General features: G+C 44.3%; 2 protein-coding genes across 5 annotated transcripts in view; both read left to right on the top strand.

Annotated features, from left to right (window-relative positions):
• lrp4 (low density lipoprotein receptor-related protein 4) overlaps positions 1-29,748 on the top strand; it is a 117,775-nt gene extending 88,027 nt beyond the window's left edge. The window contains exons 12-39 of one of the 3 annotated variants that reach the window (XM_079496608.1): positions 1,077-1,307; positions 4,607-4,763; positions 6,386-6,603; positions 9,695-9,871; positions 11,898-12,023; positions 13,173-13,381; positions 13,715-13,796; positions 13,936-14,041; positions 14,582-14,783; positions 15,090-15,279; positions 15,888-16,019; positions 16,561-16,701; positions 16,836-16,922; positions 17,549-17,720; positions 19,281-19,443; positions 19,585-19,810; positions 20,583-20,886; positions 21,118-21,336; positions 21,462-21,596; positions 21,733-21,841; positions 22,148-22,340; positions 23,087-23,200; positions 23,791-23,902; positions 24,396-24,460; positions 24,575-24,662; positions 24,856-24,997; positions 26,223-26,282; positions 26,745-26,878. In XM_079496608.1, coding sequence (XP_079352734.1) covers positions 1,077-1,307; positions 4,607-4,763; positions 6,386-6,603; positions 9,695-9,871; positions 11,898-12,023; positions 13,173-13,381; positions 13,715-13,796; positions 13,936-14,041; positions 14,582-14,783; positions 15,090-15,279; positions 15,888-16,019; positions 16,561-16,701; positions 16,836-16,922; positions 17,549-17,720; positions 19,281-19,443; positions 19,585-19,810; positions 20,583-20,886; positions 21,118-21,336; positions 21,462-21,596; positions 21,733-21,841; positions 22,148-22,340; positions 23,087-23,200; positions 23,791-23,902; positions 24,396-24,460; positions 24,575-24,662; positions 24,856-24,997; positions 26,223-26,264 — 4,142 coding nt within the window. In that variant the 3' untranslated portion in view covers positions 26,265-26,282; positions 26,745-26,878. Of the gene's footprint in view, positions 1-1,076; positions 1,308-4,606; positions 4,764-6,385; positions 6,604-9,694; positions 9,872-11,897; positions 12,024-13,172; positions 13,382-13,714; positions 13,797-13,935; positions 14,042-14,581; positions 14,784-15,089; positions 15,280-15,887; positions 16,020-16,560; positions 16,702-16,835; positions 16,923-17,548; positions 17,721-19,280; positions 19,444-19,584; positions 19,811-20,582; positions 20,887-21,117; positions 21,337-21,461; positions 21,597-21,732; positions 21,842-22,147; positions 22,341-23,086; positions 23,201-23,790; positions 23,903-24,395; positions 24,461-24,574; positions 24,663-24,855; positions 24,998-26,222; positions 26,283-26,744 lie in introns of all 3 variants that reach the window. The other 2 variants (XM_079496607.1, XM_079496606.1) reach the window with 2 other exon arrangements.
• A 15,883-nt stretch (positions 29,749-45,631) lies between these two features.
• arnt2 (aryl-hydrocarbon receptor nuclear translocator 2) lies at positions 45,632-134,434 on the top strand. Of its 2 annotated transcripts, none has more exons than XM_079496680.1 (19): positions 45,632-45,859; positions 59,216-59,327; positions 63,172-63,219; positions 70,038-70,239; positions 70,665-70,878; positions 77,786-77,888; positions 88,097-88,162; positions 89,700-89,785; positions 94,265-94,341; positions 94,707-94,841; positions 97,711-97,785; positions 105,468-105,619; positions 117,328-117,403; positions 118,272-118,380; positions 118,675-118,777; positions 119,207-119,345; positions 120,999-121,149; positions 129,750-129,895; positions 131,824-134,434. In XM_079496680.1, exons 1-19 carry the CDS (start codon positions 45,829-45,831, stop codon positions 131,920-131,922), a joined length of 2,124 nt encoding a protein of 707 aa, XP_079352806.1. In that variant the 5' UTR covers positions 45,632-45,828; the 3' UTR covers positions 131,923-134,434. The 2 variants fall into 2 exon arrangements, with proteins under 2 accessions (XP_079352806.1, XP_079352805.1); XM_079496679.1 differs by having other exon boundaries at positions 70,026-70,239.
• Positions 134,435-144,179: the final 9,745 nt, after the last annotated feature.

Raw genomic sequence — 144,179 nt, 5'->3', positions numbered from 1 at the left:
CTATTGGTTGGAATTAGTCGGGGAAAGAAATATGTATATGATTTCGCCCCTTGAGTCCAGCACATCGTTTACAAGGTTTTAAAATTGTGTATGGCGGCCAAATACATGTTCAGCCTGTTGGGTGATCTGTGTCATCATCATCATACATCGATATTTTGTTTATTTTTTACATCATGTTGGTTACTAACTATTTCAGTGCATTGTAATACCTTCAGTTTCACTTCACTGACGTCGGTGTACAAGCTGAAATATACTTCTGTTTTTAGTTCCCGGTTCACTGGTTGGCAAATGCTGAGGATGAGAAACTCTGCTTCTTTTCACCGCTGCAAGGAAAGGGGTTACTTTATTTTTTGTTCTTTAAGGGTCTTAAGATGGAGAATGAGGTCAACTGATGAATGGGGTGTTCTGGATTTAGCTCTGCAGTCATGGTAGACAACTGCAGACCATCAGTCTGAGGCAGTGATCGGTATTGAAGCTCTGCAGTCATGGTAGACAACTGCAGACCATCAGTCTGAGGCAGTGATCGGTATTGAAGCCCGGGGTCAGGACTTTGTCAGGGAACTGCCAGGACCACATCCCCTCTCCACTTTCTATGAGATGAATGATGCCTCTTATTAATACTGACCGCACACTCTCAAACGCAAACATCTGTCCAATGCCTACTCAAAACCTGGAACGTTCTTATTTGGCTCTCCTTTTGGCTCTGTGCCGATGGTTTCAAAGGAAAACCTCTGGACAGATATTGTGTTTGGCAATAATGGGATTCTTAGATTATGATCACTGATTTTTTTTATTTGCATTCCTACAGTAGTTGAGTTTGACTCGCTATGACACAGTCAAATCCTGTGTGTTCTTTCAACTCTCCTCCCACTGCCTCCCCACCTCTCATCTGTTCTTTTATCCATTTTCTGTCTTCTCTCCCCTTCTCTGTTTCTTTCACCTCTGAAGTTGCCATATATAAAGAACGTGTAGTATTATTGCTTATGAATGGGGGATCTCGTTCAGCTCCCAGGCCCTACACCACGGATCTACTGTATAGAAAAGGATCCAACATGCAGTATGTCTGTCTCTCTTAGGTCCAGAGCCGGTGCTGCTGTTTGCCAACCGTATAGACATCCGCCAGGTGCTGCCGCACCGTTCCGAGTACACGCTGCTCCTCAACAACCTGGAGAATGCCATCGCCCTCGACTTCCACCACAACAATGAGCTGGTCTTCTGGTCTGACGTGACGCTGGACCGCATCATGAAGGCCAACCTCAATGGCTCCAATGTGGAGGAGGTGGTCTCTACCGGCCTCGAGAGCCCAGGTAGGGTATATCGGGGTGTTTGGGAGTACCATTTATGTACCATTTGTGTGTGTGTGTGTGTGTGTGTGTGTGTGTGTGTGTGTGTGTGTGTGTGTGTGTGTGTGTGTGTGTGTGTGTGTGTGTGTGTGTGTGTGTGTGTGTGTGTGTGTGTGTGTGTGTGTGTGTGTGTGTGTGGTGCTATGTTTATTTATTTATTGCATCATAGATATGAATGAATATGAGATTTTGATCATTTCTGTGTTCGATAATGTTTTAATGTATGTCATAGAATAGATCAAAACAACAGCATGTCCCCAACCTTTTTTGTACCAGAGTCCAGTTCTACAGTATTTTCAGACTGGGGAGTGAATTGACGGTCATGACCGTAATATCTGATAAAAATAATAATCAATTAAGTTTGTATTTAATGTATTACCATAATTAACTGAAATTGTACCCTTTTATATTTCTATAATGGTGTGATTGATGCTGGAAATGGAAGCAACGTTTTCCAGTATGGCTTTGAACTTGGAACTCAAATATTCTGGCCAGTGATCTCCCCTTTGATAGCCATCTGACTTCAGTGTGTAGAGAAGGCGTTTGTACTCTGCATCATTTCCTCACAAAGCTGCTCAAACAAACGCAAGTTAAGGGCGTGTGCTTTGATGTGATTGACAATGTTTAGCATCATTCAATACGCTTTTAAGCTCTGGGGACTTTTTTCAGCTAGCCAGAGTTTATTTGTGGATGACATAGTGTGTAATTTCACATTCAGGTGAGACCTCTTTAACCCGCGTAGTGAAATCAGACAGCCACCTAGTCACGGCAGCTGCCATGAACTTGACCTCACGGCACTTGAATGTCACAAAGAAAGAAAGAAAGAAAGAAAGAAAGAAAGAAATGAAGGAAGGAATGGAATATGACAAGTCTGACTGATAATCATGATCACATGACTCCAGAGATTATGTATACGGATAATGTGCAAGAGTTATAGTTCAAGAGTTATAGGCCGAAAGCCACCTGCAGATTAGCGGAATTAGTTACAAGTTGTATTTATATCGGCCATATGACGTCTTATGTGGTCGTTTAGTGCACTAAACAACCATTAAAAGTCCATAGACTTGCTGCAATATGGCGCAATTTCGGAAAGCTATGCATTGTAGGGGCAGGCGCCCGTCAAAAGTTACGTCAGGGAAAATTAAGCCACTTTCATACTGCATTGTATGACACATGATGAAAATAGCAGATCATAACGTGTCTGCTTTGCCGATTGGTCAAGCTTTGTGTGACGTGTGCCCTTGCCCTTACAAGTGGTAATACAAGTATTAATTCTACAGAGCGATACTCGATCATTTAATTTGAACCATCGTTGCACATCTGAACGGATCTCCACAGGAGGAACACCTGTACCACCTGCACCACTTCCACTACCGGTTTAAAGTGCTGGAGGATATGACCCTTTTAGCATGAGGCCAACCTCGGTCAATGATCATGGATTAAAAATCACACTCATGTGCAGTGAGGGGTGCGTGGTAATGTTAATGGTGCTCTAAACACACATTAAAAGTCCATAGACTTGGCTGCCATATGACGTGATTTCAAAAGCCAGACATTGGAAGGGCTAGCGGCGGCTAGCGACTCTCAAAAAAGAAAACAAGTGAGGGCCGCTCTTATCATCTCATTCCGGTCAATCACAATTTGCGTCTTCAGTTTTCTGTCCTCACTTTTTATCCTCAATACGTACTTTGCTCAGCCAATCAAATCATCACTATAGGGTACACACAAAGCTGGGCATAGGAGGGGCTAAGATGTTGGGTGGCGGTTCTCCCATGGCCTACTTTGAGTACGTGCAAGGTTTCACACCCATCAGTCCATTGGTGCCGGAGGTTTAGCTGCTCACAGACACGCCCAAGATGAACATGTTTCAGCCTAAGACTTAATGCATTAGTCTTGGACTGCTACTGTGTGTGCACTTTAAATAAATCATCTGAGACTAATTCTGTGAGTGCACAGTCACACTAGTTTTTTGTACCGTAACACTCCCCTTACCCCGTGTTTATTTAAAAGTCTGCTTCCAGTACATTTTCCCATAGCATGCATAAGACACACAGTTGGAATGCATAATATAAAAGCACAATTCTGGACTAGAGAATGAAAAGTTGTCTCAGCTGCTTTTTTAAATTATTATTTGGGTGGTGGCTGCCCATTTGTTCTACACTTGAATCACTGATTGAGCCATTTGTTTGACATTATGACATGAAATGTTAATACATTGATTGTACGATAAATATTGTTACAACCACTTTTAAATTAAAGGTTGTTTGTGGTATGCGTATGTGCGCGCACGTGCAATGTGTGAGTATGTGAGCTACAGTAATAGCGGCCAGGTTACAGCCGTTGTCTACAGAAGCAGGACGATGTTCATGGCGTGTGATTCAGTGGTTAGAGGGAAAGTACAGTAACCAGCATGATCACAAGCTCAACCCTGTAAACAGCCTTACGACCTGCTGACACCAAGGCTTTATAAACTCTTAAATGTTGCCGATTGTTGGCAAAATGCCCAAAATGTAAAGATGAAAAACAGGTATGCGAAGGAAATGTGGTTCTGATTTAGAACACTTTGTTCCCGGTCATTGAACAGAAAGTTGTCTTCAACATAGGCTGTCGACAGTACAGAAGTACGGTATTTTTACATTATTTCTCAGTCTAGACACAATCACAGTCAGTCAGGCATAAGAGTAGGTTAGTGGAAGCCCTCGTTTTGTATACAAACATTAGTATCTCCACCATTTACTTTCCTATGGAAAATGGGATTTGGAATTTCCAAGCACTGTCAAATTAACATATGATTAATGGTTGGGAGATATTTATTTATTACGTGTTATTAAGTGTTAAAATGTAAATGCCAGCTGCTTTTTGTTGTAGTCTGTATGTTCACAATACGCTAAATGTCATGCGTTGCTATGCTAACAACCTTCAGACTTCATTACTAATGATGCAGTGCAGCAGACTCTCGCCTGCACTCACGGGAGCGCCACCCTTGTTCTTTACTTAGCATTTAAATAGCAAATTCATTTATAGTTTATGTATTTATATTTCAAAGAGACAGTCCAGGTTAGTGAACTGAACTTCTGTGTGCAGTTAATACTTTATTTGGCGCTTTACAAAACTCCCATTCCTACTTTCCATAGGAATTTTGAACTACAGACCAAGTAGCTAAGATGCTATCTTCCAGCCTGCAAAATGATGTAACACTTTCCAACTCTGTATCTATCTAGCCTTATCTCACTCTATCCCCTCTGCTGTGTGGCTGTTCCCAGGTGGCCTGGCCATAGACTGGATTCATGACAAGCTGTACTGGACTGACTCTGGGACGTCCCGCATCGAGGTGGCCAACCTTGATGGGACCCATCGCAAGGTTCTTCTCTGGCAGAGCATGGAAAAACCCAGAGCCATTGCCCTGCACCCCATAGAGGGGTACGACTACAAATGCATACACAATTACACATACACACCATGTAATTCACAGCAGATGGTTCCCAGTGTATACAAACTTGTATATCTCTGGCAGATTTGGCCCAGTTGCAGTGTTGTGTAGAGGCAAAGTAGAGATTACAGTTTGGCAGCAAAATGCAGCCCAAAGGCTAGAATCTGTTTGGAACAAGTATCTAATAATGGTGGAGAATAGCCTTTTTCTTTTCCTTCTTTCTCTCCGGACTTAAAGTATAATGCTACCATGGCAGGAAAAAGCTTTTGAACGAGCCCCAGAGAAAGTTTATAGCTAGACATCTTGTGTAGCTTATTAGGAAGCTCATTTGCATTGGTTAATTGAAGCCATTGATGAAGTGGCTCTGAGACGGTGGAGAACAGATAAGTGAGTGATAGTAGAGAAACTGGAAGCTGTGCTGTGTTGATAGCAAACAATGGCAGCCATGGCAGAATTCCCTCTTCATGAAGTCATCCTGGAATATTGAAGCAATAATACACAAGACAGTGTGTTAAACCATGATATTGATACTGGTGTGCTGATCCATGGTGTCTCGCGGTATAGCTTGCGTATTATTGTGATTATACCACAGTTTCAGTATTAACCACTCATTAAAACTGGGAAAGTATCTGTGTCATTTTATATTTATTGAAAAACTAGCATATATATAAGCTCATAGTGCGTCACTTCATGCTGCACATTTTTTGCAAATCTTCAACAATTGAAAAAGTGAACATTTTTAACTCAAATATTTGCTTCTGGGGTCCTTGGAACAAAATAGTTTTGAGATGGCGGCTCGCAGCCAAATACATAATAATTTTGACATTAGAAAGTTTGATAACCACTGATATAGAAACATAACTTTTTCTGAAAACTGTTGCCATTGGTACGTTAAAGGTAAGGTGAATATGGTGGACGCATTCAGATTGCTGTTGTCGGGAGATATATTAGCACTCTAGCCTCTTCACCAACTCTAGTTTATTGACTGTAATTAAGCAATAATAATACATGAGAGGTAGTGCTATACTGTGAGATATTGGCACTGGTATGCTGCAGCTCTCCCCACCAGGGCAGTGTTGCACAACCATGAGTATATTATTATACCACAGTTTCTTTAGCAATATTTATGATTGGATGTCAAGAAGACAATGGTGAGCAGAGCTTATTATGAAACTGTATTCCATGAAAAAAGATTTAAAAGGAAAAACAGTTTTCCCTTTCTAGTCCAGCATGGCCCTTGTTAGCCCTTTTGTGTTATTTTTAGGTGCTGGCAAAAAATGAAACTTTTCCACAGAACAAAGTCGTTTTTCACCTAATGCTCATTAATGATAATTTCTGACTGCTGGCAACCGTTGCTGGGTTACAGGTATAGCCTAGTTGAATTGGGTGGAATGAGACTTTAGTACAGATGCGTTTTGACTTACAGTATGTTAGAGGAATGCCTCTCAGTCAGTGTTGGAACTGACTGGTATAATACAGTAGGGTCACATAGTACACCATAACAAAAGGTAGTGTTACTCAAATGAAGTGGCCAGTTGTGCCAACTCGGCTGTGAACATCCCACCAAGTAGAGCTAATTGTCTCCCCATGTCTTTGGCTCTCCCCACCACAGTAAGATCTACTGGACGGATTGGGGCAACACTCCACGCATCGAGTATTCCAACATGGACGGGTCCAACCGGAGGGTGATTGCCGACACACACCTGTTCTGGCCCAATGGACTTACCATCGACTACGCCGGGCACCGCATGTATTGGGTGGACGCCAAGCACCACGTCATTGAGAGGGCTGACTTGGATGGACGTAACCGGAAGGCGGTCATCAGTCAGGGTACGTACGCACGCACACACGCATGCATGCACACGCACGCACACGCACGCACGCACTCACTCAGATACACTAATAATGTTACAGTGTACATACAGTATTAACCCAGGCAACGATGGATCCATCAGCCGGAAACAAAGAGAACGGAGAGAAAACAGAGAAAAAGGAGAGATTCTTGCATAGGCCTTGTCACAGTTAAGCTCCTATACTTACTCATTAATCACAGCGCTAGTAGTGATACATTATACATACAGTACATACTATGCGTGCACGCACACACACAATGAGAGACATATATTATGTTGCATTGACACTATTTTATTATTCCATGTGGAGTTAATCAATGCCATATTTCCATTAAAGGCCAGTATGAGCATGTGTGCGCACGCACGCACGCACGCACGCACACACACACACACACACACACACACACACACACACACACACACACACACACACACGAGTGCCTAGCTCCACACACTCAAGCAGGCACATCCAATAAATGTCAGCATAAATCCTGTGCCTCTCAGGCTATGTTACTGTGTTTATGTTGTTCAGCACGGCCTTTGCATCTGCGTGGATGTGCTTATTAAAAAAAACAGGTATGCACAGATGTCAAGCTCTGAGCATCCGGCACTTGGATCAGAGATCTGGATCCAGTCTTGGACTGTTTAGTAGTATGGGATAGTGGATAGTAGTATGGGATAGTGGATAGGGGGGTTAACGGTCTTGTACTGTTTAGTAGTATGGGATAGTGGATAGTAGTATGGGATAGTGGATAGTAGTATGGGATAGTGGATAGTAGTATGGGATAGTGGATAGTAGTATGGGATAGTGGATAGTAGTATGGGATAGTGGATAGTAGTATGGGATAGTGGATAGGGGGGTTAACGGTCTTGCTCAGAGACACTTTGACACGTAGACACTTCTGATTACGAGACATCCTCTATATCCTCTCAGCTACGGCCGTCCCAAATTGTTTATCCCTTCCTTCTCAACAATAAGCCCAATCATGTCTGTGTGTGTGTCTGCTTTCTTCCCCGGTTTGATTGAAGAGAGCAGAGGAGTGTTTAGGAGTAGTGCGGTAACAACAGAGAGGGTTTTAGAGGTAGGAAAGAACGAAGGACTTGGGGGGAGGTGTGGGGGGGGTTGATGAGAACGCAGGAGGGTGGGTGGGGGTGTGTGTTTGAGAGGGAGAGGGCGGCTATGCCACAGGCCCTTAATGATGTGTGCTCTCAGGATAAAAGGCTGTAATTGCCCCTGTCCCTCCAGCAGAAACCTCTGTTTGCTCTCTGCTCAGACAACGGGCAGAGCAAATGGGCCGTGTGTGTAGGGTGGGGCGGGGGGGGTTTACGGTTGGGCATGTGTTTTATGTGTATGAGTCGTGTTCACATGTCTGCTCTCAGTATTTTGAGCACATGGAGTGTGTGTGTGTGTGTGTGTGTGTGTGTGTGTGTGTGTGTGTGTGTGTGTGTGTGTGTGTGTGTGTGTGTGTGTGTGTGTGTGTGTGTGTGTGTGTGTGTGTGTGTGTGTGTGTGTGTGTGTGTGTGTGTGTGTGTACTGGATGTGTGCCAGTTTCTCCGTCTTTGGGGCCTCGGGGACAGATGGATGTGTGTGTGTGGGGGTGTGGGGGGGGGGGGTGAGGGGGTCGATGCCCTTATCCAGCCCGAACACCTGTGCACCTTGACGGGAGACGAAGGCAAGAGACCATGATAAGTATGCATGTGTGCACAGTGTGCTGCAGGTGTGTGTGTGTGTGTGTGTGTGTGTGCGTGCGTGCCTACTGCACACATGCATGCTGCGCAGCAAAGGTGTGTTGATGATAAGGACACCAGAAAGAAGGGACCTGCCAGTGCACAGTGGGAGGATACGGGTTGTGACGATGACGAGGCAGGTGGAGAGGAAAGAGGAAGACAAAAGAGAGGAGGACATGCCATACTAACCCACACTGCTCCTCCTATAGCCCACAGTGAGGGAAGAGGGTCCACTGTTCTTAGCCCCCACACACACACACACACATACACCACGCATCCCCTTTGGGATAAGATCAGAAAACAGTCCCCTATTCAGCCGGTATCGCCTTACACACACCTGGACCAGTTGGCAGGGAAAAGAAGGATGCTAGGAAGACAGATGGGGTGAAGGCGTTTTTTAAAATAGTGCCATGGTGGTGTGAGGCCTCTGTTGTCTTGTCTGATCCTTAATAAAAATGCTTTTTAATCAAATGCAAACCTCTTCAGTCATGATCCATGGAAAATTAAGTAAAGAGTCATTAGAAATTAAACAACGTGACAGAATGAGAATCTGAGATGACGTTCACAAGGTGTGTCGTCACATTGGTACTGTACACTAACTCTACACACACAGCTCTACAACACTATCACTCTCGTCTCTCCTGCTCTGGTCATTTACCACTTGACATTTGCACTCTGCTGTAAAACACTGTCATTAAATGAGAAGTCCTGTTTTAAAAGCTCTGTTCCCAACAGCAACAGAAATAAAGTGGGCAGAAATCACTTTTTCCACCCGTTCCACACTCTCAACAGACCAGAGGCCACGAGAGGGATTGAGCAGAGAGAAATGGTTTCTAAGAGTGTGGGCAGATGCGGCCCACAAAGATCAATCTGTGAGGAGTACCCCTCAGTTACTCTTTTATTATGCTGATGGATAGGGGCTGCGCTTGATCCTGCTTTCAAGTTCTGAGATGGAAAAGGCCTGTTCCTAAGAGGGAAGCCACAAAGTGCCCGTCTCTCCCTTGGTTAGCCTAGCCATGAGGCTAACCTAATTAGCAACAGGCAGATGGGACATGGGCTAAGTGAAAGCAGCTCTGATCTGACATAAATAAGGCTGCGACGTCAGCCAAGCCCACAGAGCTGCACGGAAAGTGGTTCTGAACTGTGCCACATTTCACACTCATATCCCCCTGCTTTTTATGTAGCCCATCCAAACAATTTTAATCTAATCCAAAACTGTAAATTGTAGCATTGTCGCCAGTTATGCTGATTTGCTTTGCTGATAATTGCAAATTGCTCAAAAAATTGTAATTTGGAGCAGCATTTTAAAAATATACTGTATGTCTCTCTCGTCCATCTAGGCTTGCCCCACCCGTTTGCCATTACCGTGTTTGAAGACAGCCTCTATTGGACGGACTGGCACACCAAGAGCATCAACAGCGCCAACAAGTTCACCGGCAAGAACCAGGAGATCATCCGTAACAAGCTACACTTCCCCATGGACATCCACACGCTGCATCCCCAGAGACAGCCCCTAGGTTGGTACATTCACACACGATACCCTGAGAGAGTTCCTAGGTTGGTACATTCACACACGATACCCAGAGAGAGTTCCTAGGTTGGTACATCCACACACAATACCCAGAGAGAGTTCCTAGGTTGGTACATCCACACACGATACCCTGAGAGAGTTCCTAGGTTGGTACATCCACACACGATACCCTGAGAGAGTTCCTAGGTTGGTACATCCACACACGATACCCAGAGAGAGTTCCTAGGTTGGTACATTCACACACGATACCCAGAGAGAGTTCCTAGGTTGGTACATCCACACACGATACCCTGATAGAGTTCCTAGGTTGGTACATCCACACACGATACCCTGAGAGAGTTCCTAGGTTGGTACATCCACACGCTGCATCCCCAGAGACAGCCCCTAGGTTGGTACATTCACACACAATACCCAGAGAGAGTTCCTAGGTTGGTACATCCACACACGATACCCTGATAGAGTTCCTAGGTTGGTACATCCACACACGATACCCAGAGAGAGTTCCTAGGTTGGTACATCCACACACGATACCCAGAGAGAGTTCCTAGGTTGGTACATTCACACACAATACCCAGAGAGAGTTCCTAGGTTGGTACATCCACACACGATACCCTGCTAGAGTTCCTAGGTTGGTACATCCACACACGATACCCTGATAGAGTTCCTAGGTTGGTACATCCACACACGATACCCGGAGAGAGTTCCTAGGTTGGTACATCCACACACGATACCGTGAGAGACAGCCCCTAGCTTGGTACTTCAACATGTTGTGCCCACAGGGATAGGTTGGTACACCATTGTTAATATTCTGTCACATGTGACAATGTTACCTAAATGATTATTTCATAATAATTTAAATACCATTAAAGACGGGCGAGGTCGCGTGCACGCATCCGCCTGGCTGACGGTGGACTGCTGGGCGAGCGCTGGCGCTTTGGGATGGAGGGGTCAGATCAACATATGGAATTAATTCTGTACTGGCCGTATATGGAGCGTGTCTTGAGTGTACAGGGTTTGATGAGGTCAGATCAACATATGGAATGTCAGAACAGGTGAGCTCCATATATGGAGATCTAAGGGTGGCAGTGGGGCCAGTGTCTTGAGTGTACAGGGTTTGATGAGGGCCCAGGTAGGATTTTCGGGCCTGTTGAGAACTCTACTAATAACTTTTGGGCCGGCCCGTCTAGAGTTTGAATGGACAGGTATCAGTCAAAAGGGAGACATCTAAGAGGAATGACGGGTGGGGACGGATCAACATATGGAATGTCAGAACAGGTCAGCTCCATATATGGAGATCTAAGGGTTTGAGTTCAGATTTAGAGTTGCTGGCTGGCTCCATATATGCAGATCTAGGTGATGATCCAGTCTACTACATGTATGACTATCCAGGGTTTGATGAGGTTAGTGTCGTGATATTCATATATCGGATATATTTTTTTTTACATGTAAACACATTTCAGCCTGAACATTCTTCAAGCTCCATTTTTGGCACATGTTGCCTCTTGACCATTCTACCCTGCATGCTCTTCGGCCGACTCCACCCGAAGATCAGACAGTCTTTCTGCTCCTTGGCATCTTCCTCCAGGTTGCTCAGCTTCTCTCCCTGTACTACCACAGTGTCTCTCAGCTCCTGGACTTCTCCTTCGCTAGCTGTCACCTTGGCCTCCATGGTCTTCAGCATCTGTCGCTGTTCTACCACAGTTTTATATAAATAAAATGCCACATGCACTTGTAATAATTGTAAATACTGAACTTTATCCAATTAGACTACATTTTGCACTGGGGAACCTTATGTGGCATTTCATACACTCTCCTTACTTTAACTCTCTGTTAAAGTAAGGATTTTGTAGTGTTGTTTTATCATATTAATTGTCTGAAGGTTTTGTGTTTGTGTCTTGTGTCAAGAGTTATTTTATTTATTTATTTATTTTGTACAAATGCTGAATATTTCTGTAATCTGCATCAATCAATAAACGCACTTAATTTCCCAAACTTTCTGTTTTTACCTCTAGGTGGTCGCAACCGCTGTGGGAACAATAACGGAGGCTGCAGCCACCTCTGTCTCCCTAGCAACAAAACGTATACCTGTGCCTGTCCTACAGGCTTTAAGAAGGTGGACAACTACAACTGTGCCAAAAGTGAGTTGATGAACTTCAGAAACTTTGCAAAATAAAAACATTGTTGTCTAAAACATGATGCTGTTAAATAAGATAAGATCAGTTGTGTGTTCAATACCCGTTTGGGCTTTCACCTTTGGGCTTCAGCCTAGAGTTTAAACGGCCGCAAGAGCCCAGTCTCAGAATGTCAGGCTCTTGCTCTACAAACAAGTTCTGAGACATAAACATAATCAGTCACATCTTTAAGATGAATTCTAAAGCTGCCATGTGATCACTGTGAGAAGCTGTAATAGGGATAATATAATCAGAAGGGAGTTCCAACCGTGCCTCAAGCCTATGGCAGGTCAGTCTGGTGCATCTCAGAGGCAGGAGGAAGGAAGGCACTGGAGCAACTCGGACAGTTTAAGCCCTTATTTTATTATCAAGTAAAACTACTTGCACCCTGATAATGAAATAAGGGCTTAAACTGTGAGTTGCTCCAGGGATAATATAATATCATGGTGTGAATTTACTGTAGTCTCTGTCCCTGGCAGTGGAATTCTGTGTAATCCGGAGCCATTACATGGCTTTACAGATGAATGTGCACACTTAAGGCTAAAGTTAATGAGTTAATTTATAGTAGGATTGTGCCTGGTGGGGACGGGCCTTTAGGGTTAAGTCATAGAAGGGTACATCTGCATATTATAGGTTAGCTAATATACTGTGCTCACAAAAACAAAGAAATCTTATTCCGCAGATGTAGAATGTTGATGTAAGAATTTCCTCTTAATCTTTTGTTTAAAAAAAAGAAAGAAAGAAAGAAAGAAAAATAATTCAGCTATTTTGGATTGTGAATTCTTAATTAATTTTATTGTGAGAGAACGTTTACAAATTAAAATGAAATGACATTTCCATAGCTGTGAAACAATGACCATCCATCTCTGACGAGGCTAATTGTTGTCTCACTGCTAAGACACTTTGTCTTAGCAGTGAGAGTTCATAACTCAGTCAAAACTCATGAAGCAAATAAAACATGTACAGTACAGTAGTGGAACAGCCACAGTGTTCTGCTATAGTTTGCTAGGGTTCTAACTATGTTTTGGTAGTGTTGTTGTGCTGTGTGTTATGCTGACACCCCACCCCCATTGTTGAACCTAGAGCACTGACAGAAGACCTTTGGTCTTTAATCAGGTCTTGACAAGTTCCTGCTTTTTGCCCGAAGGACGGACATCCGACGAGTCAGCTTCGACACAGAGGACATGTCCGACGACGTCATACCCCTGGCTGACATACGCAACGCCGTGGCTCTGGACTGGGACGCCAAGGAGGGCTTCATCTACTGGACAGACGTCACTACAGACTCCATCAACAGGGCACAGTGGGACGGAACCAAGCAGGAGGTCAGTTAGTCCAGCTTTAGTTATTATATGTATGTTTTGATGATTAACCAAGAATCACTCATGCTAGACCTGTCGGACTTCACACTAAAACACAAATGTTTCATTTGCACTGCATATTTTATACAGAGGGAAAGTAACTACTAAAGTTAACAAATTAAAAGAATTTTGAGTTTTTAAACTTTCAACCTAAAAACAGAGGGAAGATGAGAATACAGGAATGTAAGACTTTGTAATAGCCCCACCTACTGGGGAGAGTATGAAATCACAGCAGCAAAGCATTGCTTTCAGGGTGGAGTTGAGAATGGCATTGTGAGCTGTGGCCTTGTGTTTCAGGTGGTGGTGGACACCAGCCTGGAGAGCCCAGCCGGTTTGGCTATTGACTGGGTGACCAACAAGCTGTACTGGACTGATGCTGGTAAACGCTCATATGCTGTAATCATTCTGCTGTATTAAATATTCACAATAACCTAGAGAGTATTACATTTTGATGTTAATCACAATGGCAGTGACCATTGTTAAGAAATGGATGGGTAACATTGTGTGTGTGTTTTTAGGTACAGATCGCATTGAGGTGTCCAACGCAGACGGAGGCATGCGGACAGTGTTGATATGGGAGAACCTGGACCGGCCCAGGGACATTGTCGTAGACCCTATTGGAGGGTAAGAGACCCATATCTAATAATTCCATATGAAACGGGTCACCCGGGTGGCTCAGGGGTAAAGTTCCGCTGCACCTCCATGGAGACTAGGGTTTGGAATCCTCCGCATTGCATCCGGCCTGGCCAGACCTTCCAATGAACACCATTGGCCATGTTGGTTGTTCAGTTGTTTCAGTGGCAGTGTTCCACAATGGAAACAGCGTTTGGGTTTTTTGTGTTCCATTCATTTGGGGTACTCAATAAAAGATGAATTCGATCAATTACATCCTCCGGGTGAAACGCCTCACTGTCGGATGAAAATAAGTGGACTGTCGGCTTTACTTGTATTGCAGCAGTGGTTGTTACACCCTCCCTAACGAACACACCAGTAGGGGTCACGAATTTTGAATTGACAATTGGCATAATCACTAATTTGGGAGAAAAATGGAAATTCAATTACATGACAAATGTAATGATATCAAAGAAATAAATCATGGTAACAAAAGGTTTAAAAATCAGTAACACTAAATAAGCAAACCCTTTTGTATGAATTCTCCTCTAGCTTCATGTATTGGACAGACTGGGGCGCCAACCCGAAAATTGAGCGTGCCGGAATGGATGCGTCGAGCCGCATGGTGATCATATCGTCCAACCTGACATGGCCCAACGGACTGGCCATCGACTACCAGACCAAACGCCTGTACTGGGCGGACGCTGGCATGAAGACCATCGAATATGGCAACTTTGACGGTTCTGACAGACAGGTAAGGAATACAAGGAGACCCAAAAAAAAGGCTTTAGATGAGTTTCCTTTTTAGAATGTAATATAGTAATATAGTATGTAATCTTAAATAGAATGCCCTAAAATGCTGTTGATAGGGTACTGTCAAACAGTCAAATGTTGTACTCCTAAAGTGAACATTAGTACCACAAGATAAACACAAATGCTGCCTTAAACATTCCAGCAGTATAACCAATGGGATAAAAAGTATTGCTTCAGTACACATAATGTAAAAGATTAAATAAATTATTTATTTATTTATTTATTTATTTATTTATTTATTGTGTAGGTTTTAATAGGCACTCAGTTGCCCCACCCATTTGGGCTGACCCTGCATGAGGACAAGCTCTACTGGACAGACTGGCAGACTAAAAGCATCCAGAGTGCTGATAAACTCACTGGCCTGGGACGCCAAACACTGGCCGAAAACCTGGAGAACCTCATGGACATACACATGTTCCACCGGCACCGCACCACAGGTTTGTCTGTTGTCTGTGTGTGTCTGCATGCGTTCATGCCTGCATGATCTGCAATCTCATATTTGTACAGATCCCACGACACGCTGATTTCCAAACGCAGCGAGGTCTCTCACGGTAACAGTTCACCATGCGTTGACACTCTATTGGCCCTAAGGCTGATGTCAGTTATGACTGCCTTTTTGTCAGCCCCTTCACACAATATGTGATACACTAACATACAATGCAGGACTCACTCTAGTGGGAGACAGAATCTTCCCCTCTCCTTTCCCTCCTCCCCAAAAGCTTCTGTGTCCGATGACACAGAAAGGATTATGGGGGACTGGCTAAACCGATCCCTGATCAGAGGGCGCAGAGCACCTGGGGCTCATACCAAGTTGAAGCATCGCTGATGTATAGGGTTTTCCTACCAAGGATTCCCCCAGGCTCCTGGAATGTCTCCCGTGTCCGTCTCGCCGTCTGCGTGTCTGCTGTTTTTTCTCCGATCAATCCGTCTGTGCCTTCAGACAGGCTGCTCCTCTACATTGCCCCAGTCCCCCCGCCAATGGAGGGGTTCAGGAGGACAACATGTCAACTTAAAGTCTCACGGTGTGTCTGTGTCTCATCTGTAGTGCACAACCCGTGCCTGGTGAATAATGGAGGCTGCAGCCACCTTTGTCTCCTGGCTCCGGCTCCTGAAGCCTCCAGCTGTGCCTGTCCCACCGGCATCAATCTACAGTTGGACGGAAAGACATGCACTCATGGTAAACTTTGTTAATGACGTCATAAACATTATAAAATGTATAGCATCACAAACAACACATGGTCAATCATGCTTATTACATTTTACCGTAGTGTCCATGGGCTTTAGAACTTTGTTACCCATTTCTCAATATTTTCTAATAATCGAGGGTGAGCTTCTATTTAACCGAAATAGTTTTGGTGGTTATCATGGCTGTTACTTAAAACTGCTTTGATCTACAGAAATCTATGTATTTAGAAATAATTAGCATTAATCAATTCATATTGTAGCTTATGTTTAGATATAGTTTTAGGCAGTCACACAATATCATCCATATTGTATTTCCATGAGAAAATTATCCATCATAACACCGTTAATAGTCAGTACATTGAACTGTGTGTGTGTGTGTGTGTGTGTGTGTGTGTGTGTGTGTGTGTGTGTGTGTGTGTGTGTGTGTGTGTGTGTGTGTGTGTGTGTGTGTGTGTGTGTGTGTGTGTGTGTGTGTGTGTGTGTGTGTGTGTGTGTGTGTGTGTGTGTGTGTGTGTGTGTACGCATGTGTCTAGGCATGAGCAGTTTCCTGGTCTTTGCGCGGAGGACAGACATTAGGATGGTGTCTCTGGATATTCCCTACTTTGCAGATGTGGTTCTGGCTGTGAACGGCTCTATGAAGAACACTATTGCTATTGGAGTTGACCCCAAAGAAGGTGTGTGTGAGATGTGACATGACGTTTACAAGAGGGATTGTGTGTGTGTGTGTGTGTGTGTGTGTGTGTGCGCGTGCGTGGTCATGTTTTGTATAAATTGAAGCTAAGGTATGTGCATTTGGCGCCCCCTGCAGGAAAAGTGTATTGGTCAGATAGCACACTGAAGAAAGTCAGCAGAGCCAACATCAATGGAACATCACATGAGGATATCGTATTCACTGGTGAGGCCAACTTAAATTAACTATATTATATAACTAATAGTAAATAATGCTGTTTATGTAATTACATCTAATTAATTGTAAGAGTTGGAATTTGGGAGTGCCTGGTGGTTCGCCAATTCATTCAGACCTATGCTCCTTGTGACCGCGAGGACCCATGTTTGAATCCAACCTCCATCTTGTCTCACATGTCTCTCCTCTCTCTGCTCTTGGGTTCCTGTTTCTTTGCTCTGAACTCTCTGAAATAAAGCATAACTAGAAATGCACTCTGTCAAGGTGCCCAACTTGCACCTTGTGCGCAAGCAGAGCGCGCAAGTATTACTACTAGAGTAGACTAATGTCTATTACAACTGCTGTTCTAAATCCTTTAGACCCGTTATTGACCTTATTATACCAACCTTGAAACGTACCTTAGTTACGTCACCATCAACAGCCAATAAGGGACTTATTGGCCGGTGCACAACACCGACATACGGTGGACAACACCGACATACATACCCAGCCGTTCGCAGTACTTGCGTGCTCTTCTTGCGCAACTAACAATGGCAGTAATTGTATATATATATATAGAGAGAGAAAAGACATCTTTCTTTAATTTTAGTCACATACTATCCCCCCCACTCTCTCAGGCTTAATGACCACCGATGGCCTGGCGGTGGACGCAGTGGGCAGGAAGATCTATTGGACAGATACCGGTACCAACCGCATCGAGGTGGCTAACCTGGACGGCTCCATGAGGAAAGTTCTGATCTGGCAAAACCTGGACAGTCCACGGGCCATTGCTCTTTACCATGAAATGGGGTGAGTTTCATACTTCTTCAGGCCTTCACTGTTAAAATATATTCTTTAGAATTCTATTCTCTGATTCAGTGAGAAGACTGGATCAGGAGGAAGCATTTTCATAGACATACAACAGCCAGGAGGAGGGTTGTTCTAATCCCTCTGTCTCTCTTACAGTTACATGTACTGGACAGCCAGGAGGAGGGTTGTTCTAATCCCTCTGTCTCTCTTACAGTTACATGTACTGGACAGCCAGGAGGAGGGTTGTTCTAATCCCTCTGTCTCTCTTACAGTTACATGTACATACAACAGCCAGGAGGAGGGTTGTTCTAATCCCTCTGTCTCTCTTACAGTTACATGTACTGGACAGCCAGGAGGAGGGTTGTTCTAATCCCTCTGTCTCTCTTACAGTTACATGTACTGGACAGCCAGGAGGAGGGTTGTTCTAATCCCTCTGTCTCTCTTACAGTTACATGTACTGGACAGCCAGGAGGAGGGTTGTTCTAATCCCTCTGTCTCTCTTACAGTTACATGTACTGGACAGCCAGGAGGAGGGTTGTTCTAATCCCTCTGTCTCTCTTACAGTTAGACATACAACAGCCAGGAGGAGGGTTGTTCTAATCCCTCTGTCTCTCTTACAGTTAGACATACAACAGCCAGGAGGAGGGTTGTTCTAATCCCTCTGTCTCTCTTACAGTTAGACATACAACAGCCAGGAGGAGGGTTGTTCTAATCCCTCTGTCTCTCTTACAGTTACATGTACATACAACAGCCAGGAGGAGGGTTGTTCTAATCCCTCTGTCTCTCTTACAGTTACATGTACATACAACAGCCAGGAGGAGGGTTGTTCTAATCCCTCTGTCTCTCTTACAGTTACATGTACATACAACAGCCAGGAGGAGGGTTGTTCTAATCCCTCTGTCTCTCTTACAGTTAGACATACAACAGCCAGGAGGAGGGTTGTTCTAATCCCTCTGTATCTCTTACAGTTAGACATACAACAGCCAGGAGGAGGGTTGTTCTAATCCCTCTGTCTCTCTTACAGTTACATGTACTGGACAGACTGGAGGAGAGTTGTTCTAATCCCTCTGTCTCTCTTACAGTTACATGTACATACAACAGCCAGTAGGAGGGTTGTTCTAATCCCTCTGTCTCTCTTACAGTTACATGTACATACAACAGCCAGGAGGAGGGTTGTTCTAATCCCTCTGTCTCTCTTACAGTTACATGTACATACAACAGCCAGGAGGAGGGTTGTTCTAATCCCTCTGTCTCTCTTACATTTACATGTACATACAACAGCCAGGAGGAGGGTTGTTCTAATCCCTCTGTCTCTCTTACATTTACATGTACATACAACAGCCAGGAGGAGGGTTGTTCTAATCCCTCTGTCTCTCTTACATTTACATGTACATACAACAGCCAGGAGGAGGGTTGTTCTAATCCCTCTGTCTCTCTTACATTTACATGTACATACAACAGCCAGGAGGAGGGTTGTTCTAATCCCTCTGTCTCTTACATTTACATAGACATACAACAGCCAGGAGGAGGGTTGTTCTAATCCCTCTGTCTCTCTTACAGTTACATGTACTGGACAGACTGGGGAGAAAATGCCAAGCTAGAGCGCTCATCGATGGACGGTACGAACCGTCTGGTTCTCATCAGTAACAACTTGGGCTGGCCTAATGGTCTGGCTATTGACAAGGCAGGCTCGCAGTTACTGTGGGCCGATGCCCATACAGAGGTTAGTGATGACCCAGAGACATCTTTTCACCCAGTGAGCTGGAATTCTCTTGAGTACTATCAGCATGCAACTAGCAAAAAAGTTCCTTATTTTGACACAAATTCCCTCCTTCTCTCCGGTGTTTCCTAATGTGTTCGCTAGCGAATTGAAGCTGCTGATCTGAGCGGTCAGAATCGGCATACCCTGGTGTCTCCAGTCCAGCACCCGTATGGCTTAACCCTGCTGGGCCCGCACATCTACTGGACGGACTGGCAGAGCCGCAGCATCCAGCGGGCAGACAAGACCAATGGGGCCAACACCATCACCGTACGAGGCAACCTGCCAGGTTTGATGGACATCCAGGCTGTGGACAGAGATAAGCCTCTGGGTGAGTCAGGCTTGTAGTGCTGTTACTGTATGTGAATTATGACTTCAAATGTAAAAAAATAAAATAATCACACCCATGTGAAGTGAGGGGCGCTAATATATTAAAGTCTAACTCATGTTGCTATGATTAGGTGATGTACAAACGGTGACAAAACAAACATTAAATTCTCTTTATTGTTAATGGGATTTAATGTTTGTGTTAGGAACAAGATGATGTACATTTTCCCTCCGTTTTCCCTTCATTGTCAATGGTGTTTTTAAAACAAACATTAAACCTGTATATAGGCCCCAAAAAAACGCCCCAAAAATAATAATAATAATAATTCCCCTTGCTTTTTGCATGATTAGAAAAACGTAATTATATTTTCTTTATTTGCCTACATTGGTATACTACTGTAGGCTTATTGTTGACTCAACAATCAAGCTAGGGCGCGAGCTAGGGGCACTAGCTCGTCCAACGTCTGGCTTTCGGGAAATTATGTCCTATGGCAGCCAAATCTATGACATAAAAAAACAGCACCCCACGTGACGTGGACTTTTAATGTTGGTTTAGAGTACGATGTTTGTTTTACGAAGTGAGTCGCCCCTCACTTCACACAATTGTGATTTTATGTTGTGAAGAAGGATTTCTGCTTTATCAGTGTTTTGATTGCATTTTCATTTTCTCTCTCCCCCATTCCCTGACTTTTCTGTCTCTCTCTCTCTCTCTCTCTCTCTCTCTCTCTCTCTCTCTCTCTCTCTCTCTCTCTTCTACACTCCCCTGCCCTCTCCAGGTTTTAACAAGTGTGGCAGGAGGAATGGGGGCTGTACTCACCTGTGTCTGCCCCGTCCAAATGGCACATCCTGCGCCTGTCCCACTGGCATCATGCTGAAGGGAGATGGCAGGTCGTGTGATGACTCCCCGGAAACCTACCTGGTGTTCTCCAACCGTGTCAGTGTGCGCAGAATCTCCCTGGACACTGATGACCACACGGACGTGCATGTGCCCATACCGGAGCTGCATAACGTCATCTCTCTGGACTATGACAGTGTGGATGGAAAACTCTACTATACTGATGTCACCTTGGATGTTATCAGGTAGAAACGCATACATGCTGCTTAGCTATGCACACATACCTTCTGACCTCACATTCAGAAGCACTGCTGTAGAGTATTGAGCAACTTAAGCTTAACCTTGTGGTGTTCCCACCCCCCAAAGCGTAGGCCCCTCCGAAAGGCCCCCCAACGTGCATTTCAAACAAAATTAGCCTTGAATATGCATAAGTTATCATTTATTATACATAATTCATCAATTCCTTTGTGGATTAGGCGTGCCAACCTGGACGGTACCGGCATGGAGACAGTCATAAGCCAGGGCCTGAAGACCACAGACGGGCTGGCTGTGGACTGGGTGTCCAGGAACATGTACTGGACAGACACGGGACGCAACACCATTGAGGTGGCGCGGCTGGACGGAACCTGCCGCAAAGTCCTAGTCAACAACAGCCTGGATGAACCTAGAGCCATCGCTGTGTTCCCCAGCAAAGGGTGAGAGGCTTACAATCCCAGCCTGGACAACATATGAAGTGTTTCCATAAATGGAGCAGTCATAGCGTTTGTTTGTGTGTTTATGAGAGAACGTGTTTCTCATTCCGGTGTCCTCATCTCTCTAGGTACCTGTTTTGGACGGACTGGGGTCACATTGCCAAGATCGAGCGATCCCACCTGGATGGCTCGGACCGAAAGGTTTTGATCAACACCGACCTCGGCTGGCCCAATGGACTCACTCTGGATTATGACACACGGAGGTTAGAGAGGGGTGTGGGGGCTTGGAAATTAGGCGAGGTTGAGTTCAAAGGAGAAACTCTGGTGTCTGGTTATAATGTACAAGTCACCATTGTGAGTGTGTGTTTGTGTGAAGTGAACCTCTATTATTTTCCACAGGATATTCTGGGTGGATGCTCACCTGGATCGGATCGAGAGCTCGGACCTGAACGGGAAGCTACGTCAGATCTTGGTCAGCCCTGTCTCTCACCCCTTTGCCCTGACGCAGGTACACCCTCCTCCACTACCCCAAAGCTTTCAAGTGCCGAACTGACTCCTTCCTCGTGGCTACTTCACCTCCTCCACTCACCCTGTTGTTTCGCTCTCACCTCACTGTGTGACTCACTCGTTTCCTTCTCCTACTCCTAACTGAACTCATTGAAACTTAACCATTCCTTCTACTTCCTTCATCTCTGACCCTCATTTTTGTCCCTCCTTTTCCTCCTTCCGTCCCCCCTTTTTTTCCTCCCTCTCCTCCTTGTCCGTGTTTCCCTCTCTCTCTCTCTCTCTCTTTGTCTCCCTTCCTTTTCCCCAGTTGAAGCCGATGTCCTCCTCTCTAACCCCTTTCTCCCGCCTCTCGCAGCAAGACCGTTGGATCTATTGGACGGACTGGCAGACCAAGTCCATCCAGCGGGTGGACAAACACACAGGCCGCAGCAAGGAGACTGTTCTGCCCAATGTGGAGGGCCTCATGGATATCATAGTGGTGTCACCGAACCGACAGACTGGTGAGTGAGCTTGCACTTTTGAATTCTGGAACCAGTATGGCGGAGAAGATTGGACAGATGACTCTGGTCGAGAGCCGGATTTGAATCCATGGCAAGCCGTACTTACCAACCCACTGAAAGTTGTAACACGTATTTGATTTGATCTTTTTTTAGTACAGTTTTTAATTCATAATGTATCCCTGTCTAATTTTGTCTTGCTTGCTTTCATTGATTGATTGGTTATATGGTATCTTACTGCCACAGTTTTCCTAGTACAAAACCGATATCTCTGCTGTCTTTTGACAGGCACTCAGTGACTGAGGATGCTAGTGTTTGGCTTGTGTCACCTTAGGTTAACTAGCTTCCCAAAACAAAGTAGGAACAGTTCTCCTGAATTTATGATGCCTATTTCCCGTGCCTAGGTGATGAGGGGGAATCAATTACGGTACACACTACACAGTAAACTGCTCAGTTTAGAATCCTTTACCGATATTGTAGCTTACGGTTCTCTTTTTCCATAGTGGAGTACATATGTTGGTTTTGAGTTAGACATGATCCTGGTCAGTAGTGTACATCAACCTTCTCAAAAATAAAACCATTGTTTTAATAGTTTTACTTGAAACAAGGCCATGGCCAGAAAATGAAGTTCTATTATAGTATTATATACTGTATTATTAAATGATTATTAACTAACTGTGATGGTGCCATATGGGACGCATGGGAGTTTTGTGTTGAGGCACTAAAGGAACCTCTCTTCTCCCTTCCAGGTACAAACCTCTGTGGGGTGAACAATGGAGGCTGTACACATCTTTGTTTCGCCAAGACCAACAGCTTTGTGTGTGCCTGCCCAGATGAGCCTGACAGCAGACCCTGCTCCACAAGTGAGTGGGCTGTTGCACTGCTTCTCAAACGTATTCATGCCAAGGACCCCCAAATTAACATGTATTTGATCGCGGACTCCCATCAGAAAATGTTTTGTGCCAGGAACCCCCAGAAGAGAAGATTTGTGTAAACAAAAAATGCTGAAGTCTGTGACTGAAGAACTTCAGTCACAGACTAAAGAGTTAACTCAAAATGTATTGCAACATTGGAACCAGTTCCGGTTCCCAGCGCTAATGTTTTCTCGAGTACCGTAAAGCTGAATTCCAATAACCCGGGGCAATACCCAAATACTCGGTCACTCCAGCATGACAGTGTTACGGTGAAATTGGTGACCTGCTGAAATATGTGGCAATCGTGTTCAACCTAGCGGTATTTAGGTCACGTATTTAAAGACCTCTGTGTAAGTTAGGTATGTGAAGTCCACAAGATAGTCACATATTTCGTCAGGTCACCAATTTCACCGTAACATCGCCATGCTGGAGTGACCCGAGTGTGAGTGGCCGAGATTTGGGGTATTGGAATCTGGCTTAAGCGTCTGCAGGGATTGCCTTTTTGAACTCAAGGTGCTAATCAACACGGATATGTTCAGTTTCAGGTTTTGTCCCTACCTCGCCTGACCGGACGATGACCAGCACGCCAGCTCCCAAAAACATACCCAAAATCCCCACTGATGCACCGCGTCAGGGACCCTCACTTGTCAAGTATGTTCATGTTCCCAATAGTAATAGAAAACATTAGAAGCCGGAAAGTCGTGTGTGTGTGCGTGTGCGTGCGTGTGCGCACGTGGTATCAAAATTGTGCTTAAAAGCTAAAAGTGCTCAACCAATGATGTCATTGTATGTCAACTATAACGCTGACTTCCTGTTTTTGGCCACTACTTAACAGTGGCTGTGACAGTGTCTTTGTTTGGTGTGTTCATGGAAAAATGGGCAATCTTGGCTTCAGAAAATATGAATCAGGATGATGCATGGCTGAAACAGAATTTTCTCTGTTAATGTGGAGTATAATTTGTAAATGTTTGGACTATAATAACTATCAGCAATTATTTGAAATGCATGCCTACAGTGAGATTGTGTCCCTTTATGACTCTCACAGAAAGCCTGCAGGAAATTATTATTATTATTTTCAAACATTTGGAAAATCATGGGGTAACTTTATATCTCCCTAATGCTGTGTTTTCAATCCATGATACAGCTGCACTGACAAGGGCCTAAACATGGAGGGGTGCGTGCAGAGCGACGTGGTGACCGCTCCCCATGGTCAGTACTAGATATCTGCTGTCCTCGTCACTCAATTCTTCACTTGTATCTAACCTAAACCCCACAGGTTTTCTGTGCACACATGGGACTAATGGCACATGTCATCTCTCTTAGGGGAAGGACTTCATATCAGCTACGTGATCGGTGGAATTCTGACCATCCTAGCTCTTCTTATTCTCATTGCTGCCTTCATTATTTACAGGTAACCATATGCTTATTTTATTTTATCTTTTACCATTAGTAGGCCTAATATGATGAAAGTTAAAGGACCATAATGTAGAAATTGGCTTGACTTTGCATATGTAGGGCGTTACGTAAAGTAGTACTTGGTCAACAAATGACTCATTGAGGAGGTCACAGAGAATCAAATGTGTACGTCTCTCATCTGTCAACAGGCATAAAAAGTCGAAGTTTGCAGATCCGGGGGTGAGCAACCTGACCTACAGCAACCCCTCGTACAGGACTTCCACACAGGAAGTCAAGATTGAGGCATCGCAAAAGCCTCCAATCTATAACCAGCTTCGATATAAGAAAGAGGTAAGTGCTCACCGTCTCCAAGTCAATACCTTAACCAGAGACCTTATTTTAAATGATGAATGATCCATAGTTTGTCTCACCAGTGCTGTAGAATTTTTCAGAAATACGGCGACTCTCGCCTAAGCTCGCTCGCCGGTGCCTCACGTGGCTCAAGTCCCCTTCAGACGGTGAAAATGAGTGCACCTTTTTCAAGCCTGCTAGTTTTCCAAACATACTGTAGCATACATACCATATACTGTATCTATGCACTGGCCGCTGAATACCTGCGCCCACGGAGGCCCGGTTCACTTGCATTGAAGAGTGAACTGCGCATGTGCAAAACTTGATATGGTGAGTCAATGGTAAAGATGTGTGCGCCCAGAGAAGTATGTTTAGACAATGTAGAACGTTTCTTATCTACATATTTATGGTAGATTATACATTGTAGGTATTGGATGGAGCCCGCACACCACAGGTACAAGAAAGACGTTCTTTATTGAAAATACTGACAACGTTTCGATCTATTTGATCTTCATCAGGTCATGTGAACATACACAAAAGTTTGTACTTTTATACTAAGGGAGTGCCCCCATTAACCAATCAAAACACCACATTTTGGTGCCCCTCCCATCACTGCAGGTCCAGCACCCAGCCTGTCGATGTGCGTATTCTACTGTACGTCCGCTCAGATTATACATTGTACTCATTAGTCATCCACTGACTATAATATTTACCTTGTTCATTTGATAATTTAAAATATATATAGAATATATTTTAAAGTAATATTTATTCAAGGAAAATCTAGGTTTGGGAGAGGTGGCGCGGCGCACTAGCACCCTCTATTGGCGGGCCGCTACTGATTAAAACCATTGCAATGTCCATGATGTTCAGAAATGCATTCAGATATACCTAGATATTGTTGAGGAACATACAACACTGACGCTACAAACTTCTAAGCTGGCCAGTGATGATTAATTTGAAGCAGCTGTGTAGTTAGATGAGTGTGTGTGCATTGTCCTTGTTAAGTCTCTATAGGGCACGGGCAGCCCTGTGTCAGCTCCAGCACCGTCTTTATTCAAGATAATATAAGCCTTTATCGATCCTCCGATGGCAGCAAAGGTAATGACAATGAAACAGATGAGGCAGAGTTAACAGTAAACGTCTAGTTCTCCTTTAACGTGAGACACAAACAGTCACCGACTCTGGCACTTCTGAATGTATTCCTTTCTATTCCTCCTCACTGCAGCGCTCTCATCCTTACAACACCCTCTCTCCCTATATCTTTTGACCCACTTCCTGCAGAGAGGTAGCTACTGCACAGTGCACACTGCATGTAGGAATCATGCCTTTGCCAATGCTCTCTGATTTATCTTATTCTCTTCTTAACTTTTAAGCTTATTTGTCTAATCATATATACTGTTCTGTCCTATAAGTGCATGTGACGCCTTTAACTGAAATCAGGTATTCCCCGGATTGGAATACATTTTCAGAGCACTCTGACTCCTGGCATGACGCGTCAGTTCACGCGCTACTCACCGGGTCTTGTGGTGTGATGTTTGATACACTTGTAACACATGGAAACTTGTGTGTCTAACCCCAGCACAGCATCACTAAATGGATCCAGCGTGTGCTGTACATTGGGCTGCAGTTGGTGAACTTCCTCTGGAATGTTTTGCGGTTGGGTTATGATTAACACATGACCAGCGCTACGACGCCTGACATGGGGGCCAGCTCTAACTGCCTGCTTGCACTTGCTTCCTATCCCTAGGGAGGAGGGGACGGAGGTTACACCAAGGAGAAGATCCGCATCGTGGAGGGCGTGTGTCTACTGTCCAACGACGAGCTGTACTGGGACGACCACCTGAAGCAGATCAAGCCCTCGCGGGGCGGCCTGCACACCTGCATGCGCACGGACACGGTGTCCCTTCAGGCCAGCAGCGCGTCGCTGGACGACGGTGAGACGGAGCAGCTCCTCCAGGAGGAGGCGTCCGAGTGCTCCTCCATAACCACCCTAACTCCCTCCACCGTCACCCCGCAGCGCCACGCCCAGCACAGCCTGCCCGACACTGGGTGGGCGTCCATACGCAAGCCCTCCACCGAGAGCGAAGTGTGAAAGGAGCTCTTGGTCCCCCCTACCCCCGCCCGCCCCACCCCACCCTTGCCATGTGCTCTCACGCCTGCATACATGACAGACTATACATGTGTATTTATATAAATGGTACAAACATGGAACCTGCACACATTGACATTTGCATTTCCTGTTAATATGTAGAGTTACACAAAATATGCCAGTACACGGTTCATGAGAAGTGCATATGGACCTCGTTATACACACAAAAGAAAACACTCCCTTATACTCAAAACCTCATTTTTCTCCAATCACGGGACTCCTTGCCCACCGTCCTACTTGCACACTTACAGAACACTCTCGGTGCAAGTTCCGCTTGTAGGCAAAACGTAAGACAATTGATGAGCATGCTGTAATAACGAAGCGAAAAACTCTAGGAAGAAATTTAGAAGCATGCACAAGAGAGAGAGAGAGAGAGATGTGGGCGTGTCTGGAGCCTTTTTGAAAGGATGCAAACTCCCCCGGCAAGGGACACATCATTGTATGTAAACCTTTTTTGTGGAGTTTTTGTTTTGTTTTGGCAAAGCTAAAATATACTCTCGGACTATATAACAAAAATGCTCGCTCTTTCAATGCCACTCATGATTTGCCATATCATTATGAACTCTATTTATGAACTTTTTGTACTCTGGAGTGGTTTTGATGATTATTTTTAGAGAATGGTGAACGTGTAGAACTATGTACAGCAGTGCCCAGTTTTCTCATAGCAAGGAATATAAATATTTCATATGTTTCAAAATATACTAATAATGGACTTATTTGGCCACTTCTATATAGGAAAAATATATTGAGTGACCAAAATATATTTGTGAAAATGTATTTCCAGAGTCTGAAATATGTTTTTCAAATACATTCTTTGGCTAAATATTTTATACATTTTGCAACATACATGAGATTTAAAGGAAAATCTTTTTTCATTTTTTTTTCATTTTTTTTTGCAGTATGCGATGCAAAGAATATATTTATGACAGTGCCAAAGGGCGGGGCTTCACAGAAATCTTCTCACTTTTTCCTTTGTCTACAACAGTGGTTCTCAACTTTTGGATCAGGACCCCCAGACGGTCCCCACATGTTTTTTGGGGGGGAGGGGTTCCCTCCCCAGAGGACAGTGAAGTGACAATTTAAGGACTTTTAAGGCCTACTATATAACATATAAATACTATAAATACTGATCAAACATTGGCCAAATTCTCAAATAATATAAGAAGGCTATTTTCACAATATTTATCTGTGGAACAATGTCAAACAAAATGTAACCCCTCAACTCTAAGTGCTTATCAGGCAGGGTGGGGCGTCTCCAGTTAAAATATTATTGGGGTGTCTCCAGTTCAAATATGGTTATTTTGGGGGTCACAGCCTGAAAAGGTTGAGAACCACTGGTCTACGGTACAGCAGATTGACTGACTGAAAACTCACTCCATCGTCTTGGAAAACTGTTGATGTGACACATGTCAGCCAGGCCTTCACTGATATACACTCAATTGTGCAATTGAGTTTTTCATACGAGACAGGTTAACATGATTATTGTTTTTAACATTGCTGATCCTTGGGGAGGGTGGGGGGGTGTATTGGCAGAGGAAGCTGTGATGAAGTATAGCCTAAGTGCCAAACATTTCTTTGTTTATGTTATTCAGTTTTATTTATATTTCTTGATGGTTGTTAAGTGTACATGGCATTCTTTGAGACGTTCTCATTAAAGTAGTCAACTCTGTAATGCAACGTGAGCTCACAGTTTATACTATATTTCCCTCTGTAATATGGAGCGTGCTGTATGAGATATACTTAAGAATACTGTGTATATCTGAACCCACTAAAACAGTGACTTAGAGTTTAGAAATATAATCACTGACAACTTAATGGAACCTTAATTTAATACAAGTAAATATATTATGCATTGCTTTAACATTGGAGAGTACCGTTGTCTGTTGCAAGAATATGGTACAAAGGAGATGTATAACTATATTGATGTTATCAGTTAAACTTTTCAGAACCATGTACTTTGAAGTATCTTGTATGAGTTCAGCAACTTGCTGATTTGCTGCTAGACAAAGCACTGAGGCTAATGAAAGAGGGCCTTGGCAGCTACGGTAAACTTCGTCTCTGATCATTGGTTGATAGTCTGTTGCAGCGCGTCAGAGCGACCCAATCATCCCAATTTACAATCCCTCCCACTCTGCTCAGAAACTCACTAAAAGTGTACAGATTTTTTTTTTTTTACCATGCAGGTAAAAAGCAAGGCGTTTGTGTTGAAGATATTGTGTTTTGTTGTATAGAGTCTTGTACAAAGGGATTTCATGACCGTTTTGACTTGTATTAATTTTACTCACTGGAGAAGAACATGTTTTTTTTATTGTTTTTGCTGGTTGGTTTTAACCACTGTGTTTCCGAGTCTTGTAAATGATAGGGAAGACGGCAGTTATTTAATAGTGTTCTTCTATGTTATGAGTTCTTGGTCGCGTATAACTATTGTAAAGATAACAAAAAAAGATGTATTTATGATTTCTGTTTGGTTGTCACTTAATGTGTAAATATGAAAAAGACTGTATATGTATTTCCATTGCAGTACTAACAAGCTGTGTTGTGATATAGTGAATTTATCCCTTTGCTATCTTTTAATATAAAACTGCATTTGCATTTTAATGAATCTTGTGACTCCTTCAACTTTGTTATACCATGATTCATTTTATTTTTTTAAGTTTTAAGTTTCTTTTACAAATAAGATGAGCTATATTCAGGAACTTATCACGTACTGTACAACTCCCCAGTACTGGTACAGACATCGTTTCCCCCCCATCTTTTTGAGAGTTAGATGATTGATAGACTGAGTCGTTTCGCCCCCATCTTTTTGAGAGTTCGATGATTTAAGTGCTTATCAGGCAGGGTGGGATAGAACCAGAACCAGTAAGACGCCCTGAGGGCGAGAGAAGCTGAAACAACAGAGCTTCTCAATACGGTGCCAGCCAGAGGCACCGCTACGCTTGCTGCTGCTCTCTGTTCAGGTGCCGGTGACGGCAGAACATGGCAGTGGCGCTGCTGCTGCTCTCTGTTCAGAAGCAGCGCAGCGACGGTGTCCTCCGTGAGACTCTGACGGTGGTGCTCCTGGCGTTCCCTGGCCAGACGGCACCGCCGCTTGTCGGCAGTCTCCTCCGTAAGAGTGGAGGTTGCGCTGCTGCGACAGATCGGCGTGTGCACGCATCCACCTGGGTGACGGCAGATTGCTGGCCGAGCGCTGGCACTTTGGCATGGGATCAACTTTGACCAAAAATGCACAATGAAAAATACTACTGTCTTGAAGGTAGAATCCTGAACCGGTGTCCTGTGCTGTGAAGAGTTTTGATGGTAGAGTTGGAGATCTACACTGTATATCATTCTGTTGAGCTGGTCGAGTCATCATTGTGATGTCAGAACAAAACATTGTTTTGTCAGAACAGGTCAGCTCCATATATGGAGATCTAAAGGTTTGATTAGGTCAGATCAATATATGGAATGAATTCTGTATTGGCCATATATTGGAGCCACTTCACAAGGCGTGACTGATGCAGGTTGGCAGGTTTCATAGTAAACTGCAACCTATGGTCACAATAATCAAACGTTAACACACTTTTGCAACCTATCATTCTCAACAGTCAGGCATCATCCCCACTACCATGAAAACAGCAGCTGTATAGTAGTATCTGTATAGTAGCCTGGCAAGGCGAAGGTCCTGGGTTTGAATCCCGGTCCTGGCAAATTGGCAATGTATCAAGGCCCTAATTGCTCTTCTGCAGGGATTAAAATAGGGTGCAGTTTAAAGCTAAGGGACGCAATAAAACAACGACCTCTGCATCCATGGGATGCACTACTGTACTGTTTTTTATTTTAGTTTATTTTGCTAGCTTTAGTTATAATAATAATTTCTTATTCTGTTTTCTACATGAATATAATCACATTATAACCATATAAAATGAAATGGGAGTTAAATGCTGCAATTTGTAAAAATGGCAAAATATGACTCCTAACGTCGTTGAAGTGGGACTCATAAAATGTCCCTGGGACTCTAAAAGACCATCCCTGCATCCCGGGACTCAATACATTGAAAACCTATTTACATCACTGCTTCTGTGTGAGGTGAAGTGAAGCGGACAAATTGAGTTTTCCCTGTGGCATTAAAGCAGCACTACTTTTTGGGATGTCAATAGTCAATGTCAGATTTTGGCACAACAACAAAAAATACTTTCACCTAGAAACTACTCGTTTTTGAGTAATTTAACTGAAACACCCAATGCATTTTCAATGGCAATAGCATAGACTTTGTCATGTTACTAGTCCTACATACTTAAACCTAGAAACCCCATCCAAACTTTAATGGTTCATCTTACGGTGGACATGGACATTTGCCTGAAAATGAATCTTTGAAATGTTTCATAGTTTTAGAAATATAGTGCTTTCAAATTTGAGAAATGTATAATGGGGGTCAATGGCAGATTTTGGCACGTCAAAAAAATCACTTTAACCTACAAACTCAATTCACACTTTTTATAATTCAGCTTACTGCAATTTATCAGTACCCGACACGTGGTTTGAACCGTCAAGGTATATCCTTTGGTGTCTTTGGTATGACTAGCCCACTGCGCCTTTGGTACCAGCCATTTCACACTGCTTTTTTTTGTTGTTCTTCTGGAAATCGGTCTTGAAAGTAAAGACTTGAGTGGGGTTTGAACCCACAACCTCCAGATCATGTAGCCAGTGTCCTAACTCACTGACTTACTTGCTACCTACCACAACATGATCTTCCTTAGCCTTCGTTTTTTCATAATTTTTATCATTTATTTTAATCCTATACATACTATAGTAGGTCTTCCAAAACCATGAATTATGTCGGGGTTTTGTCTCCACCAGGCCGAAGGCATGGGGAGAGAGTATGTTTTGCACTCCGTCCGTCCGTCCGTGTGTCTGTCCGTCCGTCCGTCCGTGTGTCCGTCCGTCCGTCCGTCCGTCTGTGAACAGCTAATCTCTGGCACCGTTGGCTTGATCGCAGCCATACTCTGCACACACACTGGCCTGTTATAGCGCCACCAGGAGGCCGCTTTGTGAAAAACAAATGTTTTGACAGTACACCTACAGATTTTGTCCAAACATTACGCAAATTGGTACACAGTCTCTCTAGAGCCATTCAACGAAACTGGTCATTCAGATTTTTCAGACTCCATCCTGATTGGCTAAGATTGGCTTCCAAAGTTCGCAGGAGTGCTTCCGTTTCAAACAAAATGCTGCAAATCATGAACACATGGTGTGATTTCCGTGAAATTTTGCACGCACATTCCCGAGGTCGAGGAAGAAATGCCACTTGAATATTTTCAACTCAGCCTCATGGTGGCGCTATAACTGGCTGATTTGTGTTTTTACCTATAACTGCACCGATCTGTGTAAAACCATGTATGCACACTCCCTAGAGGCCAAGGAAAAACCTTTGCTTGGAATTTTTCACATCTGCTCTTTATAGCGCCACCACGAGGCCGACATTATGTAAAACACATTTTCTAATATTACTCCTTCAGATTTTATCCAAATTTCACGCAAATCGGTACACATGCTCTCCATAGTCATGTGATCATGTGATTTGTTTGATTTCTCATAATTATCCATCCTGATTGGCTACGATTGGCCCGTTTTGTACCCGTTTTGTACAAATTGCCACAACTCCGCAACGCAGCGTCCGATTGCGGTGAAACTGTGCATGCCTATTCCCACTACTAGGCTGAGGAAGAAATGCCACTTGACAGTTTTCAAATCAGCCTCATGGTGGCGCTACAACAGGCCAAGTCACGTCACACACACACACACACACACACACACACACACACACACACACACACACACACACACACACACACACACACACACACACACACACACACACACACACAAATACACATGTTTATATTACTCCTAAACATTTTGCCATACATCACACACAATCCTATCCTCCTGGTGGAGACCTGTGCCCAGAAGGGCACTTTTTCTAGTTTTCCATGATTTTCATTTTTTTTCCTGGTATACTGGTAGTAAATTGGTAGTATACAATTGCGACCGAAGGTCGCAGTTACTATGAAATCGCGCATTTCCCGCCAGTGTCACGCCTCCATATATGGTCACGTCTCGTGACATCACACCTCCATTTATGGTCACACCTCGTGACAAGTCACACTACCATATGCATATGGCCATCTCCATATATGAAGATCACGACACTGACCTCATCTACCTCCATATATGGTCATGCCTTGTGACATCACACCTCCATTTATGGTCACACCTCGTGACATGTCACGCCACCATATATGGCCATCTCCATATATGAAGATCACGACACTGACCTCATCTAACCCTGGATAACCATACATGGAGAAGACTGGATCATCACCTAGATCTGCATATATGGAGCCAGCCAGCAACTCTATATCTGACCTCAAATCTCAAACCCTTAGATCTCCATATATGGAGTTGACCTGTTTTGACATTCCATATGTTGATCTGACCTCATCAAACCCTGTACACTCAAGACACACTCCATATATGGCCAGTACATCATTCATTCCATATGTTGATCTGACCCCGCATGCCAAAGCATGCCCAGCAGTCTGCCGTCAGGCCCGTCACTTAGGCGGATGCGAAGGGCGAGGTCGCTTCTCGCCCTCAGGGCGTCTTACTGGTATTATACTGGTAGTATAGAGGGTATGCGCGTGACATCATCATCATACCCGGAAGTTATGCGGGAACGCCTACTGAGTGGCAAAAAACTACTTTCTGGCCTTCATAGCCCATACATCCAAACAGAAAAGTCCTATTTGATTGCATTAAATGACTTTAAACAACATTAAAAATTCACTTTGTCACTCACTTTGCCACTCGATCTGCCATTCACTTTATGCATGCGCGTACCCTCTATACTAGTAGACACTGGTAGTAGGCTACCAGTATACTATGTGGTCTGAATCCATGAACTATATAGTAGGCCTATGTCGATTATTCATGATTTTCATATATTTTTTTATATCCTTCAAAATCATGAAAAACGACATACTATACTATGTCTTCCAAAACCATGAACTATAGTAGGCTGTCGTTATTTTCATGATTTTCATTAGGGGTGCACGATTATGAAATTATGACCGATATCCGATTATTTGCAGGGTCATATCTGCCGATACCGATTCTGATCGATTCCGGTGTTATACAGAGGTCCACAATGGAAACAAGCCCTAGGGGCTTGGCCCAAAGCCTGTTAATAAAGTATTCAATCAATCAATAAATAGCATATACTCTTTTCCAAGTGTCTGTTTTCACAACTGAATGACTGAATGAGATAAGTACACAAATTAAATGTAGACGTTTTTTTAATTTTTATAATTTTTTGCTGATTAAATAATCTGTATTATTTTGAGACCGTTCCAATACCGATATGGCATTTTATGGCCAATATGGCCAATTCCGATTATGCTACCGATTAATCGTGCATCCCTATGTGGGAAATCAGGTGAATGGTGCACCTACTGCACCTGACCTATAGTCACATGACCGGCAGGAAGTACAAAAGTCTTGTTCCTCCTAGTAGAGAGCCATTTTGACATTGAAATGGTGTTCCCTCTCATGCAGGGTGAAGGAGAAAGCATGGTAAGCCAAGGGCTAATGCTGCTAATGGCTTTTGTTTGAGCACATGCCACTGTTGGCCATGGTTTAGCACTTTAGTCTGTATCAACATTGTTTTATTTGACCTTATTTAAATGTATTTATTTGTGAAGTGATCTGCTGCTGTGCCTAGAGACCTTGAGATACTGGTAAAACAGTATATGCAGTGCATGTGTTTGTGTACTTAAATGCAGCTTTGTAATATCACATGTCTTCTCTATAGCTGTGAGGCTGTTGGTGTCCCCCCGCCCTTGCCCTTGCATTGATTGCACTGTGCTATAATTCACTGCAAATCAAAGTAGGTTTTATTGTTTGTTCTTTTAACAATGATTTGAATGCAGTGTTTATGTGTACTACTAGGGCTGGCAACTAATGTGTTTCCTTAAAGGGACCAGTCCAGCCACTGTTTTCCACTGTTATTTTACCCTTTTGTTTTGTTTATTTGAATTCTCAATTTTGTTTATAGTAAGGGCACTGTAGGCATTATTTGAATTGTTTTCCTACTGGCATGTTTTAATTGTTGCTCTCCCTTTCTGTTACAGTGTAACCTTGTTAAAGGTCCGCCCTGCTGCACACAGCACTCTTCTGTTTCCTCTCCTGTTGGGACTGCACTGTGGGACCTTTGGGTTTTATTGGGACTGCACTGTGGGACCTTTGGGTTTTATTGGTGTGTATTTGTTAACCCCCTGCACTGCATGTTTGTATTGATTTTATTGTTGTATTGATTTGAGTTAGTTTTGGTGCTAGGCCTGTCCCCTTTCTTTCCCTAATAAGTTTGAGATATTTCACTGTGTGCACAGGCCGACCCGCCATTCCCTAGGAGAGCTAATTACTGACGCATTGCCCTAACCGTTTATATATACTGTATAGTTACAATTGAAATAAAGTTGTTATATGTTTTCCACACAAATGCCTCTCGTAAATTGTTCCTGTTAAAGGGGAAGTTGGTCACAGTTATAAGGGTTACACTCTAGGGCAGTGGTTCCCAAACTGTGGTGCGTGCACCCCTTGTGGTGCGCGAGCGCCTTCTAGGGGGTGCGCGACATGAAAAGGCTAATGGTGGTGCTATGGTTTTATTATACAGTAAATATATTAAAACATACTGTATTATGCCAATATATGACAAGTATATGCATAATATAGCCTATGCTGCATATATATATGCCATATTCAGGTTCATATATGTGCATATAATGTGTATATATATAGCGTATAGCATGGCCAAAAAGGTTTGGGAACCGCTGCTCTAGGGGTTCCTCCTGCCCCCCCTCAACAAGCGGGAGGTGGTGTAGTCGGGCTATTACCAGTTACTACATTATGGCGTAGTCGGCAGGACTTCCTTGTGGAAAAACAGTGGTTGGTGTTGGACGACAGAGGAAGGCTTGTGGACTGCCACAATCAACACGCCTGGAGAACCAAAGGCCCGTGGCGACTGGACCCCAATATTGTTTCTCTGGACTAACTAACTTGTCTCATTATAGAAAGTGTTGAAAACTGCTGTTGAAATGAGTGTGGAAGAGGGGATGGAGGAACTTTTGACTCTGCGTGAGGAGGTACTGAGGCTGCGAGTGGCTAACGAGCAGCTAACTGAAGGAAGCGGTGCCAGCGTAGACACAGGTACTATCACTCCTACTACCAGTTCAAATTCTGGCGGGTTCACCTCCAGCAGAAATTCGAAATGTCCCCATTTCTCAGGCTCCAAAGCCAGATCTGACCCATCTATTCATGATTGGATAGAGAATGTAGAGTCATGTTTTAAGGGATAGGCATATGAGTGCCAGAGAAAAGGTCCTCTTCCTTTATGACCACTTGGAGGGGGAGGCAAAAGCAGAGATTCGTTTTCGTTCATTGGAAGAGCGGGCGCAGCCAGCTACCATATTGGCCATTCTAAAAGAGCTTTATGGTTCCTCCTATTTTCATATTTATTTTCCTATACTACCGGAGGTTGCATTTACTATGAAAATGTGCAATTCCTGTCAGTGTATCACTCAAAATCCCCATACATTGGAAAGCCCCCATATACAGTATGGTGCCCAGGTCTGGTGACATCACTATGACATCTATGACAGCTGTCGCAAATAAGCCCATATATGGAGATCCCTGATGTCATCAATATTGGCCAGCAACTCCACATCTGACCTCAAACCCATAATATGGATATATGTCAGAACCTGATCCTTCCTTCCATCCATCCTCTTCGATGTCTCCCTTTTGAATGATACCTGTCCATTCAAACTCTAGACAGGCCTGCCCCAAAGTTATTAGTGCCGCTGCGGGCCCGGCAGCCGGCGAAAACTAGAGTTCTCAACAGGCCCGAAAATTAAGGCCCGGCCCTCATCAAACCCTGTACACTCAAGAGAATATCGCCGCTACCACCCTTAGATCTCCATATATGGAGCTGACCTGTTCATTCAAACCCTGTACAGTGGTACGACATACCAATCATTTTTCATGATTTTCAACGATGAAAGAAAATGTATGAAAATCATGATTTGACGATGACATTTCTTTATGAAAATCATGAAAAACGACAGTCTGTACTTTTTCATGGTTTTTGACGATGAAAAACATTTGATAAAAAACATGAAAAACGACATACTATAGTTTATCGTTTTTCATCTCTAATGGAGACGTGTTATGGATCCCACCAGTTTTAGGAAAGCCCCGCTGTGATTGGCCAGTAGTCGCTGTTGATTGACAGTTCTCATTTTTGCAACTATGCCTATACTAACCTCAGTAAAACTATGCCTGCCAGGGAGCCAATCAGGAACATGGTAAGGTAATGTTCTTCTGGCAGTTCATGACCTGGTTTAAATGGGGGAGGAATGGAAGGGTGGGGTTGAGAACAATGGACTGATTTCACCCAACACCGAATGGCACCCACGTCCCATCAATATTGAGTGAAGTCTTGGGTAGTGATAACAAAGATGGTTTATGTATGAAGATGGGCCACCTTCATTGGAACCACTAGAGGCGAAATGGTACACAAAGCCTACAAATGGTCTCCTAAATATAGTAGGCGTGGTTTGCTTCTCCCCGACCTCCACCCTCCCCCCCTGACAACAACACTGTTTCCACACTCAGTCTAGTAGGTGGCGGTAATGCACCATTTAGGTTTGCCGACCGCCATGAAACCTGATAGAAGAAGAAGACAACAACACTGACAAGTCATTTAACAAAGTACATTGAAAACAACTGACAAGGTGTACTTTTGAAATAGTCGTTTTAGTTTCTCGAAGTCCTCCAACCATATAAATTCATGATTTGTATCTATCTCATTAAAAAGTCTCTCCCTAATAGAGTTGTAGAATGGACAATAAAAATTTCCTTTAGATCACACAGACTACATAATCTATCCTCCTCAACTGTGCCTACATATCTGCCTGTCTCAATATGCAGACCAAGTATGCCAGCTCTAATTTGGGCACATAAGGATCATTTCTAATCGTTTTAAATATGTCCATTCATTTCACATTATAATATTCACATATTATCATCTTAAATATGGGGTCAGAGCCCCCTATGTGTTGTCCGTGAAATTGCAGATGGACAGAGAGAGGCTTCCGGACTCATCTCAAATCTCGCGAGAGTTTGTTGCTGGGATAAAGAAATGTCAATAACAAAGTCGATTTTCTCCTGATTTGTCTCGCTAAAAGAAGCCATTTTACTATGAATATCTTGTAAATATTGTGTGCCTTGTGATGATTTGGTCCAGTATTTAGTTCAGTGACCATGGAGTTAAGGAATGGTTCAGAAGCTGTGTTCACGTTCACTCTCCCATTGGAAATGAATAGACTCCAACATTCTTCCTGTCTCCTAATAATGTTACCGCCCACCTCACGCAGATACAGGAAGTAAAGCAAAGTAGTCTCTCTTGCTAATTCTCCTCTTGGGTGATAACCTCTATGGTGATAACCTGACTGAGTTCACAAGTTCCCATGCAAATGTTGTCCAGCAGGGGGAGTGGTTTTACCAGGCTAGGGTAGTGGGTGAGGGCCAAAGATTTGATTTAGTGCAGTCAAGTTGAAAATCCACAGTCATCTCAATTAGTCCGTCAACAAACAAAAACCCAAGGCATATCCTATCACTGACCAAGTTGCTCAGTTTCTATAACTTTTTCATAATATTTGACAGGGCTTGAAATTAACTTTTTGAGGCACTTTGAGTACATTTCCCATTCACTTGTCCGGGCACAAAAGACTTGTCCGGAGCACGAGCACACAAATAGGCTCAACTAACTGTAATATAAGTTGGTTTTACTTGGTGAATACATGTTTGAATATTAGGTGAATATTCTAAGTTTGCAAGTTAATAGCCCTAGATTAGAATGTCTGATGATCTTACATATATTTCATGTATTCCAAATACACAGCCATCCGCGCACGGTTACCAGACTGACCTCGTCGGCATTTAAACTTGTATAGCCCTGCCTGTGCACCCACCCAATAATGAATTCCTAAGACTTGGAGTCATATTAATTTGAAAGTTCTGGCAGAAAATGTGTAGGCCTATTTAGTCAAATATCTCCACTTTTCCACAAGCTGCACACGGACGACATTCTCTCCGGCGATGGGCCCGGAATGAGTGCAGGACTGAACATATCAAAACTTTAGGAAGCACAAATGTATGGGGCACACAAAATAGGTTGTGTGATCAATTACCCAACACCAATCGCAACACACCTGTCAATTGTGTGCGCCATAATGTTTGTGCTTCCCAAACATCGACTGTTCCCAAAGGAAGTTTTTATATTTTCAGTCTAGCTTTTCCTCATGTAAAAGTGGCGATATTTTACATAACATATGTTTTCTGCCAGAACTTTCACTTGGATATGAAACTAGAGGACAATATCTGACTCAAAGTCTTAGGAATTAATGGGTGAGTATACACGCAGTGCTACAAGTTTACATGCTGACGTGGTCAGTCTGCTAACTGCTCTGATAGAACTGATATATGGATGTGTATTTGGAATACATGAAATGTATGTAAGATTACAGACATTCTCATCATCGGTTTAAAGTCCGCTTTACCCAGGCACCGCTGGGTTGGACTTGACTCTCGATATGGCTTTCTTCCACCGGGAACGGTCCATGGCCACCTTGTGATCGATGCCGAGCGCTTTCATGTCAGCCAACACGGTCGTCTGCCAGGTCTTCTTTGGCCGGCCACTGGGTCTTGTTCCCTCTAAGTTAATCGACATTACTTTCTTCACCCAATCGTTTTCTTCCTTCCTTACTACGTGTCCGTACCATCACAGTCTGCCTCTCCTCACCACATCCACTATGGACTCCACTCCCATCCTCTGTCTCAGCTCTGCACTGGTCTTTCTGTCCCTCAGTGACACACCACACATCCATCTGATCATCCTCATCTCTGCTCTGTTAAGCTTTTCTTCATGCTCCACCTTCAGGGCCCATGTCTCACTTCCATATGTCATGCAGCTTCTGATGCATGCAGAGTACACTTGCCCTTTCATCTTCAGGGATGGGGCCTTGGATGTTAAAAATGGCAATGTGTTCCCTGAACTTCTTCCAACCACTTCACACACTTGTGGTCACTGGTAGGTCCACATCCCCATCAGCATTCAGCATGTCCCCTAGGTAGCAGAAACTGTCCACCACAGCATACGTCTCCCCGTCCACTACAAGCCCCTCTTGCTCGGCTGCATCTGCTTGTGGGATGTCTCCCCTGCACCGCTTGCCTTTTACTCCACTGCATCTCCGATGGACCCATTTCTTACAGCCCCTGCACTGGAGAGAGTTAGCTTGTACTCCCTTCCCACAGACTCCACATGGCCAAGCTCCTGACTGCGGTATCACTCCCAGGCCAGCACCACCAACCATGACCTTTGACTTCTCCGCATTCACCTTCATCCCTTTCACTTCCAGGCATGTCTTCCAGGCCGCTAGCCTCCTTGCCACCTCTCTGGTGGCAAGGAGGTACCAGGTCATCCGCATGACATTCTAGGGATATTAACAATATTGGGAAGGTGATGATTAGGAAAGCCAGACAATAATGCCAGACAATATTGTTGGCTGGATGAGCGTCACAGAGAAAGCAAAACTTTAAGAGTCACTTGTCCAACGGACAAGTACAATTTTAATGCACTTGTCCGGGAAGATTTAATGCTTGTCCGGGACAAGCAGACAAGCCTTAATGTCAAGCCCTGTTTGATATTGTGCCAATTCATGAGCAGAACATCATTTTTGAATTGGATGCAACAGAAAACACCGGTATTAGTCACCAGACATGTTGAAAACAACAATCATTGAAAACAACATGTTTGTTTTCAATGATTCTTGAAGTTGAATGGGCTTATAGCTGAGCTACACCAAGTTTGTCAGTGTGCGTTTGCACGTATATGCACAAACGCACTTATAGATCCAGTCTCATTTTAAAATGCACACACTCGCTCGGTGTAGCTCAGCCGCTATACTGTAAGGAGGGGGAGGGGTGTGTCAGATATTTTATAGTCATTGATCAAAGTAGTGAATCAAACAACTTAAACTGTCTGGGGTACAAGCAAAAGCCAGACGTAAAAATTACACCATTGTGTTGACTGGAAAATGATTTATTGGACTGGAGATATCCAACAAGGGTTAAGAGGATCTTTATTACAAAAGTAAAGTAAAAGAACAAACGTATAAAACGTTACACACATACACATTGGACAACAAATGAAAATAGGTCAAAGTGGGCCTATTTAGCGCAACTACTTTAAAATCTGAAGCCTCCTCTTGATGTCATCCAAGGTGGCAGTGGACTTGGAGACAGACGTAGTAGGGCGGGCAGGGATCTGGGAACAGGCCAGTGCCTGGTTGTCTTGGAGGAGAAAGGGGAGCTTGTTGTCGATGTTTACAGAGGAAGCAGGTCCAGAGGTGTGCGAGGAAGCCTCCTCCAGCTGCAGTAGAGAACATGAAGGAGATGGATTAAATCATTGCCAACATCTCAAACCAAGTTCACATTACAAACCAATTTTTCTTTTCTACAATTTCACATTAGATTAGTCTGAGGAAATACTACAATCCGCAATAGTACTGAATTAAATGTGACTCAACAATTTCATGGAAACCTATAATAATAATATATTGTGATGAAAACAATATTTTGCAGTGCTTCACTTGGTATCATGTTTGGCGTATGCTGCAGCCTTTAAAAAAGGTTTGGTGAGGTCCGAAGGGTTTCGTAACTCAGTTCTGGACATTAGACCCACTTACAACAGTATAACACTGTAACTCAGTTCCCAAGTTCTTATTAGGTCAAGTTGTTCTTATTGACAACAAAGTTGTGTTCTGTTGAGAATATACTGCAGCCTTAAGGGGGACGTTCTTCCTGTGCTCTATTGATTGATTTGTTTTATTAGTGGTAAATGCAGTTGTTTAGGACACTTCATAGTTTTATTCAGTGCAACTTTTTCTTCCCTTTCAACTTAGAAAAGATCTACTGTATACACAGATGCGTAAGCCATTATTTTACAGCACAGAGCACACTGCTGCTGCAGAAGTTTTATTGCAATGCAGCAAGAAGCCCAACGTACCCTCATGTTGTTGGTCAGTCCAACTTGCCGTTTCTCAAGGTTGAAGCCGGAGCCAGAAACCTTAAGGGCAAGACAGTTGGTTAGTTGGAAATTCTTATGTGAGTCACATGCAGGATTAGAGTCTCCAATATCATTAGGAGTATTATTGTTATTGAGAGCTAAGCAAATATGGGGATCAACTTCAAATATATCAATTTAATACAGAATAAATTGTTCCCCATTTAATTACCATGCATGTGTGTTCATGCACCATTCACAAACATCCCATGTAAACAATATACCAAAAATGCACAGCTCTAAACAGACAGTCTTCTGTGTCCTGTCCTCATTCCGTCATTAGCCTGCTACTTAAAAGTTAATAGGTTGGCCTTGTGTGTTGTGATAATAATAATAATAAAACTTTATTTGTATAGCACCTTTCATGCAATGAAGTGCTTTACAGAGCAATGGAGAAAAAATAAAAAATAAAAGCGAGGCATAAACATTAAAAAACAAGAGCAGTAATGCAATACAGTGAGGACATGAATAACAAAAATGATGACATATTTGTCCTTGTTGTGTTGTGGCGACATATTTCCATGATAATAAACTATTTATGACCAACAACTTCAGTAGAGTTTTTCACCTCACAAATCTTCAAATTAAACTCCAAGGGCCCCATCTGTGGTAAATGGCTGGACACATTACCACAGACCTTGCTCCTGTCATTAATTTAGCACCATCAAAATAGGGCCCCAAGTGTGTTCCACTCCAAGCTCGTCTTATGGCATTATCGGTATAGGATAGAAGCTACGGTATTTATAGCATTGCAGCAGTTCAATAGCAATGCACTTTGAACCCCAACAGACCTTAACATTGGTCACTGGTCAGTCCATGATATTTTTGTTGCTTTTCAGGGTTGCAGCTGGTACCAGAGATCTTACAGTGAGAAAAGACTATCGTTAGTTGAAGATTCTTATGCCTTGGGATTTCAACACATTCTTAAGCATCCAGGGTTGAGAACTCATCTTGGACTAGGGTCATATGTTCCATGATCTACAAACACAGACACACAGGTAGTACTTTTAAAATGTTTCACATCTTTAGATATGCAGGGTATCAAAATGTTATAGCGGAAAGAAATTATGCGTTTCAAATCTTTAGATATACATGGTCTGAAAAATGCAGACACATATACTTTTAAACTTATGACAAATGTTTCACATCCTTAGATATGCATGGCCTGTAAAATGTTGTAGCAGAAATTATTTCTTCCCATTCTTTCAAACCTAGTGTATTTGTTCCACTAAGTACCTGCATCTAAAATACCAGAATACCAGATCTTGATAAAAAAAAATGGCTGCCATAAATAAACAACAAGAAATGACAGTCATATTTGTCAGGTGAAACGAGCACTGTCTCAGTCTGTCCCCCTTTTTTGCTCTTCAGTTAGCTGATAACATTAGCCGGTGTTATCAGGCGCTCCGCGCTGCGGTGTTTATATACGTCTATGGTTGCAGAGTGTGGTCTGGGTGCAGACTTCCGCGGTGTGCGTGTCATAGCTTATAGGAGGCAGCCAATCATGACTAGGTCGCTACTACGCGATTGGCTGGTGGGGTTTCAGAGTATGGGGTCAGACTCCCATTGACTTAGGCGGCAAGGGTCAGTCTCACCTGACAAAAATGGCTGCCAAAATATTAACTTCTAATTTTATCAGAAGTCAAGAGCACAGTATTTAGAAGTGTAATTCTTCCCCTAAACTTATAGGCATATATAACCTTCATTCAGAATACAATATACCCTACTGTAATTATAGATGTAAAATCTTTGTTTTGTTTCTTCCAAAATGCTGCAACAGTAGTCATTGTTCAGTCCAAAATAAACATGCTCTTGGAATGGCCTTGCAGTTGCACCTGCTTATATTTCTGACCTTGTGGCCCCCTATGAGCCTACCCGCAACCTGACCTTGTGGCCCCCTATGAGCCTACCCGCAACCTGACCTTGTGGCTCCCTATGCGCCTACCCACAACCTGACCTTGTGGCCCCCTATGAGCCTACCCGCAACCTGACCTTGTGGCCCCCTATGAGCCTACCCGCAACCTGACCTTGTGGCCCCCTATGAGCCTACCCGCAACCTGACCTTGTGGCCCCCTATGAGCCTACCCGCAACCTGACCTTGTGGCCCCCTATGAGCCTACCCGCAACCTGACCTTGTGGCCCCCTATGAGCCTACCCGCAACCTGACCTTGTGGCCCCTTATGCGCCTTCCCGCAACCTCAGATCTGACCTTGTGGCCCCAGCTATGCGCCTACCCGCAACCTCAGATCTGACCTTGTGGCCCCCTATGTGCCTACCCGCAACCTCTGACCTTGTGGCCCCCTATGCGCCTACCCGCAACCTCAGATCGGCAGATCAGCTGCTCCTTAAGGTGACCACCACGGCTAGACTCAGAACAGAAGGTGATAGAGCTTTTTATTTTATTTTATTAGTTTTTATTAGGTTTTTTTATAGACATGACAAACAAGACATACATAACAATGACACATACACCAAGGCAATGTATATAAAACGAGTGGCGGACCTCGTGATGAGATATAGCATATAGGCCTATGAGCATAACAATCTTGAAACATCAACAAGAGTACAGCAGCAGGGCATACCATTCCAAAACATAAGCATCAACAAGAGAGCACAGCAGCAGCAGGGCAAACAGGCCAGCGGTTACACAGTAGACTCAAGGTGAGTTGTAATAGGGCTCCATATATATTCAAAAGTTGCTAGACTGTCCTGGCCGTTGCAACGCAACCTCTCCAAATGTATCAGTGAAACAAATTAATTGAGCCATTTAATGAAACTGGGTACAGTTGGTGTATTCCACTCAGTTAATATAATTATTTTATAGAGCTTTTGTTATATAAGGACCCCTCACCTGTGGAATCAACTTCCATTGTAAGTTAGACAGGCTACCTCACTGGGCACTTTTACAACTCCTAAAGACTATTTTTTATAGGATGGCTTTTGTTAAAGCCTTTCGCTAATGCTTGTGCTCATTTGATTGCTTTAGTTTTAAATTGAAATTGGTTGTGCTCTGTCTGTTTGTTTTCTATACCCATGTGGTTTTTGCTTTTGTGATTTGTTATTTGTGTTGTGAAGCACTTTGTAAACTTGCTTTTGAAAGGTTCTACATAAATAAAGTTTAATTTTATTATTAGTATTCATTAATTCAAGTAGCCCTAAAGTCTCGCGGTGCTACCACCATTCAGACATCTTGCATCTTTTGGAGGGATTTATTATAGAAAGAGAGACAGAAAAAGGTTTGTTTCTTTCTGCTGTGGATTATCTCTACTGAGTGTGTGAGTGGAGTGGCAGACAGACGGACAGACAGAGCCGTGCGTTGCGTTCCGTGCCACCCCCCCTCCAGTGTCTCCCGTGGGGTTTCTCTCTCTCTCTCTCAAGTCTCAACCCTCCGTCTGTTCTGTTGTTGTGCGTCATTCTCATCGCCGCTGCGTTCCGTTTTGTTTTCCTCTCACACCATCCAACATGGCAACTCCCGCCGCGGTCAACCCATCGGGTAAGAAAGAAAGAACTAAGAACGCTTTGAGTTTATAAAGATGTAACGGTTGCTTTTTGAATGTTACCGTTTTAAACCGTTGCTTAGTTGTAACCGACCGTTTGAACAGCCGTTAGGCCGCCGAGCGAAGCCTGGGAGCAGAGCTAGCAGCATCCTTCCCTTCCCTTCCTTCCCTTCCCCCACTGACTACCAGCTCTGTTCTGTTCTTTAACAACGAGATTAGTATGTCTTTGTATTGAAACATAGACGTCTAGTCGGGTTGTTGTTGCTAATGTAGGCTAATAGCGACGTTTTCAGAGCTGTGTCTATTTTAGCTTCGTTGACGTTTTATTTTAATCTGCTTTGGGTTTCCGTGCAAAGCTACAGTACGTGCTTTGATTTCTAGTCCCAAGTTAACACACACACACACACACACACACACACACACACACACACACACACACACACACAGCAGAGAGCAGGGCTCTGGTGGTGATACAAAGCTTGTTTTGCATATTTATCATATGCAGCTCTCTGCTCTCTCTCTCTCTCGTCCAACATGTTCTGACTTCTGAATGATTTTGGGACATCTTTAAAGGAAAGGGACAGATGGGGTGTGTGTGTGTGTGTGTGTGTGTGTGTGTGTGTCAATACTTAAGTGGATACAGAGTAATTATTATGGCCAAAAGGTTTTGTTCTGTTGCTGGTTGGCCAGCTGTCTGTCTGTCTATATTTGTCAGGTAGCCGCAATTTGCATCTCTAGATCTTTTTATAATGGGGTGAATCTAGAGTTGCAATACCATCCATTGACTCCCCATTCATCCAAATTGCTTTTGCTATCTGCTTGTATTAAACAACGTTAAACTCACCAACATTGCAGCTCTAGGTCAAGATTATCCTCTTTCAATCTGCAAAGCGTTTGTTTCATAAAAATCTACCGTAGACATGTTATGAGCGACTTTCTGTCAAGAAATTCTCTGCAGGTGATTCTTTTTGAGTGGTACAACCACTCCCTTACGGAGCTGTGTGTGGGTGGACGGCTGGCTGGGTGGGTGCGTCTGAGCACGAAAACAGCATGGTTGTTTTTCACCACCTGTGCGCAACCTAACACACACACACGCACATATTAACTGTATATATGGTGATTTCGGGTGTGCCAGTACAGTACAGTAGAGGGACCCCCACACGGTAACTCTGTCATTTCTCAACCGTTTCTGACGTGAGGTGGCTCGCCGGAATCGGGCCCCTGGGTGCATTCCCCCCCCCCAGCGACCCCCACTCATCCACACCACTCACTTCACACGTGTGTGATTTTTATTAACGGTCGCGCTGCCACGTAATATCGAGCGGCCGTGTGCGTCCTCAAATAGCCGATCTGCATGAGGAATAGCAGCGCTCTCGTCGGGAGGGGGGGCAGCATAAATATCCTACGAGTAGGGCAATCAAATGCTCAGCTACGTCCCTTCGCAGGGCCGTTCAGTTACTTTGACGAGTGCTTCCAAACTTCCAAACACTTAGAAAAATAATCACCTGCAGAGAATTACTTGACAGAAAGCAGCTCATAACATGTCTACACAGTGGATTTTTGAGTGGTGTAAACCACTCCTACAACTGGCTTTTGTGTGCAGAAAAAATGAGCATGGTTGCTATGTTCAAAATAATTTCTGACGTAATTAAATCACACCCGGGTGAACTGGATGACCGTAGCAACCATGCTCATTTTCTCTGCACAAAAAAAGCCAGTTGTGAAATCACATCCGGGTGTGATTTCATTACGTCAGACATTACGTCAGACCACAGCTGATCATGCTATATAAAACCTTACACCACTCAGTTCACACGGGTGTGATTTTTTTTTAGCTATGTGTGTGGCTGGGTGCCTGGCTGGGTGGCTGGGTGCGTCTGAGCACGAAAATAGCATGGTTGTTTTTCACCACCTGTGCGCAACCTAACACACGCACATATTAACTGTATATATGATGATTTCGGGTGTGCCAGTACAGTACAGTGACAGACAGACAGTACAGTACAGTAGAGGGTATAGTAGAGGGACCCCCATATGGTAACTGTCATTTCTCAACCGTTTTGGACGCGGGGCGGCACGCCGGAACCGGCCCGGCCCCCTGGGCACGTGCCTGGGGGTCTGGATGTTCCGGGGACATCCGGGGACCCCCACATGGTAACTGTCATTTCTCTACCGTTTCGGACGCTGGGCGGCTCCCGCGTGTGTGGGGGGGGGGCTCTCAGACCCAAAAGTCAAAACATAAAATGTTTTGTTGTCGTTGGAAAAGATTTTGTCCACAATTCCATTATGTGTTGATGTTGGTACCATTAGGAGAGATAACAGCCTCTATTGATGTTGGTACCATTAGGAGAGATAACATGTTGTATTGGTGTTGGTACCATTAGGAGAGATAACATGTTGTATTGGTGTTGGTACCATTAGGAGAGATAACATGTTGTATTGGTGTTGGTACCATTAGGAGAGATAACATGTTGTATTGATGGGGTTCCTGGGGTTTAGTGTATATAGTAAATAATAAAAAAAAATCCCATGCTCGAATTAAAAAAAAAAACTAAAGTTGTCCTTTAAGTAATGCAGATGTAACAATAATTTAACTCTTGAGGGTGTCAAATCAATGAAACCAAAGGGTCTGTTTGGTTTCATTTTACACTCAATTTAGTTAAATAAGGTGCAGTTGGTTACCAACTCTCCATCTAGCTGAGGACCTCCTGGAACCCCTTCAGGGACCACTGGTGGCCCCTGGACCATTGGTTGAGAACCACTGGTTAAATGATGTCACTGGTATCTGGATTAAAGGAATGATGTCACTGGTATCTGGATTAAAGAAATTATTCTGGTATCTGGATTAAATAAATGATTCTGGTATCTGGATTAAAGGAATGATGTCACTGGTATCTGGATTAAAGGAATGATGTCACTGGTATCTGGATTAAAGAAATGATTCTGGTATCTGGATTAAAGAAATGATTCTACGACTTTGACTTTTGACTTTAAAGAACATCCACAAGTAGCACGTTTTACTTCAGTAAAAGTATCAATACGGCAGTATACAAATACTTTAGTAAAAGTCCGGAATTAAAAATGTACTAAAAGTGCGAAAGTATTGTCATCAAAATGTACAGTACCAACAGTAAAACAACTCATTATTCAGAATGTCCCATTTTATGTTTTCAAATGTATGCAAATCTTTTGAAAATAGCCGATCTACAAGCTTGTAGATCAGCTATTTTACTTAAGTACATGTACTTAGTAACTTTCCACCAGTGAATAACCCACCCTCTCTGTGTGACCTCATGGAAATGGAAATGAAGAGAAAATAAATGAATAAATAACCGCCAGGTTATTAACCCATTCAGGACAGGAACACATCTGTGTGGCCTCATAGCTTTTAATCATTTCAATTCATTATTCTAAACTTTAGCTGTTGAAAAATTGCAGATCTACAAGCTCATGTAGATCTGCTATTTTTGAAAAATCGTGGAAATGTGGCACAAATCTCTGAATATATCCTTTCACGGCAAATGTTTTTAACTCCTGCTTCTGGGGGCGGTCCCTGCAACAACATATTTTCAGATGGGGGTCGACGGCCAAATGCATATAATTCTGGGGGTCCTTGACATGAAAAACGGTTGAGCACCACTGACTTTTTGAGCGGTGGGCACACCGTCTCCATCATGTAGCTTTGTCTGTCTGTCTGTCTGTCTGTCTGTCTGTTTTATATTTGGAATCTGAACGTTTATTTAGATATTTACTGTAGATGTGCAAATGGAGCAAGTGCAGAAAGCAGGTTGAAGTTCCGCCATGACATGCTGTGAACCACCATGGCCACTGTTGCTCCCAGGTTGCTCCCACAGTGACGGGACACAAGGTGGGCACTTGCTGCGTGATCTGTGATCGCCCCTCTGCCCTGTAGATCCTTCCATGTGTGATCTGTGATCGCCCCTCTGCCTTGTGCGTATAGTTTGCGTCCGAGCATAGACATGGTAACGCCCCGCCTGCCTCTGTTTGTCCTACCGACACTGCCCGTCTTGACTGTCCTGTGCTATGCTGGATAGTCAGATGTGAGGTTACTCCGTGGTGGAAAATAATACGGTATGATACAAGAGAACTGTAAGTGTTATTTTTGTAGAAGAGGCAAACTAATATTGTTTATGCCGTTTGCTTTGATAGAATAATTGATTGAACATGTACGGCGTATACGCCGTAATATGATTTGATTTGGGTGTGTTCTAAATTGATTAATAATTAAATAGATTATTGTGTACCGGTAATTTATTTATAGCCCTATGTGTAAACATTATTGTACTGTGAAAAGGTCTATTTTCCCTTCATCTTTTTCCTTTTTAGTATGATATTATTAGTTTACTATAATTAGATTAATACACGATAATCAACACTAACACTTTATTTAGAACACACCCAAATCAAATCATAGTACAACGTACACGTGTGTTCAATCAATTATTCAATCAAAGCAAACGGCATAAACAATATTATTTTACTTTTTAGTTAGTTACAAGGCTGCATTCTGTCGCGCATGCCAAGCTGTCATTCTCTGTATTATTTCCCACCACGGAGTAACTAAACCTCGCATCTCGGAGGACAGTCAAGAGCGGCAGTGTTGGTAGGCCAATCAGAGGCAGGCGGGCGTTACCATGTCTATGCTCGGACGCAAACTTGATATACACCTGCCCTGTAGCCCCTTCCATGCTAATGAGGTCAGGTGCACTGACTCCAGACCATGTGGGGTTGATGGAGGTCAGAACACATCGGGGAGAATGCTGCCGTGTCATTGGAGGAGGTCAGCTCACATGATGGGGAGAATGCTGCCGTGTCATTAATTGGAGGATTATCTGACGCTGCATGTTGGCGATCCACTTCTTGGACAAGAAGAGTATGCATGTAAACAACATGCATGTGCAACAACATGGGGAGGGAAATGATCCCACGAGGGTTTGCATAATTTCGTTCGGTAATAATTTTGGGAACCTTTTTTAGGATTTTAATGATTCCGGTTCCCCAACGATTCGCTCTCAACGGTCCCATTTCTTAACGGTTCCATTTAACGAGTCGATCTAAGCATTGAGCTTTTCAAAAGATTTCTTTTTAAGATTTGAAAACTTGAATCGGGACAAATGAGTACTTTTACTTTTTCTACTTTAAGTCCATTTTGGTGCCAATATTTTTGTACTTACTTACTCAAGTACATTTAGAATTCCGGAGTCTTACTTGTAACAGCGTATTTCAATATTGCAGTGTTGATGCTTTTACTTACGTAAAATATTTGAGTACCTTTTCCAGTTGTGTTACAATAACACTGGCTGTGGTAATCTGATAAAACTATGTGATAATCTATATAGTAATCTATATGGTAATCAGATAAAACTATGTGATAATAGATACTCAAGGTGCCAACTTGCGCCATGCACACAAATAGGCCACAAATGGCCTACTTGGTATTTCCGAACGCTCCTAAAATGTTCAGGAGTGGACGAGTGGGTGATCTCTATTCTCTGGTGCAGCCTGTTCCCTGTCTCTGCCATGTTTCTGCTTCTCTGACCCACACTCTCACTCAGTCAGTATTAGTGTTGATATACCGGTATATCACGTGACCCGACATGCACCTTTTCACACATACGGTAGGTTCACATGCTGGGAGTCAAGAAGCGACTAGAGCCATTTCACAGAGATTCATTACTCAATACATAATAGCGAGTGGGTAAAATATAAAACAAAATAAAAATATAAAATAGAATAAATTAAAAAGCTACATTCAAATGGTAATTTTAGCTTTCGAATATATATATATTTTTTCATTCGAATTTCATTCATATTATGAAATTCATTCTGACAGCTCTACCTTTTACCCACCCAACATTGAAACATATCTTAAAGATGGAGTGCCGTGATTTTTGGACTTTATCCAATTCTTCATGTGTTTATGAGGTGACAGTACTTCATTAGACCCCATTGGTGTGGTTGTTATGTGCAATGATGTCTTCCCTTTGTATTTAGGGTTTCTTCCTGGAGGCTGAAACCTTGACAGTCAAACGTGCCAATGAAAGAAACAGTAATATAGTGACATCACACTATCAGCCCCTCCCCTAACCCCTCCCCCTTTATCATACAACTACAGCTATGGGTGCGGCTTCAGTTCAGGTGAACCCACCAGGCAAACCAGGCACACTTAATGAACTGGTGGGGGTGCCCACATAAAAACGACATTTTAACAAATACTGTACACTTTTTTTGAAAAAAAAATATTCCTCCTTATATAACAATAAGACCTGATGATCATGTTTTAGGGAGGAAAAAATCATGGCACTCCATCTTTAATTACGTCACCATCAACAGCCAATTAGGGACCACTGAGAACGGGCCTACATACCATACATACCATATACATACATACCATGCATACGCAGCCGACCACAGTACTTGCACGCTCTGCTTGCGCAAGTAATGATAAGACTAGGATGTGATAAAATGGTGTGAATGGCCGTGTTGATAGGTTTTCATTTTTAAACAATGTCTGCTGGTGAAATAACATGATTGCTGCAATCTGTCTGATACAAAAAAAAACCTCATTGTGTTTGTGCAGTTTACGGTATAGTGAAGGAGGTTTTGTCTGCAAAAACTGCAAAAACGCTACAGTCTATGGTCTTACGTCGTGTGCGCTGGCAATGAAGCTGAAGGCGTAACGTAGCATATTATTCTCTCTGGCTTCCACACTTAATCTTTGGGATTGGTTTGATTTGTTAAAGTGTGTGTGTGCGCACGTGTGTGTGTGCGTGCATGTCCTTCCTACTGTATGTTTGCAACCGTGCAGGGTTTTCAATATGCTCCTCTTACAAATCACATTGATTGATTGTTTAGTTGTGAAGTGGCAATGGAACAACATGCTTCGCTTTAGGGCATTTAAAGTGTCAGGGTGTAAAAACAAGCTGTATGCATGTGACAGGACAGGACAGGAGTTAAGAAAAACTAAGCTCTGATCGCCTTCCCTGGTCTCAGGTCTGATAGCCCTCTCTGATTTAATGCATTTTAATTTGACCTATAGGGGCTTTTAGACTGAAGATGTGGAAGGTCCTGAAGATGTGGGGAAAAAAACAACACATGCGATTACTGTTCCAGCCAGGCGGTCTAGCTGCCATGGCACTGACACAGGAGGCAGCTAGCAGCACTTCTACAGAGAGAAATTACACATCCATTTTTACACTCTCTGATTTAAACTATCATTCAGTAGCGTTTCTGTGTAAGCAAACTACTGTAGCTCTGTTGCATGCATCAAGTAGGGTTTGTCAGTATCCATTTCTTCGTACCTTCCTATTTGACTGGTCTATATAGTATATGGTATTTGTGTAAAAACACAACATATAGTACGAGTAAGACGCCCTGAGGGCGAGAAGCGACCCGAGGTCACGTGACGCGGTGTGAGCTTGTTGATCGGCTATTTTCAACCGCAAGTGTACGACGGCATCAAGGCCCGCCAAAATACATTTTAGTCGACTAAATCAACTGTAGATTTAGTCGACTAAAATCTTATGATGTTTAGTCAACTAAAACTAGACTAACACTAAAACATTCCATGTGACAAACTAAATGAAAACTATTCAAGAGACTATGACTAAAACTAAAATCTGAATTTGCTATCAAAAACAACAGTGGAAGCAAAGCCCTATCTTCATCAGATTAGTTTTAGAGTTTGCTTACTTATACCCACCTCATGAATGAGTGATGGCAGCGCTCGCTCTGTGCGAGGCCCTGCACTGGTGTGTGTGTGTGTGTGTGTGTGTGTGTGTGTGTGTGTGTGTGTGTGTGTGTGTGTGTGTGTGTGTGTGTGTGTGTGTGTGTGTGTGTGTGTGTGTGTGTGTGTGTGTGTGTGTGTGTGTGTGTGTGTGTGTGTGTGTGTGTGTGTGTGTGCGTGCGTGCGTGCGTGCGTGTGTGTGTGTGTGGTATCCTGGGGCGGAGTGAGAAAGAATGCTCCCTGTATCAAATATTAACTGTGCTAGTACTGCATGGGTGCACTGGGGCATAGCGGAGTGTTGGTCTGGCCTATCCATTGCATCTTGGCCCGAATTACTGAGTGAGTGAGTGGAGGCAAGGTAAATAGAAAGGATTTGGTAGGTGCAGCAGAGAGGTGGAGGCAGGGGAGAGGTGGAGGCAGGGGAGAGGTGGAGGCAGGGCTAGGTAAATGGAAAGGATTTGGAAGGTGCATTTGGCACAATGTAACTGGACTCTCCCATAAGGACCTGCGCTGTGTGTCCCAGTGACACTGACAGCAGACTCTCCCATAAGGACCTGCGCTGTGTCCCAGTGACACTGACAGCAGACTCTCCCATAAGGACCTGCGCTGTGTCCCAGTGACACTGATAGCAGACTCTCCCATAAGAACCTGCGCTGTGTCCCAGTGACACTGACAGCAGACTCTCCCATAAGGACCTGCGCTGTGTCCCAGTGACACTGACAGCAGACTCTCCCATAAGAACCTGCGCTGTGTCCCAGTGACACTGACAGCAGACTCTCCCATAAGGACCTGCGCTGTGTCCCAGTGACACTGACAGCAGACTCTCCCATAAGGACCTGCGCTGTGTCCCAGTGACACTGACAGCAGACTCTCCCATAAGGACCTGCGCTGTGTCCCAGTGACACTGACAGCAGACTCTCCCATAAGGACCTGCGCTGTGTCCCAGTGACACTGACAGCAGACTCTCCTATATAGAGCGTCGCAGTCCCTGGACCAGGAAATGAAACCCAATGCATTTTCCTCATAGACATTTCTTAAAGTATTTATTTAAAGACGGTTACGCCGCGGACAAAGCCAACTCGAGTCGTGACAACTCATGACAACACAAACAATATTTTGGACCAAACAAATAATTACAAAGAAGAAAAACAATTATTTGTTTGGTCCAAAATATTGTTTGTGTTGTCATGAGTTGTCACGACTCGAGTTGGCTTTGTCCGCGGCGTAACCGTCTTTAAATAAATACTTTAAGAAATGTCTATGAGGAAAATGCATTGGGTTTCATTTCCTGGTCCAGGGTAGGAGGCGGGACTGCGACGCTCTATAAAGGACCTGCTCTGTGTGTCCCAGTGACACTGACAACAGACTGAGTCCATAATGAATGTATTGTTGCAACGACTAGCAGCACATTAATTAGTCTCTCATCTCTCTTGATCCTTTACTGCAGTGGTTCCCAAAGTGGGGTCCGGGGACCCCCAGGGGTCATTGAGGGAGTTCCAGGGGGTCCCCAGCTAAATTATAGTTTGGAACCAAATTGACTCTTATGGGTCTAACTCTGCGAGTGTACAAATTAAACCAAATTGACCCTAACGGGTCCATTTGGTTCAATTTGTACACTCTTTAAGTGTTAAATTAACATTGATTTTACATGTGGGGTCCCAGAGATAGAAATGCCATTAAATGTGGGTCCGTAGCTTAATGCATATCAAACTAGGGGTCCTTGAAATTAAAATAGTTGAGAATCACTGCTATAGAACCGTAAAAATCTTCTCTTATGGGGGTCCCTGGCATATCTTTTCAAATGGGGGTCCGTGGGCTAATTAGTGTCAATTTGAGGGTCCTTGACATGAAGCTAGCTGCCACCTGGGTGTAAACATTATGGAGGAAGCTAGCTGCCACCTGGGTGTAAACATTATGGAGGAAGCTAGCTGCCACCTGGGTGTAAACATTATGGAGGAAGCTAGCTGCCACCTGGGTGTAAACATTATGGAGGAAGCTAGTTGCCAGCTGGGTGTAAACATTATGGAGGAAGCTAGTTGCCACCTGGGTGTAAACATTATGGAGGAAGCTAGCTGCCACCTGGGTGTAAACATTATGGAGGAAGCTAGCTGCCAGCTGGGTGTAAACATTATGGAGGAAGCTAGTTGCCAGCTGGGTGTAAACATTATGGTGGAAGCTAGCTGCCACCTGGGTGTAAACATTACACCTGGAGGAAGCTAGCTGCCACCTGGGTGTAAACATTACACCTGGAGGAAGCTAGCTGCCACCTGGGTGTAAACATTACACCTGGAGGAAGCTAGCTGCCACCTGGGTGTAAACATTATGGAGGAAGCTAGCTGCCAGCTGGGTGTAAACATTATGGAGGAAGCTAGCTGCCACCTGGGTGTAAACATTATGGAGGAAGCTAGCTGCCACCTGGGTGTAAACATTATGGAGGCAGCTAGCTGCCACCTGGGTGTAAACATTATGGAGGAAGCTAGCTGCCACCTGGGTGTAAACATTATGGAGGAAGCTAGCTGCCACCTGGATGTAAACATTATGGAGCAAGCTAGCTGCCAGCTGGGTGTCAACATTACACCTGGAGGAAGCTAGCTGCCACCTGGGTGTAAACATTATGGAGGAAGCTAGTTGCCACCTGGGTGTAAACATTATGGAGGAAGCTAGCTGCCACCTGGATGTAAACATTATGGAGGAAGCTAGCTGCCAGCTGGGTGTAAACATTACACCTGGAGGAAGCTAGCTGCCACCTGGGTGTAAACATTACACCTGGAGGAAGCTAGCTGCCAGCTGGGTGTAAACATTACACCTGGAGGAAGCTAGCTGCCAGCTGGGTGTAAACATTACACCTGGAGGAAGCTAGCTGCCAGCTGGGTGTAAACATTGGGAACTGCCCATAGATCCGAAGTCCCGTTGGTCCGAACATGCACTGCTCCCGTGCTTGCGGTTATGTTTAGGTTAGGTTTAGAGATAGGGATAGTAATTTCGGAACAAGGAACCTTCTGACTAACGACACGGCACCTAAACATTACACCTGGAGGAAGCTAGCTGCCAGCTGGGTGTAAACATTATGGAGGAAGCTAGCTGCCACCTGGGTGTAAACATTACACCTGGAGGCAGCTAGCTGCCACCTCGGTGTGAACATTAGTAAGTAAGTACCGGTAAGTACATTTTATTTATAAAGCACCTTTCAAGACAAAGTCACAAGGTGCTGAACAGAACACAGAACAATCAATCAAATCAAGTTAAAACCAACAGGAAAACATAGCACAATAAAGTAAAAAGACAATAAAGAATTTAACGAAACCAATAATAAAGGCAAAATCACAAAAATCACAAAATTACAAAAAAATACTTTTCTGTGTGGATGTATGGGCTGTCAATCAGATAGGAATTTTCTGTGTGGATGTATGGGCTGTCAATCAGATAGGACTTTTCTGTGTGGATGTATGGGCTGTCAATCAGATAGGACTTTTCTGTGTGGATGTATGGGCTGTCAATCAGATAGGACTTTTCTGTGTGGATGTATGGGCTGTCAATCAGATAGGACCTTTCTGTTTGGAATCAGATAGGACTCCAATAAACAAGACAAAATCACAAAAATCACAAAATTACAAAAAAATACTTTTCTGTGTAGATGTATGGGCTGTCAATCAGATAGGACTTTTCTGTGTGGATGTATGGGCTGTCAATCAGATAGGACTTTTCTGTGTGGATGTATGGGCTGTCAATCAGATAGGACCTTTCTGTTTGGAATCAGATAGGACTTTTCTGTGTGGATGAATGGGTTGTCAATCAGATAGGACCTTTTTGTGTGGATGAATGGGCTGTCAATCAGATAGGACCTTTCTGTGTGGATGAATGGGCTGTCAAGGCCAGAAAGTAGTTATTGTGACACTCCGTATAGTATATACTATAGTTATTATAGTTATTATAATAGTTATTTTTCCACTCAGTAGGCGTTCCTGCATAACGTCTGGGTATGATGATGATGATGATGATGTCACACGCTTAGCCTCTATGCTAGGCTGCTTAGCCTCTATGCTAGGCTGCTTAGCCTCTATGCTAGGCTGCTTAGCCTCTATGCTAGGCTGCTTGCCTTATCGCATTTAGGACTGAGGCCGATTCTAAAGAAATCTCTTCTAAATCCTAAAGGTTTTCTGGAAAAAAAAATGTTTCTATGTCAGTGGTGCTCAACCTTTTTCATGTCAAGGACCCCCAGTATTATCTGTATTTGGCCGCGGACCCCCATCTGAAAATATGTTTTTCCAGGGACTCTCCCCCACCCAGAAGCAAAGATTTGAGTTACAAACGTTCGCTCTGAAAGAATATATATTTAAAGATTTGCGCCACATTTTTACGATTTTGCCAACAGCTAAAGTATAACATAATGCTTAAAACACCAAAAGAGGTTCCCGTCCTGAATGGGATATTCCAGCCTCAGGCTACAGTTTGTAGGCCTGTTCTGTTCCAGAGGTCTCTGATATACTGGGCCATTTGTACTGCACTGACCCTAAGTAACCCTGATGTTTTAACTTGGTCTTCTAGAGATGGGCAGCGAGTTGCTGGTGGCGGTTGCTATAGTAACCCACTGTTGTTTTAACTTGGTCTTCTAGAGATGGGCAGCCAGTTGCTGGGGGCCGTTGCTATAGTAACCCACTGTTGTTTTAACTTGGTCTTCTAGAGATGGGCAGCGAGTTGCTGGTGGCGGTTGCTATAGTAACCCACTGTTGTTTTAACTTGGTCTTCTAGAGATGGACAGCGAGTTGCCGGGGGCGGTTGCTATAGTAACCCACTGTTGTTTTAACTTGGTCTTCTAGAGATGGGCAGCGGGTTGCTGGGGGCCGTTGCTATAGTAACCCACTGCTGTTGTTTTACAGAGATGGGCAGCGAGTTGCCGGGGGCCGTTGCTATAGTAACCCACTGCTGTTGTTTTACAGAGATGGGCAGCGAGTTGCTGGGGGCCGTTGCTATAGTAACCCACTGCTGTTGTTTTACAGAGATGGGCAGCCAGTTGCCGGGGGCCGTTGCTATAGTAACCCACTGTTGTTTTAACTTGGTCTTCTAGAGATGGGCAGCGAGTTGCCGGGGGCCGTTGCTATAGTAACCCACTGCTGTTGTTTTACAGAGATGGGCAGCGAGTTGCCGGGGGCCGTTGCTATAGTAACCCACTGCTGTTGTTTTACAGAGATGGGCAGCGAGTTGCCGGGGGCGGTTGCTATAGTAACCCACTGCTGTTGTTTTACAGAGATGGGCAGCGAGTTGCTGGGGGCGGTTGCTATAGTAACCCACTGCTGTTGTTTTACAGAGATGGGCAGCGAGTTGCTGGGGGCCGTTGCTATAGTAACCCACTGCTGTTGTTTTACAGAGATGGGCAGCGAGTTGCTGGGGGCCGTTGCTATAGTAACCCACTGCTGTTGTTTTACAGAGATGGGCAGCGAGTTGCCGGGGGCCGTTGCTATAGTAACCCACTGCTGTTGTTTTACAGAGATGGGCAGCGAGTTGCTGGGGGCGGTTGCTATAGTAACCCACTGCTGTTGTTTTACAGAGATGGGCAGCGAGTTGCTGGGGGCCGTTGCTATAGTAACCCACTGCTGTTGTTTTACAGAGATGGGCAGCGAGTTGCCGGGGGCCGTTGCTATGCCTGGAGTGGTCGGTGCGGGCCAGGTGAGGATGGGTCCAGCCATGGCAGGCCGAGGGGGCAAGAGGAGGGCAGGAGGGTGAGTATTCATATGTTTATATCAACCAGCCAGACGTCCAGGAAACCTTATAGTTGACTTCCATAGCCTATGCCAGTGATTCTCAATCTTTTGTGGCTTCTGTACCCCCATGACCACATGATTAAAAATGAAATAAATAACTAACTAACTAACTAACCATGACCCGACTACAACGTGTTGTTGCTTAGAAAAGGAGAACATTATATCTAGCATATCAGTGTTTTGGCAGCACATTTTGATTTTAGTTTTAGTCATAGTCTCTTGAATAGTTTTCACTTAGTTTTAGTCACATTTTAGTCACCTGGAATGTCTTGTTTTAGTCTAGTTTTAGTCGACTAAATATCATAAGGGTTTCATATCATAAGATTTTAGTCGACTAACTCTACTGTTGATTTAGTCGACTAAATTCTATTTTGGCAGGACTTGATGCCGTCGTAATGGCTGATTTTACACTTGCTGAAAATAGCCAATCTACAACAATGTCTCTCTCTCACACACACACACACACACACACACACACACACACACACACACACACACACACAGATTGTGTTAAACCATCTAACTCTCATGGTGTGTTAAACCATTAGGCGAACCATGCATACATACAGGATTCTGACAAGCTGAGGGTGGGGTGGGGGGGGGGGGTTGTTCTTTTAGCAGTGTTACTAATGCAGGAAGGGGGAGGGGGACCATTTTGTTCATTAATAAATGAACAGCATGTCACTGTGCTATTTATCTATGATTATATTATTTTACCACTAAATACAGCATGTTTCCGAGTGACTCAGCCCCCTCCCGATGATTATGATTATGTGCTTCATTGCATTAACATCATAGTAATTGCCACTGTATGTATGCTACGTACTGCTAGCATATGGGTGGATAACAGGCTACCGCTACACTGTATGCTACTGCTATAGCATATGGGTGGATAACAGGCTACACTGTATGCTACTGCTAGCATATGGGTGGATAACAGACTGCACTGTATGCTACTGCTAGCATATGGGTGTATAACAGACTACACTGTATGCTACTGCTAGCATATGGGTGGATAACAGACTACATATCCCAGAGTCAAGGTTTAGTTAGATCAACACAGAATGCCCAATAAATAATGGGCCTTGATATGAAAACGGTTGAATACCACTGCTCTATAATTCTCTGTCAACAACTACATTCAGTTGGATTAATGTGTCCATTTGACCAGAGAATGGGTTTGTTCACAGTTCAGTGAAGGTACTGTATGACTCCATACATCACTGTATGACTCCATACATCACTGTATGACTCCACACATCACTGTATGACTCCACACATCACTGTACGACTCCATACATCACTGTATGACTCCATACATCACTGTATGACTCCACACATCACTGTATGACTCCATACATCACTGTATGACTCCACATATCTGTACCTCAGGGATCGATTCTGGGCCCATTGTTATTTTCAATCTTCATTGATGATGTTGTGAAACACCATTTTCCTGTATGCGTATGACTCCACCATCTTCGCACCAATAACATCATCAAATGGGCCTGAGGTGGCTGCGTCCCTGAACAAAGATATGGAGAACATTCGGAAGTGGCTGATGCCTGGAAGGTCACTTTCGAGCCCAGCAAGTGCAAGGCCATAATCCTGTCCAGAAAGAGGAATCCATCTCGACCGGATCTCTTCTTTGGCACCACCAAGATCACGCTCAGCAAGCAGATGGAGGTTTTGGGTCTTTGCATAGACAGCAAACTTACGTGCACCAGCCATCTGTCCAACATCTGCAGATGCGCTGGACAACGTCTTGGAGCACTTCGCAAGCTGGCCACAAGCTTGATACTAAAGGCAGGGCCAACATCTACAAAACCCAGGTCAGGAGCATCATGGAGTACTCTTGCCTAGCCTGGATGAATGCCTCTCTGACCACTCTCAGGCAGTTAGACCTCATCCAAAAGAAGGCCTTAAAAATCATTGGGGTAGATGAGGACCATGTCCTACAGCAGTACGCCATCAGCAAGCTGAGTCATCGCCGAACAGTTGCAGCAACAACTGTTCTTTACAAGATGCACACTCCCAACTGTCCAGTGGACCTCAAAGCACTACTACCTCAAGCTCACACCTCAGGTCGAATCACCCGGAGAGTACTACCAAGCCACGCCCTGGAAACCCCCAAGTCAAACACCAAATGCCTTGATAGGAGCTTTCTCCACCCTGGGACATGGAACAGCCTCCCCCCTGCGGTTGTTGGAGACATTACATCTAGCAGTGTTCACGCCAGTATGTGACTGTAATCCCACAAACTCAAGGACTGTCATTCATCCAACATTCAGTTCAGACATACTGTACGCCTGACTGAGATCATTTATAGGCCCTTTGAATGTATTTTTCTCATAGCCTGTATCTGCTTAGGAAAAAAAAATATCACTGTACAACTCCACACATCACTGTACGACTCCACACATCACTGTATGACTCCACACATCACTGTATGACTCCACACATCACTGTACGACTCCACACATCACTGTACGACTCCACAGTCCACACATCACTGTACGACTCCACACATCACTGTATGACTTCACACATCACTGTATGACTCCACACATCACTGTACGACTCCACACATCACTGTATGACTCCACACATCACTGTATGACTCCACACATCACTGTATGACTCCACACATCACTGTATGACTCCACACATCACTGTATGACTCCACACATCACTGTATGACTCCACACATCACTGTATGACTCCACCTATCACTGTATGACTCCACACATCACTGTATGACTCCACACATCACTGTATGACTCCACACATCACTGTACGACTCCACACATCACTGTATGACTCCACACATCACTGTATGACTCCACACATCACTGTATGACTCCACACATCACTGTATGACTCCACCTATCACTGTATGACTCCACACATCACTGTACGACTCCACACATCAATGCCAGTTCAGTGAAGCTAGTTAGAGTAAGGTGTTCTTATGCTATGGCATAAGAACGTATTAACTTCTTATGCCATGGCATACGAAGGTGCATTACATTCACCCATTCACACACACATTCATTCACACATTCATACACACACAGTCTTAGCTTAACTATTTTCCTTTTCAGGTAGGGTGGAGTTTTGTTTGTTGTTTTGGCCTTGTTGGCATCCCTGAAGTTATCGGCTTTCCCACATATTTTACATCGACATTGATATTCGGTTTCTGTTTGTCAACCTCAAAATGTAGGCCTACACCGTGTTTTGGTTACCTGTCTGTGTTACTCCTTAGCCTTGTTTTGGTTACCTCTCTGTTACTCCTTAGCCTCTAGACTCCATATTAGGTGGTAACACTATGTCTGTGTGTTACTAGACTCCATATAGGGTCATACCACACTCTGTGTGTTACTAGACTCCATATAACGTTGTAACACTGTCTGTGTGTTACTAGACTCCATATAAGGTCATAACACACTGTCTGTGTGTTACTAGACTCCATATAAGGTTGTAACACTGTGTGTGTTACTAGACTCCATATAAGGTCATAACTCTCTGTGTGCCTCTAGACTCCATATAAGGTCATAACTATCTGTGTGCCTCTAGACTCCATATAAGGTCATAACTCTCTGTGTGCCCCTAGACTCCATATAAGGTCATAACTCTCTGTGTGCCTCTAGACTCCATATAAGGTCATAACTCTCTGTGTGCCTCTAGACTCCATATAAGGTCATAACTCTCTGTGTGCCTCTAGACTCCATATAAGGTCATAACTCTCTGTGTGCCTCTAGACTCCATATAAGGTCATAACACTCTGCCTTGCTCTCCTCAGGATGGACTTTGACGATGAAGACGGAGAAGGACCTAGCAAATTTTCAAGGTGAGAAAACACAAAGGGAGACTCCAGTAGTACTACACAAGAAGTACTACAGTGTGTATGTATGTATGTATGTATGTATATATATATATATATATATATATATATATATATATATATATATATACTGTGTGTGTGTATGTGTGTGTATATATATATATATATATATATATATATATATATATATACTGTGTGTGTGTGTGTGTGTGTGTGTGTGTGTGTGTGTGTGTGTGTGTGTTAAAAAATTATATATATAGACATGTAAGCCACACCATCCAACCATATTCACATGCATTCATTTGATGTTTCGTCACACCAACCTCACAAGTTATAACTTCATTTTATACTTATAATAATAGTTTATTGTTCGGTTTCATTATACCTTTTCCCTACGTGCTTATTGTTTCTTACCATTTTCTGTGTCTCATTCCATCCTGTGTTTGTTTTTCGCTGAAACATGATGTTGGGTGAAATCAGCCCTTAGCGCCTTCTGTCAGAAATATGGGGAGGGGATGGGGAGAAATACATCTATCACAATGTATCAGAAATGTTTCTGTCAAAGACATTTATAACACTAGAAATGCATTCATCAGATGGTAATTCTGTTAGAAATACATCTATCACAGTGTAGTTCTATCAGAAATGCATTAATCAGATGGTAATTCTGTCAGAAATACATCTATCTCAGTGTATTTCTATCAGAAATGCATTCATCAGGTGGTAATTCTGTCAGAAATACATTTATAACAATGTATTTCTATCAGAAATGCATTAATCAGATGGTAATTATGTCAGAAAGACACCCGTCTGCGTTCGGTGCCACTCAAAGTGAGGGAAGCCCCGACCCTGTATTTCTGTCAGAAGCAGCTGAGGGCTGATTCCTTCCTGTCTTGTCTAGCAGGGGTATACACACGTGCACAAACACACACACACACACACACACACACACACACACACACACACACACACACACACACACACACACACACACACACAGGCCTCTCAACGGAGAGACAATGCTGCTCTCTGCTGGAGAGACGAGGAACCGCAGGGGCAATGAATAGAGTAGTAGCATTTGTCCATGGATAGCAATGTCCCTATGTCCATCCGTATGTCCCTACGTTTAGGGTACCAACAGGGGGCGCTGTTGCACCACTCACTTCAGACAGGTCTGATTTTTCGCTACAAGAGAGAGACTTTAAGGGAGGTTTAAGTCGAGCACTTTCAATTGATGTTGTCTGTTTAAACCGAAGCCACAGTAGTTATGGCTTCAGGTGACACATTGTGAATGTAGTAATGTTGTTCAGCAACTACAGACAGAATCGTGATCTCTGTGAGTCATTTGAGTGAGAATTATGCTGTACTAATCCCTATGCAAGTATGCATCCACAGCATATAATACTGTTTCCACTAAACCCGATTATTCGGTTGCTCAAATTAAATTTCATACGTTTTCTTTGGATACATTTATTATTATTTCACCCCTGATTGGATCACACGGCACCAGTGTCCTTAATCTGGGAAGTCAATTAGGATGTAGACACCGTCTTAACCCATTCAGGACGGGAACCCCTCTTGGTGTTTTAAGCATTATGTTATACTTTAGCTATTGAAAAAAATTGCAGATCTACAAGCTCATAGTGCGGCACCGTGCTACGAGCTTGTAGATCTGCTATCTTTGAAAAATCGTGAAAATGTGGCGCAAATCTTTGAATATATGTTCTTTCAGAGCATTTTTAACTCAAATATTTGCTTCTGGGGGGTCCCTGGAACAACATATTTGAGATGGGGGTCGGCGGCCAAATACAGATAATTCTGGGGGTCCTTGACATGAAATAGTTTGAAAACTACTGATATAGAAACATAGGGTTTTTAAGAAAACTGTCAGGATTTAGAAGGCATTTGTAGAATCAGGTCTAAATGGGTCAAGTGTATTGCATGTTGCTATTCCTCCACCACCTCCACCTCCAACCAATCACCATCGCTGTGTGTTGTTTAGTTTGTCTGTCAGGATCATGAATGGACTGGAGGAATGGAGGTGTTATTAATGCTACCACAATGCATTCTGGGCTATGTATGCTGTGTTGTTACAAATTAAACATGTTGCATTCTGGTCTATGTATGCTGTGTTGTGTTACATACGTGTTCCTTTCTCTCTGTTCTGCAGGTATGATGATGATCAGGTTCCTGGTGGAGAAAAGGAGAGATATGGCAGGTAGGACTAGCCTAGCATGGCTAATAGAGGATTATACATCCAGGTACAGTGACGGATCAACCCCTCTCAAGGCCCTGGCGCTTCACCAAATCAAAAGGCCCTACAGATTCAGCCAATTAATTAATTAATTAATTAATTAACATGTATGCATGCGTTTCGCCGTTTAGCGCATATCCACTACTGCCTGCGCTGCCCGCTGACACACAAGACACAGCCGCACTGGGCACAGCCTTTCCAACTTCAGTCTCTGCTAAACTATTGTAAGGACTAGGAGATTACTTTATGGTTATTAATACAGTCATTAACAGGAAACATGCAGCAGCATGTTTTGTCTAAATTGTCTTTGTGGCCAACAAATGTAGCTACATTTGCAAACAGTGCTGTTGACCATGTTGTTACATGGTCCATATAACATGTGTGCACCAACATACAATGCCAATATGCTATATTAATATTAGAACGTTTTAAAGACAGATTAATTATTGACGACAATGCAACCAAGTTGTGGGTGCAACGTCACTGAAAACTTTCATAATAGCAAATTAGCAATTACATTAATTTAATCGAGTGCTGAAATCGTGAAATGGAGGATGTAAGAACACACTTTTGTTGCATTAGAGCAGGGTAAATATGAAGTTTTGCGCCAAGGTCTTGTGTTTATATTCCTCTTACATAGGCTGTAGGCTATGTTATTGTCGCAGCAACAACACACGTTGGTCGGTCTGAGAGAGGGGGCCTTCCTGAGCGAGGGGGCTTCTGACGGCGTCACTTACTCGCTTCCCCTCTGTCGGAGGAGGAAGCGACGCGCAGCCGTCGGGAACCCCCCCAAGCCGACTCCCCCCCCCCCCCCCCCCCCCCCCCCCCCCCCAGCAGTGATTGGTGATAGTTCCAAGAGGCACCACATTGCATCACATCTGCTTGTTCAGAAGTCCTATACTTGTGGGAACAAACGATCTGGAAGCCCTAGCTACAGGATGTGGCCCCTGTAAATTTAATTAGAGCATTGACAACAGGACGGTGGCCCCTGTAAGTTTAAATAGAGCATTGACAACAGGACAGTGGCCCCTGTAAGTTTAAATAGAGCATTGACAACAGGACGGTGGCCCCTGTAAGTTTAATTAGAGCATTGACAACAGGACGGTGGCCCCTGTAAGTTTAAATAGAGCATTGACAACAGGACAGTGGCCCCTGTAAGTTTAATTAGAGCATTGACAACAGGACGGTGGCCCCTGTAAGTTTAAATAGAGCATTGACAACAGGACAGTGGCCCCTGTAAGTTTAAATAGAGCATTGACAACAGGACGGTGGCCCCTGTAAGTTTAAATAGAGCATTGACAACAGGACAGTGGCCCCTGTAAGTTTAAATAGAGCATTGACAACAGGATGGTGGCCCCTGTAAGTTTAAATAGAGCATTGACAACAGGACAGTGGCCCCTGTAAGTTTAAATAGAGCATTGACAACAGGACGGTGGCCCCTGTAAGTTTAAATAGAGCATTGACAACAGGACGGTGGCCCCTGTAAGTTTAAATAGAGCATTGACAACAGGACGGTGGCCCCTGTAAGTTTAATTAGAGCATTGACAACAGGACAGTGGCCCCTGTAAGTTTAATTAGAGCATTGACAACAGGACGGTGGCCCCTCTAAGCTGGCAGTGGCCATTCTGAAAAGCAACGTTTGCTGACTGCAAACTTTGGCTTTGATGTAAATTATAACCACTTGTATGTTTATACCCTCAGATCTTTCACTCGTGAAAGATCTAAACAGACAAAGTATTGTGTCAAACAGACATTATGCAGACAGAGTATTGTGTCAAACAGACATTATGCAGACAGAGTATTGTGTCAAACAGACATTATGCAGACAGTACGGTCATGAGCAGAAATTATCCAGACAGTATTGTCATGAACAGACATTATGCAGACAGAGTATTGTCATGAACAGACATTATGCAGACTGACATGAACAGAGCTAGGGATGTCCCGATACACTTTTTTCGTTCCCGATACCACAATTTCTGTGTTAGCCGATACCGAATACCGATACCAGTGTTGATCTCGTGTTGTGTTTATTGCTATTTAGCTATAAATCTTGTGTTGTGTTTATAGCAGACTCTTCACAAACAGAAGTTATTTTGTCAATCTAGCTGAGTTTGACTCAGACAAACACGACATCGGTTCTGGTATTCCACAGGGCTCAATTCTTGGTCCCCTGAATTTCCATTTCTATGCTGATGATACCCAACTATATCTTTCTGTAGCTCCAGATGATCCCTGTGCTTTAGACCCATTGATGACCTGTCTGTCTAGCATCAAATGCTGGATGAGTGAGAACTTTCTAAAGCTAAATGAGGATAAGACACAAGTTCTCATAATCGGTTCTAGTGAGCAGAAAGAATCAGTAATAAGCAGACTTGGCAACCTGACTGTAGAAAGTAACAGTACAGTAAAGAACTTGGGGGTCATTATTGATTCTGAATTGAATTTTAATTCACACATTAATCATGTTACCAAGATTGCCTTTTTTCACCTTAGAAATATCGCACAAATCAGAGCCTATTTGTCATTGGACGATGCAAAAACGCTGATCCACGCCTTTGTTTTTTCTTGGCATGATTACTGCAATGGACTTTTTTCTGGACTGCCAAAGCAAGTGTCAAACAGTGGAACATGTGTAAAGTATATTCATTCAGCTTCTATATAAAGTATAATAAAAACAGTGGAAAATGTGTAAAGTATATTCATTGGGCAAGTATATTCATATGGGCATAAAAGGGACACCGACAGATAGGTGGGGTAGGGTATCTTAACTCCTGTCTGCATAGCGGGGGTAGGGCGGGGTAGGGCAGGTATCTTAACCCATTTAGGACTGAGGCCGATTCTAAAAAGTGTTCTGAAAAACCTGTTGCTATGTCAGTGGTTCTCAATATTTCATGTCAAGGACCCCACAAACTATATGTAATTTGCCACTGACCCCGTTCGCTCTGAAATAATCTATATTCAAAGATTTGCGACACATTTTCACGATAAAATAAATAAAAAATAGCAGATCTACAAGCTCGTAGCGCGGCACTCTGTTTGTAGATTTGTAGATCTCCGATTTTTAGGGCAGGGCAGGGAAGGGGGCAGGGCGGGTATCTTAACTCCTCTCTGATAGGGCAAGGCAGGGGACAGGGCGCGTATCTTAACTCCTCCTCTCTGATAGGGCAGGTCAGGGGGCAGGGCGCGTATCTTAACTCCTCTCTGGGGGCAGGGCGGGTATCTTAACTCCTCTCTGATAGGGCAGGGCAGGGGGCAGGGCGCGTATCTTAACTCCTCTCTGATAGGGCAGGGGGCAGAGCGGGTATCTTAACAGTTTGACGCCACATCACGCGGAACCCGCCTTTTAATCAAATTTCCTACGCTGCCTGGATTGTTTTATTACCTTTGGAGCATACGCTGAAGTATTTGGGCATTTGTTCCGTGAAAATCGGGTAAGAAATGGTCCGTCGTCTTGTTATGATGAAACGAGCCAGCGGCCATGACAATGCGAAACGAAACCAGAGTGCAGAGCAAGTTGTAGTCCAAACAAGCCCCCCGTCCACTTGCATTGGGCTCAATTTCCCAGAAGCCCTAGCAGCCCAGCATAAGTTTCGATTTCCGGTTTCGTCTCTCCCCCTGCTCCACGGCAGAGGCGGACTTTTTTTATTATTTTTTAATGCGATGCGATTTAGGTTCATAAAACAAATAGCGGGTCTGTCGTATTACGCAGCGGCGCAACACTGGATCAAACAATTCCCGGCCGTCAAACTGTTAACTCCTCTCTGGGGGCAGAGCGGGTATCTTAACTCCTTTCTGGGGGCAGGGCGGGTATCTTAACTCCTTTCTGGGAGCAGGGTGGGTATCTTAACTCATCTCTGGGGGCACGGCGGGTATCTTAACTCCTCTCTGGGGGCACGGCGGGTATCTTAACTCCACCTCTCTGGGGGCACGGCGGGTATCTTAACTCCTCTCTGGGGGCAGGGCGGGTATCTTAACTCCTCTCTGGGGGCACGGCGGGTATCTTAACTCCACCTCTCTGGGGGCACGGCGGGTATCTTAACTCCTCTCTGGGGGCAGGGCGGGTATCTTAACTCCTCCTCTCTGGGGGCAGGGCGGGTATCTTAACTCCTCCTCTCTGGGGGCAGGGCGGGTATCTTAACTCCTCCTCTCTGGGGGCAGGGCGGGTATCTTAACCCATTTTGACCTGAGATCTAAAATGAGATCCGATTCTAAAAATGTCTTCTAAATCCTGACAGTTTTCTGAAAAAGCTATGTTTCTATGTCAGTCGTTCTTCGATTTTTCGGCACTCTGTGCCGCGCTACAAGCTTGTAGATCTGCTATTTTTCAATAGCTAAAGCATAACATAATGCTAACACCAAAAGGGGTTCCCGCCCAAAATGGGTTAACTCCTTCTCTCTGGGGGCACGGCGGGTATCTTAACTCCTCCTCTCTGGGGGTAGGGCGGGTATCTTAACTCCACCTCTCTGGGGGTAGGGCGGGTATCTTAACTCCTCCTCTCTGATAGGGCAGGGCAGGGGACAGGGCGGGTATCTTAACTCCTCCTCTCTGTTCCAGAGAGAATCACAGCGAGATCGAGCGCCGCCGACGCAACAAGATGACCCAGTACATCACGGAGCTCAGTGACATGGTGCCCACATGCAGCGCGCTGGCGCGAAAACCTGACAAGCTGACCATCCTGAGGATGGCCGTGTCGCACATGAAGTCTATGAGAGGCACGGGGAACACGTCTACGGACGGAGCCTACAAGCCCTCCTTCCTCACCGAACAGGTAACTATGTTACTGTCTGTCTGTCTGTCTGTCTGTCTGTCTGTCTGTCTGTCTGTCAGACATTTTTTAAATTTTCGTTTTTTCATGTCATATGAAAGCAGGGAATCATAGCTTCAAATTTACATATTGGTTTGTTTGTTCAGTTTGACCCACCAGTTTTTGAGATTATAGAGTAATGTCTTGCAGAGAAACGGGCTTGAAAGGTTCACTTCTGTGGACTCTAACATTACACCTAGCTACATGTTTAAGCATTCATTTCATGTCGATTTGGGCTCATTTTAGATAAAATAAATCTATCCATTTATTTTCGATTTAGTTTTCGTCTGTGAAAAAAGGTGCTCGACCAACATTCTTGGTCATAATGTTTAATCGACGAAACGAACCCTGTAGTAACGCGTGAACGTCCGCCCCCCCCCACCCCTCAGGAACTGAAGCACCTGATCCTGGAGGCGGCGGACGGCTTCCTGTTCGTGGTCGCCGCGGAGACGGGTCGGGTCATCTACGTGTCGGACTCAGTGACGCCCGTCCTCAACCACCCTCAGAACGAGTGGTTCGGCTCCACGCTGTACGAGCAGGTCCACCCCGACGACGTGGACAAGCTGAGAGAGCAGCTCAGCACCTCTGAGAACTCCATGACAGGTATGATAAAAAGAACTACAAAATTCCATGACAGGTATGATAAAAAAACTACAAAACTCTATGACAGGTATGATAAAAAACTACAACACTTCATGACGGGTATGATTAAAAAAAAACTACAAAACTCCATGACGGGTATGATAAAAAAAACCTACAAAACTCCATGACAGGTATGATAAAAAACTACAAAACTCCATGACGGGTATCATTAAAAAAAACTACAAAACTTCATGACAGGTAAAATATAACAGCTCAGCACCTCTGAGAACTCCATGACAGGTATGATAAAAACCAAAAAGCAAGGCAGTCATTTTTGGATGATGATGTACTGACAGACATTATCCACTGTGGTCACTAGAGGGCGCCATTGATATGTGAAATCTCCCTCTCATTCAGTTACTGCACTGTCTGTCTGTCTGTCCCTCTGTCTGCCTGTCTGCCTGCCTACCTGCCTGCCTACCTGTCTGTCTGCTTCTCTGTCCCTGTGACCCCAGTCGACCCGTCTGTCTCACTACAGCAGGAGCATGAAATCCACATAACACAATAATCTCCATAAAGAATTGTGTTATAGTACATATAAAAAAACACATCACATGCACGCATGCACGCACGCACACACTAGACTTTGATGTCATAGCTTCCTTCCAAGCCACTTCTCGTGTGTGTGTAATTTAATTGAGTGTAAGTCAGTAGAACTAAAGCAGAATGTTGAGTAATTTTGCTGTGTGGTTCTTTTAGCCTGTGTGTGTGTGTGTGTGTGTCTCAGTCCTTTTTGTTTTGCCAGCAAGCTGAAGTGAAGAATGCAGCCACTGATGACTGTGAACACACACACACACACACACACACACACACACACACACACACACACACACACACACACACACACACACACACACACACACACACACTGCTGACTGAAATGGAAAAACATGATTGTTTTCTGAACCCCAGTTGTTACTGTCTGTCGGTAATGTGTTGTGGTGAAACGATGGTCTGGGTTTCTTCTGAAGCGATCTGAGGGGAAAACCTTCCAGAAGGAAATGAGCAGCTCAGCTCTTATGAAAGAAATCTGACTGCAAAAAACTGGCAAATTACAGTCGGATCAGCTTGGGTTGTTGTGAGGAAATCTGGTGAATAAACTCGCAAATAAGAAAAAGGATCAAGTTCAGTTGACTTCTGAGGAAGTCTGAGTCAGTCTTTGGCATCGACTGTATGCCAGACATTCATACGGCCTCTGCACATCAACATGCTTTTATTACCTCTGAAATGTACAATAACATAAATAAGATTGGATTTTAATCACACCTGGACGTTGCAACTTCCCCGTGCAAGTCTCATCGTACGTTTATCAAAATGTGCACATTTCCACCCAAGGAATTTAGTGGCAGTATATCAGCGGGTATAGAGTGGCCAGATGGGAACCGTGAGGTTCCCGGTTCGATCCCTGTGGGTTCCCCCAGAGTTAGTGTCGAAGTGTCCTTGAGCAAGGCTCTGAACCCATTTAGACCTGAGGCCGATTCTAAAAACGCCTCCCAAAACCTGACCGAAGGGTTTCTGAAAACCTTCGTAATCAAATTCTTACTAAAAAAAATCACACCTGTGTGAAGTGAGGGGCGCTAATATATTAAAGTCTAACACATGTTGCTATTAATTAATCCTGGCGGGCAGTGGGTTGAAGGGATAGTTCCGAATTTTTTAACGTAAGCTGTATGCAATACTTGCCATTAGTATAGTTGGGCATGTTTTGGCTCCAGGCTTGGGCCGTGATTTGATTAATGTGAGATGGCAGCGGGCTGTTTTTTTTATCCCCCCCTGAAACCAGGAAGACGAGCAGCACAGCTCCATGTGCCAGAGCGGATCCCACGGCTGCTGAACCTCATCTAAAATATTCTGATTAGCCGTCAACCCAAAACCTGAGCTCAGGTCTCGTCTCGTCTCGTCCTCCGTTGAGGTTCCCCTCGTTTTCTGGCCCGACGGTTGACGGGAGCAAAACGGCTTGTTATTCCATTAACCCATTTAGACCTGAGGACGATTCTACAAATGTCTTCTAAATCCTGACAGTTTTCTGATAAACCCCATGTTTATCAGAAAACTGTAATTGGCCGCCGACCCCCATCTCAAAATATGTTGTTCCAGGGACCCCCCAGAAGCAAAGATTTGAGTTAGAAACGTATATATATATATTCAAAGATTTGCAGCATATTTTCATGATTTTTCAAAAATAGCAGATCTACAAGCTCATAGCACTCGGTGCCACGCTATGAGCTTGTAGATCTGCTATTTTTCAATAGCTAAAGTATGGGGAGGCATACTATGGTCCGACGGAGCATTGGTTCGATATGCGTCCGCACCTCGGACTAGCGCCTGCTCCCGTGCTTGCGGTTATGGTTAGGTTAGGGGTTGGGGTATCGGATCAATGAATCGTCGGACCAAACACATGTACCCAAAGTATGACATAATGCTAAAAACACCAAGAGGGGTTAACCCTTAACCCGTCCTGAACGGGTTAAGACCTGGAACGCATCTGTGTGCCACCTCGTAGGGTTAAACCACTTGAACCATTATTAACCATCTGTGTGCCACCTCGTAGGGTTAAACCACTTGAACCATTATTAACCATCTGTGTGCCACCTAGTAGGGTTAAACCACTTGAACCATTATTAACCATCTGTGTGCCACCTCGTAGGGTTAAACCACTTGAACCATTATTAACCATCTGTGTGCCACCTAGTAGGGTTAAACCACTTGAACCATTATTAACCATCTGTGTGCCACCTAGTAGGGTTACACCACTTGAACCATTATTAACCATACAGTATGTGTGCCACCTCGTAGGGTTAAACCACTTGAACCATTATTAACCATCTGTGTGCCACCTAGTAGGGTTAAACCACTTGAACCATTATTAACCATCTGTGTGCCACCTCGTAGGGTTAAACCACTTGAACCATTATTAACCATCTGTGTGCCACCTAGTAGGGTTAAACCACTTGAACCATTATTAACCATCTGTGTGCCACCTAGTAGGGTTACACCACTTGAACCATTATTAACCATCTGTGTGCCACCTCGTAGGGTTAAACCACTTGAACCATTATTAACCATCTGTGTGCCACCTAGTAGGGTTAAACCACTTGAACCATTATTAACCATCTGTGTGCCACCTCGTAGGGTTAAACCACTTGAACCATTATTAACCATCTGTGTGCCACCTAGTAGGGTTAAACCACTTGAACCATTATTAACCATCTGTGTGCCACCTAGTAGGGTTAAACCACTTGAACCATTATTAACCATCTGTGTGCCACCTAGTAGGTTACACCACTTGAACCATTATTAACCATCTGTGTGCCACCTCGTAGGGTTAAACCACTTGAACCATTATTTGAAACTGTAGCTTTTGAAAAATCGTTGAAACGTGGTGCAAATCTTTGAATATATATTCTTTCACAACAAACGTTTTTTTAACTCATCATGGATTGCATTTTTATAGCGCTTTTCTATGCACTACGTGCTTACTCAAAGCGCTTTACAATGGTCCATTCATTCACACATTGGGAGGTGAAGAGGTGAACAGTCGACGCCAGCGTCCTCACTTCACACATTCACACACCAACGGTGGCGATCGCTGGAGGCAGTGTAGGGTTCAGTGTCTTGCTCAAGGACACTTCGACATGTGGACAGGAGGAGGAGCTGGGATTCGAACTCCCGACCCATGGATCATTGGACGACCCGCTCTACCTCCTGAGCCACAGCCGCCCAAACTCTTATCTTTTGCTTCTGGGGAGAGGGGGGTCCACGGAACAGCATATGTTCAGGTGGGGGTCCATGGAACAACATATGTTCAGGTGGGGTCCATGGAACAACATATGTTCAGGTGGGGTCCACGGAACAACATATGTTCAGGTGGGGGTCCACGGAACAACATATGTTCAGGTGGGGTCCATGGAACAACATATGTTCAGGTGGGGGTCCACGGAACAACATATGTTCAGGTGGGGGTCCATGGAACAACATATGTTCAGGTGGGGGTCCACGGAACAACATATGTTCAGGTGGGGGTCCATGGAACAGCATATGTTCAGGTGGGGGTCCACGGAACAACATATGTTCAGGTGGGGTCCATGGAACAGCATATGTTCAGGTGGGGTCCACAGAACAACATATGTTCAGGTGGGGTCCATGGAACAACATATGTTCAGGTGGGGGTTCCTGGAACAGCATATGTTCAGGTGGGGGTCCACGGAACAACATATGTTCAGGTGGGGGTCGAACGTTCGCTCAGAAAGAATATATATTCAAAGACTTGCGTCACATTTTCACAATTTAAAAAAAATAGCAGATCTACAGGCTCATAGATCTGCTATTTTTCAATAGCTAAAGTTTAAAGTAATGCTTTAAACACCAAAAGGGGTTCCCGAAGGTCCAGAGGGTGACGGGGTGGATATTACTGGCAGGTTTTTTTGGTCTGTCTGTCTGTCTGTCTGTCTGTCTGTCTGTCTGTCTGTCGCTCTGCACCTGTCTGTCTGTCTGTCTGTCTGTCTGTCTGTCTGTCTGTCTGTCTGTCTGTCTATCTGACAAAGCCACAGGAATTCATCTTTCTTTTTCTGCAAGTCTTTGACTCTCATGATTAGGGTTGAGTAACTAACCGCTGCTCTTACTGTACACACACACAGCCGCTGGCAAATGTAATTCACCCCCCCTCCTTCCCAAGGACTTCAGGTGTGTGTGACATGCACGCACACATGCACACACACATGCACGCACACATGCACACACACACACACACACATGTGCGCGCACACAGATATATCTTGCGGGACAAAGGCTTCTCTGATGCTGTGTGGATCTTAGAATGGCATCCATTCCTACTCCGAGAAACACAGAGAGAACAGTTGACTCATCCTGGGATAAACAACAACCTTCAGCAATCCCGTTCCCTGCAACCGTGCGTGTGCGTGTGCGTGTGTGTGTGTGTGTGTGTGTGTGTGTGTGTGTGTGTGTGTGTGTGTGTGTGTGTGTGTGTGTGTGTGTGTGTGTGTGTGTTGGACACTCATCCTGTCTCATCAGGTTCCTTGGAAGCCCCCCCCCCCCCCTCCCCACACACACACGCACACTCGTCAGGGGGGGCATGAAGTCACCGTAGCTTCTTACAGGAAACTCACACTCGTGCAAATGGTCTTGTTTGCTTGGTTTTGGTTTTGAGAGATTTAGAGAGAGAGATTTGTTTCTGATGGCGATCGTGTGTGCGTGCGTGTGTTTGTGTGTGTGTGTATGTATTTTAAAAGGGGGGCTTTTTTTGTAAAATCCAAGCCTACAGTATCTTTAGATATTTAAAAACCAAGGTTAGTTTACCAGTGAATAGCAACATGCCTTTTCACTGCATCACCCCCCAAACCAATCTGTTCTAAAAGGCAGTGTTAATGGATTTCGAGGCACATTAGTAATAAAACAAATGTTTAGATCTTCATTCCATTGATGCAGGCATGTACTCAATGTTTCAAACACACAGGCCTGAGACCATGGGGAGTGACCTATGGGGAGTGACCATAGTGACCTATGGGGAGTGACCATAGTGACCTATGGGGAGTGACCATAGTGACCTATGGGGAGTGACCATAGTGACCTATGGGGAGTGACCATAGTGACCTATGGGGTGGTGCATGAGACAAGATACTTGTCACAGTATTCATGGATTAATTCAGGCCAATTCCTAATGCACGATTTGTTAATGTGTGCAGTTTTCTACAATGTATGCATATCACCGATTTAAATATTTCAGACCATTGGATTTAGGGAAGATATTTCTGAATATGGAGTTTACTTCTGAACATATTGCTAGTTTCACCGCTTCAAAATGCTCCAATCTTAAGGATAATCAAAAATAGCCAATCTACAAGCTCTCTGCGCAACATGATTACATATGGAATCCAAATGACTGATACCAGGCCCACAACCATGAGTATTGAGTTGCAACTAACCCTTCAGACTATGTGTTTTAAAGTAAGTCTCCCATTGGCTTAGAGGCAGCCAATCATCTTTTTGAGACCTTCTTACCTTGTGTTGGTGTTTCACAAATGCAGTGAGAAAATCTGAATGCGTGTGTTCGTCTACCCACAAATGCAGTGAGAAAATCTGAATGCGTGTGTTCGTCTACCCACAAATGCAGTGAGAAAATCTGAATGCGTGTGTTCGTCTACCCACAAATGCAGTGAGAAAATCTGAATGCGTGTGTTCGTCTACCCACAAATGCAGTGAGAAAATCTGAATGCGTGTGTTCGTCTACCCACAAATGCAGTGAGAAAATCTGAATGCGTGTGTTCGTCTACCCACAAATGCAGTGAGAAAATCTGAATGCGTGTGTTCGTCTACCCACAAATGCAGTGAGAAAATCTGAATGCGTGTGTTCGTCTACCCACAAATGCAGTGAGAAAATCTGAATGCGTGTGTTCGTCTACCCACAAATGCAGTGAGAAAATCTGAATGCGTGTGTTCGTCCACCCACAAATGCAGTGAGAAAATCTGAATGCGTGTGTTCGTCTACCCACAAATGCAGCGGCAACAACTGACACGCAGAGTTGAGGATTTACAAATGTTATTTTAGGATAAATGCACACACAAATCTAATATTGTTTTTGTAAAAATACAAAACACATTTGTAAATCATGGAAACACATTAGTAAATCGTGGAATATTAACAATACATTTGTGAAAATTATCATAACAATGCGTGACGTTTGTCTCAACATGGTTCAACAGTTAAAAATGCGTGTTTTGGTCTACTCACAAATGCAGATTTACAATTCACAGTCAGAATTGAGGATTTACAAATGGTATTTTAGAATAAATGCGCACACAAATATAATATTGTTTTTGTGTGTGTGTGTGTGTGTGTGTGTGTGTCCAGGTCGTATCCTGGACCTGAAGACTGGTACAGTGAAGAAAGAGGGCCAACAATCGTCCATGAGGATGTGTATGGGTTCTAGACGATCCTTCATCTGTCGCATGAGGTATGTCGTTTAACCCATTCAGGACAGGGGAACCCCTTTTGGTGTTTTAAGCATTATGTTATACTTTAGCTATTGAAAAATAGCAGATCTACAAGCTCGTAGCGTGGCACTCTGTAGATCTGTACAACATATGTGCAAATGTTTGAACATATATTCTTTCACAGCGAAAGTTTTTAACTCAAATCTTTGCTTCTGGCGAAGTCCCTGGAACAACATATTTTGAGATGGGGGTCCGCGGCCAAATACATCTTATTATGGGGGTCATTGACATGAAATGGTTTGAGAAGCTGTCCTTTTGGAACAAATGTGCTTTAATGTACCCTGTACTGTTTGCATCTCATTGTCTAATAAAATCAATCAATCAATCAAAAACCACTGACATAGAAACATAGGTTTAACTGTCATGATTTAGAAGACATTTGTAGAATCAGTTCTCAGGTCTAAACGGGTTAACCACTAGTGGTCATCATGAGGTACATTATTTAACGGGCGTCACTGTTCCATACTGTGAGCTTGTAGATCTGCTTTTTTCCAGAGCGCAAGCTTCCAAGCATAATACAATGACTTTTTGTTCTACTGGATCTCTTCTCCACTAGTCCTCCCCGACATTTAGTTCTACTGGATCTCTTCTCCACTAGTCCCTCCCTGACATTTAGTTCTACTGGATCTCTTCTCCACTAGTCCCTCCCTAACATTTAGTTCTACTGGATCTCTTCTCCACTAGTCCCTCCCTGACATTTAGTTCTACTGGATCTCTTATCCACTAGTCCCTCCCTAACATTTAGTTCTACTGGATCTCTTCTCCACTAGTCCCTCCCTAACATTTAGTTCTATTGGATCTCTTCTCCACTAGTCCCTCCCTAACATTTAGTTCTACTGGATCGCTTCTCCACTAGTCCCTCCCTAACATTTAGTTCTACTGGATCTCTTCTCCACTAGTCAGTGGTCACACCCTGACATTTAGTTCTACTGGATCTCTTCTCCACTAGTCAGTGGTCACACCCTGACATTTAGTTCTACTGGATCTCTTCTCCACTAGTCCTCCCCGACATTTAGTTATACTGGATCTCTTCTCCACTAGCCCCTCCCTAACATTTAGTTCTACTGGATCTCTTCTCCACTAGTCCCTCCCTAACATGTAGTTCTACTGGATCTCTTCTCCACTAGTCCCTCCCTAACATGTAGTTCTACTGGATCTCTTCTCCACTAGTCCCTCCCTAACATTTAGTTCTACTGGATCTCTTCTCCACTAGTCCTCCCCGACATTTAGTTCTACTGGATCTCTTCTCCACTAGCCCCTCCCTGACATTTAGTTCTACTGGATCTCTTCTCCACTAGTCCCTCCCTAACATTTAGTTCTACTGAATCTCTTCTCCACTAGCCCCTCCCCGACATTTAGTTCTACTGGATCTCTTCTCCACTAGTCCCTCCCTAACATTTAGTTCTACTGGAGCACAGAATGTTCCAAAAACAAGTGACAGTCTGTTTGGGGGTCCTTGACATGAAATAGTTTGAGACCTGCTGATATAGAAACAGGGAAAAGGGTTTTTCAGAAAACTGACTCATGATATAGAAGACTATAGATTAAAGAATCTGGTCTCAGGTCTTGATGGGTGGTTAAGCTGTCAGACACAATCAGACAAACCAAAGACCCTTGACGTGTTTTGAATTCATGTCGGCTGTGTTTGGAGATCCGGGGAGGTATGAGGTAATCCCTCAACGCCATAACACAATTCTGACAGGTAAACATGTTTAAATGTAGACAGTGCATCTTATGTAAGGAGAGAGAGAGAGAGAGAGAGAGAGAGAGATGTAAAGAAAGCACAGAATGTTCCAAAAACAAGTGACATGTTTTGAAGTGTGTTCTACTTAGCAGCCTATATGTAATTATTATAATATCCACAGTTCCACACACAGATGTTTCTGGAATAGAAATTCTTATGTGATTGATTGGAATGATGGGGAAGTGATTCAGTCATCCTACTATAAGCGCCACGTCTCTGTGTGCGTGCGTACGTACGTGTGTGTGTGTGTGTGCGGTTGTAATGCACGTAACTCGAGAACCGTTTGCCCCACCGACTTCGAAATCACCACAAAAGGCTCTGGTCAGGCTCTGCTAGTGGACCTAATGAGCCTAAAAAGTTCTGCAAGCCGGACACGATGCTCTCTAATGGGCATCATTTAGAATTCCATCGAATTAGGGCTGTGCGATTATGAAATTATGACCTATATCCGACCTCCGATTATTTGAAAGGTCATAATCTGCAGATACCGCATTTTTATGGCCGATACGGCTGATTCCGATTATGCTACCGATTATATCGTGCATCCCTAATGGAATAGATACTGGGGTTGTATCTGGGGATATTGGGTTGGGTTCATCCACCACACATCTGGCCATTGGATATAAACAAATGTCAAGCTCCATTATTATTTTTTTCATTTGAGCCACAGACCACCATTTGATGACATTTAGCCTCTCAGACCCAAAACTAAAGAATATTTTATCGTTGGATGGCATATTTTCCATGCTGTATATACCATTAGGAGAGATAACAGGCAAACGTTGATCAAAATAACAATTGTTCTACATTCTCTAATTGTATAGACTTCTTGTAAATAAGTAATGGGGATGTTTAACAATAATTTAACTCTTTAGAGTGTAACATGTACACTCTCAAGAGTTAAAGATCTATAAGGGTCCATGGTAAGGCTATGGTCTTATAGATCTATAAGGGTCCATGGTAAGGCTATGGTCTTATAGATCTATAAGGGTCCATGGTAAGGCTATGGTCTTATAGATCTATAAGGGTCCATGGTAAGGCTATGGTCTTATAGATCTATAAGGGTCCATGGTAAGGCTATGGTCTTATAGATCTATAAGGGTCCATGGTAAGGCTATGGTCTTATAGATCTATAAGGGTCCATGGTAAGGCTATGGTCTTATAGATCTATAAGGGTCCATGGTAAGGCTATGGTCTTATAGATCTATAAGGGTCCATGGTAAGGCTATGGTCTTATAGATCTATAAGGGTCCATGGTAAGGCTATGGTCTTATAGATCTATAAGGGTCCATGGTAAGGCTATGGTCTTATAGATCTATAAGGGTCCATGGTAAGGCTATGGTCTTATAGATCTATAAGGGTCCATGGTAAGGCTATGGTCTTATAGATCTATAAGGGTCCATGGTAAGGCTATGGTCTTATAGATCTATAAGGGTCCATGGTAAGGCTATGGTCTTATAGATCTATAAGGGTCCATGGTAAGGCTATGGTCTTATAGATCTATAAGGGTCCATGGTAAGGCTATGGTCTTATAGATCTATAAGGGTCCATGGTAAGGCTATGGTCTTATAGATCTATAAGGGTCCATGGTAAGGCTATGGTCTTATAGATCTATAAGGGTCCATGGTAAGGCTATGGTCTTATAGATCTATAAGGGTCCATGGTAAGGCTATGGTCTTATAGATCTATAAGGGTCCATGGTAAGGCTATGGTCTTATAGATCTATAAGGGTCCATGGTAAGGCTATGGTCTTATAGATCTATAAGGGTCCATGGTAAGGCTATGGTCTTATAGATCTATAAGGGTCCATGGTAAGGCTATGGTCTTATAGATCTATAAGGGTCCATGGTAAGGCTATGGTCTTATAGATCTATAAGGGTCCATGGTAAGGCTATGGTCTTATAGATCTATAAGGGTCCATGGTAAGGCTATGGTCTTATAGATCTATAAGGGTCCATGGTAAGGCTATGGTCTTATAGATCTATAAGGGTCCATGGTAAGGCTATGGTTTCATAGAGACACTTAATTAAATCAGGGGTTCCCAACCTTTCTATTTCCACGAAGCAGTAAACATTGCCATCCTTATCGACCTTCTAGCGGCACAGCAGAGCAGGCTGGGGCAACTTTCTGTTATCGCCTAACAACTTTTAACGAAAAGAAAATAATATTCTCTGTTGCTGTTAGCTTCACTATCTGTTTGTGTTGTGTTACACACGGGGAGGCCAACACTGGCACACGACGCCTAGAAATAATACCTAAAGGCGTGTTGCCAGAAACTTTTGACATATTCTCATTTCCTCTATACAAATAGAAAGGAGAAAGTGAAAGCCACAGACAGTGAAGGCGTTGCAAAGAGCTGAGATGATAGGCAGCTGAAAAGAAGGATTTTGTACTGTAATGTTAGGAGTTTAATCTGATCTGCTAGATTGAGCGTTTCTCAACCTCTCTTCCGTACGATGCCCTTTAGAACCCGGACGACTGTGACAAACCTTCACACGCACCAGGAAACCTTCGTATCGCTGCGCGCAATCATCCAGGATATGATTTACACCTGTTTTTAAGAAAATGTGTGTGTGTGTGTGTGTGTGTGTGTGTGTGTGTGTGTGTGTGTGTGTGTGTGTGTGTGTGTGTGTGTGTGTGTGTGTGTGTGTGCGTGTGCGTGCGTGCGTGCGTGCGTGCGTGTGTGTGCATGTGCGTGTGCCCATGACCCATTTCACAGCGAGTGACTGAAGCCATATGCTTCAGTGTTCCGACATGACAGCATGCATATTTCAACTCCCCCCTGGGATACCGTTAGATGATTGATGTTTCCATATGAATACCACCAGAGATAATTACACATGATAGCTCCATATACTGTACATATATATGAATCCGAAGCAGAGATAATTTGAGGTCCGCCACATATATTCCAATAATCATTGTCGTCTGCTAGAGCATAGGCTCTCTGCATGCACGCAACCGTGCGTGTGTGTCTGGTCTCATGCACGCCACCGTGCGTGTGTGTGTGTGTCCGGTCTCTCATGCACGCCACCGTGCACGTGTGGCCTTTGTCCTTCCTGCAGTCCCTGCATCGTTACATGCATGATCGCATGCCATGCACACACGCACGCACGCACGCACGCACGCACGCACGCACGCACGCACGCACGCACGCACGCACGCACGCACGCACGCACACAAACACATTTTAACCATTTATTTATGTCCACACAATAGCACCTATAGCCCAGCTCTGAGATGTTATGTAGAAGTGGTTGGTATTTTATGACCGTGGTCATGAAGGCTTCATCTAGGCCAGGGGTGCCCAAAAGGTAGATTGCGATCTACCAGTAGATCACAAGGGCTGTGCAGGTAGATCACATTACATGCCCCTAAAACAATATATGTAATTTAAATTTTGCCACTTGAATTAAGGTGACTTGATTGACATTTAGAAGGGCCTGTCAGCTCAAACCCACAATGTATTACTTTGTTTTGAAGATTGTTGTGCACAAACGTCAGTAGCATTACAAAGTTATATACTGTGGAGCAAGGAAACAGCAAGACAGGAGACCTTGGGTGCGTCAAGGTAGTTTACTCACTTTCCACATACAAATTTCAGCAATGCGATCTGAAATTTTTTTTGGTGGGTAGATCTTGTTGCATCATAGTCATTTTGAAAGTGGCTCTCAAGTCAAAAAAGTGTGCCTGCCATTGAGAATGCATTGGGCGTTTAAGTTAAATAACTCCGAAACTATAAATCATTTCAAATTAAAAAGTTCCAGCATGTGTCTCCACAGTAAGCTGAATTATAAAAAGTGTGAATGGAGTTTCTAGGTGAAAGTGCTTTTTTGACGTGCCAATATCTGCCATTTGGACCCTATTCCAAAGCCCCCCCAGGTACATTATATATTTAAACTATTTTCAGCAATGGTACACTTGTTTTTTCAGTGGGTAGATCTTGTTGAGCTGGTCATTTTGAAAGTAGATCTCACGTCATAAATGTGTGGGCACCCCTGCTCTAGGCTATGGTCAAAGGTGCAGGCTATCTCTAATACAGACACTTCTCTGGACTCTTCATCAACCACAACAATATCTGGCGTATTAGCTGTCAGAGGTATCTGAGTTATCACCAGGGGTGAAAGTGGGCCGGGACGGTCCGGAGCTCCGACCCGGTAAGACCTGACCCCCCCGGAGCGCACCGGAGCTATCAAAATACTATATTAAAGGAGCATGCAGTGATTTGTAAAAAAAGCCCGGTCCACCCCGGTAACAAGATGTGCACATGCACATGCTCTACAGTGGGGGAAGTACAACAGACCAACAGCACGTGCACCAAGGCCCGCCCCACTCGATAATGATTGGAGGAAGGCCCCTCTCATCCTGATTGGATGAAGGCTTTGCCACCCAAAGCCCAAACCGAAACTAGGGTTTTTTGACCCCAGGGGCTCACTGGGGACAGGGAGGAACTCCTTATATGGTCAGCACACTTTATAGTAGGGAGGATTATCCAAAAAATAAGAAGAAATAAGTCATATTTGAATTAAGTGAAATCACTGAATATACCTTTAAATAACCTGCCACTGTGCCCACAAACGCATGTCCAAGAGGAAAACAATCAAAACATTATATACTAACATCAGAATCGGGCAGATTATCACACACAAGTGTTATTAGTTTTCTTAATGAAGTGCTTCTGTGTAACAGTGTGTTTATGTCTGTCAGCGATGCGATCCGTTGTTATTAATCCACCACCACCATACGCACGGACTGGAGAGAGGAGACTCAGGAAAGTGTTTCTCTCCCTTCGGATCGCATGACTTTGCGTCGATGTGCAGGGAGTACCAGTTCACTTTGCAGGTTGACAATCCGGTATAGAGCGGATACGGAAACGGACGTTTATCTGCCTAAGATATGCGTGCATATGACCAGATATAGTAGGCGGGCTCTACGACAAATTAAATTCCACCAACGTTCAAAACAGTTTCTGGTTGGCTGACAGACGGACACAGCAAAAATACTTATTTCTGATTGGTTCAGAACGAAAAAAATAAAAAGCACAGGAAATAATGAAAATAACGCCGGCAACTTTTGTTGAAGCCACTCAGAAGAATGCGATTAAACAAATAATTTAAGCAAAATGGCAATGGAACGAACAATAGCTGAACTGTTTAAGAGAAAAGATAGAGTTGAACAAGCTGATAATGTAGTTAAAGAAAAAGTTAGAAAAACAACGCCAGGGGATGAAGATGCAGAGCAAATTGAGCCCATAGAGTGGCTTGAGACTGAGAGTGAGACAGATGGAGGAGGCAGAGACCTAGCCTGGATAATAAGCCAGCAGAGACCCTGCAAGTACTGACAGCAGGAGCAGATCCAGTATCAAGCACATGTAATAATAATAATAACTAGAAATATTGTTCCTGAAGAAACAATGTCGGGTTGCAATCCAAAGGATTGTAGGCCTACTAGAAATAGTACTTTGTAGTCAAGGTACCCCAAAAAATGTACTACAGTATGTTCTGCTCCATTCTCAACATATTTTGGTTTCCAAAAACAGTAATTTATTGTAAGTAAACACAAACAGTAAAAAGCTGTTTAACACCATGGAGGCCCAGGGCGGAGATCTCCGTCAAGTTCAAGTTCATGGTCAAGTGCCCAAGGCGGAGATTGATAAATAGGACGGAGATTAATGATATCAAAACCGATCGCATCGCTCCACAGCCTAGGAGCGCTTGTTGCCCAATCCTCGATGACGCGCAAGAGTGACACGTCATCGAAAATGTTCCCTGCCTGTTTAGCTGACGAAAACAAAAATCTTAAAACGTTCATAACTCCCGATCTAAATCATCCCGTCTAATTCTGAAAAAAGATCCTTTGTTTGACGGCCTTCCGCGGTCCAGTCGCTAGTCGCGATAGATTTATTCTTACCTCCCGTTGTTGTCTTCAGAAGAAGACGTTGCACATTGCAAGAGACAATTGGACTAATGATTTGTAATACCTGTTGTGTTTGTATTGTGTTATAGGTTAGGTATACTGTGCCAAAATGCAGTTTTCTAGGCATTTAAGGGGTATTGGGGGGTTTGACCCCCCACATTTTTTTCGCAGACGCTAATTTCTGGGAAGCTCCTGCAAGAACTGAAAGCCACTTTCACCCCTGGTTATCACAGAGTTGGAACATGGATGGAATGACCCTGGGATGTTTGTACATTCTCACTGAAGAATCAAGATGCATGATATTTTGATGTCCTTTGCTATGAGTTCCACTATTCTATCATGGCGTGCTATGCACATTCCTTTGTATGCATAACATCGATTCAAGATGTGTGACACACACACACACACACACACACACACACACACACACACACACACACACACACACACACACACACACACACACACATGTGAACCCCCATGTCTCTCCTGAAAAAGAACATCTGAATTTAGTTTTTTGTTTATTTCACCTGGGGTCAGGATGTTTAGAAAGCCATCTCGCCTCCATCACTGAGACACGCGAAGAGTCTGCAGCGCAGCGACGGCTTTGATCTCGCTCTGACCATGAGTCAGACCAGCTTATTTTTAGCCGCACGCGTTCCTCAATTATTCCTGATGTATACAGTACACGCGAGTGATTGTTTAATGCTGTGTTAGCAAAATTGTGTGTGTGTGTTTGGACTTGTTTTGCGTGCATCAGCCACACACGGGCCTCCGCCAAGCTAATGGCACGCTAATCAGTGTGTTATGCAGCCGGTCAGGAATGTGTAGGAACGACCAACCGACCGGACGGACGCTGTTTTCATTTAACGAGGATTCTATTTGGAGGAGTTTGTGTAAATGAAAACAGTGTGTGAGCTGGAGGAGGAGGGGGAGGGGGAGGAGGGACTGTCCTATAGTCAGAGTAGTGAACAACAAGCGGCGCAGCTGACTGCCTGTGACACATAAACACAGTTCATGGGCTGCTCCAGTGGAACAACATTTCAGGGAAGTCATTATGAGCTCCAGGCCTTAACGTTACGTAACTCCTCTGACTCCACGTCACATCATGGCCGTACGACGTACGTACCATCATGGCCGTACGTAGTACCACACAACAACGCCAGAAAAATAACCCATTTCGACCTGAGGACGATTCTACAAATGCCTTCTAAATCCAGACAGTTTTCTGAAAAACCCTATGTTTCCATATATGTCGGTCGTTCTCAAACATCTTCATGTCAAGGACCACCAAAACTATATGTAATTGGCCGCCGACCAAGAAAACACGCTTGACATCTTAGCCACAGCATTAGAAAAACTTAAATCATGCCAACAACTCAGATGACCGTTATTTTCTTTTCTTTTAATTTTATTTTTCCAATGGTAAAGTACCTGTCTTGCTTTATTTATTTATTATTATTATTATGATTGTTTTTGATGTATTGTAATTTTTTATCTGTTTCGCTGTTCAACCTGTGGGGTGGGGGAAACCCCCTTTTCTTTTAACAAAAAATAAAATAAAAACTGGATCACAAAAAAAATGTAATTGGCCGCCGACCCACATCTGAAAATATGTTGTTCCAGGGACCCCCCACCAGAAGCAACCTAACCCTAAGGGCCTCAAGGGCTGCCTGTATGGGTGTACACCTACCCTAACCGAACCCTAACCCTAAAGCAAAGGGCTGCCTGTATGCAGTATGTCACCGAGCTTGTACAGTATGTGTACAGTACGTCACCGGGCTTGTATGCCATGAAGCGCCAATCTGTGATCCATTTGACTTTGACTCCAGTTGCAGTGTGTGTTCTATTTTAGCACGGAACAAAAGAGGCCCCACGAAGCACAATCAGGCTCCGATTGCACGTCTGGTCAATCGGGGGATCGAGGAAATGCGTTTTAAGTTTGTACGGCTCACGGCAAACCCTAAACACTGTGGTCCAAACGGCGTGGCTGCCAATGGCAGGCCTAAACACTGTAGTCCAAACGGCGTGTCGGCCAAAGGCAGGCGAGCAGAGCTGCCATAGCGGGGTATCTCTGTCTGCCAGCTGTCTTCTGCTCGGTGCTCCAAAGGTCTGCGTTGGTGATTTGGACAGCAAATTATGATTTAGTTTTAGTCATCTGAAATGTTTTAGTTTGGTTTTAGTCGACCAAAACTAACTAATTTAACCGAGTAAAATGCATTTTGGCTGGCCATTATTTTCTGAAAACCTGCCAGTTTTTTTTTACGAATTCACATCCGTTTTGTTGACAGTATGTGTTAATTAGGGTTTGAATGTGCTTCCTGCCTCCTGTTTATGAAGGAACCATTATACACCGTGCACTATGCCCTACAGCTACTAATGGATTGTGTGTGTGTGTGTGTGTGTGTGTGTGTGTGTGTGTGTGTGTGTGTGTGTGTGTGTGTGTGTGTATGTATGTGTGTGTGCGTGTGCGTGCGTGTGTGTGTGTGCGTGTGCATGCGTGTCCAGGTGTGGCAGCGCTCCTCTGGACCACATCTCCTTAAACCGACTGTCCAACATGAGGAAGAGATACAGGTGAATATTATTATTGTTGTCTCCACCAGGCCGAAGTCATGGGGAGAGAATATGTTTTGCACTCCGTCCGTGTGTGTCTGTCCGTGTGTGTGTCCGTGAGTGTGTGTGTCCGTCTGTGTACAGCTAATCTCCAGCACCGTTAACCCGGTCGATGCCAAATTTTGCACACACACTCCCTGGATGCCAACGATGAACCTCTGCCCCAAATTTTCCAGAACGGGCTGTTATAGCGCCACAAGGAGGCCAACTTTTGAAAAACATTTTTTGATATTACTATTCTGTCCAAAAATTCCGCAAATCGTTACATACTATCTCTATAGTCATGTGTTCAAGATGGATCTGTCCGATATTTCATATTCCATCCTAATTGGCTAACATTGGCTTTCAAAGTTTGCAGGATTTGCCCGTTTTGAACAAAAAGCCTCAAATCATGAACGCAGCATGCAATTTACGTGAAATCTTTCACAGACTTTCCTACTAGGCTGAGGAATATAACTCTGAGAGTGTAACCAAATGGACCAGGAAATGTTAAAATCCTAAAGATTCCCGACCCTACTCAACAGAATCTGTCTGTCTCTCTCTGGCCCTGTAGGCTCCAAACTGTCTGTCTCTCTGTAGGTTCGATTCCAAACTGTCTGTCTCTCTCTGGCCCTGTAGGCTCCAAACTGTCTGTCTCTCTGTAGGTTCGATTCTAAACTGTCTGTCTCTCTGTAGGTTCGATTCCAAACTGCCTGTCTCTCTGTAGGTTCGATTCCAAACTGTCTGTCTCTGTAGGTTCGATTCCAAACTGTCTGTCTGTCTCTGGCCCTGAAGGCTCCAAACTGTCTGTCTGTCTCTGGCCCTGTAGGCTCCAAACTGTGACTTTTCCAGCTCAAAATATCTTCTTCGTTCTGAGGAAGAGCTTTGAGCTCAAAGTCAATGCAGCAAATAATCCGCATCTGTCTGTCTGTCTGTCTGTCTGTCTGTCTGTCTGTCTGTCTGTCTGTCTGTCTGTCTGTCTGTCTGTCTGTCTGTCTGTCTGTCTGTCTGTCTGTCTGTCTGTCTGTCTGTCTGTCTGTCGCTCTGCACCTGTCTGTCGCTCTGCACCTGTCTGTCTGTCTGTCTGTCTGTCGCTCTGCACCTGTCTGTCTGTCTGTCTGTCTGTCTGTCTGTCTGTCTGTCTGTCTGTCTGTCTGTCTGTCTGTCTGTCTGTCTGTCTGTCTGTCTGTCTGTCTGTCTGTCTGACTGTACCTGCCCATGTTTGGCTTAGGGATGTGTGTTGTTTCACGTGTGTACCTGCGGGGGGCCACGCTTAGGGATGTGCATGGACGTCCTTGACCTTTTTTTCTACAGTGTGAAACGAGACCATGAAGATCCATGAAGCTTTCACAGCTGTGCAGTATGTGTATCAAGAACTCAAGAACTGTGTGTGTGTGTGTGTGTGTGTGTGTGTGTGTGTGTGTGTGTGTGTGTGTGTGTGTGTGTGTGTGTGTGTGTGTGTGTGTGTGTGTGTGTGTGTGTGTGTGTGTGTGTGTGTGTGTGTGTGTGTGATTGACAGGAACGGCCTTGGCCCGTCTAAGGAGGGTGAGGCTCAGTACTCCGTGGTCCACTGCACCGGCTACATCAAAGCGTGGCCCCCCGCAGGTACACACGTGCAACAACACACATCCTAAACTAACAACTTCTAGTCCAGGACTTGTCACTGTTTGTAATGCTCTTCGCCAATAGACGTCTATGTAGGAGAGCCTCCATTGGACTGAAGCCCCATGAAGTGAACGGAGTTGTCGTAACTCTGTCTTACTCTATGGCTCTGGCCTGGTCTAACCTAAAGCAGCTGCTTTGATCTGGAACATTCTTAGAAACGGGCCTGGCTTTGATCAGAGCCGCGGGACGGCCCTGGATGTGTCCCGTATCCGCTGGGATCGCTCCGTTTGAAAAGGCTTGGATCTGGGACGCCTCAGGCAGTCACTGACCGACCAAACACAACTACCCACACAGTGTCAGGTCATCCCAGAATGTGTTGCATATGATCCATGTTGGTGACCAGTGATTTTCTGTTTTTATTTATCACTTTTTTATTTCTGAAGATTTCAGTTTTTTGGGGAAGGACATTTTCTAAATTTCAAACTACTTAGTAATTTGTACTTTTGAATACTTGAGTATGTACGAACGTGAGTACTTTGTCCACCGCAGTCTATAAGGTTTACATTTTATATTTTCAGAATTCAACTTCATTCAGGACGGGAACCCCTTTTGGTGTTTTAAGCATTATGTTATACTTTAGCTATTGAAAAATAGCAGGTGCCGTGCTATGAACTTGTAGATCTGCTATTTCTTTTAAATCGTGAAAATGTGGTGTAAATTATTGAATATATATTCTTTCAGAATGAAAGAACCACTGTCATAGAAACGTAGGTTTTTCAGAAAACTGTCATGATTTAGAAGACATTCTGTAGAATGTGGTCTCAGTTCTAAATGGGTTAATGCTAGTTTAGAGCACTTAGGACGTAATTCGTTTGCTTCGCCAAGTCTAGGGACTTTAATGTTTGTTTAGTGCACTAAATCAGGGGTTCCCAAACTTTTTTGGACCAGGTACCCCTTTTGGGGTAGACATTTTTCCAGGTACCCCCTCATCTGAAGCGGCCGCAGAAACCTTTCAAGTGTCCTGAGTCTTTTTGTTGTTTCTGCAGCATGCTTCCTGCTGTTACTGTTAGGGGTCACGACAGGTTGACTGATGTTGTAGTTTTAGTAATCATGTCAGCTATTGGCCCAAAGCAAACATGGGAGAAACACAATGAACACAAAAAATACGTTTATTGCGCAACTTGGCAGAAATGACCACGTAGATAAACATAATTTTAATGTTAAAAAAAGTATTTCGGGTACCCCCTGGCTATGCGTCGCGTACCCCTAATGGAGAATTTACGTCATTATGTGGACGAGCAAATCGTCATGATGATGTACGATAAGAACGCCCCTCAATTCACACAGGTGTGATTTTTACTGTGCAGAAGATGGTATTCATGACAAATACACACACACACACACACACACACACTTCAAAACAACAGAGTGTTTACATTAGTCAGCGATAACCAGTTAACCCCCCCCCCCCCCCCCCCCCCCCCAACTGTGTGTGATGATGCCAGGTGTCTGTGATGAGGGCTGACTGTAAACGAACAACATCACGCATCGCAGCATGACATCTTGGCCTTGGAGCGCTTGTTTTCTCTGTGTGTGTGTGTGTGTGTGTGTGTGTGTGTGTGTGTGTGTGTGTGTGTGTGTGTGTGTGTGTGTGTGTGTGTGTGTGTGTGTGTGTGTGTGTGTGTGTGTGTGTGTGTGTGTGTGTGTGTGTGTGTGTGTGTGTGTGTGTGTGTGTGTGTGTGTGCGCGTGTGCGTGTGTGTGTGTGTCTACAGGCTCCACTGGAACATTTCCAGGTGTCGTACAAACACACTGGAGCCCACATGTGTGTCAGAATCATTGACACATGCCTCGCTTTCTTTCATGGCCTAAAAATAGAAGCCTTTGGAATGTTCTGTAGAGTCACGAGATGACATGAGACGGACATGTACATTCATAAAAAGCAGATGCATAACAATTATCACTATAGCATGGTCACACACACACACACACACACACACACACACACACACACACACACACACACACACACACACACACACACACACACACACACACTGTACCCTTGGTACTGTATCCAGATGTTAGCAGGTTTTCCTGACCATCTGGTTACTCAACCGTCCTCTGTCTCGCTCACAGCGAAGGACAAAGTGTTGGGCTTCAGTCGTAGTATTTTGATGTGGAGCAGTGTTCGTTTAATAATACTTTAATAACTCTAAAACTATGTGGAAAAATGTTAGTCGAATAAACTAAATAATATAAAGCAAGCTATGATGACTAAACCTAAGACTAAATATATATTGTCGATTTAGTCAACAAGTAAAAAGTGTAGTAAAAGAGTAAAATGTGGAGAAGAGACCTGGAAGAACTAAAAGACAAGTCATTGTATGTTTGTTTGCACTCGGTTGTTGACTCTCTGAAAATAGCACATCTACGCCACGTGTTGTCAGCTTGTAGATCAGCTATTTTCAGCATGCAACCGAGTGTAAAATCTGCCATTATGACGCCATCACGGCCCGTCAACTGTAGGTTTAGTCCACTAAACTCTTGTGACATTTAGTCAACTAAAACTAGACCAAAACTAAAACTTTTCAGTTGACTGTCTAAAATATGAGTAAAACTTCATACAAATGTTAAGCTATGACTAAAACTAAATCAAACTTTGCTGTCCAAATGACCACAGATGTGGAGCAGCCCGTCTGTAACCCTGTGTCGGCTGCGATGAAATGATTGGTTGCAGAGACAGCGAACAGACCAGAATTGTCAAGGGAATCCTCCGAAATTATATGTCACCCTGCCTCGCCGTAATTGGATCCATAATTACGTTAATAACGTTCACATTTCAGATGTCGCGGTTGACTGTAATGGAGTGGAGAGAATGTGACCTTTTCAGTACAACTGCCAGAACGTGGCTTGGTTCGGACAGCTTTATAAATGTGGTGATTTTCTGCTATCGTTATGCAGAGCGAGTGCTATTAACCTCAGGGTCACCCAGAGAGCCAACGGCACAGTGCTTCAGATCTCTCTCTTAACCCCGATAACATCTCCCTGACGCTCCCCAAAACATTCAATTCAATTCAATTCAATTCAATTCAATTCAATTCAATTCAATTCAATTCAATTCAATTCAATTCAATTCAATTCAAAGGGCTTTGTTGGCATGAGAAAACATACGTTTACATTGCCAAAGCACAATACAGCAATACAATCAAAACAAAATGTATGTACATTTGAAAGTCAGAATCTTCAATAAATCAATTTCTATGTACCAAGATCACTCGATGCAGTGCAGGAATACACACAATGATTAGTCTTTACAATTTACAATTTAGGCATTTAGCATTTAGCAGACATTACTTCTATTTTGAAAGAAATCCCGGCGCTGATTGTGTTAAGCAAGAACAAAAAGCATGGTAATACATCATATACATACAAAGTAGTTATCATGAATCATACGTACTGTAAGCTAAAAACGTAACAGTGGAATATATAATGAAATATGCATATATACTATATAGTGCTATGTTTACATAAATGTATCAATGGAGTGTAAAATCTGCCTCAAATTCGAGCATCAGTGTTGGAGTACGCTCACAGTGCACGTTAAAGCAGTCCTGTAGGTATAGGCGAAGGCGATCCCAGTGAGACTGCTCACTGCTGTGGGTGAGTGATGCCTGCACCCACGTTAATGAGAGATAGCCTGGCAAGGCATTCATAATCAACGTTTATGGAGTGATTGATGAACGAATCATAAACATATGGATGAAGGCTGGTGTGTGCTGATATGTGCTGGTGTCGCTGTTGGATGTGGACGCTACAGAACAGAATGTTGTACACGCACACACTCTTCACGACACTGCATGTTTGTTTTAGCAGCCCTGCTGCTGCTGTGGAGATATCGGAATTGAATTGATGTGAAAACAGAATTGATCTGCTTATCGTCAGTGACTGGGCTGTAATGTGGAATGGGCGTGGATGGAACGCTATTTGAATATTTGTCCTGGTTGATTTGTAGGACGACTGGCAGCAGCGTGGCTCATGATTTATCTGGCAGTGGCGTGGAGACGCGATGTGGAAATAAATGGTCATACATCAGCAGCAGGAGAGATTAGCTCTCCACGCAGCAAAATGCAAATAATAGCAAATGAGAGAATAAACATTGACACTTTATCACAACTGTCTTGTTGTAGTCTGTCTCTACTCTGTCGGTTTATTTCTACATAATCTCAAGGTCCTTACTTCAATTCAATTCAAAGGAGCTTTATTGGCATGAGAAAACATACATTTTATATTTGCTAAAGCAAGAGTGGAGCGAAGCAAACAAAACAATGTATGTACAAATAATTGATTGTGTAAAAAGAGCAGTGTTGCATTAATTAAAACATCTCTCTCTCTCTCTCTCTCTCTCTCTCTCTCTCTCTCTCTCTCTCTCTCTCTCTCTCTCTCTCTGTCTCTGTCCACCGGTGTCTCTCTCCCCTCAGGCATGACGATACCAGATGAAGACACAGAGGCAGGTCAGACCGGAAAATACTGCCTGGTTGCCATCGGGAGACTACAGGTGTGTGTGTGTGTGTGTGTGTGTGTGTGTGTGTGTGTGTGTGTGTGTGTGTGTGTGTGTGTGTGTGTGTGTGTGTGTGTGTGTGTGTGTGTGTGTGTGTGTGTGTGTGTGTGTGTGTGTGTGTGTGTGTGTGTGTGTGTGTGTGTGTGTGTGTGTGTGTGTGTGTGTGTGTGTGTGTGTGTGTGTGTGTGTGTGTGTGTGTGTGTGTGTGTGTGTGTGTGTGTGTGTGTGTGTGTGTGTGTGTGTGTGTGTGTGTGTGTGTGCGCGCGCGCGTGCGTGCGTGCGTGCGTGCGTGCGTGTGTGTGTGCGTGTGCTCTCCAGTCTCCATGGATATGAACGGTTCTGTGTGTTTGTATCGTTAACAGGTGACCAGCTCTCCGGTCTCCATGGATATGAATGGTCTGACGGTCCCCACAGAGTTCCTGTCTCGTCACAACTCAGACGGGGTCATCACCTTCGTCGACCCGCGCTGCATCAACGTCATCAGCTATCAGCCTCAGGTCAGATAATTAGCACTTTAATAATTTACCTATAGCTAAGCCCCTCCCCAAACTGCTATGGTCCAATCACAGCTAAGCATAACATGGGTTAGACAAACCTCTCCACCAATAGTTTTCCTATATGATAAAACATTGTTTTAAAAAGAAATGTCGCGCACATTTTTTTCCAGTGCATATGGCAGGCCTTGTTGACGGATTTGGAAGAGATTTTGAAGGTCTGGTTTCAAAAATGAACCATGTTAGAATGTTAGAATGGATCCATTTTTAGAATGGAATCGAACAAACTCATTATACACCGTACCTTTTAAGAATGGAATCGAACGAGCGCATTACACCGTATCTGTTTAGAGTGGAATCGGGGGAGCTTTTCATTAGATTCTCGTGCTTCGGGGTCATACTTCTATGCAGGGGGCGCGTGAAATATAGCTTGACGTGTTTTTTTTTCTTTATTTCTTTGACTGGATCACATCTTCCTCCAGTAAGGTCCATGTGTGGCATCGTTAGTTTGAAGACGTTCCCTAGCTGTCAAGGAGAGGTTAATGCCTCCGTGACGTTCTTTGATCTCTGCTATAACTCTCTGGGTCCATTTTCATCCTGACAAAATACTCCAGATAAGCCCCCCCAACCACCCCCGCCTTCGCTGAGCAGTCGTGTGCATAACGTGCTTTAGCAACCTTCCTGTGAGAGCTGTACTGTACTGTACTGTACTGTACTGTACTGTACTGTACTGTACTGTACTGTACTGTACTGTACTGTACTGTACATGGGCGATCATCTCCAGTCCTGATCTCCTACAGATGTCCCATAGTGTAGCTTTGATCAGCTTTGCATTATCAACTGTGCATGTGTGGTACAGCTGACAGGGGAAGGTGAACGGCGATGTTCAAAGAAGAGGTTTTACCTTGGAACAAACGGTGCCTTAACCCATTTAGGACGCGAACGCATCTGCGCCGCGCTACGAGCTTGTAGAGCTGCTATTCTTACAAAAATCTTGAAAATGTGGCGCAAATCTTTGAATATATACTTTTTAACGTTTTTTTAACTCAAATCCTTGCTTCTGGTGGGTGTCCCTGGCCGAAACAAATACAAATACAGATCATCCTGGGAGTCCTTGACATGAAATAGTTTGAGAACCACTGATATAGAAACATGAGGTTTAACCCTGTGAGAACCACTGATATAGAAACATGAGGTTTTAACCCTGTGAGAACCACTGACATAGAAACATGAGGTTTAACCCTGTGAGAACCACTGACATAGAAACATGAGGTTTAACCCTGTGAGAACCACTGACATAGAAACATGAGGTTTAACCCTGGGAGAACCACTGACATAGAAACATGAGTTTTTTAAAAGACATTGGTAGAATCTGGTCCTCAGGTGTAAATGGGATAAAGGCATTCCTTCAGCCAGCCGGTTAGTCTTACAGCGTTAAAGCCCTTCTCTCATCACTGGAAGGATGAGAAACCATTTGATTCATTTATCACAAGAGAAGAAAGTAGACCTTCTCTCATCACTAGAAGGATGAGAAACCATTTGATTCATTTATCACAAGAGAAGAAAGTAGACCTTCTCTCATCACTAGAAGGATGATAAACCATTTGATTAATTTATCACGAGAGAAGAAAGTAGACCTTCTCTCATCACTGGAAGGATGAGAAACCATTTGATTCATTTATCACAAGAGAAGAAAGTAGACCTTCTCTCATCACTGGAAGGATGATAAACCATTTGATTCATTTATCACGAGAGAAGAAAGTAGACCTTCTCTCATCACTGGAAGGATGATAAACCATTTGATTCATTTATCACAAGAGAAGAAAGTAGACCTCTTCTCACATCACTGGAAGGATGAGAAACCATTTGATTCATTTATCACAAGAGAAGAAAGTAGACCTTCTCTCATCACTAGAAGGATGAGAAACCATTTGATTAATTTATCACGAGAGAAGAAAGTAGACCTTCTCTCATCACTAGAAGGATGAGAAACCATTTGCTTCATTTATCAAGAGGAAAGAAAGTACAAAAGCGGAATATGTGGCAGGAAAAGTTGGTTCAAATATATGTGTACTTTACCTGGATGTGAATGAGTTTGGTCCAGTTTTAAATCCTTTTACATCTTATTTTATTGCATAGCACTAATATAAGTTCTATAACACATGCAGTTTGAAAGAAGAAAGCTTTGCATTCAAGTATCTGTATGAACACAGACCACTCTGGACCATGCAGTTGAATCTTTCAATATTGATTTTACATTATTAAAGAAAACTTCTTCCGTGGCTGTTGGCATACCTGAAGAAGACCTCCTGTAGGTGGAAACGTGGTTCTAATAAATGATACCTGGGAGCTGTAGAACAGTGTGTGGAGGATCCTTTAATACCATTAACCAGCCCATGATATTTTCCACTGCCATTGACCTCAAAAAGGGAACGATTCAAACCACTGTATGAAGCAGAAAGAGTGAGTCAATCACTTATTATTGAGGCCTCCTATATACAGCTTTTGTCCACAAACGTCTCAATATTTGCCATTGACAATGAAAGGAGAAATTAGGTCAAATGGCCGCCAAATATAACCAACCAATCACATAAATTCAGTTGTTCATGAGATGATGTATGATGATGTATAATGACAAGAGCGCCCCTCACTAGTCACTTCACACAGGTGTGATTTTTATTAATAGTATAGTAGTAGTATTCTCTGCTCTGTAGGACCAGTTGGGCAAAGACATCCTGGAGTTATGAATTATTAATAATAATAGTAGTTCTCCTCTGTGTTGTGTTGTATCTAATCTGTAGGACCTGTTGGGGTAAGACATCCTGGAGTTATGAATTATTAATAATGTTGTGTTGTTGTATCTAATCTGTAGGACCTGTTGGGGAAAGACATCCTGGAGTTCTGCCATCCTGAAGACCAGAGTCACCTGAGAGAGAGCTTCCAGCAGGTACTGTACCATACTGTACTGTACTGTACCATACTGCACTGTACCATACTGTACTGTACCATACTGTACTGTACCATACCGTACTGTACCATACTGTACTGTACCATACCGTACTGTACCATACTGTACTGTACCATACTGTACTGTACCATACCGTACTGTACCATACTGTACTGTACTGTACTGTACTGTACTGTACTGTACTGTACCATACTGTACTGTACCATACCGTACTGTACCATACTGTACTGTACCATACTGTACTGTACCATACTGTACCATACTGTACTGTACCATACTGTACTGTACCATACTGTACTGTACCATACTGTACTGTACCATACTGTACCATACTGTACTGTACCATACTGTACTGTACCATACTGTACTGTACCATACCGTACTGTACCATACTGTACTGTACCATACTGTACTGTACATTACCGTACTGTACCATACTGTACTGTACCATACTGTACTGTACCATACTGTACTGTACATTACCGTACTGTACCATACTGTACTGTACCATACTGTATGTACCCCCCCCCCCCCCCCCCGAGGGGTCGTGACCCATGGGTTGAGAACCCCTGCTATATACCACATGACTGTACTGTACCATACTGTACTGTACCACACTATATACCAGACTGTACTGTACCACACTATATACCAGACTTTACTGTACCACACTATATACCAGACTGTACTGTACCACACTATATACCAGACTGTACTGTACCACACTATATACCAGACTGTACTGTACCACACTATATACCAGACTGTACTGTACCACACTATATACCAGACTGTACTGTAACACACTATATACCAGACTGTACTGTACCACACTATATACCAGACTGTACTGTACCACACTATATACCAGACTGTACTGTACCACACTATATACCAGACTGTACTGTACCACACTATATACCAGACTGTACTGTAACACACTATATACCAGACTGTACTGTACCACACTATATACCAGACTGTACTGTACCACACTATATACCAGACTGTACTGTAACACACTATATACCAGACTGTACTGTACCACACTATATACCAGACTGTGGGCACTTTACTCCCTGTGGGGTTGTGGAACACGTGTGTCGAATTTGAAGTCGGTGAGGCGAAGGGTTCTCGAGTTACGTGCATTACAGACGTACACACAGACAGAGACATGGTGCATTTATAGATAGATAGCGCTTTTCTAAGTACCCAACGACTTGCGACCCATAACAACAGGTCAGCTCATATCGCCAGAACAGATCCACGGATGACCCTAACCCATAAGAACAGGTCAGCTCGTTGGGTTAGGCAGAGAGGAGACAGGTCAGGAGGGAAGAGTGCAGAATGGAAAGCCTCAGTTAGTTCTCAAGACAAGTTGAGGCGAGAGTATCGGTGGCAACCCATGGAGGGATGTGACACGTGGAACGTGGTGTCTGAGGGTGTTTGATGGATTGTTCCCGTGCGGTTCAGTAGCCTGTCTGTCACTCTGTGTGTGCCGCTAGCAAAGCAACTTTCAGCTATGGGTGAAAGTTCACCGACACAGGAGCGATGTCTGTCATCCGTCAGTGGTGTATATCATGTTACCTAGTCCCGCGTGGCCACACTGTTGCCTCTCGCAATGTTCAGATGCTTCCGTCATGCAGTCTGGAGCAACGGAAGCTCTGATCATGAATAAAATATAAATTACATCACATCCCCTCACAAAACCATGTCCTACTAGCTATGCCATTGTTTAATTCCATGATACTTTTCTGGGTTAAAATATCCGTGCATTTAGCTGGGGACCACCTGGAACCCCATCACAGTAATTTAGCTGGGGACCACCTGGAACCCCATCACAGTCATTTAGCTGGGGACCACCTGGAACCCCATCACAGTCATTTAGCTGGGGACCACCTGGAACCCCATCACAGTAATTTAGCTGGGGACCACCTGGAACCCCATCAAGGACAACTGGTTGAAAACCGCTGCTCTACCGTACATAACTACCTGGCTCTCATCCAGTACACACACACACACACACACACACACACACACACACACACACACACACACACACACACACACACACACGGCACAGAGAAAACACACGCACACAATTCTGGGTGAAGCGTGTTGTTGAACGAGTCATTTCGGCGTGGACATGTTCTCTGAGAGAGAGAGTGTGTATATCCATCCAGTAGAGAGAGAGAGCGTGTATATCAGAGAGAGAGCGTGTATATCAGAGAGAGAGCGTGTATATCAGAGAGAGAGCGTGTATATCAGAGAGAGAGCGTGTATATCAGAGAGAGAGTGTGTATATCAGAGAGTGTGTATATCAGAGAGAGAGCGTGTATATCAGAGAGAGAGTGTGTATATCAGAGAGAGAGCGTGTATATCAGAGAGAGAGTGTGTATATCAGAGAGAGAGTGTGTATATCAGAGAGAGAGAGCGTGTATATCAGAGAGAGAGAGCGTGTATATCCATCCAGTTGAGTGAATGGAAGACAGATCGCTCTCAGAGGGAGACAGACAGAGATAAGACGGATTGGCTGACTGACGAGTTGGCTGGCTTCCTTTCACCCCACTGTTGCCGTACACGGGCAGGCGGGCGGGTGGACAGGCAGGCAGGCAGGCAGACAGGCAGGCAGGCAGGCAGGCAGGCAGGCAATCAGGCAGGCAGGCAGGCAGGCAGGCAGGCTACTGTATATTGATATTTAGTCGACTAAAACTAGACAAACACTAAGGGCCAGATTCACAACGGAAATATATGACCAGGTGTAAATGAAATGCGTAATGATAGCGTATTAATCCGTCCGATTAAGCTCACGAGTCATTCACCAAAGGTGGCGTAATGACTTAATTTGTGCGGATCGCCCGTGTATCTCATTTCGCCTCTTTCCCAAGCAATTCGCCTGGTGTCGCCTGGTATAATTGAACATCCACGCCCATTCCACACCATATAAGGCAACAGGAAATATCTTTCCTCGGGTGAAAAACGTCATCACAGCCTGCACAATGCACATGATCTGCTCATCTCTGAGCTTACAACGGTGAACGCGGTGGTCTGCGATGCACCGCACTGCATGAACTGGTAGAGCGGTGGTCTGCGATGCACCACACTGCATGAACTGGTAGATCGGTGGTCTGTGATGCACCACTGCATGAACTGGTAGAGCGGTGGTCTGCGATGCACCACTGCATGAACTGGTAGAGCGGTGGTCTGCGATGCACCACTGCATGAACTGGTAGAGCGGTGGTCTGCGATGCACCACTGCATGAACTGGTAGATCAGCTTATTTTGACAGAAGCAATGTCAACTGACTGAACGTTTAAAAAGTATATATATTATAAAAGCCCTTTCTATTGAACAATTGCACACTCGCCTTTGCAAAGGTAAAAAGGTTGTCCGATTATTATTTTTTAATCAGAACTGCATTGATTAATGGCCCTGGGGGGGTAAGACTGTCCTTTGGATTACTATCATATTTTATTGTTGTATAGGCTATATCTGAATCATGCCTATGGGGAATTAATTTGTTCTGGACACTATAGCTTAATTGTAACGGATCACCAGCTGATTTTGACAGGCAGGTCTCTCGGACAGATCTTCAAGCAAACATCGAGTTATATATATAATTATAAACGAAACGGACGGAAGCACCGCATACAAACTTGTCAACTTGCAAACTTATTTTGGCACGCGATTGCTTCACTCCTTGCTGAACGTCAGAACATTAATAAGTTAACTGATGTTAATAAAGTTACTTCCACGATAATGAGAAAGAAGTTAATTTGTACAGTTCAACCACACGACCAAATGCTATATTAAAACTCGGCAATGATAAAAGCCCTTTCTACTGATGAATTGTGCACTGCAATTGCAAAGGTAAAATTAAAATCCGATAATTTTCATTAGGCCTATTTGATTTATTGATTACTGGGGTGGGGTGATTGATTCCCTGCACTGCCCCACTACATCGGATTTAGAAAGCAAATGGAATAATGGAGGACACAGGATAGATTTCCCGGACCAGTTTTGCCTTTTTTTTTTTTTACATGAGGGATTAATCCGTTTTTGGACGGCGGAAAAGCTAGATTGTATCCGATCCAACTATAGCTGTTTCCTCATCAAGGTAAGAGTTATTAGGCTATTCTGTGTATGGCGTCTATGTGATCAATATATTATAAATGAATACCACGATGCAAATGGAGGCAGATAGATGCTCATGCAGCAAAGGCACATATATTTAAATCATTATGTGAAACTTGAATTGGCTGCAGTCTGTCAACATGCTGAGCGACCTAATAATTCAGCTCTGAATGCAACTACATAGCCTACAAAATATATACAAATACAAACCAGTGGAATTTCCATCAGCATAAAAGCTAAGCAGTTGATACATTTTCTTCTTTTATGTATGTGTGTGTTGACAAATGCTGGGCACGTACATATCTTTTTTGAGGTTTGGGGACTATTAATTGATTCAGCATAAAGACTAAAGCCTTCTAAATAAATATACGCATGCCTTGATCACTAGTACACCACCCTCCAAGCTGACTTGGATCTGAGTGGACCAACGTCCGTCAACTCAAGTCCGTCCGTCCGTCCGTTCAAGTTCTTGAATTCCACACGTAACGTGGTAATCCTTGTAAATGTCCGTAAACTCACGATATGAGCGTAAACGCTGTTGTGAATTTGGCCATAAATCTTTCCAAAATGTGAGTAAAACTAAATGAAAACTATTCAAGAGACTATGACTACAACTAAAATCAAAAGTATAAATCCTTCCTCCTCTGGAAGGAATCTATTACCTTCCCTCCAGAGCGAGAGAGAGAGAGGGGGGCACACAGCTCTATATCAGTGCCGATCGCCCGCTGAGTCCTCGACTCCTCCCTACTCGCCCGGCTTATTTCCAACTCATTTCAGATCCATTTCATATTGGAGAAGCAAGCGGTGCTTTTCATTACACTCTCTGACAGCTGACTGAGTGATAGGCTGGGAACAGGCTCGTGTGCGTGCGTGTGTGTGTGTGCGCGTGTGCGTGTGCGTATGCGAGAGAGAGAGAGAGAGAGAGAGAGAGAGAGAGAGAGAGAGAGAGAGAGAGAGAGAGAGAGAGAGAGAGAGAGAGAGAGAGAGAGAGAGAGAGAGAGAGAGAGAGAGAGAGAGAGAGAGAGAGAGAGAGAGAGAGAGAGAGAGAGAGAGAGAGACGCACAGAGAATGCACAACATCACCTGACAGCCAGGGTTGATTTTGTTTTGACATCACATTTTGATTTAGTTTTAGTCATAATTAGTTTTAGTCTTTTGATTAAAATTCCATTTAGTTTGGGTCACATTTTAGTCACCTGAAAAGTTTAGTTTTTAATGTAGTTTTAGTTGATTAAATACCATAAGATTTTAGTCACCTGAATCTACAGTTGATTTAGACGAGTATTATGCATTTTGGCGGTGCCTAATGTCATAATGACCGATTTTACACTTTGTTGTACGTAGAAAATAACACTACAACCTCAGAACGTGACGCACTGCGACACGTTGTGAGCTTGTAGATCTGCTATTTTCAGAGCTGGATCTCTTCTCCACTAGTCCTTCCCTAACATTTAGTTCTACTGGATCTCTTCTCCACTAGTCCCTCCCTAACATTTAGTTCTACTGGATCTCTTCTCCACTAGTCCCTCCTAACATTTAGTTCTACTGGAGCTCTTCTCCACTAGTCCCTCCCTGACATTTAGTTCTACTGGATCTCTTCTCCACTAGTCCCTCCTAACATTTAGTTCTACTGGATCTCTTCTCCACTAGTCCGTCCCTGACATTTAGTTCTACTGGATCTCTTCTCCACTAGTCCCTCCTAACATTTAGTTCTACTGGATCTCTTCTCCACTAGTCCCTCCCTGGCATTTAGTTCTACTGGATCTCTTCTCCACTAGTCCCTCCTAACATTTAGTTCTACTGGATCTCTTCTCCACTAGTCCCTCCTAACATTTAGTTCTACTGGATCTCTTCTCCACTAGTCCCTCCCTAACATTTAGTTCTACTGGATCTCTTCTCCACTAGTCCCTCCCTGACATTTAGTTCTACTGGATCTCTTCTCCACTAGTCCCTCCCTGACATTTAGTTCTACTGGATCTCTTCTCCACTAGTCCCTCCCTAACATTTAGTTCTACTGAATCTCTTCTCCACTAGTCCCTCCCTGACATTTAGTTCTACTGGATCTCTTCTCCACTAGTCACTCCCTGACATTTAGTTCTACTGGATCTCTTCTCCACTAGTCCCTCCCTAACATTTAGTTCTACTGGATCTCTTCTCCACTAGTCCCCCCTAACATTTAGTTCTACTGGAGCTCTTCTCCACTAGTCCCTCCCTGACATTTAGTTCTACTGGATCTCTTCTCCACTAGTCCCTCCTAACATTTAGTTCTACTGGATCTCTTCTCCACTAGTCCGTCCCTGACATTTCGTTCTACTGGATCTCTTCTCCACTAGTCCCTCCTAACATTTAGTTCTACTGGATCTCTTCTCCACTAGTCCCTCCCTGACATTTAGTTCTACTGGATCTCTTCTCCACTAGTCCCTCCTAACATTTAGTTCTACTGGATCTCTTCTCCACTAGTCCTTCCCTAACATTTAGTTCTACTGGATCTCTTCTCCACTAGTCCCTCCCTGACATTTAGTTCTACTGGATCTCTTCTCCACTAGTCCCTCCCTGACATTTAGTTATACTGGATCTCTTCTCCACTAGTCCCTCCCTAACATTTAGTTCTACTGAATCTCTTCTCCACTAGTCCCTCCCTGACATTTAGTTCTACTGGATCTCTTCTCCACTAGTCCCTCCCTGACATTTAGTTCTACTGGATCTCTTCTCCACTAGTCCGTCCCTGACATTTAGTTCTACTGGATCTCTTCTCCACTAGTCCCTCCTAACATTTAGTTCTACTGGATCTCTTCTCCACTAGTCCCTCCCTGACATTTAGTTCTACTGGATCTCTTCTCCCCTAGTCCCTCCCTGACATTTAGTTCTACTGGATCTCTTCTCCACTAGTCCCTCCCTAACATTTAGTTCTACTGAATCTCTTCTCCACTAGTACCTCCCTGACATTTAGTTCTACTGGATCTCTTCTCCACTAGTCCCTCCCTGACATTTAGTTCTACTGGATCTCTTCTCCACTAGTCCCTCCCTAACATTTAGTTCTACTGGATCTCTTATCCACTAGTCCCTCCCTAACATTTAGTTCTACTGGATCTCTTCTCCACTAGTCCCTCCCTAACATTTAGTTCTACTGGATCTCTTCTCCACTAGTCCCTCCCTAACATTTAGTTCTACTGGATCTCTTCTCCACTAGTCCCTCCCTGACATTTAGTTCAATGTTGTATTTCTCATTTATATGACTATTTCCTATTTCCACACCGTATATCATTTTCTGTGTTATTCATTATCGTCAACCAACAGGCATAATTGGCAGTTAGTTCTGCATTCACTACTGTTTCACTATAAATGTAATGTTCTGCATTCACTGCTCGCGAGGTGTGAATAAAAAAGAAAGGTACTTAATTGCTTTTCTGTCTCCTTTTCTCTCCCTCTCTCTCTTCCTCTCTCTCTCTCTCGCTCTATCTCTCTCTCTCTCTCTCTCTTCCTCTCTCTCTGTCTCTGTCTCTCTCTCTCTCTGTCTCTCTCTCTCAGGTGGTGAAGTTGAAAGGTCAGGTTCTGTCTGTGATGTTCAGGTTTCGTATGAAGAACAGAGAGTGGATGCTGATCAGAACCAGTAGTTTCACCTTCCAGAACCCGTACTCTGACGAGATCGAGTACATCATCTGTACCAACACCAACGTCAAGTATGTTTACGCACGCACGCACGCACGCACGCACGCACACGCACACACACGCACACACTGTAGCATATGGGTTGTCAAAGTGTGTCCCATGATGTCCATGGGGTGCCGATCAGAATACTTTGGTAATATATTTTATTTCATATTACAGTATATTATAATATTTTTCACTTCAGTTTAACAACTTTGCAAAACCTTATCTGAGTTCAGTTGTACTCATTATCCAATCATGCATTCATTCATTCAAAGCTTTATTTATTCTCGAAAGACATTGAGGTCATCCTCATTTGCAGTGTCGTCGAGATACACATAATACAACATGTCAAAGCAATAAACAGTTGCAGACACTTGGGGGTAAGTCTGTAATCAAAGATTTAAATTGACCGTATGTAATGGGAGAGCAGATCTTTAATTTAAGCTGTAGGTCATTCTACGTGGTTGGGGCACTAAAACAAAAGGCTGTTTTCCCCACCTCTGTGTTTACATTTGGGACCCTTAGTGTGAGCCAGTGACTGGAGCGTGTCCTATATGTTACAGGATTCCAATCCAGCAGAGCTTTAATATACAACGGTAAAGTTCCATCAATTGCTTTAAAAATAAACAGATACCAGTTTGTTTCGCCTGTCGGCCAAGGAAGTCCAGCCCACTCTGTCATAATGGATGCAGTGATGAGTTCTGTAAGATATAAATGGCAGAGCAGAGGGATGAACTGCATCCAAGGGCTTGAGGAAAGAAGGAGCAGAAAGAATAACCCTTTTCCTACATGGAGTTGGGAAACTAGCTCTGTTCGGTAAAAAAGGCAACGTTTTTGTCTTAGTTAGCGTTGCACCAGTTTGCCCCTCCAGACACCATGTGACTCATCCCCCCCTGAATAATTAATACAACCTCCGCTGGCATAATATTTACTCAAACAGTCTCTACACACTGGAAGCAATGTCCGTTACGGCCAACACACACACACACACACACACACACACACACACACACGCACCATAATATTTGGCTACTTTTATTGACGTGCGTGTTGTTAACAAGCTGTTAAGAAGGAGGCAGTTGGAAAGGTGCCAGTTTTAATTCCCCCGTGTGTTCCTCCTGGAAGACTATCTGCTGCTTGTCTGCTTTCTGGTCCCTGCCGTGCCCCGTGGCACCTGCTGGTCTGGAAGACTCTGTCTGCTGCTTGTCTGCTTTCTGGTCCCTGCGGTGCCCCGTAGTACCTGCTGGTCTGGAAGACTCTGTCTGCTGCTTGTCTGCTTTCTGGTCCCTGCCGTGCCCCGTAGTACCTGCTGGTCTGGAAGACTCTGTCTGCTGCTTGTCTGCTTTCTGGTCCCTGCCGTGCCCCGTAGTACCTGCTGGTCCACACCAGTGTTGATTTCCTCGACTAAAACTATGACGAAAAATGTCCGTCAACTAGGCCTACCGTTTTTCACTCAAGAAAACTAAATGGAAACTAAATGAAAACTAAGATATGATGACTAAAAGTAAGACTAAATATATTGACAATTTCGTCAACAAATAAAAACTAGACTAAAATGTTAGGAAGGGACTAGTGGACAAGAGATCCAGTAAAAGTCATTATACACTTGGTTGCATGCTGGAAATAGCCGATCTACAAGTGTAAAATCAGTCAATACGACGGCATCATGCCCGCCAAAATAAATTTTAGTCGTCTAAATCAACTGTAGATTTAGTCAACTAAAACTAGACACAACACTAAAACATTCCAGGTGATTAAAATGTGACTAAAACTAAATGAAAACTATTCAAGAGACTATGACTAAAACTAAAATCTAAATTTGCTGCCAAAATCAACACTGGTCCACGCATGGACCCAGGGCTGTGCGTAGAGCACTGAGGGGGCAGGGGCTCAAACCCCAGAAAAGGGCACATGTGTGTGAACATAGCGTGTGTGAACATAGCGTGTGCACATACGTAGCGCGTAGCATGTGCGCATAGTGCGTAGCGTGTGCACATACGTAGAGCGTAGCGTGTGCGCATAGCGCGTAGCGTGCGCCAATTTCTGGGGGTTGGTGTTTTCGTCGAGTCCGTCCCTCGTGCCATGTCATGTCAGTAAAATAAGCAATACGTTCTCATTAGTCTGAAACTAAAACTGACAGATGGCAGCCAGCACATTAAAAAGTATAATTATAAATAATAATTGTCATAGTGGAATTATCATTACTTGTCAAATGTTCGTCTTGAAGGGCCAATGGGCCTTATTGGCCCCCCACATAAGCCCTTATTGGCCCCCCACATAAGCCCTTATTGGCCCCCCACATAAGCCCTTACTGGCCCCCCACATAAGCCCTTATTGGCCCCCCACATAAGCCCCACATTCTTTTTTTTCCATTATGATTTTTTTCACGAAACGAAACGGTACACGTTATCTATGGAGTCTTTTATCTGGCCACACCCACCATGTGGCCACACCCACCATGTGGCCACACCCACCAGTTAAGTATACCTGGTGTTCAGGTTGGCAGTGAACCTGGACTGAAGCCACACCCCCACAGCTGTTAAAGGGGGAGTGGTTAGGGGAGGGGATGATATTGTGATGTCACTAAAGTTGTGTATTTCGATTGAGCCTTTTGACTCAAAGCGTTTAGGAAGAAACCAAACAGGCTACACAAGGAAGACATTTTTCAATATTCTAACCACACCTGGCGGTCTATTAGAGTAATGTTAACTCCATAGACACATACAAAACACCTGGGGGTCTAGAGTAATGTTAACTCCATAGACACATACAAAACACCTGGGGGTCTATTAGAGTAATGTTAACTCCATAGACACATACAAAACACCTGGGGGTCTATTAGAGTAATGTTAACTCCATAGACACATACAAAACACCTGGGGGTCTATTAGAGTAATGTTAACTCCATAGACACATACAAAACACCTGGGGGTCTATTAGAGTAATGTTAACTCCATAGACACGTACAAAACACCCTGGCGGTCTATTAGAGTAATGTTAACTCCATAGACACGTACAAAACACCTGGGGGTCTATTAGAGTAATGTTAACTCCATAGACACATACAAAACACCTGGGGGTCTATTAGAGTAATGTTAACTCCATAGACACATACAAAACACCTGGGGGTCTATTAGAGTAATGTTAACTCCATAGACACATACAAAACACCTGGGGGTCTATTAGAGTAATGTTAACTCCATAGACACATACAAAACACCTGGGGGTCTATTAGAGTAATGTTAACTCCATAGACACATACAAAACACCTGGGGGTCTATTAGAGTAATGTTAACTCCATAGACACATACAAAACAAAAACACATACAAAACAGAAAAAGTACAAAAATAACGGCACTCCATCTTTTAAGTATACAGTATACTGATAAAAAAAATAGCTGCAATAGAACTGAATGTTGTTGCTATTTGTGAACAATTCAGAAGATTTTTGAAAACCTTTTGAAGGACACGCATATTTTGAAGCTTTAGTTTTTAAATTGGACATCAGTAAGTAAAGTACAATGCATTACATGCCGATGTGCCCAACAACAGCAGTGGCAGGTGCTAAGCAGTAGGGGGCAGTGACGTCACTGTAGGTCTTGTCATCTTGCCCGTGCAGAGATGATATGGGTTGTTGAGTTGAGGCCGGGCGACGGCGCAGCGCGGTGCGCCACAGCTTCTCGACTCTGCACTGATCGGCATCAATATAATAGAGGTTCTCTCTTGTTGAACCGTTGGACAAACCGTTGGATGCCTCTCGTTGAACCGTTGGATGCCTCTCCAAAACAAACATTCCTCTCTCACGCTCCGGAACATCGGTGCAGTTCTGTGTTTCATTTGATTTGGACGCTCAAATAGTTCTTGTTGCACACACCCAGTGGTGGAAAGTATCCAAGTACATTTACCTAAAGTAAAGTGGAGTATTTCCAATTTCCAGTACGTTTACTACTAACCCACTGCATCTCAGAGACACATCCTGTACTTTTACTACTAACCCACTGCATCTCAGAGACACATACTGTACTTTTACTACTAACCCACTGCATCTCAGAAAACAGAGCCCTGTTTACAATTCGGCCATTTGAAAATAGCAGATCTACAAGCTGACAATGTGTCGCTTGTAGATCGGCTATTTTCAAAATATTTAGTTTGTACATTTTATACATTTAAACACTTAAAATGGGACATTCTGCATAATGTGTACTTTCTACTTTTGGTACTTTAAGTACATTTTGACGCCAATACTTTTATACTTTTAGTCAAGTACATTTAGAATTCCAGACTTTTACTTGTAACGGAGTACATAGCAGTATTGATACTTTTACTTAAATAAACCATTTGAGTACTTTTTCCACATGTTTTTATGCGAGTGGAAAGCAGTATTTGTCGTGTTTTCCGATCAAGGCTCCTGGCATAACGCTAATAGCAGGATCAGATAAGCTGAGTAAACATGTGGATGCGTTTTGTGTTTATAGACCTTAAGTCTTCCAATATGATCATCCTAGTGTGTAAGACATGCAGTGTCAGGGTTGATTTGGACGGAAAATCTTGATCTGGTTTTTAGTCTTTTGAAAAGAATTCGACTTAGTTTTAGTTATATTTTAGTCATCTGAAGTGTCTTAGTTGTTGTCTAGTTTTAGCCATTTTAGACTAAATCTACAGTTGATTTAGTCGACTAAAATGTATTTTGGCCATTGAGTTTGTGTGCCGAAAATAGCATTTTCATTTTCGGACCTCAACACCCGAACGCAACCAAACATAAAATGACTTGTCTTTTAGTTCTACTGGATCTCTTCTCCACTATAGTCCCTCCCTAACATTTAGTTCTACTGGATCTCTTCTCCACTAGTCCCTCCCTAACATTTAGTTCTACTGGATCTCTTCTCCACTAGTCCCTCCCTAACATTTAGTTCTACTGGATCTCTTCTCCACTAGTCCCTCCCTAACATTTAGTTCTACTGGATCTCTTCTCCACTAGTCCCTCCCTAACATTTAGTTCTACTGGATCTCTTCTCCACTAGTCCCTCCCTAACATTTAGTTCTACTGGATCTCTTCTCCACTAGTCCCTCCCTAACATTTAGTTCTACTGGATCTCTTCTCCACTAGTCCCTCCCTAACATTTCTACTGGATCTCTTCTCCACTAGTCCCTCCCTAACATTTAGTTCTACTGGATCTCTTCTCCACTAGTCCCTCCCTAACATTTAGTTCTACTGGATCTCTTCTCCACTAGTCCCTCCCTAACATTTAGTTCTACTGGATCTCTTCTCCACTAGTCCCTCCCTAACATTTAGTTCTACTGGATCTCTTCTCCACTAGTCCCTCCCTAACATTTAGTTCTACTGGATCTCTTCTCCACTAGTCCCTCCCTAACATTTAGTTCTACTGGATCTCTTCTCCACTAGTCCCTCCCTAACATTTCTACTGGATCTCTTCTCCACTAGTCCCTCCCTAACATTTAGTTCTACTGGATCTCTTCTCCACTAGTCCCTCCCTAACATTTAGTTCTACTGGATCTCTTCTCCACTAGTCCCTCCCTAACATTTCTACTGGATCTCTTATCCACTAGTCCCTCCCTAACATTTAGTTCTACTGAATCTCTTCTCCACTAGTCCCTCCCTAACATTTAGTTCTACTGGATCTCTTCTCCACTAGTCCCTCCCTAACATTTCTACTGGATCTCTTATCCACTAGTCCCTCCCTAACATTTAGTTCTACTGGATCTCTTCTCCACTAGTCCCTCCCTAACATTTAGTTCTACTGGATCTCTTCTCCACTAGTCCCTCCCTAACATTTAGTTCTACTGGATCTCTTCTCCACTAGTCCCTCCCTAACATTTAGTTCTACTGGATCTCTTCTCCACTAGTCCCTCCCTAACATTTAGTTCTACTGGATCTCTTCTCCACTAGTCCCTCCCTAACATTTAGTTCTACTGGATCTCTTCTCCACTAGTCCCTCCCTAACATTTAGTTCTACTGGATCTCTTCTCCACTAGTCCCTCCCTAACATTTAGTTCTACTGGATCTCTTCTCCAATAGTCCCTCCCTAACATTTAGTTCTACTGGATCTCTTCTCCACTAGTCCCTCCCTAACATTTAGTGCTACTGGATCTCTTCTCTACTAGTCCCTCCCTAACATTTAGTTCTACTGGATCTCTTCTCCACTAGTCCCTCCCTAACATTTAGTTCTACTGGATCTCTTCTCCACTAGTCCCTCCCTAACATTTAGTTCTACTGGATCTCTTCTCCACTAGTCCCTCCCTAACATTTCTACTGGATCTCTTCTCCACTAGTCCCTCCCTAACATTTCGTTCTACTGGATCTCTTCTCCACTAGTCCCTCCCTAACATTTCTACTGGATCTCTTCTCCACTAGTCCCTCCCTGACAGTTAGTTCTACTGGATCTCTTCTCCACTAGTCCCTCCCTAACATTTAGTTCTACTGGATCTCTTCTCCACTAGTCCCTCACTAACATTTAGTTCTACTGGATCTCTTCTCCACTAGTCCCTCCCTAACATTTCTACTGGATCTCTTCTCCACTAGTCCCTCCCTGACATTTAGTTCTACTGGATCTCTACTCCACTAGTCCCTCTAACATTTTAGTCTGGTTTTTATTGTTGACAAAATTGACAATATATTTAGTCTTAGTTTTAGTCATCATAGCTTAATTTCTATCTAGTTTTTATTGAGTTTTCGTCAGTGAAAAAAGGTAGGACGATTGTTTTATTGTCATACAGTAGTTTCAGTCGATACGAAATTTACACTGAAGCCTGTGTACATGTGTGTGTTTTGTGCGGGCGCTGTGCGTGCGTGAGTGTGCGCCTGTGTGCGTGCGCGTGTGCAAGTTGTATCCGGTCGAGGCGAGTGAGCCGAGAGCTGAAAAACTGTAGATTTATGAGGTCACAACAAAAGAAATTAGATCCCATTTATCAGACCAACACAGAGTTATGAAGCTGAGGGCTGTGTTGTGTTCATCACAGCACGACGTGCGTGCGTGTGCATGTGTGCGTGCGTGTGTGCTATTAAGTTAAGACATAAATCAATGCTGCTGAAGAATGGGGGCAAAACGGACCCACTGAGAGAGACTCCCAGAATGAAACCTCATTTATGTACCGTATTTTATTTCTTTATTTTTTAACCCACGGTTTTGTAACCCATTTTTCTCATCCGGTGCCAATTGTCTACGCTGTAATCCTGGGCGTTAAACTCTCCCTCTGCCAACCTGGGGAGAGAAAGGGAGTGACCTCATGCTTCCTTCAATGCATGAGGAGTGAGCATGCCTCTTCTTTTTCAGCTGACAGAGGGGAGGAGTTTCCCTGACAGAGGGGAGGAGTTTCCCCGGTTGGACGTACTGTAGCGCATCAGCTGACAGAGGGGAGGAGTTTCCCTGACAGAGGGGAGGAGTTTCCCCGGCTGACAGAGGGGAGGAGCTTCCCCGGCTGACAGAGGGGAGGAGTTTCCCCGGCTGACAGAGGGGAGGAGTTTCCCCGGCTGACAGAGGGAAGGAGTTTCCCTGACAGAGGGGAGGAGTTTCCCTGACAGAGGGGAGGAGTTTCCCTGGCTGGACATGGAATGAACACATTACATTACGTTGCACCACTGCTGCAGACTGCCCTGAAATAGCACCGTTTTTTTCCCCTTTGGCTTCCTCTCCACACGGACCTGCTTTTATTTACATGCACAATACTGGCAGATGTTTCTGCGTACGTGTGTGTGTGTGCGTGCGTGCGCGTGCGGGAGCTAGCGGTCCCTAGTGTGCTCTGTTGCTTACCTGTGAGTGCACTTGTTTTTCCTGTGTCTGGAGTTACATTTAGTTGTTATTGTTGACACACTGCAGTCGGTTGTTGTGACGAGATGCAGAGGTTTGCTCCACATCACCATCCGGTTCAATTTCCTGTTTCTCGTTCCTATCCTGTGTCTGTAAGACACAGAGGATGGAATGGAATGGTAACATGGCTGCCAAGTGGTACAGTTCACCCATTTAGACCTGAGGTCGATTCTACAAAAGTCTTCTAAATCCTGACAGTTTTCTGAAAAAGCTCATGTTTCTATGTCAGTGGTTCTCAAACTATTTCATGTCAAGGACCCCCCGAATTTTCTGCATATGGCCGCAGACCCCCATCTGAAAATATGTTGTTCCAGGGACCCCCCCCCCCCCCCCCCCCCCCAGAAGCAAATATTTTAAGTTAAAAACGTTCGCTGTTATACAATATATATTCAAAGATTTTATATATTTTTTACGGGGGCCCGTTTCGAATTGCAGCCGTCCGTAGGTGCCCTTTGAGAGCGGTTTTGAAGGAGTCAAGGGATTCGCATGTCTTAATGACTGTTGGTAGGGCATTCCACATTTTGTGGCATAGGAGCGAAGATTAGCCTCTAGGATGGAACCTAGGTAGGTAATTTCATCTTTTCGTGTGATAATACTGTCTTCAAAACTGAAGTTTTGAAAACTGGAGTTTTGAAGACCTGCAGAGGTCTGTCGTTTTTATTGTTGACAAGATATATATATATTTAGTCTTAGTTTTAATCATCATAGCTTTTTTTTTGTTTTTGTCAGTGAAAAAAGGTAGTGGACGATTGTTTTATTGTCATAGTTTCAGTCGACCCGAAATTTACACTGAAGCCAGTGTGCATGTGTGTGTTTTGTGCAGGCGTTGTGCGTGCGTGCGTGCGCCCGTGTGCGTGCGTGTGCATTGTGGAAGTTGTATAGCTGAAAAACAGTAGATTTATGAGGTCACAACAAAAGTCGTTCAGGGCTTCTAGGATTCCAGGCGGAGTTTTGAAAACCTGCAGAGGTCTGTCTGTGTGAGAGAGAGAGAGAGAGAGAGAGAGAGAGAGAGAGAGAGAGAGAGAGAGAGAGAGTCCGTATGTTGGTTGCCATGGTTATAAACCTCCTTATGACTACTATGTGTGTCAAAATGAGAACAGTGCTGCAGTACAAGGGGCACGGTGGCGGCTTCGCCAAGGCGGCTGGAGCAGAAAGAACAGATTACAACCGCTACAATATTGAATATGAGGATTTGCATGGGCCTCTGAGTCTGGGTACAGGCACAGACCATGGAGAGGAGAATTAAATATGTTTTAGTCTATTTCCGAGCCATTTTTTTCTGCCGGTTTTGTGTGATGCTGAGCGTTGCAGAGGTGCTGCCGTGCGCTGCGCTTGGCCCCGGGAGTCGTGTTACTGTGGAAACTTTGAGCTCTGGCTCCAAACATCTTAACATTCTTTACACAGTTCACATAAAGTCCTGCAGCGTGAGCGTGTTTGGGGCTTACCCATAGATTAAAGTTCTCAGTCGCCACGACTCATTTCGGTCACTTGGATTCCATAGAAGTCAGCATGTCTTCTATATGGAAGCGTGTTGCGCAGCGAAAGTAGCCGATCTACAAGCTCTCAATGTGCTCACTTGTAGATGACCTATTTGAGATTATCCAACTAGCAATAGAATGTTAAATCTTCCTGAAAATCCTAATGATCTCATAAAATATATATTTCATAAAAGCAAAGGTTAAAAAGCCTTCAACTGGGTGGCTGTATGGCTGTAGGCCTGTATGGCTCTGACGAGCCGAAATCATTTCGGCACTACAGCGCCGAAACAGCGGTAAAATAGGAGTATGAATCGGCCCTAAGAATTGATTATGAAACACAGTGCTAGTGGGAGGGGAATGCTTTCACGCTGTTTCACAAATCCACTTTGCCTACCAACATTTTCCATCCATATTTGATTTAGCCTTGATCCATGCTTACCACTCCAGGTGGTGTGTGTGTGTGTGTGTGTGTGTGTGTGTGTGTGTGTGTGTGTGTGTGTGTGTGTGTGTGTGTGTGTGTGTGTGTGTGTGTGTGTGTGTGTGTGTGTGTGTGTGTGTGTGTGTGTGTGTGTGTGTGTGTGTGTGTGTGTGTGTGTGTGTGTGTGTGTGTGTGTGTGTGTGTGCGTGCTTCCTGTTCTTTCGTGCGTGCGTGCGTGCGTGCGTGCGTGCGTGCGTGCGTGCGTGCGTGTGTGTGAGAGAGACACGTGAGCATACAAAGTCAATGCAAAGACGAGAAGTTGCGCGAACGCCGCAAATGGTTGCGGCGCGACCTGGCACAGCACAAACGGGACGGGACGATCCGAGGCGAATATTTAAATTCAAGTCTGAACGCACATTAAGTCTCCTAGTGTCTCTCTGTCTCTCTCTCTCTCTCTCTCCTTCCTGTTCTTTCTTGTATGTAGTCTGGCATCTTCTGAATGACCCGCATCAGAGAAAAGGAATGAGAGAGAGAGAGATGGTCATCAGAGAAAAGGAATGAGAGAGAGAGAGATGGTCATGGCCACTTAATACTTGGAGAGATCTGTTGGCTAATAGTGGCTCTGAGAGCGTGGTAATATCACCCCGTCTGACCGTCTATTCATGAAGCAGGTCATCTTGGTTCAGAAAGCTCAGAGGAAATCCACTGGCGAGCCTTTGAAAATAAGTGGCTGTTTTTTAAGCTGGATTCTGCACAGCGCATTCTGTGTACCAGCGACTTAAGAAAAGGGAACGGATGCAATTGGGGAACATATCACGGTTGCCAAGCTACCAATGGTCCGTAACCTCGGAGAAAAGTCTGCTGGAAGGCGTTTAGAAGTAGAAAACAACTGCTCCTCGTGAGAATTAATTGAGAGCATATTTACTATGAAGGAAATACCACGCATATGTACACTGCATCTGTCCACAATAGTTACACAGCATCTGTTCACAATAGTTACACTGCATATGTACACGCCATCTGTTCACAATAGTTACACTTGTTATTTAATTTGTTTAATCATTGACAGATTATTCGGGTCACCCCTGAAAACACAGGACATGATGTTAAATCCAAAGTGCCTATTTTACCATCTTCCATTGACAGGCGGATATAAAAATGAACACAAAAAATATCCTATACATACTATACACCGAATGAAAGCCCTGAATGTCTGCTTTCACGAGGAAAAAAGGTACACATTGATCCCATCTACCGTTCGTCAGTAATTGGCTTTTTAATTCAGCTTGCGCCCACCAAAAATGGTGAGAGAGAAGACATAATGTATGAAACACGTTGTTCAGGTCCATAAAAAAATAAGGCCTATAGCGATATATAAATAGTAAATACTATATACCTTATGAAAGAACAGACTCTCTGCTTTCATTTGGGCCAATTAGGGGTTGAGTGTCTTCTCAGGGACACTTGGCACATCGCTGAGGGCTGGAATTGTCGGACAGACTCACTCCCAATCTTCCGCCGTAGTCTGAAAACCCACCTCTTCATCCAGGCTAAGACTCCATCTTAGCCTGTAGCACTTGCCCTAGCATCAACGACCTACAGACGTATGCAAAGGCTCAACTTGTGTAACTTAGATAACATTTTATGTAGACATAGTATACTGTATAGTTTATATCCCACTATTAGGTCCTTAGCATACGTATGATTATTGATGACTATTTCTATGTATTTGATGTATTACCAATGCCATGTGTTGTTCTTGCTTCCTGTAAGAGGCTCTGGATTAAGAGCGTCTGATAAATGACTACATTGTAAATTGTGAATTGTCTGACATCATGTGGTGTTGTGTGTTCGAGAGGGTCCAGGGTGTAGTGTTGTGTGTTTATCCTATAGTCAGCTCCAGGCAGCAGCAGTAGTGTATGTGAAGTATGTAGTAATGTGTAGTGTTGTGTAGTGATGTGTAGTGTTGTGTAGTAATGTGTAGTAATGTGTAGTGTTGTGTGTTTCTCCTATAGGCAGCTCCAGCAGCAGCAGCAACAAGAACTGGAGGTCCACCAGAGAGATGGACTGACCGCCTACGACCTGTCCCAGGTAAACATAGGGTTAACTACGACCTGTCCCAGGTAAACATAGGGTTAACTACGACCTGTCCCAGGTAAACATAGGGTTAACTACGACCTGTCCCAGGTAAACATAGGATTAACTACGACCTGTCCCAGGTAAACATAGGGTTAACTACGACCTGTCCCAGGTAAACATAGGGTTAACTACGACCTGTCCCAGGTAAACAGTCCAGTGTTGAGTTTAACAGCACATTTATTCTTTTGTCATAGTCTTTTGAATACATTTTAGTCTAGTTTTATCATTTTAGTCAACTAAATCTACAGTTTATTTTAGTCTGCTAAATCTACAGTTTATTTTAGTCTGCTAAATCTACAATTGATTTTAGTCGACTAAATCTACAGTTGATTTTAGTCTGCTAATCTACAGTTGATTTTAGTCTGCTAAATCTACAGTTGATTTTAGTCGACTAAATCTACAGTTGATTTTAGTCTGCTAAATCTACAGTTGATTTTAGTTGATTTTAGTAATGCCCGATTTCACATTTGGTTGCATGCTGAATTTACAAGCGATGAGATTGTAGATCTGATACACTCGAGCCCAACCGAACATAAAATTTGTTCTACTGGATCTCTTCTCCACTACATTTTTGTCTCATTTTTATTTGTTGACGAAATTGTCAGTATATTTAGTCTCAGTTTTAGTCATCATAGCTTACTAGTGTTAATTTAGTTTTCGCCGGTGGAAAAATGTAGTCGACCAACATGTTTCCTCATCGCTAGCTGAGTGCTACATGCACGAGCAAAACCACCCAACTGCACTTCCAGCTTTGGCCAGTAGGGTAGCGCTCTGGGGGCGTGGTCTCACCCTGTGTCTCCGCCCCCCACTCATCCCATAGGTTCCAGTGACCGGTGTGGGCGGAGTCCACGAGGCAGGAAAGAGCATTGACAAGACAGAGGCGTTGTTCTCCCAGGAGAGAGACCCACGATTCGCTGACATGTACACAGGTACACACACACACACACACACACACACACACACACACACACACACACCTCTCAACACATAACATTGCACCATAGTTCAGAGTGTCCGTCTGTCTTCCAGGCTCTTGAGAAACCATCGTGTTTTGACAGTTGAGAAGTATAACGTTTTTTGCTTCGCTGATCTCGCTGTCATTTCCTCACTCTGTTTTTCTCTCTGTATCTCTCTATCTCCTCTCATCTCTATCATGATGATGATGATGATGGTGCGTGCGTGCGTGCGTGCGTGCGTGTGTGCGCGCGTGTGTGTGTGTGTAGCGGGGGATAAGAAGCTGATGGTTCCATCGTCCACGGCTGGCGGTCAGCAGCTCTACTCCCAGAGCTCTCCATTCCAACAGACACACTCGGGGAAAAGCTTCAGGTACACACCGACCCACCGCTGATTTAGTTTTAGTCATATTTTAGTCATCTAAATGTCTAGTTTCAGTCGACTAAATGTGACTCTCTTTGACTCTTTTATTTGATCCAAAATGAGTTCAAATAGAACAGGCACAGGCAGACTCTTCACACACTAGAGCATCTCTGAAATAAATGTCAGAGATGAAATCGACATGTAAATATGAAATAAATGCTTAAACATGTAGCTAGGTGTAATGTTAGAATCCACAGAAGTGAACCTTTCAAGCCTGTTTGGTCCGACATGCGTTGGTCCGACATGCGTTGGTTGTGCGTGCTGTTAGGGTTAGGGGTAGAGTGTCGGACTTCGTTCCGCGACTGATGTGTGTGTGTGTGTGTGTGTGTGTGTGTGCGTGTGCGTGTGCGCGTGTGCGTGTGCGTGTGCACGTTGCAGTTCTTCAGTGATTCATGTTCCCGGGGTGAACGACATCCAGCCGTCAGGCTCGACCAATCAGAATCTAGCCCAGATCTCCAGACAGCTCAACCCTGGTCAGGTGACCTGGTCTGGAAATAGACCACCGTTCTCTGGACAGGTAACACACACACACACACACACACACACACACACACACACACACACACACACACACACACACACACACACACACACACACACACACACACACACACACACACACACACACCTGTTCCAGTGGGTGTAGTGTAGTGGTCTGTTGACATCCAGCTGTGATTGGCTGTCGAGCACTTCCATGTGCATCGTTAACGAACTCAACCATGGCCCTGATTGTCATGGTTACCAGGGTAATGCTAGAGTGCACAGACTTTGCCCACGTTTCAAATTGATGGCATCACATAATGGATAGTCTCACTGGTGTGTGTGTGTGTGTGCGTGCGTGCGTGCGTGCGCCGTCCAGAAGCATGCTAAGGGCAGTGTGTTGAGCATATGGTTCTTAACAGGCTCATCCATCTTCTTTGGCCTGGTCCAAAACACACACATGCAAGCGCGCATGCACGCATGCACGCACACACACGCACACTGTTGCTATGCCAGCGATTACATTATATCAAACTAGATTCATATACCCTAAACATTGACCGCGAAATGCATAATCTTAACACTTAGCTTAATGTAAATCTAATTGTAACCGTTAAAAGTATTCATCAGGCAAATAAATCCTAATAAGAGCGAGGTTTATTTATATTTTATAGGGTATTATACTATATAATGTGCCACGTCTCTGCGTACTGTGTGTGCGTGTGTACGTGTGTGTACGGTTGTAATGCACGTAACGAGAACCGTTTGACCCACCGACTTCACATTCGACACACGCGTTCCACACCCCCACAGGGAGTGCAGTGCCAGGTATCGAGTCGGTCGGACCCACAGTTCTCCAGAACCACCACAAAAGGCTCTGGTCAGGCTCTGCCAGTGGGCTTAATGAGGCCAACTCCTTTCACATGGGCCAGGCTCTGCCAGTGGGCCTAATGAGGCCAACTCCTTTCACCTGTGCAATTTCCAGCCTCTGCCTCAGCCAATTGAGGCTCAACCAATCAGGCTCTGCCAGTGGACCGAATTGATTGCCAAGTACACTTTTCAGTTTGCAGTCCTCACACACAGGCACATACACAGATCTCCATGTGGGACACCGGCTGACAGTTAAAACGGGTGCATCGTTCCCAAGTAGGCCGGTGGCCGACTGTGACGGGCACGTACAGGTCTAGTGTCCTCTACTAAGAGTGACCTTTTCACCCATTTAGACCTGAGGCCAATTCTAAAAAAAAAAAGTCTTCTAAATCCTGACAGTTTTCTGAAATACCCTATGTTTCTATATCAGTGGTTCTCAACCTTTTTCATGTCAAGAACCCCTAGAATTATTCTGAAAATAATTATAGGCCCCCCCCCCCAGCAGCAGCAAAGATATGAGTTAAGCTCTGAAAGAATAGGCTATATATTCAAAGATTTGCACCACATTTTCACGATTTTTCGAAAATAGCAGATCTACAATCTGAATCAAGAATCAAGCATTCAACCAAGCTGTGTAATATGGGTTGATAACATCCATCCATGGTCTGGTATAGGAACATACTGGTGATTATGGGTTGATAACATCCAAAGCAGGTGTGTCTTTTCTCTCTCCAGTCCAGTAAAGCTGAGTCCAGTCCGTGTTTTGTCTTTTCTCCAGTCCAGTAATGCTTATTCCACTATGTGTCTTTTCTCTCTCCAGTCCAGTAAAGCTCAGTCCAGTCCGTTTGGCATCGGCTCCGCACACAGCTACCAGGCTGACCAATCGTCTTACAGCCCGCTGTCCTCCCCTGCCACTTCATCGCCCAGCGGCAACGCCTACTCAGGACTGACCAACCGCAGCACAGCTTTCGGTAAGGCCAATTTATCTCTGACCAACTCATAACTAATATGTGTTTTTAGATATTTTAGTATTTCAAAGTGTCCATGATGTCATGGACACGGGGCTCACTTACTTCCTGGACTACATGTTGTCTCTGTAAGACAGCCCTCCCCCCTATCCACAAGGAGGAGCAGTGGACCAAAGCATTAAGGGAATTGTAGTCCAGGAAGGAAGTGAGCCCAGTGTCCATGACATCATGGAGTCCATGGACACTTTGAAATACTGAAATATCTAAAAACACAAATTACCAACATAAAAACCCCAGGAAAGTGTTTCTTGTCTCTCAAACATCATTAAAATAAGATCTGGTTGCAAAAGGGGTGAAGTGGCCCTTTAAGGTCGATTTAACTCTATTTATGTTGTTGGTCCTTATGTTTTAATCACATGAACCCTGAGAGTGTACAAACGGAACCAAATGGACCCATCCACTAGCCTGCCTTTACTGGGCCAAACGTTTTGTGTAAATAGCTGATCTACAAGCTCACAACGGGAGGAGGGGGAGGAGGAGTGGGGGGAGGGCGCACCCTGTACTGTATGTGTGTTGATGACATGGGGAGGAGAGGAGGGAGGAGGAGGGGGGAGGAGGGAGGAGGGGGGAGGAGGAGAGGGGGGAGGGCGCACCCTGTACTGTATGTGTGTTGATGACATGGGGAGGAGAGGAGGAGGGAGGAGGGGGGAGGAGGGAGGAGGGGGGAGGGCGCACCCTGTACTGTATGTGCCGAAAGTTGGAAATTGGAGCTAATCTCACATTCCTGCTGCAGCAGTGGGTTTTAATTAACGTTCCGTGCATTTTCTCTCAGAGCCTGTCTGGGACGACACGCTTTTCTGCGCGCGCACACACACACACACACACACACACACACACACACACACACACACGGCTAAGCGTATACCGTGTAATATTCACACCGCGTAATCCATAAGTGAAGTTAACACGCTCCAGTGAACATTTCTTCCCCACATGTTATTATTCACATTACGCCTGACAAGCTGCTAATCTCCCAACACGCCTCGTACATACAGGTCACTCTCAACACGCCTCGTACATACATGTCACACTGTTCTCCCAACACGCCTCGTACATACATGTCACACTGTTCTCCCAACACGCCTCGTACATACATGTCACCCCCAACACGCCTTGTACATACATGTCACACTGTTCATGTCACTCCCAACACGCCTCGTACATACATGTCACACTGTTCTTCCAACACGCCTCGTACATACATGTCACACTGTTCATGTCACTCCCAACACGCCTCGTACATACATGTCACACTGTTCTCCCAACACGCCTCGTACATACATGTCACCCTGTTCTCCCAACACGCCTCGTACATACATGTCACACTGTTCTCCCAACACGCCTCGTACATACATATCACTCCCAACACGCCTCGTACATACATGTCACACTGTTCATGTCACTCCCAACACGCCTCGTACTATACATGTCACTCCCAACACGCCTCGTACTATACATGTCACTCCCAACACGCCTCGTACATACATGTCACACACGTTTTGGAGAGACGTGTGACGCGAACCTAATGCTAATGTAAAGTGATCTGAATAGAAACATGACAGGAAATGGTGATAGACTGCATACAGTATGACTAATAATATATATGTAATATTTATGACTAAGTAATATTATTGTAATATACGGGGTCAACACTAGATTGCTGAGTTAGTATTTATTGACAATAAATGATTTTATTCGACATGTGGAAAGATATTTAGCATTTGTTCACATTTAATGGAAGAGTGAAATTACTATATGCTATATTTCTTTGTACTGATACCTGAGTACATTTATTAGATTAAGTACTAGGCATGTAACGATATATTGTATATCGATATATATCGATATTATATCCCGACGATATGTATCGATTTATTCAAAATTAATATCGAAAAAAACTAGGTGGGCTAGTGTGTGATATGAAATGTGAGCTGTAATCATATTCCATCATATTCATGTGCTTTTGGAGAGAAAATGAGACAGACTCCATGCAGTCACTTTCAGTAGTAGAGGCCTGCAGAGGGGAGCTGTATGTGTCTGTGACACAGGTGATGGTCGTTATAGTCAAATAGGTCTACATCTATCCTAAGATGCCATCAAAGGAAAGAAGAAATGTTAACTCGAGCTAGGTTTAAACATGAAAGCATGTTTACAGTTGTTGCACAGAAATTAAGTAATTTGACATGAAAAGTAATGCTACTTTTGCAATGTAGTTAAATAAAAATTGTGAAAAAGCTTGGGGGGAAGATAAATAATTTAAAAAAAAATCGGTCATTTGTCTGGAAAATAATTGTGTTGAAAATATCGTGAAAAATCGTATCGTGAACCTCATATCGTGATACGTATCGTATCGTGAGTTGAGTGTATCGTTACATGCTTATTAAGTACTGATACCTGAGTACATTTATTAGATTATATTTATTTGTACCGATACCTGAGTACATTTAATTAGATTAAGTACTGATACCTGAGTACATTTATTAGATTAAGTACTGATACCTGAGTACATTTATTAGATTATATTTATTTGTACCGATACCTGAGTACATTTATTAGATTAAGTACTGATACCTGAGTACATTTATTAGATTAAGTACTGATACCTGAGTACATTTATTATATTAAGTACTGATACCTGAGTACATTTATTAGATTATATTTATTTGTACCGATACCTGAGTACATTTATTAGATTAAGTACTGATACCTGAGTACATTTATTAGATTAAGTACTGATACCTGAGTACATTTATTAGATTAATTACTGATACCTGAGTACATTTATTAGATTAAGTGATTGGGGCTCCCCTGGTAAGAGTGCATACCACATTACCACTAACATACCACCACCACATACCACTTCTACCTGTTGTTTGGTTAACGTCAGTATTACAAAGTTATATATATGTATATATAATATATAAATAAATAACATACCAATTCCATTTCCCCCCTGTTTCCCATTCCAAATGCATTTGCCTAATATGTAACTATTCTCAGCAATGGGACAATATATATATATTGGTGGATAGACCTGGTTGAGCTAGTCATTTTGAAGGTAGCTCTCAAGTCTAAAAAGTGTGGGCACCGTCGTGCGTCCCTGTCCAACCCTTGAAGCTGAGCGCCATGAAGGCGGGTGCGTTTCAGTCGTTGACTCGTTGGTATGAGTCGGTCGGGGATTGAACCGCGTCCTCCCAGTCCCAGGGCGGACGCCCCGAAAACCACAAGACCACTGAGCTGCTCGTCCCAGCAGGCCAAACACTTATCACTCATCATTTAAGACATTAATTTATTGTTAAGTATGAAGGATGATTGATACAAAACAAGCTCTCCCCGCCCGCTTCTCTGACATGAGCATCCATGAGGTTGGTTTTAGTCCGGTTTTCTGTTCTGTTAGTTTCTGGGTGAGAAATACAAGTATTAATATATGTTATATATAGGCCTAGTTTTATTTTCAGATGTTGGACATATTATAACATGAAAAAAGTGTAATGCATTTATTTGGTCAATTTTCTGAGATTCACACATGCTGGTGCTGCTGCAAGTGCCAGAAAAAGGCATAGGAAGGATATGTAGAAGATAAATTGCGCGGAGCTTCTTGACAGGTTAACGGACGATGTGCAATCCACTTCCACCCAGCTGAGTGGATTCAGGTTGGTCTGGTAAACATGTCACAGCTCTGAGTGGATTCAGGTTGGTCTGTGTCTGGTAAACATGTCACAGCTCGGCCACGGGTCCTGTTTTCACATTCTGAACACTGATCTGCTGATCAGAGGACTTCCACCATCAGCATGCTACTGCTGCCTACCTCCAATCAATCAGACAGACAGGCAGGCGGACGTACGTTTTCTCATGCCAATAAAGCTGAATTGAATTGAATTGAATTGAATTGAATTGAATTGAATTGAATTGAATTGAATTGAATTGAATTGAATTGAATTGAATTGAATTGAATTGAATTGAATTGAATATAGTGGCCCTCTGGAGTGAGTGTGGAACTATGGTGACCCTCTGGAGTGAGTGTGGATATATGGTGGCCCTCTGGAGTGAGTGTGAATATATGGTGGCCCTCTGGAGTGAGTGTGGAACTATGGTGGCCCTCTGGAGTGAGTGGAACTATGGTGGCCCTCTGGAGTGAGTGTGGAACTATGGTGGAGTGAGTGTGGAACTATAGTGGCCCTCTGGAGTGAGTGTGGAACTATGGTGGCCCTCTGGAGTGAGTGTGGAACTATGGTGGAGTGAGTATGGAACTATAGTGGCCCTCTGGAGTGAGTGTGGAACTATGGTGGCCCTCTGGAGTGAGTGTGGATATATGGTGGCCCTCTGGAGTGAGTGTGGAACTATAGTGGCCCTCTGGAGTGAGTGTGGAACTATAGTGGCCCTCTGGAGTGAGTGTGGAACTATGGTGGCCCTCTGGAGTGAGTGGATATATAGTGGCCCTCTGGAGTGAGTGTGGAACTATGGTGGCCCTCTGGAGTGAGTGTGGATATATGGTGGCCCTCTGGAGTGAGTGTGGATATATAGTGGCCCTTTGGAGTGAGTGGAACTATGGTGGCCCTCTGGAGTGAGTGTGGATATATGGTGGCCCTCTGGAGTGAGTGTGGAACTATGGTGGCCCTCTGGAGTGAGTGTGGATATATGGTGGCCCTCTGGAGTGAGTGTGGATATATAGTGGCCCTCTGGAGTGAGTGTGGAACTATGGTGGCCCTCTGGAGTGAGTGTGGAACTATGGTGGCCCTCTGGAGTGAGTGTGGATATATGGTGGCCCTCTGGAGTGAGTGTGGAACTATGGTGGCCCTCTGGAGTGAGTGTGGAACTATGGTGGCCCTCTGGAGTGAGTGTGGATATATGGTGGCCCTCTGGAGTGAGTGTGGAACTATGGTGGCCCTCTGGAGTGAGTGTGGAACTATGGTGGCCCTCTGGAGTGAGTGTGGAACTATGGTGGCCCTCTGGAGTGAGTGTGGAACTATAGTGGCCCTCTGGAGTGACTCGCTATGAACTCTCAGTTGTTGGTGTTAATGGTATCTTCTTTTCAAGACCAATTTAGCTATATTGGTATTTAATATAGTTATGATTGAATGATAAATGATTACTATGAAAACCTGTCAGTCAGTCCGTCCGTCACGCTACCATGTATGGCCGTCAGTCCGTCACGCCTCATGACATGCTCCATATATGGCCGTCAGTCTGTCACGCCTCATGACACGTCATGCCACCATATATGGCCGTCAGTCCGTCATGCCTCGTGACACGCTCCACGGTCTGTCTCTCTCTGTTTCTGTGTCTCTGTCTCTCTGTTTCTCTCTCTCTCTCTCTCTCTCTCTCTCTCTCTGGGTTTTATTTAAACTTTTTGCTCATGTCCGTTCCTCCATCCATCATTAGTACACAACATTCTGTGTGTGTGTGTGTGTGTGTGTGTGTGTGTGTGTGTGTGTGTGTGTGTGTGTGCGTGTGCAAGGGGTGCAGTGTTTATTGTGAAACAGCAGGAATGTTTTAGTCTGCAAAGAGAGAGAGAGAGAGCTTATCAATCTGCCTCTGTTTAATGTGCTCTGTCCTCCCAGTTGCACATATACAGACTCACAGCAGCCCCTCAGGGAGTGCGAGTGTGTGTGTGTGTGTGTGTGTGTGTGTGTGTGTGTGTGTGTGTGTGTGTGTAGTACGTGCATGTTCGTGTGTGTGTGTGTGTGCACGCACGTGTGCATGTTCGTGTGTGTGCGTAGTACGTGCATGTTCGTGTGTGTGTGTGCACGCACGTGTGCATGTTCGTGTGTGTGTGCGTAGTACGTGCATGTTTGTGTGTGTGTGTGCACGCACGCGTGCATGTTCGTGTGTGTGTGCGTAGTACGTGCATGTTCGTGTGTGCGTAGTATGTGCATGTTCGTGTGTGTGCGTAGTACGTGCATGTTCGTGTGTGTGCGTAGTACGTGCATGTTCGTGTGTGTGTGCAGTACTTGCATGTTCGTGTGTGTGCGTAGTACGTGCATGTTCGTGTGTGTGCGTAGTATGTGCATGTTCGTGTGTGTGCGTAGTACGTGCATGTTCGTGTGTGTGTGTGTAGTACGTGCATGTTCGTGTCTGTGCGTAGTACGTGCATGTTCGTGTGTGTGCGTAGCACGTACATGTTTGTGTGTGTGTGTGGTACATGCATGTTCGTGTGTGCAAGCCTGCAGACCTCTGTCTTGTCAGCGTCTGCTGCTGTAATGCATCCAATTAGTGTTTGTTTCCTTGGTGAGAAAGTCCAAGTCTCAGCAAATCCATGAGCGTATGTGAATGTTTCTTCTTGTTGTGATCGATCACAGTCTGAGGCAAACTGAGCAGCAGCAGCCGTAGCCGTGGTGAGCGCCGTTGAGTATTTGATAAATGGAGGGCTGCCTCGCCTCGATCGCCTCGCCGCGGCTCGATCGCCTTGCCTTGCCTCGATCACCTCGCCTTGGCTCGATCGCCTTGCCTTGCCTCGATCACCTCGCCTCGTCTCGATCACCTCGCCTCGATCGCCTCACCTCGCCTCAATCGCCTCACCTCGCCTCGATCGCCTCACCTCGCCTCGATCACCTCCCCTCGCCTCGTCAGCCCGACAGAGAGAGCGTAACGCCAGCCGTTCCACCAGGGACAGGATTTATCGAGTGCTCGGGTCACAACTCCTGACAGCTGCCAATGTTGGAGAACACTACTTTTTTTACTCAAGTAAAAGTATCAATACTGCAATATAGAAATACTCTTTTATAGAGTAAAAGTCTGGAATTAAAAATGTATTTAAAGCACCAAAAGTAAAAGTACTCATTGTGCAGAATGTTCCATTTCAAGTTTTCAAATGAAAAATAATCTTTTGAAAATAGCAGGAACTAGTTTAAATAGTAACTAGCAGTAACTAATAACTAGTAGTAACTATATGTTTCGAATAATTCTAGTGGCGTAAAAGTACAATAATTGCCTCTGAAATGTAGTGGAGTAAGAGTACTGAGAAGTGGAAATCTCCAGTAAAGTAAAAAATACCTCCAAACTGTACTTAAGTATAGTACTTGTTTAGTTACTTTCCACCACGAGCAGTGAAATATTCTCCAGCAGTTAACACCCTGAACGCACAGGACGAAGTTCACCGTCCTTTCAATTACAGCAACAATGGGACATCATCGAAAATGTTACCCCCCTGTTTAGCCGACGAGACCGAAAATCTTAAAACGTTAATAACTCTTGATCTAAATCATAACGTCTAATTCTAAGCAAAATGTAATCATACCTCCCGTTGTTGTCGATCGCCTCTAGAGTGTTTTGGCTACATCTAGCTGCTTCAGCCACATCCGGGATAACATCCGGTCCGTCAGTAAAAGTGCTCCGCTGCTGATTTAATGGATTAAATAACCCTGGGCGTTCGGGGTGTTAATCAGGGTGTAACAGACATACCATCAGCATCCTTCGCCTAGGAATGCAGCCTGGTATATTGATAGAGGCTAATATTACAGTTATTACACTCTGGGATATTGATAGAGGCTAATATTACACTCTGGCAAACTAGTTTTGCCGTGACATTAAATTATTAGAGATTTGGATCGAGGGTTGTAAAAAAACCCAGGAATGTTTTCAGCATCAACAGCTGGCTTACACATCGCAGAGCGTGGTTGTTGATACCTGCAGTATCTATATTTTCCTGACACTTATGAAACGTAAGAATTCAAGGTATTGGAAAGGTTTCAGGCATGCCAAGATACCGCTGAAGCATGGTGGTGTAGACTTGGCTCACTGCCAGAGGTATACCGTGGACACAGACCGCCAACCCTGTCTGTGTTCATTTAGAAAAATGTTCGTCGACTCCCTTTTTTTCCACTGATGAAAACGAGATAAAAACTAAGGTATGGTGACTGAAACCAGGACTAAATATACTGACAATTTCGTCAACAAATGAAAACTAGACTGATCCAGTAGAACTAAAAGACGTTTTATGTTTGGTTATGCTCGGGTCTTGTACATTGTGATCTTGTAGATCGGCTATTTTCAGCATTGTAAAATCAGCCATTTTACGATGCCAAATGTCACCACTGCCAAAAGACATTTTAAATGTTTTTTTTTTGTGGCTTTCGCCTTTATTTTATATTTTTTATGGAGGGACAGACAGTAGGCTGACAGGAAATGGGGAGAGAGATGGGGGAAGACATGCAGTAAAGGCCGTCGGGATCGGGAGTCGAACCCATGGCACACTGCCAGACTGGATTACCAGCCACGGTGCCTGGACCACTGAGCCATGGCCCAGGCCCAAAATACATTTTACACGACAAAATCAATAGTACATTTAGTCGACTAAATCGTATGATATTTTTGTCGACTAAAACCAGACTAAAACTAAAACATTTCAGATGACAAACATTATGACAAAATCTAAATGCAATTGTATTCAAAAGACTAAAAATCTGCTGTCAAAATTAACACTGCTCCCTGTGTGTGTGTGTGTGTGTGTGTGTGTGTGTGTGTGTGTGTGTGTGTGTGTGTGTGTGTGTGTGTGTGTGTGTGTGTGTGTGTGTGTGTGTGTGTGTGTTTCTGTTTCTCTGCAGACGTGTCGGGGGAGAGCAACCAGAGTTCGGGTCAGTTCCAGGGCCGTCCCAGCGAGGTGTGGTCTCAGTGGCAGAACCAGCACCATGGCCAGCAGGCCGGAGAGCAGCACTCCCACCCAAACCCCTCCCAGACCGAGGTCTTTCAGGTAACATAGTGTACCTCCCTGTACCCCCCTGTACCTCCATGTACCTCCCTGTACCCCCCTGTACCTCCCTGTACCTCCCTGTACCCCCTGTACCTCCCTGTACCCCCCTGTACCCATCTGTACCTCTCTGTACCTCCCTGTACCCCTCTGTACCTCCCTGTACCCCTCTGTACCTCCCTGTACCTCTCTGTACCTCCCTGTACCCCTCTGTACCTCCCTGTACCCCCTGTACCTCCCTGTACCTCCCTGTACCCCTCTGTACCTCCCTGTACCCCTCTGTACCTCCCTGTACCTCTCTGTACCTCCCTGTACCCCTCTGTACCTCCCTGTACCCCCTGTACCTCCCTGTACCCCTCTGTACCTCCCTGTACCCCTCTGTACCTCCCTGTACCCCCTGTACCTCCCTGTACCTCCCTGTACCCCTCTGTACCTCCCTGTACCCCTCTGTACCTCCCTGTACCTCTCTGTACCTCCCTGTACCCCTCTGTACCTCCCTGTACCCCCTGTACCTCCCTGTACCCCTCTGTACCTCCCTGTACCCCCTGTACCTCCCTGTACCTCCCTGTACCCCTCTGTACCTCCCTGTACCTCCCTGTACCCCCCTGTACCTCCCTGTACCCCCCTGTACCTCCCTGTACCTCCCTGTACCCCTCTGTACCTCCCTGTACCCCTCTGTACCTCCCTGTACCCCCCTGTACCCCTCTGTACCTCCCTGAACCCCCCGGTAGGGGAGCAGCGATATATGTGGCGATATTAGGTCCTCGATAATGATATCACGATATTCGATATATTGTGATTATTGCGATATTCGATATATTGCAAGAGAGTTCATCAATGATATATCACGATATCAGCAACTGAAAATGAAAAGAAAATCTTTTTATTGGAAGGAGGCAGCTACTTTTCAAACCGATCATAATGAATGAATCACATTTTGTGTCAGTTAGAACCCAGTAAAAGGGGGGGGCTTTAGCCCCCTCTGGTGGAGGCTTAGCCCCTTCTAACCACCCCCCTCCAAACAAGCCCAATTGACTGACTTCTATGTAAACAAACATGCATTAGCCCCCCCTCTAAATAGCCAGCACCCCCATTCCACCCACAGTCACAGTTTTCTGGAGCCGTCGCTGATTACAGAGACTTTAGTTGTCACTGTGCAATACTTTAAAATAGTTGTCATGTTGCACACATGCCTAAAATTGCTGATATTTGCACGGCCCTCGTTGAAAACAATGTGTTTCAAACTCCAGCTTGTCACTCTCCAGGCTGCATGAACCCCCCATGCATTGAAGGAAGTATGAGCTCAGTTCGGGGCTCTCCCCAGGTTGGCAGAGGGAGAGTAGCGCCCAGGAATACATGATTAGACATTTGGTACCATGTGAAAAAATGGGCTACAAAACTGTGGGATAAAAATGTAAGGAGAAAAGAAAGTGCCGATTCGAGGTTTTTTGTTTTAATAACCGAGCGATCACCTTGCACACACACACACACACACAGTGTTGACGTTGGAGCACACAGACAGTGTGATCTGGGTTGGACTCCAGTAGAGGTGGAAGGTCAGCTGGATGGACATTAGAGCCTGGCGTCCACATCCTGACCTGGCCTGTGTCCAGTCTATACTGTGTGTGTGTGTGTGTGTGTGTGTGTGTGTGTGTGTGTGTGTGTGTGTGTGTGTGTGTGTGTGTGTGTGTGTGTGTGTGTGTGTGTGTGTGTGTGTGTGTGTGTGTGTGTGTGTGTGTGTGTGTGTGTGTGTGTGTTCGTTCGTTCGTTCGTTCGTTCGTTCCTGGAAGGCTTCTAACCTGTGACTTCCCTGTATGTGTGCGTGCTTTCGTTCGTTCGTTCGTTCCTGGAAGGCTTCTAACCTGTGACTTCCCTGTATGTGTGCGTGCTTGTGTGTGTGTGCGTGCGTGCGTCCCGTCACCTCTCCACAGGACATGTTGCCCATGGCAGGAGACCCCTCCCAGGGAACGGCCAATTACAACATTGAGGACTTCGCTGACCTCGGCATGTTCCCGCCCTTCTCCGAGTAGAACCCTCCTCGCCCACGCCCTCTCCCTTTCCTTTCCTTCCTTCCTCTTTCTCAGTGTCTCTCGCCCTCTTGCTCGAGCCGAACGGCACAGACAGAAGAAAATGGACAGATCTGTGCATTCACTCACCCCCCCCCCCCCCCCCCCCCTCTTCTTTCTATAGAGCTTCTCTAACACACACACACACACACACACCCACCCACACACACACACACACACACACACACACACACACGTTTTTCCGGGCATGGAGGCCTGCAGTATGTATGTATGTTTCTAATCCCACATACCTCATATCTCTCTAGTCACTGATCACGTTTCAGACTGACTGACGGTACTTAACGTAACCTGTACTTCCGATCCTTGGTTGTTTACCTGAGCGTCCATCCATCGCTCTAATGACCTCTGACCTCCCGTGAGGTCACTGACTGCGTTGGGTCAACTGGAACGTCAACTGGAAGGTCAACTGGAAGAAGTTTTCCTGTCGTCGCTGATAAATCCCAGAGAAAAGAGAGCACTTATTTAGGGCTGTCACCATTACAGATTTAAGTTGACGATGAATTGCCACGCATTAGGCTTCATAATCACAAACTGCACAGGGCAGATATGACCAATCATTTCAATGTACAGCCACACCACGGTGTGACGTATATATACTATACTATACTATACTATACTATACTATACTATACTATACTATACTATACTATACTATACTATACGTATAAATCAGTGTCCAGAATGAAGAAAAACTTTTAATCTAATTCCAAACCACCGTGGAATGTTTGTTCAAATGTGATGTTAGTTTTTCTGTTCATTCTTGATGAGACAATCTGATTCCAATCTGATTCAGATCTGATTCCAATCTGATTCAGATCTGATTCCAATCTGATTCAGATCTGATTCCAATCTGATTCAGATCTGAACATAGCCATAGATCAGTGCTTCTCAACCAGTGGTCCGGGGACCACCGAGTGCTCCCTGAGGGGTTCCAAGTGGTCCCCAGCAAAAGGATGGAGACTTGATATCCAAATGGGCCCTTTCTTTGTAAAATGAAACAAAATTGACCCATAAGGGTCCATTTTGTTTTTTCACTCAAGAGTTAAATAGTTGTTAAACTTCTACATTACTTAGTTTAACAGAAGTCTACATGATTAGAGAATGTAGATTTTTACTTATTTTGATCAACGTTTGCCTGTTATCTCTCCTAATGGTACCAACCTCAATACAGCATGGAATTGTGGATGAAATCTTATCCAACGACAACAAAAATGTTCTTCAAGTTTTGCGTCTTTGAGAGGCTAAATGTCATCAAATGGTGGTCCGTGGCTCAAATGGGTCTGAGAGGCTAAATGTCATCAAATGGTGGTCCGTGGCTCAAATGGGTCTGAGAGGCTAAATGTCATCAAATGGTGGTCCGTGGCTCAAATGGGTCTGAGAGGCTAAATGTCATCAAATGGTGGTCCGTGGCTCAAATGGGTCTGAGAGGCTAAATGTCATCAAATGGTGGTCCGTGGCTCAAATGGGTCTGAGAGGCTAAATGTCATCAGATGGTGGTCCGTGGCTCAGATGCTGAATAAATAAATAATGGACCTTGATGTGAACAAGGTTGAAAAGCACTGCCATAGACACAACTAACTCCATGTTGGATGTACTTAATGCACTCCTTCTTTACCCAGAAGTCTGTCCTTTCTGCCAAACCGTGCCAGCTGGAAGAAACGCTGTACAATGAATGCTCTCTCTGGCTCTCTCTCTCTCTCTCTCTCTCTCTCTCTCAGTATCTCATGAAGCTTATTGTATAAATTATAATAACTATATGTAGTGTTATGTCCATATGACTCCAGACTTACAGAAGAAGGATTCTACGTATAAACGAAAAGAAAAACGAACAAAAAAAGAAAAGTACAAATAATGAAGTAATTTGCTAAAGTCAAGTCGCTAAGCTAAACGGCTTGAAGTGCTCTTCGTTGAAGCTAATCTCACCAGCCTGCTTAAAAAAGGGAAAAGAAACGCCATATCGTCCAATTAGCAACGCGCAGTATTTACCAGTTGTGTTTCCGTGTCCTGCAAAACTCTCGTCATACTTGACTTTATTACTTTATAATGTTTTCGACGATTAACAGAGAACTGGAATAATACTTTATAGCGGTGGGAAATTTTACACCATAAGATTGTATAATGTGTGTCTATCTTTGGCCAGAGCCATGGGAGAACGTTGAACTGGCGTTTGGAGTCCTTTTGCTAAAAATAAATCTTAAACATTGGTGTTTTTTTGTAAATAATGTGATTTTTATGTCGACTCGTGTTACTTTCACACAGTTGTATGTTTTTATTTTGTGTAGTTTTAACGGTATCATTGTGTGCAATGTGAGTACATATTTAACTATGTGGTATTTAGTTAGGCTGTTTAATTGTACATGAGTTCTAGACTTGTATAAATTGTGTAAATGTGACCATTATTTTTTTGTGTAACAAATTTGTGCTTGTGACAATAAATTCTTATTGGTTAAACGTGGCTTCTAATCCAAAGCATGTTTCTGAGTGTTGCATGGGCCCAGTGCTGATTCTGACATCACAATTTGATTTCGTTTTTAGAAATAGACTTTTGATTAAAATTTCGTTTAGTTTTGGTCGTATATTAGCAATCTCAAATGTTTCAGGGCTGCGCATTGCCGAGTGTACGGCGGCTGGGATGAGGATCAGCGTCTCAAAATCTGAGGCTATGGTTCTCAGCAGGAAACCGGTGGACTGTGCAGTCCAAGTAGGGAATGAGGTATAAGTATCTCTAGGTCTTGTTCACGAGTGAGGGGAGGACAGAGAAGGAGATCAGCCGGAGAATCGGAGCGGCAGGGGCGGTATTGCAATCGCTGTACTGCACTGTTGTGACGAAAAGAGAGTTGAGCCAGAAGGCAAAGCTCTCTGTCTACCTATGGTCATGAAGTCTGGGTCATGACCGAAAGAATAAGGTTGCGAATACAAGCGGCCAAAATGAGTCAGATAGGGTGAGAAGTTCAGTCACGTGGGAGAGACTCGGAGTAGAGCCGCTGCTCCTTCGCCTGGAAAGGAGCCAGCTTAGGTGGTTCGGGCATCTGGTTAGGATGCCTCTCGGGCGCTTTCCTAGGGAGGTCCTCGATGCACGTCCCACTGGGAGGAGACCCAGGGGCAGACCAAGGCGCAGATGGAGGGATTACATCGACTCACTGGCCTTGGAACGTCTCGGGATCCCCCAGGAGGAAGTCACTAATGTTGCTCTGTAGAGGGAAGTCTGGAGCTCTCTGGTGGAGCTGTTGCCCCCGCGACCCGACTACGGATAAGCGGTTGAAGATGGATGGATGGATGGAAATGTTTTAGTTTTTTTTTTTTTTTTTTTACTATAACATTAAGTCGACTAAATCTACAGTTGATTTTGTCCACTACCTGAACCCCGGGGACCCCCACACATAGCTGTCTACTACCTGGACCCCCGGGGACCCCCACACGGAGCTGTCTACTACCTGGACCCCCGTCCCCCGGGGGCCCCCACACGGAGCTGTCAACTACCTGGGTGGTTCTCTGAGTTATATCTGTCTCTGATAAACACGCCAGATAAGGAGATAATTGGCTGCTCTGGCCTGTCCATCAAACAGAAACCCTCCGTGTCTCTGTCTGTCTGTATGCTGTGGCTTTCCATTATTTTGTGTGTGTGTGTGTGTGTGTGTGTGTGTGGTTAAGTGAAAGTTCACATTGGAGTTCTCAGTGTGAAACCATTTATTAATGTCTCTCTGCTGCTGTCTGTCTGTCTGTCTGTCGCTCAGTACCTGTCTGTCTGTCGCTCTGCACCTGTCTGTCTGTCTGTCGCTCAGTACCTGTCTGTCGCTCAGTACCTGTCTGTCTGTCGCTCTGCACCTGTCTGTCTGTCGCTCTGCACCTGTCTGTCTGTTGCTCTGTACCTGTCTGTCTCTCTGTACCTGTCTGTCTGTCGCTCTGCACCTGTCTGTCTGTCGCTCTGCACCTGTCTGTCTGTCGCTATGTACCTGTCTGTCTGTCGCTCTGCACCTGTCTGTCGCTCTGTACCTGTCTGTCTGTCTGTTGCTCTGCACCTGTCTGTCTGTTGCTCTGCACCTGTGTCTGTTGCTCTGCACCCGTCTGTCTGTCTGTCGCTCAGTACCTGTCTGTCTGTCGCTCTGTACCTGTCTGTCTGTCTGTCGCTCTGCACCTGTCTGTCGCTCAGTACCTGTCTGTCTGTCGCTCTGCACCTGTCTGTCTGTCTGTCGCTCTGCACCTGGCTGTCTGTCGCTCTGCACCTGTCTGTCTGTCTGTCTCTGTCTGTCACTCTGCACCTGTCTGTCTGTCTGTCTGTCTGTCTGTCTGTCGCTCTGCACCTGTCTGTCTGTCGCTCTGTACATGTGTCTGTCGCTCTGCACATGTCTGTCTTTCTGTCGCTCTGCACCTGTCTGTCGCTCTTTACCTGTCTGTCTGTCGCTCTGCACCTGTCTGTCGCTCTGTACCTGTCTGTCTGTCGCTCTGCACCTGTCTGTCTGTCGCTCTGCACCTGTCTGTCTGTCGCTCTGTACCTTTCTGTCTGTCTGTCGCTCTGCACCTGTCTGGCTGTCGCTCTGCACCTGTCTGTCTGTCTGTCGCTCTGCACCTGTCTGTCGCTCTGCACATGTCTGTCTGTCGCTCTGCACCTGTCTGTCGCTCTGCAACTGTCTGTCTGTCGCTCTGCACCTGTCTGTCACTCTGCACCTGTCTGTCGCTCTGTACCTGTCTGTCTGTCGCTCTGCACCTGTCTGTCTGTCGCTCTGTACCTGCCTGTCTGTCTGACTGTATCTGCCCATGTTTGGCTTAGGGATGTGCATGGCCGTCTTTGGCCTTTTTTTCTACAGTGTGAAACGAGACCACCGACCATCCATGAAGCTTTCACAGCTGTGTGTGTGTGTGTGTGTGTGTGTGTGTGTGTGCGCGCGCGCGTGCGTGCGTGCGTGCGTGCGTGCGTGCGTGTGCCAGCGGCAACATCTGCTCTCCAACGTCCACATCCAACAGAAAGTTGCTGCTAAAGTGAAACGATGAAAAAGCTGAGCTTTTATAAAAGTTCAGTTTAGTGAAAAACTGAGCTTAGATTTATAATCCCCCCTGTAGCGTAGCGGGAATTCTGCCCGAGCAGTTTGAAGTGTCTGTGTCTGACGGCACAGAGTGACTGTAGCTTAACCCACAAGGGGGTTCCCTACAGACTGTATGTTAATCATGAGGGTTCCCTACAGACTGTATGTTAACCCACAAGGGGGTTCCCACAGACTGTATGTTAACCCATGAGGGTTCCCTACAGACTGTATGTTAACCCATGAGGGTTCCCTACAGACTGTATGTTAACCCATGAGGGTTCCCTACAGACTGTATGTTAACCCGTGAGGGTTCCCTACAGACTGTATGTTAACCCATGAGGGTTCCCTACAGACTGTATGTTAAGCAAAGCAAAGCAAAGTTACTATATTTACCCAGGGTATCTGGGCTAAGCTCAAGAACTTGTTTCCAGCCAGGCCCTGCTCATAGAACATTTCATGGTAGTGGTTCAATGCCTTGCTCAAAGTGCCCTTTTTAAAATTAAAGGGCACTTTAATTTTAACATGTCGGACCGCTGATTCGAACTGGCGACCTTCCGGTATCAAGACCGCTGCGCAATCCGTTCGGCCACCGCTGCCACAACCCATGAGGGTTCCCTACAGACTGTATGTTAACCCATGAGGGTTCCCTACAGACTGTATACGTTAACCCATGAGGGTATACAGACTGTATGTTAACCCATGAGGGTTCCCTACAGACTGTATGTTAACCCATGAGGGTTCCCTACAGACTGTATGTTAACCCATGAGGGTTCCCTACAGACTGTATGTTAACCCATGAGGCAGGTGTAGAAGTGTCTGCCAGCTGCGCATGGCGCCGTGTTGCACAGGCAGGTGTAGAAGTGTCTGCCAGCTGCGCATGGCGCCGCATTGCACAGGCAGGTGTAGAAGTGTCTGCCAGCTGCGCAGGGCGCCGCGTTGCACAGGCAGGTGTAGAAGTGTCTGCCAGCTGCGCATGGCGCCGCGTTGCACAGGCAGGTGTAGAAGTGTCTGCCAGCTGCGCAGGGCGCCGCGTTGCACAGGCAGGTGTAGAAGTGTCTGCCAGCTGCCCAGGGTGCCAGCCACGTTGCACAGGCAGGTGTAGAAGTGTCTGCCAGCTGCCCAGGGTGCCGGCCACGTTGCACAGACAGGTGTAGAAGTGTCTGCCAGCTGCGCAGGGCGCCGCGTTGCACAGGCAGGTGTAGAAGTGTCTGCCAGCTGCGCATGGCGCCGCGTTGCACAGGCAGGTGTAGAAGTGTCTGCCAGCTGCGCATGGCGCCGCGTTGCACAGGCAGGTGTAGAAGTGTCTGCCAGCTGCGCAGGGCGCCGCGTTGCACAGGCAGGTGTAGAAGTGTCTGCCAGCTGCCCAGGGTGCCAGCCACGTTGCACAGGCAGGTGTAGAAGTGTCTGCCAGCTGCCCAGGGTGCCGGCCACGTTGCACAGGCAGGTGTATAAGTGTCTGCCAGCTGCCCAGGGTGCCAGCCACGTTGCACAGGCAGGTGTAGAATTGTCTGCCAGCTGCCCAGGGTGCCGGCCACGTTGCACAGGCAGGTGTAGAAGTGTCTGCCAGCTGCGCATGGCGCCGCGTTGCACAGGCAGGTGTAGAAGTGTCTGCCAGCTGCGCATGGCGCCGCGTTGCACAGGCAGGTGTAGAAGTGTCTGCCAGCTGCGCATGGCGCCGCGTTGCACAGGCAGGTGTAGAAGTGTCTGCCAGCTGCGCAGGGCGCCGCGTTGCACAGGCAGGTGTAGAAGTGTCTGCCAGCTGCCCAGGGTGCCAGCCACGTTGCACAGGCAGGTGTAGAAGTGTCTGCCAGCTGCCCAGGGTGCCGGCCACGTTGCACAGGCAGGTGTAGAAGTGTCTGCCAGCTGCCCAGGGTGCCAGCCACGTTGCACAGGCAGGTGTAGAATTGTCTGCCAGCTGCCCAGGGTGCCGGCCACGTTGCACAGGCAGGTGTAGAAGTGTCTGCCAGCTGCCCAGGGTGCTGGCCACGTTGCACAGGCAGGTGTTGGCTAACATCGAGCTATTCAGGAAGCCAAAGGAATAATCCTTCCCCCTGAAACTCTGACTCAGCGATACATATTAAGGTGCTGAGTAGTGAGTCGACACCGTCTAAACCTGCTGTTTTGTGACAGGCGTCTCAGCCAGTGTTGCCTTGACCTGGCAGCGACCTCAACAAAAAGCACATTCTACGACACTTTTATTGTTATACCGTTCTGTCTCTCTAAACTAATCTTAATCAATTGTCACTGTAAGCATAGTCTCACGTTACTGTTGACTCTCGCAATTTCCAAATGCTTCATTATACAGTCTATACCAATGGAAGAGCTATCATAAGTAAAATATAAAACAGAAGTGGAGCCTCCTCCCCACTTCCGTTTTGTCTTTACAGTTGCGCAAATTTATCCTAATATAAATCTAAGCATATATAGCTTGTTGCTTAGCAGAAAAGGAAATTAAAGAATAAAATGTAAAGATATTTTTAAATATATTTTCGTGAACGGAAATGGCAGCTTCCTTACTCAGATTTCGGGGGGCATAGTTCCAGACTCTATAGCATTCGGAGATTGTGGAATAGTTGTCTGGCTACGCGAGACTACTGTAAGCATAATATAATTATAAACTGAGTTTAACAACATAAACGCCCGACAAACATCATGACGTATTAATAATCAAGGAGGAATCATTATGTTTGGGCTTTGGGGATAGATTGACCCAGGAGGTTAGCCTTGACCTGAACAGGAAGTTAGCCTTGACCTGAACAGGAAGTTAGCCTTGACCTGAACAGGAAGTTAGCCTTGACCTGAACAGGAAGTTAGCCTTGACCTGAACAGGATGTTAGCCTTGACCTGAACCTTGGTCACCCATGACTGCATTCCGTTATCATAACGGAATGCAGTCATGGGCGTTATCGCTGTGCCTGCCCACCAGGTGCGAGTGAACGATAGTCCCGAAAATGTCCTTAATTACATTATATAAATAACGTGACATTTATTTATACACCTGTAAAATAGCCAGTCTACAAGCTCACAACTGGTTGCAGACGCGACAATTCTAGGTCTGCAGGACTTACTAGACCCCAAAAGGATTTTTCAACCGATTTTTATAATCCAAAGAGCTAGGAGATTTACTCACAGTGACATGCTGACAGACAATGCAACAAATGTTCCACTTCCACTCACAATTTATTTGGCTTTTTAAATACGGTAAAAAATATGATAGGCTACATGTATTTGGCACCTCATAATAATAATGCATGCAAATTTAAAATCAAATATACAATTGAAACCTGCTACTGCAGTGATTCTCTCCTGTGTGCAATGCGTTTACGTGTGGACACAGATATCTTTGTGTGTGGGCAGGGATTTGTTTTTTTAAACGGAGGACGGAAATATTCGTTTAGAAAAATCCCCGTAGTCGTGTAGCCGAGGCGTGAATATCTGGAGCAATGTCTGGAGGAGTCGTACAAAGTTTAATGTTTTCAACGGATGAAAATAGCCATGAAAAAACAAAAAACATTGTGAAACCTGTCTTGATATATGGCTGTAATAATAATGTGAACTTTTAGACATATTTATTTTTCTCATAAAAGTCACACTATCCATCGAGAAGCAACAACATCTCCCTGGCACCACTGAGCCCATCAGGAGGTCGTGAACGTACAGGTAAGTATGAGGCAAGAAGTCGACATGAAAATAGTTTGTTGCATTCCTTCCTGACACGACATGCACCCAAGTTACCCTCCGAATTCCCCTCTGTCATTTTCCCTAAGCCCCGCCCACCTGTTGATGGACTGACTGGCGGAGATGGGGCGAGGGAAAGAGAGCGAGGGATCTATAAGGTCGTTCTAAGGTCGTCTCCTCTGTATCACTGGGAGTGATGATTATCATCATGTCTAATCGGTGTGTGTTGTGTAAAGTAACCCAAGTACATTTACTCAAAACGGACACAAGTATTTGTACTTTACTGTATTTCCAGTACCTTTACTTATACTCTACTTATTACTGCTACATCTAAGAGTATAAAATATTGTACTTTTTACTCTACTACAAATAGTTAAAAACTTTACTTACTGGTTACTTTGGAGATTTTGGATTAACCACTTCAGCCCTATACAATATTTTACAACATTTCGGCCATTTGAAAATAGACGATCTACAAGCTCACAATGTGTCACGATGCGACACTTTGTGAGCTTGTAGATCTGCTATTTTCAAAAGATTTTTTTTATACATTTGGAAACTTCGTCAAATGGGATATTCTGCATAATGAGTACTTTTTATACTTTTGGTACATGTCCCAGCAAGCACGGTCAGGACCTGGACCAATTAGTGATGTCTTGGTTGGGGCCAGATCAAGTCAAACCAAGACTAGTCACATCTGGCCCAGAATATCAGCTGATTTCAACCAACATAAATTCTTCCCACTAAGATGGACGTCCCTGGAGGAATCGGAGAGAGTCCGAAAGAGGCCAGATCAACTTAAGTCATATCATAACTAGTCAGATCTGGCCCAGAATTAGCTATAGTATTTCAACTGGTGAAGATGTCCTGGAAATGACGTAAAGATCATCCCCATATGGGCTGTGATCTGGCCTAGTCCTGAACGTCCTGAACATCACTGGAGGACGCCATTATAACGTCGTCATGATGTCATCATGACGTCATCATGACATCATCATGACGTAATTTGCTTACCTCATACTTTAAATGCTTAGTATGAGGTATAAAATACAGCAGCCTTGTGTTCATAAAACAGAAAGATTGAGTATTGGGTAAAGGTCATTACACACTGGCGAATTAGCGACGCGAATTAAAAATTCGACACCGGAGCGAACACCGGAGCGAACAAATAAAGAGCGAAAACGGTCGCATTTTCGCACATTCGCACATTCGCCACTGATGTGGAAGCTTGCATTGACTTCAATTGGTTTTAAAAAAAAGGCGAATTATTCGCACGAATAATTCGCGTCGCTAATTCGCCAGTGTGTAATGACCTTAAGACTGACATTATGTATCTTTCAGGACCTTTCCCTGCTTCGTCTCAACCATTACTCAATGGCTCTGGTCTCAGCCACCGCGGTGGATATTTTCACATTCCGTTTTTTTTTTTTTTTAATGTTGCCACTATACTGTTGGAGCAGCCATAAACTACACAGGTTCATCTCGATGTTCTGGGCATTTTTGTAATGTTAGTGTTAGTAAAAAGCAGGTAAAAGAGTAACGTTTGAGGCAGACTAACATCAGTCACTCTGCCGTTCACTATAGTAGAAGAGGTGCGCCTGGTGAGGGTTTAAACCCCGCAGCTACGTCGATTCCGCCTACAGGAAATACGTAAACTGCGACCATGAGACCCGTTTCTGGATTCGTCTATAAGACTCACCCGCACTCTGGCCAATGGAGAGCGACGTTGCTACGTGGCGGCCATTTTACCAAGGGGCAGCATAACATTGTGTCTATGGGGCATGTACTTTTTAAATAACAATAGAGACTCCGCCTTGAGCCATCTAGCCTTTATATATGTCTATGCACACACAGATTAGACACTACACTACCCAGAATGCATCACATATTAGACACTACACTACCCACAATGCATCACTATGGGATGCACACGGATTAGACACTACACTACCCACAATGCATCACAGATTAGACACTACACTACCCACAATGCATCACAGATTAGACACTACACTACCCACAATGCATCACAGATTAGACACTACACTACCCACAATGCATCACAGATTAGACACTACACTACCAACAATGCATCGCAGATTAGACACTACACTACCAACAATGCATCGCAGATTAAACACACCAATGGACCGACACACATATTAGACACACCAACGCACCGACATGCAGATTAGACACACCAACGCACCGACATGCAGATTAGACACACCAACGCACCGACATGCAGATTAGACACACCAACGCACCGACACACAGATTAGAAACACCAACGGACCGACACACAGATTAGACACACCAACGGACCGACATGCAGATTAGACACACCAACGCACCGACATGCAGATTAGACACACCAACGCACCGACATGCAGATTAGACACACCAACGCACCGACACACAGATTAGACACACCAACGGACCGACACACAGATTAGACACACCAACGGACCGACATGCAGATTAGACACACCAACGCACCGACATGCAGATTAGACACACCAACGGACCGACATGCAGATTAGACACACTAACGCACCGACATGCAGATTAGACACACCAACGGACCGACATGCAGATTAGACACACCAACGGACCGACATGCAGATTAGACACACCAACGGACCGACACACAGATTAGAAACACCAACGGACCGACATGCAGATTAGACACACCAACGCACCGACATGCAGATTAGACACACCAACGCACCGACACACAGATTAGACACACTAACGCACCGACATGCAGATTAGACACACCAACGGACCGACATGCAGATTAGACACACTAACGCACCGACATGCAGATTAGACACACCAACGGACCGACATGCAGATTAGACACACCAATGGACCGACATGCAGATTAGACACACCAACGCACCGACACACAGATTAGACACACCAACGGACCGACATGCAGATTAGACACACCAACGCACCGACACACAGATTAGACACACCAACGGACCGACATGCAGATTAGACACACCAATGCACCGACACACAGATTAGACACACCAACGCACCGACACACAGATTAGACACACCAACGGACCGACATGCAGATTAGACACACCAACGCACCGACATGCAGATTAGACACACCAACGGTGTGCGTGCGTGTGTGCGTGCATGCGTGCATGCGTTGCATGCGCCATGCGTGTGCACGTGTGCAACTGTGAGGTTGTGGTTTGTATTGTTGTTGTAAAGCACTTTGGTTGTTTTGGTCATTTGAAATGTGCTCTATATTATATAATATACAATCTGAGTTGAGCTGAGTTAAGTAGTCTAGGTGCCCGGAACGCTAGGCCAGCGGTCCCCGGGCTGACTGGGTGTGAAAGAGTTTTCCCTCTCTGAGAGCAGTTATTGTCAATGTATTGTGTGATCTAATTGTATTGTTTTGTTGTTTGTATCCTGATGACTGCTTGGCACAAAACAAATTTCCGCAAGGACAACTAAAATATCTATCTATCAGGC

The sequence above is a fragment of the Electrona antarctica genome (assembly GCF_951216825.1).
Source record: "Electrona antarctica genome assembly, chromosome: 3".
Lineage (NCBI taxonomy): Eukaryota > Metazoa > Chordata > Actinopteri > Myctophiformes > Myctophidae > Electrona > Electrona antarctica.
This window is presented reverse-complemented; position numbering and strand designations above follow the sequence as displayed.

What these genes read in the sequence shown, in the direction of transcription:
- arnt2 (XM_079496679.1), top strand. Translation starts at nt 45,829, where the DNA reads ATGGCAACTCCCGCCGCGGTCAACCCATCGG. An exon ending in GGCAAGAGGAGGGCAGGAGG is followed by an intron (nt 59,328 to 63,171) that starts GTGAGTATTCAT and finishes TGCTCTCCTCAG; the next exon opens with GATGGACTTTGACGATGAAG. An exon ending in GACCACCGTTCTCTGGACAG is followed by an intron (nt 119,346 to 120,998) that starts GTAACACACACA and finishes TTCTCTCTCCAG; the next exon opens with TCCAGTAAAGCTCAGTCCAG.